The sequence below is a fragment of the Leptodactylus fuscus genome, chromosome 2 (assembly GCF_031893055.1).
Source record: "Leptodactylus fuscus isolate aLepFus1 chromosome 2, aLepFus1.hap2, whole genome shotgun sequence".
Lineage (NCBI taxonomy): Eukaryota > Metazoa > Chordata > Amphibia > Anura > Leptodactylidae > Leptodactylus > Leptodactylus fuscus.
In genome coordinates this window covers 33,449,862-33,594,040 of record NC_134266.1, presented here as the reverse complement: position 1 = coordinate 33,594,040, position 144,179 = coordinate 33,449,862, and the positions used below count along the sequence as shown (strand labels likewise).

Here is a 144,179-nt window from a genome sequence, read left to right as displayed (position 1 = left end):
GTCAATTCTTTTAAGTCATTCCATTGTGCATAATTTTCAGTTAGTTTCTTTTTTGTCTCAAGTGTTGTGTGCAACACCTATTACAGGTTGAGAATTGGATATTTCGGCAGCAATGGCGAGATCTGAAAACTTGGAGCTGAAGCTGGAAAGTAACAACTCATGGCTTGTCCTTTACTTTAAAAGAAAGAACATCCTACTGAAATTTACTGTAACTTTTATTATCCCCCCCCCCCCCCATGTACTTGCTTTGTCTACTCGCATGACCAATGTTCTTGAGTGAAATGTCTGAATACCTCTGAGATAAAACAGTCAGCTGTGAGTACAGATTGCGGCCCGGTGGACAATACTAATCCCTTTCCCAGACCTCTGTGAACTAGAGTTACCTCCTCAACTTGTTCGCCCAACTCCCCGGCTTTTCAGTAGGAGGGGCGGACGCTGGAAGTGTTGCGGTGGTGGTTTGGTGGTGTGATGCAAATGGACCCATAGGATTCTCCTCTTCTCCATTAGTCCCCGACCACCACATCATTTGTCATCCTGCCTTTCATGTTGTTGTCTTTTATTATTACTATTCCCTCCACCCCGGGGAAAGGGACCTATTGTGCAGCGTGGCACAGGCGCTGACCTATTTCTAGCCTGTGATCTACAGGGAATGGAAAAGAAAGAGTCTCTTTATTACAGCACATTAATCAAAGTTGTATTAAGAATCCCAGTGAGTTTTGATGGAGGATTACAGGGCAAGCTGTGAAGTCTGTGCGCACATTCCACACTACGCCGCGCGGGCGCTACCATTGGTTATGTCCGATCAGCTGTTTCACTGCCGGCCCATCTTGTTTCACGTGATATGGGATTCCTACAGATTTCTCATGTATATCAGGATATATATATATATATATATATATATATATATATATATATATTATTATATATATATATTTATATTTATTATATATTATTATTATTATTATTATTATTATTATTATTATTATTATTTATATATATATATATAATTATTATTATATTATTATATTTAATATTTATATTATTTATTTATATATATATTATTATATATGTATATACACAATATTGTACCATATAATGCACCCCAGTGGATTTCATTCGTACCCAATGTGTGGTTCGCCATCATACTTTATCTAGGGGTTTCACATGTATGCTGATGCCAGCGCCTGTTTTTGGTATTATTATTATTTTCCAGTTCCCTCGTCTTTTACATTTTGTTGTACTTATATATTTTCTTATGCATGCTTTGCCTATAGTACAGTCATGGCCAAAAGTTTTGAGAATGATACAAATATTAATTTTTACAAAGTCTACTGCTTCAGTTTTTCTAATGGCAATTTGCATATACTCCAGAATGTTATAAAGAGTGATCAGCTTAACAGCAATTACTTGCGAAGTCAATATTTACCTAGAAAATGAACTTTATCCCCCAAAACACATTTCAACATCATTGCAGCCCTGCCTTAAAAGGAACAGCTAACATCGTTTCAGTGATTGCTCCATTAACACAGGTGTGGGTGTTGATGAGGACAGCGCTGGAGATCAATCTGTCATGATTAAGTAAGAATGACACCACTGGACACTTTAAAAGGAGGCTGGTGCTTGGCATCATTGTTTCTCTTCTGTTAACCATGGTTATCTCTAAAGAAACACGTGCAGTCATCATTGCACTGCACAAAAATGGCCTAACCGGGAAGAGTATCGCAGCTAGAAAGATTGCACCTCAGTCAACAATCTAGTCTAGGCAATTTCTTGTGCAGCTGCATCAATGATGAACTGCACGTAGTTTCCTTTAGAGATAACCCATGGTTAACCAGAAGAGAAACCAATGATGCCAAGCACCCAGCCTCCTTTTAAAGTGTCCCAGTGGTGCTCATTCTTACTTAATCATGACAGATTGATCTACCAGCAGCTGCTGATCAATCTGCAACGCTCTGTGAGCAATCCTCATCAACACCACACACTGTGTCTAATGGAGCAATCACTGAAACGATGTTAGCTGTTCCTTATAACAGGCAGGGACTGCACATGATGTTGAACTGCTCTGTACTTGGGGGATAAAGTTCATTTTCTCTGATGAATCCCCTTTTCGATTGTTTGGGACATCTGGAAAACAGCTTATTCAGAGAAGACGAGGTGAGCGCTACCACCAGTCTTGTCTCATGCCAACTGTAAAGCATCCTGAAACCATTCATGTGTGGGGTTGCTTCTCAGCCAAGGGAATCGGCTCTCTCACAGTCTTGCCTAAAAACACAACCATGAATAAAGAATGGTACCAGAATGTCCTCCAAGATCAACTTCTACCAACCGTCCATGAGCAGTTTGGCCATCAACAATGCCTTTTCCAGCATGATGGAGCACCTTGCCATAAAGCAAAGGTGATAACTAAATGGCTCAGGGAACAAAATATAGAGATTTTGGGTCCATGGCCTGGAAACTCCCCAGATCTTAATCCCATTGAGAACTTGTGGTCAATCATCAAGAGACGGGTGGACAAACAAAAACCTACAAATTCTGACAAAAAGCAAGCATTGATTGTGCAAGAATGGACTGCTATCAGTCAGGATTTGGTCCAGAAGTTGATTGAGAGCATGCCAGGGAGAACTGCAGAGGTCCTGAAGAAGAAGGGTCAACACTGCAAATATTGCAACGCTGCATTAACTCATTCTGACTGTCAATATAAGCTTTTGTTACTCATAATATGATTGCAATTATATTTCTGTATGTGATTAAAACATCTGACAAACACACGTTTGTCCTTTTTCTTTTTAACTCATGTTGTCTATGTTTAACTAAATGTGAGTCAATGGTCTGGGATAAAATAAAAATTTTACAGTAAATTAAACCCCCTTCCCCGCCTAACTACTATCGTAATTTACTAAGGGCAAGTTCACATCTGCGCCCGGTCTCCACTTTAGCCAATCCGGCCGGTTTCCATCTTCTGCGCCGAGAAGCTGGACAGGAGACGGAAAACCGGCAAGTCAGTTTGCAAACCCATTCAACTTGAATGGGTTTGCAGAAGTGACCGCCTGTGTGTGTCTTCTGCTTGTCTGCGGCTAAACCAGTTTTTTTAACCGGACATACAGGATTTTGTGTCTGGTTAAAAAAAATGGTTTCGCCATGAACAGGCAGAAGACGCACACGGGTGGTCACTTTGCAAACCCATTCAAGTGAATGGGTTTGAAAACTGACTGCTGGGTTTCCGTCTCCTGTCCAGTTTCTCGGGGCAGAAGATGTAAACCCGCCAGATTGGCTAAAGCGGAGACCAGGCGCAAGTGTGAACCTGCCCTTCCTTGAAAAAAAATGTATAATTACTTAGATCGCCAGGTTGGTCATGTGATCGCCTCAGGCACACTTTCTGATATACCAGTGATGTACTGTTTACCAATACTACTCACCCTTCCACGCCATCATACTTACCTGTCTTCATTCTTCTGGGCACAACGCGTCACTTCCTTCTTTTCTGCGCCGCTGGCAGATGTGAGGAGAAGAAGCCTGTCTACCACGCATGCGCAACAGAGCTTCTGTCAGCTCTATTGCGCAGGTACCGCAGGAGTCCACAGAAGAAGGAGCTGGCAGGACAGAAGAAACACAGAATACAGGTAAGTATGATGGGGTAGGGCTGGGCTAAGTCAGTTAGGTAGGTAAGGCTAGTAGTCCACGGTTTAACTGGGGGGGGGGTCCAGTTGTAGGCTAAGACAGCAGGAAGCTACTCATGTAAGCAAATGCAGAAGATACCAGGAGCTCCCAGAGAAAGCCACAAATCACTCAAAACACTGCTAAAGGTATCTTGGTGCACTTATTAACCCATTAATAGTGCTAAAATACCTTCTTCTTTTTTTAAGTTTTTATGTCCAGAAGACCCCTTTAATAAAGATATATCTATTTTTACATATCCTGGTGTTGTGTACAGTGGAGGTGTATGTAAATGGAACTAAACAAGTTCAGATCATCTTATATTGTCGATCAGTGCTGATGGACATCTATTTGTGATTCAACCAAGGAGAAAAAGACCCAAGTGACAAGTGGCCGCTCCAAAGTAAGATGTCTTCTATTAGAATATTAGAATACGGTCGACCAAACCTATTTTCTATGTTTCTGGCCAACCATCTGATGTGTATAGTGGTGACTGATGATGTTTTAGTGGAAAGAAGAAATAAGCATGTTGAATTTTAGTATGGCTTACTGTACTCCCTTCTCCCCAACAGAAAACATGCACACTTGGCCAAACCGAACATTCATGTATATGAGGGTTGAGAACGAGAGGAGTAGCTAATAAGCATTTGGCCACTGGCTATTCAAGGTGAATGGGCAGCTATAGTCTGTATATATATTATTGCTGTATATACAAGTCTATATCTTACTCCTAATTATGACAGCTCAGAGACTGTAGGGCACAGACTCACTACAACATATCACACAATGTACTTAGTCATGCCTGACCCTTCAATGATATTCACACGAAGGGTCTCCTGTGCCCTGGTGAGAAAATCCGGATTGGTCATGCCCCCTCTATTGTGAAGACATGGGAAGGAATAATGGCCTTGGCCATGGTAGCAAATCAAAGACGGCAGGAAATACTATAGGTCATGGAGCTTCTTAGTGATGGAAGTAAAAGGAATATTGTTATCCGGTCATGTAGAAACTTCCTGCGTTACAGCATCAGTAACATTGTAACACGGTGTTGTCCTCTGAATACGCACTATGTTATAGACTCAGTAACCCCAATGGCCGACACTATGGTACATGGATATTTCTCATTATTGTCATAGTAGCCACATTTCTTTACTATAACACTGGTCTTTACATTATGGAATTCTTAATATAAAACACCGGGAAAGCTGCGAATAGTCAAGAACTTTTACTACTTGCGGATTCTCTAGTGCAAGACATGGATTTGCCACCAGTAATAGTGACAGGACATTACACCCCATTAATAAAAAGCAAAGATGGACGAAATGTAGACCCGTTATCCATATGAGTGTGGTAAGATTGTGCGGACACAGTTTTCACCATATATACAGAACGTGTTCCTATACAAATCAATAGAAAGTGCAAAAATATAACATTTTGCTACGTATCTTATTATAGATAAATTCTTCTTTCTGCAGAGGTTTGTTTGCCCCTATACCCAGTTACTGTACTGTCTGTAACTTCTGTACTCACTTCTAGATAACTGTGAGGTTTACAAATCCTTACTGAGGGATCATAGTTCACAGAACAGAGACAAAGAGCTGCAGACAGACTTTGAGAGAGCGCCATTGTGGTCAGAATATTCACATATCCAAGAACATAGATCAGTAATAAGTTGTGCAATATAACATCTTGCGGAAAGATGGGTCGCACATATGTAATGTTCAGTTCTAGAGAAATGCTACAGTCATGGACAAAAAAATAACCCACCCAGATAGAAATGTTACACCGCTGAACAACTCAGCGTACTGCAATGTCTCAGGCAGATACAGTGTTGGCCAAAAGTATTGGCACCCCTGAAATTCTGTCAGATAATACTCAGTTTCTTCCAGAAAATGATTGCAAGCACAAACTCTTTGGTATTAATATCTTCATTTATTTTGCTTGCAATGAAAACACACAAAAGAGAATGAAAAAAAGTCAAATCATTGATCATTTTACACAAAACTCCAAAAATGGTCTGGACAAAAGTATTGGCCCCCTCAGCAGGAAACTTGGTAGCCCAACCTTTAGATACAATAACTGTGCACAACCGCTTCCGGTAACCAGCAATGAGTTTCTTACAAGGCTCTGCTGGAATTTTAGACCATTCTTCTTTGGCAAACTGCTCCAGGTCCCCCCTGAGATGTGAAGGGGGCCTTCTCCAAACTGCCACCAAGAGATCTCTCCACAGGTGTTCTATGGGATTCAGGGCTGGACTCATTGCTGCCACTTTACAAGTCTCCAGGGCTTTCTCTCAAACCATTTTCCAGTGCTTTTTGAAGTGTGTTTTGGGTCATTGTCCTGCTGGAAGACCCATGACCTCTGAGGGAGACCCAGCTTTCTCACACTGGGCCCTACATTATGCTGCACAATGTGTTGGTAGTCTTCAGACTTCATAATGCCATGCACACGGTCAAGCAGTCCAGTGCCAGAGGCAGCAAAGCAACCCCAAAACATCAGGGAACCTCCGCCATGTCTGACTGTAGGGACCGTGTTCTTTTCTTTGAAGGCCTCTTTTTTTCCTGTAAACTCTATGTTGAGGCCTTTTCCTACTTTTGTCTCATCTGACCAGAGAACATTCTTCCAAAACGTTTTTGGCTTTCTCAGGTAAGTTTTGGCAAACTCCAGCCTGGCTTTTTTATGTCTCTGGGTTAGAAGTGGGGTCTTCCTGGGTCTCCTACCATAAGCCACACATATCTTTATTCACACATTATCAAAGTAGCTCATTAGCTATGAATGCAAATTGCCAGTAATGAGGCTTCAATGGCCATAGCTAATTAATGTATTACTGTACAGCATAGAAACTGATTGGTCCTTAGTAGGGTCAGTGTCAGCCGTTCCCCTTATACTTTCCGCCTGCCAGAGGTCTTTCGCGTTCATTCACCTTCAGTCCGGGTCCCACACAATCCTCTTTGAGGCGGCATACTTGCCATTCTAGGAGGCAGCTCAGTGCAGAATGAAGCTTTGTATTCCGAAAATGGGAATAAAAAAAGAAAGTGGCGTGAGATGGTGTAAGGAGACCCCCACTGAAGAGGGAATTTACACAATATGCTTTAAAGATCTGACTCTAATCCACCTCCCTCCCCAGTGTAACACCAGATCCGAACCTTTCTTGCTGCTTGTCTATTAACTCTCTCACTCCTGATGTAATGCAATACAACATCTGGCAATACAATGCTGTGAAATATCCTAACATTTCTAGAGATCTCATCTCAGAATGGTGATTCTAGAATCCATTTTCTGTATAAAGATATGTTCGCACATAGAGAATATGCAGATGATTTACTGCTGTTTATATAGAATACGAAGCAAGTAAAGTGAATAACCAGCATCATACAGTGGCGGATCCAGGGTTTGCGGGGCCCTGGGCAATTGACTTTGGGCCCTACTTACCAGGGGGTCTCGCACTTCTAACCTGTACTTCCCAACTGTTGAAGACTAGAAAGAGGGAATAAAACGTGCGGCGCGCTGCGCTTGCCGTGGAAAATTAGGCCCCACCCACTTTTATGTTGACTCCACCCATTCTCATTCATTTTTCATGTGATTCCACACAGTATAATCCTCCTACAGTCACCCGTAAATTATATGTCCCCCCTCCATCTCTCCCCCATTTTCATATAAACCCTTCATCTACCCCTAGTTTCATGTCCCCCCCTCCATCTCTGTCCCTAGTTTCATGCCTTTCTCCCCCTTTATCTGCCCACAGTTTCATGTCCCCCCTGTCTCTGCCCCAGTGTCATGCCGTTCTCCCCCCTTCATCTGCCCTAGTGTCATGCCGTTCTCCCCCCTTCATCTGCCCCAGTGTCATGCCATTCTCCCCCCTTCATCTGCCTTAGTGTCATGCCGTTCTCCCTCCCCTTCATCTGCCCCAGTGTCATGCCATTCTCCCCCCCTTCATCTGCCCCAGTATCATGCCGTTCTCCCCCCTTCATCTGCCCCAGTGTCATGCCATTCTCCCCCCTTCATCTGCCTTAGTGTCATGCCGTTCTCCCCCCTTCATTTGCCCCAGTGTCATGCCGTTCTCTCCCCCTTCATTTGCCCCAGGGTCATGCCGTTCTCCCCCCCTTCATCTGCCCCAGTGTCATGCCGTCCCCCCCCCTTCATTTGCCCCAGTGTCATGCCGTTCTCCCCCCTCCATCTGCTCCAGTGTCATGCTGTTCTCTCGCCCTTCATTTGCCCCAGTGTCATGCCGTTCTCCCCCCCCCCCTTCATTTGCCCCAGTGTCATGTTGTTCTCTCCCCCTTCATCTGCCCCAGTGTCATGCCATTCTCCCTCCCCATCCCTCCCTCATCTGCCCCCAGTTTCATGGACCCCCTACATTATTTTCCACCTAAATGTTTAACACACACAAAAAAAACACACTCACCTTCCCTCGCTCCCCCGCAGCTCTCTCCCTCATAAACATATTGTAGGCGCGATGTGACGTCATCACATCGCGGCTACAAATGCCGGAGCTCAGCATTAAAGCAGGAGCTGACAGCTCCTGCTTTAAACGCCTATGTATTCAGCTCATCGGCGTCCTACGGGCGCCGATGAGTTGAAATCGGGACATGCCGACCGGGACCATTTTGTTAGGTCTGGGCCGCGCCGCGGGGCCCCACTGTCTCGCCCGGCCCTGGATCCGCCCCTGGAATCATATAATAAAGTGTAAAATTGTCTATTACAGCATTCAAAGTGCAATATGAGGATCTAAATATTACAACATATATAAAGTGCAAAAAATTATGCATAATATCAATATCCACATAAAACATGTAAATATCATATAAGCTGTCCTAATAGGTAATTCTAGTGATTTACTATGACTTCAGACACAACACAGATATGCCTAGAGCACCATATTGGCAGTCAGTATAGTCGCCTTGTTCTATGACATAACCATATAGAACATAGAATGTTGGCTGCGCCTTTAGATATTGCAGAACTTAACAGTTACCAAGCACGGCCTACTGAATAACACACCATACAATGGAGAACCAGTATTCAGATATTCGCCTGCTCCGTACCCACATGGATTACTCCAAAGTACAAGACTACAAAATAAGTTCTATGACCAACTTCCAGCCATATTCCCGTGAACATGAGCTTAGACAAATCAGGGATTGTCCTAACAGGCCTAGGAGGAAGTGTTCCATGGTGTGTATGGCCGACTAACATTGGTTATTAAACTTAGATGAATGTTGCTGAGTGTGGAGCTCCTGTTATGTAGATGAGGTAGCCACACTAGTCACTGGTCCACGTGACTTTAGCGTAAGTTAGGCTTGTTATCCCAATGTGGCATGAAAAGCAATATGAGCAAAATGTTCCCTCAACCTGGTTTGGTCCATGGGGAACCTTACATAAAAAGCTATGTTCAACCTCACAGATTTCTACATTGGTCCAGTCTCAACACTGTATGGGTCCCAAGTGGGACAACACACAGAAAATGCCCACTGACCTTCTCAATCAGTTATTTGTTAAGTGGAAATTTCCTGTGTGGGAATTAGGAAGGTGAAGGTTAATTGATATTGGGTTATTGTATTTAAAGGGATTTTCTAGGACTGAAATTTTGATGATGTAAGGGATGGATAAACAGTATCTGATTGGTGGGAGACCCACGCCCCGAACCCCCACAGATCAGCTGTCTGAAGTGCAGTATTCATCCAAAGGCTGTGGTCTCATCAAACATCTGACCTGTGTCGGTCTCAAGTATCTGACCACCATCGATCAGATATTAATGACCTATCCTAAGGAAAGTTCATCAACTGTACAGTCCCAAAAAAACACTTTAAGGTGTATTATTGAGATGAATAGAGGTATTTGGACTATTGTTTGGATTTAATGTTTTTCTACCTTTAGACACCTAGACTTGAGACCATATTAGAACATCCTGATGAGGATGAAGAAGATCCGATGCTCCCAGACAATTCATGGACATCACAGTCAAGTCTGCAAAAGCCAATATACAAACCTCCATCAGCTAAGATGACAAAAAGAGATTTCACCAAGAAGCCACAGAACAGCGGTGAACGATGCAACTCTTATTTCCACAAGGGTGAACTCTTAGAGTTTGACCAGAATCAGAGAAGAGTGTAGCCTTAATAAATCAGGAATATGCATGCAGTCATTCGGGGTTGTGTAAATTAACTCCCACCTAACTAAGCCACTGGTGGTGCAGTCGCTGCAACTGGATTTCACTGTGTTTTGCCATCTATTATTTCTCTAGGAAAGCTGTCCCTGCTTTATTTCACCATGTGTTGGGGAATATGGGCCTTTCCATGGATATGTCAGACTAGGAAAAGGTGCCACTTTGACAAGTGGAGCAGCAATTATGGGCAAGGACAATACATGGCTTTCATGGGTCACCAGGTCAATGTTTTGAGTGGCAACGGCCAGAATCAGAACAAGGCCAGGTCCTAGTTCCACTCCAATTGTTAAAGCCCAGTTCCAACATCATGGAGGGCCCATCCAACTTCTCTAGATCCTTCTCTCTGGACAGTTTCCCACCACTAATTTCACAAGGGCAAGATGTTGCTTCCATTCCTCCTTCCCCCTCTCTTTACGATTAATGAGCTTGGATCACAGGAGCCATCCCCCGGAGTTGCTGCTTCACTGTATTCTGCAGCAAATATCCCACTGGATGCAGGGGCATAACTATCGAGGTAGCAGCAGTAGCGGCTGCCACTGGGCAGGGGGACATTAGGGGGTCCATTGCCAGCCGCTACCACTGCAGATTTTTTCTCTTTTTTTTAATAGGATGTTACTTGCTGGAGTAACTCCAGCAGGTAACGGGCCCTATTTACTTACCAATCTTGGCTCCTGCTCAGATCAGCTGACATCAGCGGGGAGTGCGCTGGAGCCAGGGAGAGGTAAGTAACATTTTTTTTTTGTATCCTCCTCTGGGTCTCTGGTTCTTATACTCTGGGTCAAACGTTCGCCACGTGGCCCCACTGTACCTGGTTAGGCCACTGACTGGAAGGCTCCTTACCAACTCCAACTGGAAAGTGTTACCAGCATCAATGGCACCTATATTGTTTCTGTGCTGCAGTTAGGACAAATAAAACATTGTCCCTGTATAGCATGTCCTCAATCTAGTGGTTCCCCGCTTTATTAACTTGTATTGTCATACTATGCACTCATTACCTGTATTAATTGCACCTGTTTGATCTCGTTACCAGTATAATAGACACCTATACACATACTCAATCAATCACACTCCAACCTCTCTACCATCGCCAAGACTTAAGAGCTGTCTGAGGATACCAGAGACAAAACTGTAGACTTGCACAAGGCCGGGATGGGCTACAGAACAATAGGTAAGCAGCTTGGAGAGAAGGCAACAACTATTGGAACAATTATTAGAAAATGGAAAAAACACAAGATGGCTGTCAATCTTCCTCTGTCTGGGGCTCCATGCAAGATCTCACATCATGTGATAAGGATGATTCTTAGAAAGGTCAAGAATCATCCAGAACTACATGGTCAATGACCTGAAGAGACCTGGGACCACAGTTTTCAAAGATTACCGTTAGTAACACACTACACCATCATAGATTAAAATCCTGCAGGGCACATAAGGTCCCCCTGCTCACGCCAGCACATGTCCAGGCCCATTTGCAGTCCAGCAATGATCTGAAGGGATCCATGGGGTGAATGATGTCACCTTGATGTTTCAGATGGGGTCACACAATTTATCAAACTGTGCACTAAGAACCTTATATCTATGACTGCAGTCAGTGATACATGAACATGTAGGTGAAGAATGCTATCATTTCTGCTGCAGAGGTGTAAACTCAATTGTCTGAATTGGGTCTAGCCCTTGAATGGCTCCTCTAAATATTCCAGGAAATTCCTGAAAATCACAAAACATTTATCAAGACTCCACTCGCTAGGTGGCAAATATTAGATTAGTTGAAGTCCAACTAGCACTGGTGGAATGTAGACATCAGTACTACCATACGTATAGAGCATTCATTGTCGTCAGTGAGTGTAATTTTAACAAACTCTAAATGCAAAAAGCACAATATAAAGGGCAGTGGTGTAACTAGGAATGGTGGGGCTCCGTGGTGAACTTTTGACATGGCCCCCCCAACACCGAAGATCTCGACCGAGTCCCTCCTACGCATTCCTGCGCTCTATTATCCCCCATAGTGGCCCCTGCACACAGTATTATCCCCCATAGTGGCCCCTACACACAGTATTATCCCCCATAGTGGCCCCTGCACTCAGTATTATGTCCCTTAGTGGCCCCTGCACACAGTATTATGTCCCTTAGTGGCCCCTGCACACAGTATTATACCCCATAGTGGCCCCTGCACACAGTATTATCCCTCATAGTGGCCCCTGCACTCAGTACTATGCCCCATAGTGGCCCCAGCACACAGTATTATGTCCCTTAGTGGCCCCTGCACACAGTATTATCCCCCATAGTGGCCCCTGCACACAGTATTATGTCCCATAGTGTCCCCTGCACACAATATTATCCCCCATAGTGGCCCCTGCACACAGTATTATCCCTCATAGTGGCCCCTGCACTCAGTACTATGCCCCATAGTGGCCCCAGCACACAGTATTATGTCCCTTAGTGGCCCCTGCACACAGTATTATCCCCCATAGTGGCCCCTGCACACAGTATTATGTCCCATAGTGTCCCCTGCACACAATATTATCCCCCATAGTGGCCCCTGCACACAGTATTATGTCCCTCAGTGGCGCCTACAGGAATACTGTCACGTCACCCGCTGACCACTATACCAGGACAATTGTGGATAAAAAGTCTGGTCATGTGCATTACAATTTAGTAACTCCATGCGCCTTACATTAATAGCAGTTAACCCCATCATGTCGCTCACATTAACCCTTGTGTACCTCACATAAGAGTTACTGATATGTAAGAGACATGGAGGTAATAATAAAGTATCTTCATTACTATTACCCCCATATGTCTCACATATCAGTAACTCTTATGGTGAGGCACACAGGGGTTAATTGCTATTAATATGAGGCACATGGAGTTACTAAAACAAAAGTAATCACCCCAAATGCCTGATATTAATAAGCATAGTAACCCCAGTATGTACCTGTGAACCTGTGTTTTCTTCTTTTAGTTTCACTTTCCTGGAGCTTCTTCTCTTGTGTGCAGGACGGCAGGAGCTCGGTAGGGGTCCATTTCCTGTATAGGGATAAGCCCCGCCTCCTGGACTCTCCTCAGCCCTCTCATTGGTGGGCAGAGGACAGCCAGAGAAAGGGGGGGGGAGGAAGAGGAAGCGTCCTGAGAGCGCTGAGAGGAGCCAGACCTGCAGCTCCTGTGTGTCGGCCGTTGCTGCAGCTTCGGACATACCAACAGGGGGCCCCAATCATTATACTCAGGGGTCCAAAAAGACCCCCGAGTATAATGATAGCTGCGGTAGCGGCTGTCACCGGGCCCCTAATGTCCCGGGCCCTGTGGCAGCTGCCTCTGCTGCTATGGCGGTAGTTACGCCTCTGATAAAGGGGTTGTCCAGAAAATACAGAACTGGGGCAGGAGGCTGGAGGAGGTGAAACATAAAAATAGAAAAGCATACACACCTGTCTCTGGTGCTGCGCTGTTCCCTGCCGCTGTCTGGTCCAATGGCGCCTTGCTCCCTTCAGAGTAGCTAGTCACGTACAGCGTGATTAAAGTCTTGCACATGCGCTGTACATGACTAGCTGCTCTGGAAGCAGTCAGGAGATGTAGGAGGAGGGATCATCTGTAAAGAAGGGGGCGGTGTGAAACGGAGGCAGCTGATGACGCAGTGGTGCTCGGGGAACAGTGATAAGGCTACTGGTGCTCCCTGAAGAGTAGTTAATAAAAAAAATGGCTGCGATGGTGAATGAATGAATGACAGGTATGCCGAGAATAGCCTTTCTAAAGGTTATGTAAAGATATGCTTACTAAAAAAATCTGATCTTGGAGATGGGTGTATGGAGGAGACAGAGGGGACAGCTGTAATGTGGAGTTCACACGGTTATGTTTCCCTAGTAAAGAATGGATCCCAAACTGTACAGTTCTGATTTCTTTTCTTCACTTTTCCTTCCCAACATCCATTCACTTCACAACAGAATTCATCTGCAAGGACTGTCTCTGTCTTAGGTCCCTGCCAACTCGACAGGGCCCTCACCCAAAAACTGTGTTCACATGGCATGTCATCCACCCTGAATAGCAAGTGGTTATCCTTACATAGCCCAGGCCCTGTCCTCTAAAGCCCTATTATTCCTGTTTGAGCCCATTTTTCTTTAACTCCCACCCTGTTCTCAACTACATAGACCCACAGGTTCTCCAGGTCTGTTCCAAATTACACTTTATGTTGTCAAATTCCACTTCCAGCAACACCAACATTGTGGCATGGTGCAACAGCACCACATGGTAATAGCATCCCTAGCTTCGAACTCCAAGTCCTGTACTGCTGCAGACACCCACTTGTAAGGGGAAGTCATAGTGGTACTACCCAACATAGTGGTCTGCCATCTTAACAATGACCCACAAGATGGATGAAGTGGAACAAAGCTCAATACATCATGTACATTTTAGAAATACATCATATATACCTTAGATGTACATCATGTCATACACAAACCCAACATACACCCAAATCAGATGCCACTTGAGCTACTCCAAAAACTCTGTTTGTTAAGAGGCTTTTTGGTTATCCATTATACAATAAGCTGCAGTATATTGCTGTAATGGCAAAACACTGACACAAAGTGTGCCAATGTGATTTTTTTTGGGGGGTTAACTATTACATACAAACTAATACACTACTAATGCAGTGTGTTCTACTCTAATATTCTCTGACCAAGTCACTATTTTAGTGCTTTGCTATTTTTATTAAAATAGTTTTAACAAAAAAGACATACTCACAGTGTCAGAATTGTTGCCAATCACTATTATCAAAAAGCAGAGTGCAATAAAATGACTGTAAGAAAACAGGGCATAGGATAGGCTAATGGAGGGGGAGAAGGAAATACTTGTGCAATTGCCAACAATAAGAATGTGGGAGGCAACAGCAACACTACATCTGGTTTTATGGCATCTCCAGTACCTGTAGGATTATTTTACTTCCTAAAAAAGAAGATGAAGTTTTAGATTACTTAGCTTGCTCGTCTAAGTCACAGAAGGATATTGCAACTAAGAGTGATGTTATCTTGAGTCAGGTTTCTTCCTCCTCTAATGTTGTAACATATAATTTTCTGCAGGGACTTTCTGGACTGTCAACCAAGTCCTAATCATCCTCACTGACAAAGATCCCTAGTAGTGATATAGTAGCTGCTGAAATGTGTAGGCCTCCTAATCAGAGTAGTCTTCCTAGTCTTTTTGATACTTGGATGAAAACAGCCCGGGGCAGACCTAGGGAAGAGCCCAGTGTGGGGTAGTAGTATCTCTCATTGTTTTACTTTTATGTACATTGCCAAATCGACAAATCCATGACAATGTGCAAAATCTGTAAGCAGCAAATTAGCAATGTTTCTGCAGGAACAACATCTCTACGTGTTCACATGAAAAAGCATCACCTGCTTATTTGGCAAAATAGAACTGGCAGTGGCACTGGCAGGGGAAGTCAACAAGGCTGTCCTACTCTTTCTTCCCATCACGTTCCTTGTAGGCTGGCCACATCTACACCTAGCACATAGTCATCATTATCATCAGCATCACCAGCTACTTCTCCTACGCCGTCTACTCCACCACACCAGTGTTAGTTATCCATAAGGGAATGTGTGTCCAGGAAACTGCTCTATATCTCCAGTCATCTGGGCATCTTAAGTCACTTCTGGTCAAGTTGCTGTAGAGGTGTAGTTGTTGACGTGCCACTCAGTGGATTCCACTGCACTTCGTCATTTTTTCTCTAGAAGAGACACTTCTGATTTATATTGTCATGTTCAGAGAATGTTCGCCTTTCCTTGGATATTACAGAGAAAAATTGAAAGAGTCACAGATCATATGGAAATAATTGTAAAGTGCATTACTCACATGTCAGACCCATCAGCAATGGTAGGATTCCAGAGAAGTGGTGCACGGATAGAGGCTCCCGGCTAAGCCCAATTGCGGCAGCAGGAAAAAATGGAGGAAATATATCCAGCACTCGGGATCCAGTGTGAAAAAATAAGACTTAACTTTTATTAAAGATTTGTCATTCTTCCATAAAAAGTATATTTACAAGGGGTAAGTCAATGCCAATTTCCTTGGATATGTCAGTGTGGGGAAAGGTTCACGCTACTGTCATGTAAAGAAGCAATTATAGACAAGGACAATATATGGCTTTCACATACCTCCCAACCGTCCCGATTTCCGCGGGACAGTCACGATTTGGGTGACATGTCCCGCGGTCCCGGTTGGAGGGAGGTATGTCCCGATTTCAACTCAGATCTGCGTCCAAAGGACGCAGATCTGAGTTGAACACATATGCGGCTGAAGCAAGGAGCTGACATAGGTCAGCTCCTCGCTTCGCCGCTGCCCGCCTCTCTCCCTGACACATGCGGCTGAAGCTGCTCGCGTGCTCGCTTCGCCGCTGCGTCTCTCTCTCGCTGACACATGCGGCTGAAGCGAGGAGCTGACCTGTGTCAGCTCCTCGCTTCGCTGCTGCCGCCGGCTCCTGGCTTGTAGACGCGATGTACAAGCCAGGAGCCGGCGGCAGCGGCGAAGCGAGGAGCTGACACAGGTCAGATCCTCGCTTCAGCCGCATGTGTCAGCGAGAGAGAGACGCAGCGGTGAAGCGAGCACGCGAGCAGCTTCAGCCGCATGTGTCAGGGAGAGAGGCGGGCAGCAGCGAAGCGAGGAGCTGACCTGTGTCAGCTCCTTCTTTCAGCCGCATGTGTCAGCGAGAGAGGCGGGCAGAGAGCGGCGAGGGAGCGGAGGAGAAGGTAAGTTTAATGTGGAGGTGGAACGTGAATCTGGGGGCAGATGAAGGAGAGGACGGCATGACACTGGGGGCAGAGATGGAGAGGACGGCATGACACTGGGGGCAGAGATGTGGGGACATGAATCTGGGGGCAGAGATGGAGAGGACATGAATCTGGGGGCAGAGATGGAGGGACATGAATCTGGGGGCAGAGATGGAGGGACATGAATCTGGGGGCAGAGATGGAGGGACATGAATCTGGGGGCAGAGATGGAGGGACATGAATCTGGGGGCAGAGATGTGGGGACATGAATCTGGGGGCAGAGATGTGGGGACATGAATCTGGGGGCAGAGATTGAGGGGACATGAATCTGGGGGCAGAGATGGAGGGGAGATGAATCTGGGGGCAGAGATGGAAGAGGGACGTGAAACTGGGGGCAGATGAAGGGTGTATATGAAACTGGGGGAGAGATAGAGGGGGGACATATAATTTACAGGTGACTGTAGGAGGATTATACTGTGTGCGGGCACATGAAAAATTAATGAGTGGGCGGAGTCAACACAAAAGTGGGCGGGACTAAATTTGCCGCGGCGCGCTAAGCGCGCCGCACATTTTGTCCCTCTTTCAGTTCTTCAAAAGTTGGGAGGTATGCTTTCATGGCCTACTGGCTCAATATTTTGAAGAGCAGCGGCCACAGTCCAGAAACGCAGAAAGGCCAGTACAATTCCATTTGTGCAAGACCAGGTGCAACACCAGGCAGGACCCATCTGTCTCCTCTGGATCTTCCTTCCTCGACCATTTACCACCCTCATCTTCACCAGGGCATGTTGACGCCTCCACTCCTTTTTATTGTTTCATGGGTGTAAGGTGAAGTGCTGCAATACAGTTATATAACTAATGAGCCTGGATCAGAGAAGTCACAGAGTTGAGGAGCAGCTCCACTGTATCCTTCAGCAAGTATCCCACCGGATGGCTCCTCACCAGCTACAACCAGACAGTTTTGCCAGGGACAATGGCACCAATATTTGTACTGCTCCCTATAGCCCCTTTTCAGCTGATTTACATCATAATAAAACACTGATTTTCATGCAAATGGAGCTGCAATGCAAAATCAGAAAGACATCTGTTGAAAGCGTAGAAGCCGCTCTGCAAGGTACTGCCATTAGTTTAATACAGATTTTCCTGCTGACAGACTCCCTGCAAGACAGTAATAATGCATGCATTAATAATAAGGAAACTAATTCAAGACTGCACGTATGGGGCTGTGTCCTGATACTCAGAAACCCCTTTAAAACCTTGGAGGAGAAGCCATCACTTACATGATCAAATTCTCTCAGCTATATCATTGAGCCTATCTAATGTGAGCTATATAAATCCCTACACACTGAGCTCCCCCTAGTGGTGGCTGTCATGTTACTCAGTGGTTCTTCGGAAAAAAACAAGTGTAATATCATTAACACCTAACTTTTTTTTTTTTTTTTTTTTAAATTGAGTTTATTTTCTATAAAGTTAGGAAAATGAGTGCTGTCTCCTGTAGAAGTAAAGGCTGACCCCTTGTCATGGTGACTGACCTAGGTGTAGAAATCAATAGAAAGATTACAGTACTATGTATCTATATATTTCTGCATTGTAATGAGATTACCACGTAACCATTTTTCTTACAAACTAAATAACCTGTCTGCGGACTCAGGGGTGCACTATACAGAGAAATGCAAATATTACCTGCCTGCTATTTGTTCAATATTAGCCTGCTATCTAGCCTTTGCCATAGATTAGGGCCACGTCAGCTCTGTATGTCAGATGATTGGTGATGGCAATGGTGCAATGGTGCAACTGTGGAGCATATTGTACTGCCTCTGTGGAGAATAATATGTTGTGTGGGGGCCACTGTGGAGCATATTATACTGTGTGTGGCCACTGTGGCACATGTTATACTGTGTGGGGGCCACTGTGGAGCATATTATACTGTATGGAACCACTGTAGAACATTATTCTGTGTGTGGGGCCACTGTGGAGCATATTATACTGTATGGAACCACTGTAGAACATTATTCTGTGTGTGGGGCCACTGTGGAGCATATTATACTGTATGGAACCACTGTAGGACATTATTCTGTGTGTGGGGCCACTGTGGAGCATATTATACTGTATGGGACCACTGTGGAGCATTATACCGTGTGATGGCCACTATGGAGCATATTAAACTTTATGGGACCACTATGGATCATTATATGGTGTGGGGGAGGTCACTGTAGAGCATATTAAACTGTGTGGGCCCCCTTCACTATTTAAATAAAACATCATCTGTTTTATAGTAGACGTGAAGTATTATTACAGACTGTAATTATATTACATGGTCACTAGAAACCAGATCCTGTGCAACGTAAAAAAGTAACGGGGTCACTGTACATGCAAAAGCACCACAGTCCCCTCAAACAGTTGATCAGCAGGGACCCTGGATAGTTGACCCCCACTGATCTCTTAGATTGTTCCCCGAGCATGTCGCTCTCAGTATTGTTTCCATGCCAGGCGATGTGCTGCTCACTCAACATATTCTTAATAACTGCAGTTCTGGGCACTATAGCTGTATCCCTTTCAAATATCTAAATTACTGCAGCACCCATAACTGTTGCTATCAAGTGTAAGCTGTAAGGAGGGGCCGCTGGTGAAAAACATAAAAAAAAGGTGGTAGTCACCTTTCCTGCTCCCTGCTGTTTTCGGCTCTCTTCAATGACGTTACAGATGTGGGTTATGCCAGGGTCATTATGCAAGGTAACACTGTTTTTTATGTTCATTCACCTCCCCTGGGCCTCTGATCATTACACTCTGGGGTCGAAAGGGACCCCAGAGTATAATAATAGCAGTCAGGAGCCCCGTGGCATCCGCTACAGCTGATATGGTGGTACTTATGCCACTGGACCAAAGCTATCCTGCCATACGTACCTAGAAGCCCTCACATGAAGTATTAGAGATTTGTAGAAAAGGCTATTTACAAGTATCATGTCACAATATTGATCTCAGCAGCTCACTGAGACGCCATATAATGAGTGTGTTGTTGGCGTTGATGATCCGCATGCTCCGGCATTTTGGCAAGTTTCAAGCTGGCCTGCCGTTGAACAAGCTGTGCCTGTGATTGTTGTGGCATCTCAGCAGCTCGCTGCGACGCCATATAATGAGCGTGTTGTTGGCATTGATGATTGGCATGCTCCGGCGTTTCGGAAAGTCTCAAGCTGGCCTGGCACTGAAGTTGTTCTTCACATCGTGCCTGTAATTGTTCCAGCATCTCAGCAGCTTGCTGCAACGGCATATAATACATGTGTTGTTGGATGCGATCGTCCCCGTCAGGTCCGCTTGAGGAGAACTCTGTGACGTCTGGCTCCTTCATAGCTCTCGTTGTTTGCGACAAATTACATTTTCTTTTTCCCGACATGTTTAAAATTGACAAACTGCCAATTTGGAGTAAAGGTGTTTGCCCATGTCAGTGTGTGTGCAGTGCCTGGACCAGATCAGATAATATGCAGATGTGTGTACACAGAGAGATAACAGCCCTGGCTTTCTCATAAGCTGAGATAAGAACAGCGTAATATAGTATGTAACCATAAATTCATAACCATTGCGAAGCCATGTCATTTACTGGGATAAAAAGTAACCTATATTTTAATCGAGGTTATAATCTATGTATGTGTCGAATTTCATTCAAATCCAATTCAGCCGTTTTTGCATGATTGAGGAACAATCATCCAAACACACAAACACCCATTGTATAAATGATTGACCCACTTGGGGTATGTTTGCATGGTTGAATTTCAGGTTGATTCTACATCAAAATCAGCTCAAAATTATGCCAGAAATCTGCTTCCAATTTGTTTCAATCGGAGGCAGATGCAGATTTTTTTCTTCTATCCTAGTTTTTAAGCTGAGGGAGAACTCGATTGGATGGTAAAGATCCATGTTTGGGCTCAGTACATAGATGACATTTTTGTCATCTGGGAGAGGTCTGAAACCCAAACTGGTAGCGAGACTCAATGAAAATGATGTGGGTCTCCATTTTACTTTTGAAACCTATCCTACCAGTTTAGCCTTTCTGGATTTGAATATCTGTTGTAAATGGTGAAATTCAGACTACAATATACAGTAAGCCAACTTCTACCAATTCATTACTTAGATGGGAGAGTCATCACCCTCTGTCCCTTAAATAGGTATACCAAAGGGTCAATACCTTCTTCCGTGCCCAGATGAAAAGCTATCGGTGCCGGCACTATAGCTCTTCACCGTCAGAAGGGCGTCAGTTAGGAACGCCCTTCCTCACAGTAGCGCCTATACCACTGTACTGTGAGAGCGGGAAGGAACGCCCCCTCCCTCTCCTGACAGTACTTGTCCATAGATGAGTACTGGGGGTGGCGTCCTCCCCGCTCTCACAGTACAGCGGTATAGACGCTACTATAAGGAAGGGCGTTCCTAACTGACTATCAGGAATGCCCTTCTGACGGTGAAGAGATACAGTACCGGCACCAATAGCTTTTCACCAGGGGCACAGATCGTGAAAGTTGACTTTCTAGCGGTATATAAAACCACATGTGCCCCAACTGATGAAAGTTCCTCTTTAAGCAAGTAGCGTCTTCTATGATTATTTATAACATTTTAACTATTTCTTTCCCATGTTTATGTATGTGGGACCACTGATGCTTCTTTATGCATTCTGGTGTTGTGTAGCATGCTTATATATCCGCATTCTATCTTGACTTTATTTGTATGATTATGCTGTTGCATCAAGTGCTATGGTCTCAGATATTTGTTTATTGTGATAATTAAGTTCTGTATATGAAACAAATTCAGCCAAAACCTCTACAAATGATTATATATTTTTTTTTTTTAGGAGAGGGCACAAGATGCTACCTTCTGAGGGTTAATGGCTGGAGGGAGAAGGCGCAAGATGCAACCTTCTAGTGGTCCATTGCTGGTCTGAGAAGGCACAAGATGCAACCTTCTGGTGGTCCATGGTCTGTGAGAGAAGGCACTAGATGCAAACTTCTAGTGTTCCATTGCTGGTAGAAGAAGGTGCAAGATGCAACCTTGTGGTGGTCCATGGTCTGTGGGAGAAGACGCAAGATGCAATGTTCTGGCGCACCATGGTGTGTGGGAGAAGGCGCAAGATGCAACCTTCTGGTGGTCCATGGTCTGTCGGAGAAGGTACAAGATGCAACCTTCTGGTGGTCCATGGCTGGTGGGAGAAGGCGCAAGACACAACCTTCTGGAAGTCCAAGGCCATTGGAAGTAGGCGCAAGACGCAACCTTCTAGTGGTCCATTGCTGGTCGGAGAAGGTGCAAGATGCAACCTTCTGGTGGTCCATGGTCTGTGAGAGAAGGCACTAGATGCAAACTTCTAGTGTTTCATTGCTGGTAGAAGAAGGTGCATGATGCAACCTTGTGGTGGTCCATGGTCTGTGGAAGAAGGCGCAAGATGCAATGTTCTGGCGCACCATGGTGTGTGGGAGAAGGCGCAAGATGCAACCTTCTGGTGGTCCATGGTCTGTCGGAGAAGGTACAAGATGCAACCTTCTGGTGGTCCATGGCTGGTGGGAGAAGGCGCAAGACACAACCTTCTGGAAGTCCAAGGCCATTGGAAGTAGGCGCAAGACGCAACCTTCTAGTGGTCCATTGCTGGTCGGAGAAGGTGCAAGATGCAACCTTCTGGTGGTCCATGGTCTGTGGGAGAAGGCACAAGATGCAACCTTCTGGTGGTTCATAGTCTGTGAGAAAAGGAGCAAGCTGCAACCTTCTGGTGGTCCATGGTCAGTGGGAGAAGGAGCAAAATGCAACCTTCTGGTGGTTCATGATCTGTAGGAGAAGGCGCAAGATGCAATCTTCTGGCGGTCTATGGCCAGTGCAAGTAGGCGCAAGACGCAACCTTCTAGTGGTCCATTGCTGGTCAGAGAAGGTGCAAGATGCAACCTACTGGTGGTCCATGGCCTGTGGGAGAAGGCGCAAGATGCAACCTTCTGGTGGTCCATGGTCTGTAGGAAAAGGCGCAAGATGCAATAATCTTCTGGCGGTCTATGGCTTGTGGGAGAAGGTGCAAGACGCAACCTTCTAGTGGTCCATGGTCTGTGAGAGAAGGCACAAGATCAAACTTCTAGTGATCCAGGGGCCACACGGTGGCTCAGTGGTTAGCACTGCAGCCTTGCAGCGCTGGAGTCCTGGTGTTCAAATCCCACCAAGGACAAAAAACCATCTGCAAGGAGTTTGTATGTTCTCCCCGTGTTTGCATGGATTTCCATCCCATATTCAAAAGACATACTGATAGGGAAAAATGTACATTGTGGGCTTACAATCTACATTTAAAAAAAAAAAAAAAAAACTTCTAGTGATCCATTGCTGGTAGAAGAAGGTGCAAGATGCAACCTTGTGGTGGTCCATGGTCTGTGGGAGAAGACGCAAGATGCAACGTTCTGGTGCACCATGGTGTGTGGGAAAAGGCTCAAGATGCAACCTTCTGGTGGTCCATGGTCTGTCGGAGAAGGTACAAGATGCAACCTTCTGGTGGTCCATGGCTGGTGGGAGAAGGCACAAGAAACAACCTTCTGGAAGTCCATGGCCATTGGAAGTAGGCGCAAGACGCAACCTTCTAGTGGTCCATTGCTGGTCGGAGAAGGTGCAAGATGCAACCTTCTGGTGGTCCATGGTCTGTGGGAGAAGGCACAAGATGCAACCTTCTGGTGGTTCATAGTCTGTAAGAAAAGGAGCAAGATGCAACCTTCTGGTGGTCCATGGTCAGTGGCAGAAGGAGCAAGATGCAACCTTCTGGTGGTTCATGGTCTGTAGGAGAAAGCGCAAGATGCGGTCTATGGCCAGTGGGAGTAAGCACAAGACGCAACCTTCTAGTGGTCCATTGCTGGTCAGAGAAGGTGCAAGATGCAACCTACTGGTGGTCCATGGCCTGTGGGAGAAGGCGCAAGATGCAACCTTCTGGTGGTCCATGGTCTGTAGGAGAAGGCACAAGATGCAATAATCTTCTGGTGGTCTATGGCCTGTGGGAGAAGGTGCAAGATGCAACCTTCTGGCGGTCCATGGCCAGTGGGAGTAGGAGCAAGACGCAACCTTCTAGTGGTCCATTGCTGGTCTGTGGGAGAAGGTGCGAGATACAAACTTGTGGTGTTCCATGGTCTGTGGAAGAAAGCGCAAGATGCAACATTGTGGTGGTCCATGGTCTGTAGGAGAAGGTGCAAGATGCAATCTTCTGGCGGTCTATGCCCGGTGAGAGAAGGTGCAAGACGCAACCTTCTAGTGGTCCATTTCTGCTAGGAGAAGGTGCAAAATGCAACCTTGTGGTGGTCCATGGTCTGTGGGAGAAGGCACAAGATGGAACGTTCTGGTGGACCATGGTCTGTGGGAGAAGCGCAAGATGCAACATTCTAGTGATCCATTGCTGGTTGATGAAGACGCCAGATGCAACCTTCTGGTGGTCCATGGTCTGTGGGAGAAGATAAGATAAGATAATCCTTTAATAGTCCCACCTTGGGGAAATTTCAGAAGGTGCAAGATGCAACCCTGTGGTGGTCCATGGTCTGTGGAAGAAGGCACAAGATGCAACCTTCTGGTGCTCCATGGTCTATAGGAGAAGGCGCAAAACACTACCGTTGGCGGTCCAGGGCCAGTGGGAGAAGCTCAAGTCACTGCCTTCTGTCCCTCCATATTCTGTAAATGAACAAGTAACCACATCCATCTGTCAGTCTACATCCAGTATTGTTTGGTTTTGCCACCACATTATAGATGATTTGTCCAGATGGTTACATGGCAAGCATGGCTGAATAGGTCCTACGTTTTCAACCTAATAATAACTTGCTATGTTGATCAAGAGGAAGGCGAAAATACCCCCTGAGGACTGTTTGTTTTGGTTTGTCTTCAGTTTGGGGGGGGGGGGGGATTCCTTCGTGACCCCAAATGTGGCGATCATAATGAATCCCTGGATATCTACTGCTCGATTCGAAATGGACAGAAAATGGTGGAAGCTTGGTAGGTCCATGGAGAATCAGTGATAAAACGTTTGTTCCTCGAGGTTGTAAAATCAGACGATTACTCCTGTAAGAAGAGAAATACACATGTCTAAGAATCAGCTGTAGGGTGGGAAATGGTAAAAATAATTATATAATTAGATACGGGTGTGTTCTTGTGTTCTCAAGGAAAAGCATAATTTTTTAACCTATTTCCACTGGTTTAATCCCATAACATGACTACAGCTGATGGGACCTGTCAGCTATCCTGTGAGGTGCAGTGAAGGGCCCTATAGGTGCTGACACTTCTTTTATAGCCAGAACATATGTGAATGAATGCATAGGACCTGAATAATGTGGCATATTCCAAATGTGTGTCCTCCCAATATATAATTCCTCCGGCCCTGGACCTATATATGTCAATGAACAACTTAAACAGATTCACCAGCTCATTGTCTTGCAGGAGTTAAGGGGTCTTCAGGTGCTTTGGTGCTACTTACAGGAAGGCATTGTGATCCAGCGCTGTCCAGGTAGTTTTTGCGGTCTTTATGGTGCTTCAGCCTCTAGTTCTTACCCCTGGATCATATTAGGGGTTTTCAGGGTCCTCTGTGTTTTCCCTCAGACAAATGGAGACACCTTCTTGGGACAATGAGAGGAGAAAGAACATTTATCATCAGAAACTCTTGTATGAATATAGACCTATTTTATATGTGGAATGGGATTTTTTATTTTATGACCAAATCCTCAATTGAAACATTTCTGGAGCTTGTGAGACATTTCACAGAGAATTTACTTACCTGGAATTCTCTATAATATGTCAGATTGTACAGTGTCAGGCCGATGAATCCCATCCATTCCACCACCATGACTGTCATAGAGAAGATCTGCAGAAGATAAAGGGAGAGAACAGAGGATGTTACTGCCCGAATTTACTCCCAGTCTCTCTATTATATAATGAGATAGGAACCTTTGGTGGACATGTCATCCTTCTATGTTACTTTTATACAGGATACAGATGGATTACACAAGATGGTGTAAAGTGAAGTAAACTCACCTCCATATAGTGATCAGGCCACAGTCTGAGATTAATGCCGACCATACACACAGCAACTGGAAGGAAGTCTTAAGAACAGTCACAGAATTATTATAGTGTTTCCTATACTATGTCCATTCTATACTGCTATGGAGTCACCCGGGAGCAGATAATCTCCAGACTATCCAACACACAACATGTTACTTTACCAGTGTACTAAAGAAGGACACAGATCAGCAGGTCTATATGGTCAGTAAGGTTACTGCCAGTCTAACATGGCACCTTCGCTGACTGCTGACACATCTCTTGTACAGACATATGGACTGACACAAGTTGTAAAAGGCACAAAGAGAAAATACCATTCCTGCAGCGCTATTATGGACGGTATGATCGGTCTTTGCCCACAAAGAAACAAATATATAAATGTCATCAATGGAGTTATTACATAGAATTCATGTCAGCAGAAGAAAAACAGTTAAGTATAATTATATAGGGACATTAAAGGTTATGATTTATACATAGTCAGCAGGGGGCGCCACTGTAATGTATATTCCATTGGGCACAAGGGAAAACTAATGAATAATGTATATACTGCTGCATACCATATACTGTGTTCTCTATGGAGAAGAGATGAAAGTGTCCAATTATAAGGTATTTAATTTTGGGGGGCAATGTCCGCTCTCTATATTACTTGCCCTGATATCCTGCGTTCTCTCACTACTACTGGATACTTTTGATGAAACCTGATAACTAACTGTATATAGTGGATGAAAGCGACACCAGCTCCTGAAATAGACAATAAACAACGGGTCCCCTTTCAAGTCTGTCTAATAAAGTGTGGCCATGAGCATAATACGTTGGCATTATATTTGTATTATAGCCACAAGTCCTGGCCCTGCTGCAGGTCTAATGTCCTCAACTATCAGGGATCTTTAATGCTGCTTGTTAAGAACACAAGACTTGCAGTTGAGCGAGGACTCGCAACCATAATACAGGCAATAAATGAGGCCTCAATCCTATATGAACACTCGGAAGACTCAGTCCAGGGTTGCACATCTTGGGCCCAGGGCATTGTGGTGCATCAGCTTGTTTTGCAATGGGAAGAAATGTTCTACGATGTAACAATGATAAGAGAGACATCTAGTGGCTGTTTTAGCACAACATATATTAAAGGGGCTCTATCAGCAAAATTATGCTAATAGAGCCCCACATATGCGTGAATAGCCTTTAAAAAGGCTATTCAGGCACCGTAAATGTTATATTAACCCTGGTCCCGTTTTTAAATAAAAGCATTAAAACATATATGCTAATCGTACCTGAACGTGCACCATGGGCAGGGATGCACGGTGCGACGTCAGCTTCGGGCACGCCTGCCTCTTCTGTCTTCTTGTAGTGACGCCTTCTGGTTCCGTATCTTCTTCCGTCTTCTTGTCTTCAAATCCCGCGCCTGCCTAGTAGCACTTCCCTCCGGAGCGCTACTGCGCAGGCTCACTCGCCATTTTACTTAATGGCAGTTCGCGAGTGAGCCTGCGCAGTAGTGCTCCGGAGGGAAGTGCTACTAGGCAGGCGTGGGATTTGAAGAGAAGAAGCCGGAAGAAGATACAGAACAAGAAGGCGTGACTACAAGAAGACAGAAGAGGCAGGCGTGCCCGAAGATGACGCCGCATCGTTTATCCCCGCCCACGGTGCACGTTCAGTTACGATTAGCATATATGTTTTAATGCTTTTATTTAAAAATGGGACCGGGGTTTAATATAACATTACCGGTGCCTGAATAGCCTTTTTAAAGGCTATTCACGCATATGTGGGGCTCTATTAGCATAATTTTGCTGATAGAGCCCCTTTAAAGTGTAACTAAAGTTTCGACAAATTTGGGTCGGAAACACCGTCGTTTGCCCGGAGTGGAAACGCCATGGGAAACATTGCAGTGTTTTACAGTAAGGGCAAAATGGATGAGAATCCCATACCCACTTTGTGATAAAAAGTGCAGTGCGGACAAAAACCGGACGACCCACCAGTCCACAGCAAAAAAGCGCTGTGAGAAAAACCGTGGCAGCAACGCATTGTGTTTTTTCCTGCAGCGCTTTTCACAGAACATCCACAGAGGTTTCCTGTGTGTATGGGATCCGCTAGCTTACAAGAGTCATAACTGTAACCAAGTGATGGCTGTAGGTCAGTCGGACCAGGAGTGTGTGGTTTAGATGATATGGATCAGCATTGATCAGAAGCTCTTCAAAAATGAGTAACCAAAACCGTACAAACAATAGCGTCAGTGTGAACAGAACCCATACTGATATAGACTTTTTGCTGCTATTTGTCTCATAATTTCTTGATTTCCACCTAAAAATGGTGAGAGAAAACTAAGAGGAAAAAAATGGAATTAGTATAAGAGGATTTACATTTACAGTCCTATGAAAAAGTTTGGGCACCCCTATGAATCTTAATCATTTTTAGTTCTAAATATTTTGGTGTTTGCAGCAGCCATTTCAGTTTGATATATCTAATAACTGATGGACACAGTAATATTTCAGGATTGAAATGAGGTTTATTGTACTAACAGAAAATGTGCAATATGCATGAAACCAAAATTTGACCGGTGCAAAAGTATGGGCACCCTTATCATTTTATTGATTTGAATACTCCTAACTACTTTTTACTGACTTACTGAAGCACAAAATTGATTGTGTAACCTCACTGAGCTTTGAACTTCATAGCCAGGGGTATCCAATCATGAGAAAAGGTATTTAAGGTGGCCAATTGCAAGTTGTTCTACTATTTGAATCTCCTCTGAAGAGTGGCATCATGGGCTACTCAAAACAACTCTCAAATGATCTGAAAACAAAGATTGTTCAACATAGTTGTTCAGGGGAAGGATACAAAAAGTTGTCTCAGAGATTTAACCTGTCAGTTTCCACTGTGAGAAACATAGTAAGGAGATGGAAGACCACAGGGACAGTTCTTGTTAAGCCCAGAAGTGGCAGGCCAAGAAAAATATCAGAAAGGCAGAGAAGAAGAATGGTGAGAACAGTCAAGGACAATCCACAGACCACCTCCAAAGAGCTGCAGCATCATCTTGCTGCAGATGGTGTCACTGTGCATCGGTAACAATACAGCGCACTTTGCACAAGGAGAAGCTGTATGGGAGAGTGATGAGAAAGAAGCCATTTCTGCACGTACGCCACAAATAGAGTTGCCTGAGGTATGCAAAAGGACATTTGGACAAGCCAGCTTCATTTTGGAAGAAGGTCCTGTGGACTGATGAAACAAAGATTGAGTTGTTTGGTCATACAAAAAGGCGTTATGCATGGCGTCCAAAAAAAACAGCATTCCAAGAAAAACACTTGCTACCCACTGTAAAATTTGGTGGAGGTTCCATCATGCTTTGGGGCTGTGTGGCCAATGCCGGCACCAGGAATCTTGTTAAAGTTGAGGGTCGCATGGATTCCACTCAGCATCCGCAGATTCTTGAGAATAATGTTCAAGAATCAGTGACGAAGTTGAAGTTACGCCGGGGATGGATATTTCAGCAAGACAATGATCCAAAACACCGCTCCAAATCGACTCAGGCATTCATGCAGAGAAACAATGACAATGTTCTGGAATGGCCATCCCAGTCCCCAGACCTGAATATCATTGAACATCTGTGGGATGATTTGAAGCGGGCTGTCCATGCTCGGCGACCATCAAACTTAACTGAACTTGAATTGTTTTGTAAAGAGGAATGGTCCAAAATCCTTTCATCCAGGATCCAGGAACTGATTAACAGCTACAGGAAGCGACTAGAGGCTGTTATCTTTGCAAAAGGAGAATCTACTAAACATTAATGTCACTTTTCTGTTGAGGTGCCCATACTTTTGCACCGGTCAAATTTTGGTTTCATGCATATTGCACATTTTCTGTTAGTACAATAAACCTCATTTCAATCCTGAAATATTACTGTGTCCATCAGTTATTAGATATATCAAACTGAAATGGCTGTTGCAAACACCAAAATATTTAGAACTAAAAATGATTAAGATTAATAGGGGTGCCCAAACTTTTTCATAGGACTGTAGATTTAGTATCATATCCCGCGACATTCTTCAGATTACTGAGCACTGGTAAGGGTGGGGGGTCCTGACTTTTTCCTTCTCTCATTATTATGCAAGTGAAATAGCTGAAACAGAAGAAGAGCCAATCTTGTACGTGCCTCGTATAACGCTTATGTCAGACCCTCAGGAAGAGTCACGATGAATCCTCCCTCCTGGGTCTACATAGAGAAGTTACTCCCTGATAAGAAGCCACACTTCACTTTGTACATTATCTCTGCACATCCAACGGGCTACAGGCTCAGCAAAAAGAAAACCATTACACGTGGAAATTTTGGATGCCACAACACTCAGGGCCATTAATATGTCTATCAGTATACCGTCTATCGGTCCATGTCTTGTTACTATATATATATATACAGTCCTATGAAAAAGTTTGGGCACCCCTATTAATCTTAATCATTTTTTGTTCTAAATATTTTGGTGTTTGCAGCAGCCATTTCAGCTTGATCTATCTAATAACTGATGGACACAGTAATATTTCAGGATTGAAATGAGGTTTATTGTACTAACACAAAATGTGCAATATGCATTAAACCAAAATTTGACCGGTGCAAAAGTATGGGCACCTCAACAGAAAAGTGACATTAATATTTAGTAGACCCTCCTTTTGCAAAGATAACAGCCTCTAGTCGCTTCCTGTAGCTTCTAATCAGTTCCTGGATGAAGGTATTTTTGGACCATTCCTCTTTACAAAACAATTCAAGTTCAGTTAAGTTTGATGGTCGCTGAGCATGGACAGCCCGCTCTCAAATGGTCTGAAAACAAAGACTGTTCAACATAGTTGTTCAGGGGAGGGATACAAAAAGTTGTCTCAGAGATTTAATCTATCAGTTTCCACTGTGAGGAACATAGTAAGGAAATGGAAGACCACAGGGACAGTTCTTGTTAAGCCCAGAAGTGGCAGGCCAAGAAAAATATCAGAAAGGCAGAGAAGAAGAATGGTGAGAACAGTCAAGGACAATCCACAGACCACCTCCAAAGAGCTGCAGCATCATCTTGCTGCAGATGGTGTCACTGTGCATTGGTCAACAATACAGCACACTTTGCACAAGGAGAAGCTGTATGGGAGAGTGATGAGAAAGAAGCCGTTTCTGTAAGCATGCCACAAAAAGAGTCGCCTGAGGTATGCAAAAGCACATCAGCTTCATTTTGGAAGAAGGTCCTGTGGACTGATGAAACAAAGATTGAGTTGTTTGGTCCTACAAAAAGGCGTTATGCATGGCGTCCAAAAAAAAACAGCATTCCAAGAAAAACACTTGCTACTCACTGTAAAATTTGGTGGAGGTTCCATCATGCTTTGGGGCTGTGTGGCCAATGCCGGCACCGGGAATCATGTTAAAGTTGAGGGTCGCATGGATTCCACTCAGTATCAGCAGATTCTTGAGAATAATGTTCAAGAATCAGTGACGAAGTTGAAGTTACGCCGGAGATGGATATTTCAGCAAGACAATGATCCAAAACACCGCCCAAATCGACTCAGGCATTCATGCAGAGGAACAATTACAATGTTCTGGAATGGCCATCCCAGTCCCCAGACCTGAATATCATTGAACATCTGTGGGATGATTTGAAGCGGGCTGTCCATGCTCGGCGACCATCTAACTTAACTGAACTTGAATTGTTTTATAAAGAGGAATGGTCCAAAATACCTTCATCCAGGATCCAGGAACTGGTTAAAAGCTACAGGAAGCGACTAGAGGCTGTTATCTTTGCAAAAGGAGGATGGACTAAATATTAATGTCACTTTTCTGTTGAGGTGCCCATACTTTTGCACCAGTCAAATTTTGGTTTAATGCATATTGCACATTTTCTGTTAGTACAATAAACCTCATTTCAATCCTGAAATATTACTGTGTCCATCAGTTATTAGATAGATCAAACTGAAATGGCTGCTGCAAACACCAAAATATTTAGAACTAAAAATGATTAAGATTAATAGGGGTGCCCAAACTTTTTCATAGGACTGTATATATGTGTGTGTGTGGGTCTAGAATAATGGATAGGTAGAGCGCTACAACAGTGGGTATGTATGAAATCCAATGGACCCCATCTTCTATGATGGGATCCGTTGGGTCTCCCTTCTTTAAAAGTGAAACTGCCAGATGAAAAATTTGGACTCCAGACTTTTTCGTCTGGAGATTTTAGACGGAATCTCCAAATGGAGAACCTAACACAGAAAAACTTTTTCAGCAAAAAGTTGCCTTTCTATATTAAAACTCATTCTTGAATTGGCATTGAGTATGTTTGTGCTGCTCTCTGTTATCTTTCTTAATAGTTAGTTTTCATACAGGCTTTTTTGTTACATTTCCTGGCCCATTTAGGGGCGACCTATTAACTATGTACAGTGTTGGCCAAAAGTATTGGCACCCCTGCAATTCTGTCAGATAATACTCATTTTCTTCCAGAAAATGATTGCAATCACAAACTCTTTGGTATTATTATCTTCATTTAATTTGTCTTCAATGGAAAACCACAAAAAGAATTGTCAAAAAGCCAAATTGGATATAATTCCACACCAAACATAAAAAAGGGGGTGGACAAAAGTATTGGCACTGTTTGAAAAATCATGTGATGCTTCTCTAATTTGTGTAATTAACAGCACCTGTTACTTACCTGAGGCACCTAACAGGTGGTGGCAATAACTAAATCACACTTGCAGCAAGTTAAAATGGATTAAAGTTGACTCAACCTCTGTCCTGTGTCCTTGTGTGTACCACATTGAGCATGGAGAAAAGAAAGAAGACCAAAGAACTGTCTGAGGACTTGAGAAGCAAAATTGTGAGAAAGCATGAGCAATCTCAAGGCTACAAGTCCATCTCCAAAGACCTGAATGTTCCTGTGTCTACTGTGCGCAGTGTCATCAAGAAGTGTAAAGCCCATGGCACTGTGGCTAACCTCCCTAGATGTGGACGGAAAAGAATAATTGACGAGAGATTTCAACGCAAGATTGGTGGATAAAGAACCTCGACTGACATCCAAACAAGTTCAAGCTGCCCTGCAGTCTGAGGGTACAACAGTGTCACCCCGTACTATCCGTCAGCGTCTGAATGAAAAGGGACTGTATGGTAGGAGACCCAGGAAGACCCCACTTCTTACCCAGAGACATAAAAAAGCCAGGCTGGAGTTTGCTAAAACTTACCTGAGAAAGCCAAAAACGTTCTGGAAGAATGTTCTCTGGCCAGATGAGACAGAAGTAGAGCTTTTTGGGAAAAGGCATCAACATAGAGTTTACAGGAAAAAAAAGAGGCCTTCAAAGAAAAGAACACGGTCCCTACAGTCAGACATGGCGGAGGTTCCCTGATGTTTTGGGGTTGCTTTGCTGCCTCTGGCACTGGACTGCTTGACCGTGTGCATGGCATTATGAAGTCTGAAGACTACCAACACATTGTGCAGCATAATGTAGGGCCCAGTGTGAGAAAGCTGGGTCTCCCTCAGAGGTCATGGGTCTTCCAGCAGGACAATGACCCAAAACACACTTCAGGTCAGCACTAGAAAATGGTTTGAGAGAAAGCCCTGGAGACTTGTAAAGTGGCCAGCAATGAGTCCAGACCTGAATCCCATAGAACTCCTGTGGAGAGATCTCTTGATGGCAGTTTGGAGAAGGTCCCTTCACATCTCAGGGACCTGGAGCAGTTTGCCAAAGAAGAATGGTCTAAAATTCCAGCAGAGCCTTGTAAGAAACTCATTGATGGTTACCGGAAGTGGTTGTAGGTTTAATTGACCTGCTGCTATTTCCAAAACTACTCCAGTTTTGGAAATCGTTGCGTGTCTGCACTGGGGCTTTTACTGCAAAGTGAGCATAGGGTTTGCTAGGATCCTATCCACTTTGCTCTGACTGTAAAACACTGCGATTTTTGCTGTGGCATTTCCACCATGTGGGACCCCGGCCTTAAGCAGGTTAGCTTTCCATTTTTCGGGTCTAAGTGACCACCGCTCTGTTCAGGCTTAGGGTACAAGGCCCCCATATTTTTGTGGTCGGTGGTGGTCCTAGGACCCCAGTTGATCAGCCACTTGATTGTAAGGTTGACAAATATCCTTTTCATTAGACACAATACTCCCAAAGCCTCATATGGTTGCCCTGACCTGCATGCAGTTGCGTCTTTCCAGACTGTATTTCAGAATGGATAGAAAGGTAAGCCTGGACAACCCCTTTAAGGACTTTATAAAGCTTGGTGACTGCCCCTGTGGTTGCAGTAAAAGGTCATAAAACAATCCCAGAACTCCAGCCATCCTTAGCCCTGTCCTGAGGACTACAAGTCCCAGCCCTTTACCAGAGGTGACTGCTGTAAGACTACATTTCCCGGCATCCTCCTCTCCAGCCATGGCCTACGTGCCTCAGCGTACAGCGCTTGGTTAGAGGTTAAGCAATGACTACAGTTCCCGGCATGCCTTGCCTGTGGCCCCGCCCCCTACAGTAGCTGTCACTGTACATATAGCGCTGTCGCCGGCTGCCCCTTGTACTATTGCTGGCAGTCATGTCGCTGCAGGCTGTGTTGCAGGTCGGCCGGGCAGTGCGGGGGAAGCTCCCGTTCTCCTCCATGTGCGGGAATGCCCGGGCCGTGCACAGCGCCGCTCTCCGCTCCTCCGGCCGCAGGTCTCTGCTGGTGGCTGCAGGAGCCGCCGTGACTGCCGGGCTGGTGGCCGGGTACACTCACCTGCAGCGGGCGGAGATGGCCTCAGTGGACCACGGGGAGGATCTGGACAAGAGGGTCGCGGGGTTCATGGCTCCGCCGGTCACCGACCTGGAGACGCTGCGGCGGAACAGGAGTGACATGAAGAGCCGCATGGAGCTGATGATCATGGAGACCCAGGCGGAGGTGTGCCGGGCCCTGGAGGAGGAGGACGGGGGAGCCAGCTTCATTGTGGACCGCTGGCAGAGGACGGAGGGTGAGTGCACAGGGGCCAGGCTACTGGTGCAGTACAGGGGGCAGACTGACTACACTGCAGGGGCCAGCCATACTAGACTATAGGTGCCAGCCATACTAGACTGCAGGTGCCAGCCATACTAGACTGCAGGTGCAAGCCATACTAGACTGCAGGGGCCAGCCATACTAGACTGCAGGGGCCAGCCATACTAGACTGCAGGGGCCAGCCATACTAGACTGCAGGGGCCAGCCATACTAGACTGCAGGTGCCAGCCATACTAGACTGCAGGTGCCAGCCATACTAGACTACAGGTGCCAGCCATACTAGACTGCAGGTGCCAGCCATACTAGACTGCAGGTGCCAGCCATACTAGACTGCAGGTGCCAGCCATACTAGACTGCAGGTGCCAGCCATACTAGACTGCAGGGGCCAGCCATACTAGACTACAGGGGCCAGCCATACTAGACTGCAGGGGCCAGCCATACTAGACTGCAGGTGCCAGCCATACTAGGCTATAGGTGCCAGCCATACTAGACTGCAGGTGCCAGCCATACTAGACTGCAGGTGCCAGCCATACTAGACTGCAGGTGCCAGCCATACTAGACTGCAGGTGCCAGCCATACTAGACTGCAGGTGCCAGCCATACTAGACTGCAGGTGCCAGCCATACTAGACTGCAGGTGCCAGCCATACTAGACTGCAGGTGCCAGCCATACTAGACTGCAGGTGCCAGCCATACTAGACTACAGGTGCCAGCCATACTAGACTACAGGTGCAAGCCATACTAGACTGCAGGTGCCAGCCATACTAGACTGCAGGGGCCAGCCATACTACAGGTGCAAGCCATACTAGACTGCAGGGGCCAGCCATACTAGACTGCAGGGGCCAGCCATACTAGACTGCAGGGGCCAGCCATACTAGACTGCAGGGGCCAGCCATACTAGACTGCAGGGGCCAGCCATACTAGACTGCATGGGCCAGCCATACTAGACTGCATGGGCCAGCCATACTAGACTGCAGGGGCCAGCCATACTAGACTGCAGGGGCCAGCCATACTAGACTGCAGGGGCCAGCCATACTAGACTGCAGGGGCCAGCCATACTAGACTGCAGGGGCCAGCCATACTAGACTGCAGGGGCCAGCCATACTAGACTGCAGGGGCCAGCCATACTAGACTGCAGGGGCCAGCCATACTAGACTGCAGGGGCCAGCCATACTAGACTGCAGGGGCCAGCCATACTAGACTGCAGGGGCCAGCCATACTAGACTGCAGGGGCCAGCCATACTAGACTGCAGGGGCCAGCCATACTCCATTACAGGTGCCAACCTCCCTACACTACAGGTGTCAGTTTGTCCTGGTGCACTATAGGTGCCAACCATTCTCCACTGCAGGTGGCAGCCTTCTTTCCCTACGGGCACCAGCCATACTCGTCTCAGGTGCCAGCCTGTCTTGGTGCACTATAGGTGCCAGCCTTTCTACACTACATGAGTCAGCCTGCTCAGGTGCAGTACAGGTGCCCTGTAGATCCATTACACTGCCTTGTGGCACTGGTTTGCCACACAAGGTAGTCCCTCTGAATACACATAGTAGATATGATTTGGGCACCATGCACATACATGACTGTTTGATATGACATGTTTTTCATATACTATCCATAATTACAGTTTGTATACGGACCCATCCATGACTAGAGCCCCATGCACATGGTCACGTATTTCCATGTCGGGGCTTAGGACCCATCTGCAAAATAAGGAGCAGATCCTATTCCTGTCCATTTTTGTTTCTCAGTGTCATCTGTTTTATTGATAGGATCCAAAACCCCATACAGACCCTACAGTCATGTGCATGGAGCCTTAAAGGGGATGTGTTATTAGACACTTATCCTCTATAATGTGCATAGGGAATAAGTGTCAGACCACTGGGGTCCGGCTGCTAAGAAATTCCCCTCCTCTTCCATGTGAATGAAGCCCCAATGTGTTTGTGTGCCTGGCACTGCATTCACTTCTATAGGGCGTATGGGACCACAGTCTCTGGCTGCCCTGTAGAAGTGAATAGTGCCGGTCAGGCAAATAAGTGCTGTGGTGCTTCATTTATATGGAGGCTGTAGGGGACTCTTGTACCCTCTTATCTTGAATTCTAGGGGTCCCTGCAGTCGGACCCCCAGTAATCTGATATTTGGTTGCTTTGTACGTTGCCCCTAAATACCGTATGAAGGTAGAGATTTGTGAAACAGCTATAGCTGCCCTCCTGTACGTGCTGCGCCGATGCCTGTGGTTCTCCATAGAACTAGACGTGTAGCTGGTAACTTGTTCTCATGAGTTTGTCCAGTGATATCGTGAGGGTATTGACAGTTATGCTAAACTTCCTATAGCTCTATACTTCACATTTGCTGCTATATATGAATATGTCCTCATATTTTCATTGTAGGCGGTGGAGGGGTCAGCTGCGTCCTCCAGGATGGCAAGGTCTTTGAGAAAGCTGGAGTCAATGTGTCAGTGGTCCACGGCTACTTGTCACAAGAGGCCATTCAACAGATGAGAAGCCGTGGAAAGGACCTGAAGACTAAAGATGGTAAATGACAGAAGATGTTTGCTTTATCTGCGGTATTACATCCTGACGCCTGCCTGGGGCTCAGACAACAATCTCCTTACTGCTGTACTGCTGCGCACACCGGTGTCTGCTGCTTCCGCTCTGTATTTCCAGTGCAGAGGACATCTTAAAGGGGGCTGCTCAGAAATTGCAAGCTTCCAATCATTTCTATAGCATTGGTGTAGAAGTCCGAAGTGCAGCCAGTACCCCAGGGTGGATTAACTGCCAATATAACATCTTTTATTTTGCATATAACATGCTGTTGTTTGGTGGGTGATCCTTGGCACATTTATACAGGCCTGTTATTGGGAATAACCATTTCTTTTGGGTAAAGGGGCCTTTGCATCAGGAAGTGTTGTCCGCAAGGAGATCACAGACCTTCCATCATTCATAGATGTTTATAGTGGTGCAATGGTGCAGTCTGTGGAAACTTGTTCTCCATAGACGTTTACAGCTAGTCATGTAAATCACACTGTGTATATTCCCTAAGTTATGATTCTAAGGGGTTGTTCTGTGGGTTGCGTATAAGTTCTGTATGTTAAGTGGGGCCACACGGTGGCTCAGTGGTTAGCACTGGAGTCCTGGTGTTCAAATCCCGCCACAGCAAAAAACCATCTTCAAGGAGTTTGTATGTTCTCCCCGTATTTGCATGGATTTCCATCCCATATTCCAAAGACATACTGATAGGGAAAAAAAATGTACATTGTGAGCTCTGTGTGGGGCCCACAATCTACATTTAAAAAAAAAAAAGTTCTGTATGTTAAGGACATCTGATGAATGTCCACAAAAATATAACTTTACGTTAACGGGTTTTGCCATCCTGAGTATCAGATTTTTGTGAGTCTGACAGCTGGGCCCCCAGTGATCAAGAGATTGGGGGCCTGAAAGTCCTTGTGCACCCTCCCTGTGAATGAAGCACCATTGCACCTGCAGACCGGTGCTCTATTCACTTTTATGGAGCTGACAGAGATTGCAGTCCTGGAAGCCCCATAGGAGTGAATGGTGCACCAGTCAATCGAGTGCACTGGATTTTCCTTCATAGGGTGGGTACAGTGTACTTTGGGTCCCTGTTCTCTTGATTTCTGAGGGGTCTCAGTGGTCTGACCACTAACAATCAGTCGCTTATCTTCTCTCCTAAGTGTCTGCAATGGCAAAACACTTTTAACACAAGTGTAAAACAAGGCCTACGTATCTAGCACAGGTTCAAGGTAGCAAGGAGATAAGTGGATCCTTTTATGATCTTCTGTAAATAGTTTTTGGTACATAGGTTTGTGTCTGGAGAACTCTATGTATATACATGTGTATGTACTGCCATAGTAAAGCTATTACACATTGATATAATGCACCATAGCACACGAGGACATGGAAACATTGAAGATCTTGCAATAACCATAAATTTTCATGGCAGGAAACTAATGCTGCTGATGTACAGGGGTGTAAGAGAGGGGTAGAGACTAGAGATGAGCGAGTACTGTTCGGATCAGCCAATCCGAACAGCACGCTCACATAGAAATGAATGGACGTAGCCGGCACGTAGCGGCCGGCCGCCGTCAAAGTGGAAGTACCAGGTGCATCCATTCATTTCTATGGAGCATGCTGTTCGGATCGGCTGATCCGAACAGTGTTAGCTCATCTCTAGTAGAGACTCTAGGGCCACCAAACATCCACCACCGATTCTTTCACTTAGAAATTAACTGTTTAGGACTTGGTACCATGTTCACATTGCACAGCCTGAAAAAGTGTTATATAAAGATTATTTTACATCATCTATCATTATAAATGTACAATACTGATTGTAGATATTTAGAATGTCTTTGACAAAAAAAATAAATAAATGTATCCTCCTATATGATCTCATGGTTGCCTATTGGATTTGTGGCCAGACTCTGCCACCAGTGTATATACCGTATTGCTGAAGTATGTAGAGATCGTCTTGTAGTGTCTGCTCACTTGATAGGACTCGTATCTCTGATGGAGCTAAATATTTTTTTTTTTTTTAAGGAAAATTGCCCTTCTGTGCCATGGGAGTGAGTTCTGTCATCCACCCTAAGAATCCACACGTTCCCACCATTCACTTCAATTACAGATACTTTGAAATCGAGGAGGCTGATGGTGAGTATGAAGGAAAGTGTTGTGTTGCAGATGAGCTGTATTAGACTGGATTCACACATGACATTGGTGATGCAGCTTTTAATTACTTTAATTGGCTGCCATGATCTTGTGGATTTTTTATCTTCTCAACGTTGACGTTTAAGAGTTGTTGGTTTTTTTTTTGGGGGGGGGGGTTGTATTTTTTTTTTTTTTTTTTTTTTTCTGAATCTGGCATGAACCTCAAAACGGTCAAACTAGACACCAATTTAAAATGTCCAGTTGTGTGTTCTCTGTGCCGAACCTCGAGCTTCAGAGCTGATCTTGCCACTGGGTCATGTGATCAGAGCCAGCACCCCAATCGATCTGCCTCTTCCCTCCTCTCCCATGTTCATAGGTATTGTGTGTACTATCGAGCTTGACGTTACTATTGCAATGACCTAGTCTGCCAACCCACATAACACACAGGAGGGTGCTAGTTCCACATGACCCAGAGTCCGAAGCAGTCCAGAAACCCAAGGTTCGGCCCTAGTAGAAGTGAGTTTGTCCCTGGATAACCCCTTTATACATAATTACCTGTAGGGGGCTCTAGATAACCAATATTATTCCACCTGGGGGAGAGCTAATATACATAAAAGTGGAGTGAAGGAAGTCAGCACGTGCAGTCGTAGATTTGTCACATGGCAGCAGATCAGACTATTTGTAATAAAGACATTCGGGGAAACTTCATATTTAGTATCAGATTTCTGCCAATAATGGTGCTTTTGCACCGACTTTCCAAAAAGCCGTACCATCAGTGTATATAATACTAGCGTAGACTTCACTCCATAGACCATGTCTGCTGATCTTTCCCCAGGTAACAAGCAGTGGTGGTTTGGCGGTGGGACAGACTTGACGCCGACGTATCTGAACCAGGAGGATGTGGTACATTTCCATCAGACTCTGAAGGAGGCATGTGATGCACATAACCCCGGCTTCTACCCCAAATTCAAGAAGTGGTATGTGATCGTTGCTGTAATAGATATAGCCAGGCATTGCCTGTTTACCCACACAGAGACTGATGGTATACGGGCACTTTATTTCCTAGGAGATCTGCTTGCTGGTGCCTTTATATGGTGCTAAAGTGTAAGTAGTATACTGTACGGTAGTGCTGCAATGTGAACGCTCCTGCTTACTAGACTTGTCTTATATGGAGATGTCTTCCCTTTATATGATAATGATCACCTTGTAAGCACAGGCCATCTCTATAGGGAGATACTGACTGTAACGGACACCCTGGGCCCCTCTGATAATAAGGGTGGGGCGCTTCATGGCGAGCTCGCACAGAATGCTGACATCTGGTATCACGTCACGCCCTGTAGAGACGCAACTCTAGAACACCTCCCCATGTACTGAGTTTCTTGTTGTATAGGGACATGTATTGTATTAAAAATGCATCAATTCAGAAGGTTTTCCCTATTTATCTGTAAGTCTATAGTAATACCTGGTCTGTGGAATTGGAGTCTGAGTTCGTGCCAGTTTAGTTGGAGTCAGAACTGGAAAAAAGTTAGACTCTGATGTTGTTTTAGATAAAAATGCAAAATATAAAGGCTTTATTCCAAAGTATTATGTTCATTCCTATCAACGTAAGGGATAAGATTCTGATCAGTAGGGGCCCAACCACTGAGACTTACACCGATAAGGGTCCCGTTCCTGCTGCCTGACTGATACCGATCCATTCACTATCCATGAAATACATACATGACCCTCATAAAGTGGGATTCCCTGAGAAGTAATGTTCTTGTGTAGCAAGGCCACTTTATGGTGGTGGTCTACCATTTATCTCCACGTTGACCCCAAACTCTATTATTATTTCAGGTGTGATGACTACTTCTACATCACGCATCGCGGTGAACGTAGAGGAGTCGGTGGCATTTTCTTTGATGATCTGGAATCTTCTTCAAAAGATGACCTCTTCCAGTTTGTGAGGAGCTGCGCCAAGGCTGTGGTGCCATGTTATGTCCCCATTGTGAACAAACACAAGAATGACTCCTTCACCCCAGAGGAAAAAGTGTGGCAGCAGCTGAGAAGAGGACGGTGAGATTCTGACTAATGATGTATTGATTAGGGGTACAGTGAAACCTCTTTGAGGCGACCACTTAAAATTGGAGAAGTGATCTTCTCAAAGAATATGGCTAGTATGGAAAACTGGGTAAAGAGGTGGCCTTCTCGCAGAGGTGGCCTTCTCGCAGAGGTGGCCTTCTCGCAGAGGTGGCCTTCTCGCAGAGGTGGCCTTCTCGCAGAGGTGGCCTTCTCACGTGGTTTCACTGTGTTATAAAACCTCATAATGTATACATGAATACAGATATGTCCCATGAGGGAGGCATTGACTCCTGCCATCATTGAGTCCAGGTCTCGGGACATGTCCAGCAAATGTCACTGATATATGGACTGGATGTTCTGGACTGTATAGTACAGACACACTAGAGCCGTGATGGTGAACCTATGGTACAGGTGCCAGAGGTGGCACTCAGAGCCCTCTCTTTGGGCACCCATCCGTGGAGCAGATTGTACTGTGTGGGGGCCACTGTGGAGCAGATTGTACTGTGTGGGGGCCACTGTGGAGCAGATTGTACTGTGGAGCAGAAAGCTCTATAAAGCCCCATTCGTGTGACCATATTTTGCAGGTCTGTAATTGTGTGCAATTGTGGAGCTGCACAATTATTAAGGTTAAATTGCCGTGTTGGCACTTAGTGATACATTAGTGGGTTTTGGGTTGCAGTTTGGGCACTCGGTCTCTAAAAGTTTCACCATCACTGCACTAGGGTATGGTAATAGTACAGTTTGCATAGCAACCACACAGCACATGGAAAGGTCCTATTAACTAGAACAGATGTGATAGAGAGAACTGTGGTGACCTATAATACATTACATTAGACAAATTACTAACTACTAGAGATGAGCGAGTGCTATTCGAAACAGCAGCTTCGAATAGCACGCTCCCATAGGAATGAATGGGAGTGGGGGCGCACAGGGGGTTAAGCGGCAGAACGCTGGCAGCGTGCCGGCTGCGTCCATTCATTCCATTTCGAATAGTACTCGCTCATCTCTACTAACTACTTATGGGTGGCGCTCATGTACAATCCTGGTTATTCTCAGCACTCTGATTCTGCAGTAGGATATTCTGTATTATGAGCTTCATCTAAGGCCCGGTTTAGACTTGTTTATAAAAACACAGCCATATTGTATCTGTGCATTTCGTATGTCTGCAAATCAGGTCTCCAGTAGTCTTCAAATATCTGTATTATATGGACTAGCGCGGTCGCATGGTCTGGTCTCATCTGTGACTTATTTCTCATGTATGGTAAGGTTGGATTAACACCATTTTGTTTTCTGAATTCCAGATACGTGGAGTTCAATCTGGTTTATGACAGAGGAACCAAATTTGGACTTGCAACCCCAGGCTCTAGGATTGAGAGCATTCTTATGTCCCTGCCACTGACTGCCAGGTATGTATGACTGTGTGCTTAATAAGACATATAACCATTAAAACATATAAGTCTGCATGGAAGCTGTATGTACACAATGGATATATTAACCAATAGAGATGAGCGAGTACTGTTCGGATCAGCCGATCCTAACAGCACGCTCCGTAGAAATGAATGGATGCACCTGGTACTTCCGCTTTGACAGCGGCCGGCCGCTTAACCCCCCGCGTGCCGGCTATGTCCATTCATTTCTATGCGAGCGTGCTGTTCGAATCGGCTGATCCCAACAGTACTCGCTCATCTCTATTAACCAAGATTATATGTAAGTGTTGGAAAGCTCCTTAGGATTTTCTGTCTGAGACTATGAAAAATCTTGTTCCTTCCATAGGTACTTTGGCTTACAGTAAGATGGGTGAATCTTTACACAAGCAGTCTGTAAATGGAGCAGATTTATGACAGTGGCTGGTGCTGTATGATAAATCTGCTTCACGTATAGACCGTCCATTCTAAGTTTATTTTACCTATTCGCTTAATTTAAGTGAAAGTTTTACACCAGAATTGTCTTAATTGATCTCCACCGCGCTGTTCCTTAGAAATACCGTTTTTTCCAGTATGCAAATTAGTTCTCCCTCAGCGATGAGGGCGGGCCCCAGTGCTCAAACAGCGATGAGGGCGTCCCCACCGCTGCCAGAGAAGTGTCTCCAAGCGCCGCCTCCTTCTTTGTCTGCCGCGTCATCTTCAATGTCTTCCGGCACAGGCTCGTAACTTCGAGCAGAGCAGACTGCGCAGGCACACAGGTCACGGGAAAATGGCCGCTTGCACAGTATTGTTAGCGGCCATTTTCCCGTGGCCTGTGCGCCTGCGCAGTTTGCTCTGCTAGGTTATGAGCCTGCGCCGGAAGAAGACCTTGAACATGACGCGGCGGACGAAGGAGGAGGCGGCGCTTGGAGACACTTCTTCTCTGGCAGCGGTGGGGACGCCCTCATCACTGCAAGAGAACTCATTTGCATACCGGTAAAAACCGGTATTTCTGAGGAACAGCGCGGCGGAGACCATGTCTAAAGGTAAGAGATGAATAGGCTTTCTAAATGCTATTCCGACGTCTTATCCACAAAAAAAAGGTTTTAATGGTAGAATCCCTTTAAGCTCAACCACCACTTCATTCAGATACATGAGATATGACCCTTATGTTCTCGTGCTTTGGTGGGGGTCACAGACTTGAGACCAATAGAGTGCTACAGATTGACGTCCATTCCATTCAGAGGGGGGTTAGAAAACCTATTCTGTAGACAAATAAGTTAAAATCTTAGGACAACCCCTTTTAATGTCTGATTTTACATTTTGGTTTGAAATCTTTAAATTGGGCAGAAAAAAACCTTCCGCTTTTGGTTACTTTTGTAGAATAAATGCATTTATCCTTGAAACTTGTCTCGTGTCTCTCTCTTCAGATGGGAGTATATGCATGTGCCTCCTCCAGAGTCTCGGGAGGCTGAAATCCTCAAAGTTCTGCAGAAACCTAAAGACTGGGTACATTGATGATCGCAGGGATCTTCTACCCGCACCCTGATTGGAAGACGGATCTGGAATCCATGTTTCTTCCTGTTCCACTTGTGCCTTTTTTACAAACAGGGTTCCTATCTTTAAAAGAGGGTTCCTTATTCGCTGCTGGAATTGTATTCATCCATATCCTCTACTCCTGATTTCTGTTCCTTCCACTTGGGCTTGATCTGTGATGACCACTTTGATATGTTGTCAGATCTGGATATAGCCATGATCATTGTAGTACTTTGTATATTAAATTGATAGTCTCCAACCTTTAGCTCTCCAGCCGTCTTGAAACTACAATTCCCAACATGCCCCGATGGCTGAAGGAAGTTCACTAGATCCAGAAGATACTATTAGATTATTTCATGTAATTCTCTATATTGTGAATCCTTATTAGGGTCTGTGGCTCAGGACACTAGGAAGCCGCTGTATGATAAAATTATGTATATCTTTATATCCCCCTACAAATTGATATGTCTGAGTTATACGGATGGAGCAGGGTGTATTTTAAATGGTAGTACAACCACTGAGCTGATAACACTTTGCAAAGTTGCGTCTTTAAGGATGAATTCACACCCAGCACATTTGTTGCTGAAATTTCTGTGACTGTCAATCGGGATTGTTGAAATGAATTTAATTGCAACAAAGATGACCTCATTCAGATGGCTGGATTTTCAGCTTGCCCTATGACTTCCCATGCTGGAGAGGAACCTGCCGAGCACTTGGCACCATATTTTGAACAAGGCCTCCCTTTAACACTAGAAGTCCCAGAGAGGGCTCGAAATGTCTGGGACTTCTAGTGTTCACCACTAGTTTTTTAGAAGCTGTGAACCAATTGCTGCAATAAACCCTGCTCCATATGCATGCATTTGCATTAGTGCTGTGTATTAGAAATGTGATGCCAAGTGGGCTGCCTTTCGCCATCCTCATATATTTTTAGTGATCCTTACGTTTATTGCCCCCTCTATACAGCATGCACTGTAATTCTAATCGGACTCTTTTATACTAGGTTCACACTAGCATTCAGGTTTCCGTTTTGGGTCCACATAATGACCCGAAAGACAGAAATCCTATTCGCTTTAAAAGTGGTTACACTTGAAAACCTGCAGACCCCATAGACTATAATGGGGTCTGCCTGGTTTCTGACAATTTTATTCTGAAACCAGCGGAGAGAAAAGTCCTCCTTGCAGTGTTTTCTCTCCACCGATTTCAAGTGGATTCTGAAGCGGAGTCCAACGCCAGATTCCTTTGATTCCTAGCCCGCGCCTCTATCTGCGTCCTGCTGTGATAGATCTCCGTTCGCCTGGCACCAGGATGGTAGATGGATGTTGGAGGTCTTACCAGACTTGATATTTTACCTGTGATTTTGTGCCGATATGTTTCTAACTATGAAGATACCGAGCTGATTTTATACTTTTGTATTTATTTTGATCAGGGAAATGCATCAGGTAATATTATAATAAAGAAATAAAATATTTTTATGACCTGAAAAATATGACTTTAATTTTGCTACTTTCAAAATGTTTATTAGATATTTATGACATGTAGTATTCTATAGGTCGAGCAGGATGTATCAAAGCTTGAGTACCTGGATGTGTAAACGCCTGTTCACTTGGCAGAATCTGGTGCGGATTTTGAGAATTAGCTGCTCTCTGTGAACATGAGTGACCCTATTTTTGGCCATTATAAAGATTTATATTCTGCAGTTTTTAGAGGTTTCTCTCTCTTCATGCTAGATCTATAGCTTGCATTTCTCTCTGAGCCTGCCATAACCTCACACAGTATGTAGAGGAGAATCTGCTCCATCAGTTGTTTTTTCATGAGGAATTAACTGCATAATACCTGCAGGTTTGCCACAGATTTTACCCCATGCACACGGCATTGGCAACCTATCAGATCCTACAAATTTATTGTGCGGCATCAGAGTGGGAGTGATCTTGCACCTGGATGATGTGATTGCTATTGGTCTGCCAGAGTCGGTGTATTCCAAGTCCAGTGGCTAGTCCTAGGCCTTGGCTGTGTTTGCAGCATTACAGCATTGTACTATTATATTACACTAGCTTTTACCCGCGACTTCGTCTGCGGTGATTTGAGAATTGGGCGGACACAGACGTGTGAAACTGTAAAAGTGCTTTAAAAAGTTTGGCGGGCTAGCAAATGCAATGTGATGTGTTGTATTGTGTATGTCGTGATACAGACAATGTGATGTGTTATATAGTGGAAAGCTATATGTAAATGTGAGTGAGTAGAGTGAGGGCTACTCCTGAGGTGACAGTAAGGAGTGTGCAGGCAGGTTGAGGCAGGAAATGCCAGGCAGTGTGTGTGAGTCTATAGCTGGGGCTAGGAGTCCTGCTTTTGTGAGTCTCCTGCTAGGAAGCCATGTTGTTTAGTGGCACCAAAAGTAGCCTGTGACTCAATCCTAAGGGAAAACTATGTTTGTGGAAAATTGCACGCAAATCCGTCCAGGCGTTTTAGCATGATTGAGGAACAAACATCCAAACTCACAAACATCCAAACACACAAACTTTCACACTTATAATATTAGTAGGATTTTGCAGCACAGAGCTGGAAAGGGGTTAAATAAATGGCTAGTACACTATTGCAATACTGTGCTAGTATATACAATATTAATATATAATATTAATTCCAACATGGCAGCTTTGACAGGGGATCCAGGGAATTTTCTTTAAAGTAAATGGTTTTTATTTTTCTTCTGCTCTGTTACCAGTATATAGTGATATCCTTTACAGCAGTGATGGCGAACCTTTTTGAGACCGAGTGCCTAAACTGCAACCCAAAACCAAATAAATTATCACGGAGTGCCAACACGGCAATTTAACCTTAAAACTCTGTGGGTCCACAATTGCGGACCCACAAATTACAGTCATGTGACTGGGGCTTTACAGATCTTGTACTGAAAGGTAAAGGTCTCTGCATTCTGTACTTTTAAACAATTAATTTTCACTATTTACATCGCACAGGATCTGTTTTATAGTTTACCGTGCAATGTTATTACATCCTGTACTAATTTCACGTCTGCTATAAAACAAATACTTTGTGATATACATAGTGAGGGGACCCCACACAGTACAATCTGCCCCTCAGTGGCCCCCCACACAGTACAATCTGCCCCTCAGTGGCCCCCACACAGCAGTAGCCCCCTCCCACACAGCATGAACTGGTCCACAGTAGCCCCCTCCCACACAACATGAACTGGTCCACAGTAGCCCCCTCCCACACAACATGAACTGGTCCACAGTAGCCCCCTCCCACACAACATGAAATGGTCCACAGTAGCCCCCTCCCACACAACATGAAATGGTCCACAGTAGCCCCCTCCCACAGAGCATGAAAGATCCACAGTAGCCCCCTCCTACACAACATGAAATGGTCCACAGTAGCCCCCTCCCGCAGAGCATGAAAGATCCACAGTAGCCCCCTCCTACACAACATGAAATGGTCCACAGTAGCCCCCTCCCACACAACATGAAATGGTCCACAGTAGCCCCCTCCCACACAGCATGAAATGGTCCAGAGTAGCCCCCTCCCACACAACATGAACTGGTCCACAGTAGCCCCCTCCCACAGAGCATGAAAGATCCACAGTAGCAGCATAAAATGGTCCACAGTAGCCCCCTACCCGCACAGCATGAAAGTCTACAGTAGCCCCCCTCCCACACAACATGAAAGGTCCACAGTAGCCCCCTCCCATACAGCATAAAATGGTCCACAGTAGCCCCTTACCCACACAGCATGAAAGTCTACAGTAGCCCCCTCCTACACAACATGAAATGTCTACCGTTGCCCCCCTCCCCTGACAGTGCAAACAAACACAATATAGTTACCTGAAGAGCTGCCAGGTGTTCTCTCTTCTGTTCACTGCGCGCGCTGATGACTTACGTCATCACGCCCGCGCTTGTTCAGAGGTCACACTCTGTAGTCAGTGTAGGCCGCGTAGTACGCGTGGCCTACACTGAGCTACACTGACAGCTTTCAGCTGGATGCGCATTTGCACAACCAGCTGAAGGCAGCGATCGCTCACTAACGGGGAATCCTGCATCGGATTCGCCGTTAGTGAGCGATCAGGGCGACAGCACGCGTGCCAGCAGAGGGGGCTCTGCGTGCCCTCTCTGGCACGCGTGCCATAGGTTCGCCATCACTGCTTTACAGCATGGTAAATATATCACTATATAACGCAAAAACCTGATTTTAAGTAACCATCCTGCACGTCAGTAATAGGTGTATTGAGCAAAATGGGCAATGGATTTGTTTCCTGCTCTTGGGCACCATTTGGTTTTAGTATAGATCCCCATTACCTTCCATATACTTTCTGCAGGTAGTATATGGCGGTTGATTGTATTATTATTTAAGGCTAACATGCAGAGAAGGAACCTGATAGGGGTCACATCATTCCTGTCCCTCTGTCATAGTAACATCTTGATTTTGGAATAGGGATTTTCATCCACGATCATCTGTTGCTGCTGCAGGAGATTAAGTCTAATCTTGGTCTTCAGACTTCACAAGCCTCGGCCATGTAAAACTCCTCCGTGTTTACTGCTGTTAGTTATTAATTTATATAGCTCCTATAACGAGGGGAAATGTACATGTATATCCTGTTAGATATAGTATTCAGTGAAATATCACAGGTCAGTTATATTGTAAGGTTTATGTGCTGTAATAAAAATCCAGAGAATTTGTAGGGGAACTTTCATCACCCCCACCATCTTCAGTTTTTCGTGTCTAATAGAGATGAGCGAGTACTGTTGGGATCAGCCGATCCGAACAGCACGCTCGCATAGAAATGAATGGACGTAGCCGGCACGCGGGGGGTTAAGCGGCCGGCCGCCGTCAAAGCGGAAGTACCAGGTGCTTCCATTCATTTCTATGGAGCGTGCTGTTCGGATCGGCTGATCCAAACAGTACTTGCTCATCTCTAGTGTCTAATACAGAGTATGTCGGGTATTTAAATATGGGGAGTGATCAGGAGCTGAGTAGCCACAATAGATGCCGGGTCTCTTATATAATATACAGAAGAGACCCAGCGGCAATGCCCACAATTATTGCCTACACTGATCACGGACATTAACCTACCTAAAGCCTCATTCAAACATGATGGAGGTTCCAGCAGTGCCATTTTGGGGTGGATCACCAACCCCGCAGAATTAGAAGGCTCCCAGGGTGGTCTTGTAAAGACTTCTATTGCTGGCTGCACCAGGCAGCCTGTAATATAAGTATAGGAATATCACTATACATTGCAATGCATGTATTGTATTAGTGATCAGATCCCTAAGTACTCCTAATTCAAATCCCCCCTCCTTTCCCTAGAAAACATAAAAAAAAGTAAATCAATGAGGTACTAAACATACACATTAGGTATTGCTGTGCCTGAAAATACATGCTCTACAAAATTAGGAAAATATTTTTCCATATGGTGATTGTCGTAGTGGGAAAAAAATTTAAAAGATCCGAACCACAGTTTCTTCGCTATTTGGCCTTTCATAAAAATTTGGAAAAAAAACAAACAATCAAAACAATAAGCATTCTCCAATATGGTATAAATAAAAAGTACATCTGGTCTTGCAAAAAAAGACGCCTTATGCAGTAACGTGTGCCAGAATATATATAATATATATATATATATTATTTTTTATTTATTTATTTTTTTGCAAAGTTTTGGATTTTGGATTTTTTTAGGGGTTAATTTACAAAAAAAAAAAAAACTACATACATGTAGTATTGTCTTAATTATAATGGCTGCATCATGCTGAGAAAATGAAACCTGTAACAAAGTTGCGCAAATGCTGGTTTTCACCAATTTCACCCCATTAAGAATTTTTTTTCCAACTTCCCAGTACATTGTATGGAATATTAAATGATACCATTATCGCTGGGTTCACACCAGCGTCTGGACTCCGTTATCAGGTTTCTATCTTCTGCATGCAGAAGACGAAATCCTGTCATGCTGAGTCCGGCCGTGAGCGCCGGTGAGCGTTTTGAGCTCTCCGCGGCGAAACCGTTTTTTTGTTTTGTTTTTTTTTAAACCGGACACCGAGTACTGCATGTCCGACTCTGTGTCCGGTTTAAAAAAAACAAAAACGGTTTCGCCGCAGAAAGCACAAAACGCTCACCAGGCTCACGGCCGGACACTTTTCAAACCCATTCATATGAATGGGATTGAAACATGACTGTAGGTTTCTGTCTCCTGTCCTGTTTTGTGCAGGAAACGGAAACCTGCAGAACAGAGTCCTGGGCGCAGATGTGAATGAGCCCTTAGAAGTACAATCTGTCCTGCAAAAAATAAGATCTCATACGGCTCTTAGAACAGAGAAATAAAAAGGCGGGGATTAAAAAATGAAAATTGACAGGAAGGGGTGAAATGGGTTGTCTGGCTCCTCCCCTTTACCCTCACAACTTAGCTCATATTTTAGTGTACTTTTTTTTTTTTTTGAAGTGAAGAGGTTTCTGAACAATACATTGAAATTGCTAGCATGGAAACTGGGTCGAAAGACTGCTGGAAGGTGAGGAAGATGTCATTTTTCTTGAAAGAGCACTTTTTTTTTTACCACCTCCATGATCTCCAGAATGGCGGACTATAAATATGTAAACAACACAACCGTGTACATGATAGGGAGGCAGTATGACCCTGTAATTATTTGTCCTTCTCCCTTACAAGTGATAAGGAAGTGAGTCCCAATCCCGGAATGAAAAGATTGTGATGGTGTGAACCAACAACTGCAGGGACTCCTTTGTTTAACACTAGAAGTCCCAGAGAGGGGTCATTTAACGAAATGTCTGGGACTTCTAGTGTTAATGTACTGTATACCTCTGGATAACATATACTCATTGCATTTTTATATATTTTTTTTGGACCTTGTGGTTTTCTTTTTATATAAAAATAAAAATTGTAAAAAACAAACGTGCAGATAAATTCTGCATTCACGGCCAATTCTAGAACTATGGATGGTCATAAGTGCCAAATTTGGGAGGATGAGTTACTAACATTATTACGTGGCATTAGCCACTTTTACAGGCTTAGTAGTTGCTGATCGCATAAAAGTTGCAAGATTTACCGGGACACGATCGGGGTAGGTAGTCAGCTGCCTAGGGCACCAATAAGAAGGTACAACTTTTTGGATTAGCCTTGATGTATTCTGTCCCTGCTGCTGACTCAAACTAGCAATGAAAGATCTCAAAGCTCCATTATCCATAAAATCCAATAAAAAATCTCTTGTGACCTAGTTACCTACAATATAATCAGCGCCATGCACGTTCCATTTCCAAGGGTAACAGATGTATTAATACAACATGTTGCAAAGCTACAGCCGTACACCTCTCCATTTGTCATGTATTTACAGTGAAATAACCCTTTAAAAATTAGTCTCAAGATGCATAGCTGAGATTAAATCCCACGACCTCTACAAAATAAGACCAGATTTCGTATTGTATTGAAGTTTTTTTTTTTGTTTTTTTTTAATGGCGTGTGTAGGATTAAGGAGATTAAATGTCGACATCCCTCTTTTTCATGCTGGAGTATGTTGGGGAATGTAGTGTGTGGGTGGTAAGCCCTGCGCTGAGCTTATGTAGTTCCACAGAGGGAGAAGAACTGGGACGATGATGTTTCGGTGACCTGACAATCAGATTTCTTGATTTGGTTACTTCGTTGCAATTAGGAATTCCTAGTACAGAGGATGTATTCTTGTGGATGTGCTAGAGGAAAAAGCCTGGAGAGTTGTCATTTGCTTTAGGCTGGATAAAAGGGATTTTCAGCCTTGGGTATGTGCTTGTTACATTCTCCCGGGAATGCTTGTGTCAGGGGAAAGTAACTTACAAAGATAAAGAAATGAAGATTTTCTGAGGCCCTGGAGGACTAGAACACTCCTGTGCTCTGGAAGAAATGGTCCTCATTATTAAATTACTTCTTCTTTCAAGTTTGTGGCCAGGGGCAGTTCTCAACGGGTTCCATCCGCAAAGACAGAAAGACCATCATCATCATCAGCACCATAATCACGAGAAAGATGAGATTCACCCAGTGCCCATGAGAGACAGCAGGAAAAATACAAGGTAAGAAGACCAATCTATCCTGTGTTACTTGTTACATGAACATTATGTATTGTTAGATCAATCTAGAAACTGAAATTTATATATTGTTAGATCAATCTAGAAATTGAAATTTATTTATTGTCAGATCAATCTAGAAATTGAAATTTATGTATCGTTAGGTCAATTTAGAAATTAAAATTTATGTATTGTTAGAGCAATCTAGAAATTGAAATTTATATATTGTTAGATCAATTTAGAAATTAAAATTTATGTATTGTTAGAGCAATCTAGAAATTGAAATTTATATATTGTTAGATCAATTTAGAAATTAAAATGTATGTATTGTTAGATCAATCTAGAAATTGAAATTTATGTATTGTCAGATCAATCTAGAAATTGAAATTTATGTATTGTTAGATCAATTTAGAAATTAAAATTTATGTATTGTTAGATCAATCTAGAAATTGAAATTTTCTCAAATGTATTTGTGCACCTTGTTTCTAAGAATATAATAGAAGTAAAAAGTACTAAACAAGTTGCTTTATTTTAAGATTTATAAATTCCAAGTTATAACAGCTCTAGGGATGCAAGTTATAACAGCTATAAGGTTACAAGTGACATATACATGTCATACTTGATATACAGATTTTAATGTAGATTTTCTCATGCTCAACAAACTTTGTAGCTATCTGATTTACACTAATGATACATACGGTAAACTGTTTAATAATAGGGCATAGAGAGGGTAAGAACGTACAGTATGTGTATGTATGTATCCAAGTATACTGTGTATTAGAGTCAGCAAAGTATTACAGAGCATCGGAGTATTTTGATCTATCACGAAACACAATCCTCCTTTAACCAGGACCAGTCCCTTCTCCTAAAATGTATATTTTGGCATAAAAAAATTATATGGTCTATAATATTTTGGGGCATTTTTTAAATAACTTTATGAATACATTGACAGTTGGGGTATACACTGTATAAATTGGGACATATCTTCCAACTTTCAGAAACAGGGACAGTTTTTGAGGCAGCTTTAGATTTGTTAAGCCACGCCTCCTCCCTGCAGTCTCTTTGTACCCCATACAGTAACCCCAATAGTGGCTTTCTTTGTATTACATACAGTGATGAAGCCTACACAATAGGTGCCCTAATTAGTGCCCCCACACACCCCATTAGTGCCTTCAGACAGTATGATACTCCTATATTGCCCCCACACAGTATAATTCCCCCAGTGCACACCCACACAGAAAAATGCCTCATTAGTGCCCTTACCTAGTAATGCCCCCATAGTGCCCCCACACAGTATAATGCCCCTATAGTGCCCCCATACAGTATTATGCTCCCCTTAGTGTCCTTCCACACAGTATAATACCCTGTTAGTGCCCTTACATGGTATATTGCCCCTAGATAGCCCCACATAGTATAATGCCCCCTTACTTCTCACACAGTATAATGCCCTTTTAGTTGCTGGCCTCTACATGGCAGAATGCAGTACATAGTATAATGCCCCCTTATGCCATTTTAGAAAAAAAAAACCTCAGGCCATTCCCATGGAGTAGCAGGAGAAATATAGTCTCCCTACTTTTCTAATGTGTTTAACTTTATCTTTGCCCTGAGGATGCTGATAGAGTTGAATCTGGGACAGTCCACAAGACAGCACCCAAAATCCAGGACTGTCTTTTTCAATCCAAGACAGGTGGAAGGTATAAAGTGTATGTGTGTTTGAGGGTCCCTACATAGTCTAATGCTGTCCAATTCACTTCCCTTGATGAGAGGAATGGTTACACCCAGTTGTTCATATAGTCATACATTTCTAGGAGGAACAGACTTCTAGAAAACGCCCAGTTGGTAAAGCACTGTCATTGAGACAAACCTTAAAGATACCTGCATTTTCCCATCTTTGGAACACCCAAGAGGAAATTTATTAACTTTGCTCATAGAAAAGTTTGCAAATTTTGGCTCATGCCAGTTTTGCCCAAAAATATGAGACTTTTTGGATTTTTTTTTACATAGGGGCTCACAATGTACATTTTCCCCTATCAGTATGTCTTTGGAGTATGGGATGGAAATCCATGCAAACAAGGGGAGACTTTTTGGAATTTAGCAATACTCTGATGTCTAGTAGGCAGGACTTAGCTGGAGGACCACTCACAGTCCAGCGGATTTACTATAAAGTATGGTAGAAATTAGCATAAATTATAGAGGAACTCTATCCCAGCTCATATCTGCCATTCATTTCAACCTATGGTGCACAGATAAAATTCAAGTTCAGTTGAATACTGATGTATAAAACACTGGTCTTAGTAAATCTCCCCTCCTTCCACCCATACATCATACGCTCATGCCCTACCTTTGGGTCAATTGGCTTCCATCCATTGTGAAATCTGCTCGATCGCCGAGCGGGATCCAGTCTTTCCCGATCCCGATCGCTCAACCCTAAATGCAATAAGTCATAGGTGGGTTGAGCTGATCTTGAGATTTTAGGATCGTTTTTAAAATCCGATTTTCGATCATTTTCCAGCCGATCCCGATCGTGAAATTTGCTCAATCGCTGATCGGGATCCGATCTTTCCCGATACAGATCGCTCAACCCTATTCATTACTATTGAGTCTGGTCTATGATTAGCTTCAACTGTAACATAGCAAATCTTCTATAGACTGCAATGTAGTTATATAGAAGTCTATGGGACTTGCAATTAAACAATTGCAGGTTAAAAAGGTTAAAGCTCCCCTGGGGGACTATGAAAATAGTAAAAAAAAAAAAAAAGAAAACTCAGTAGCTCATCCTTGTCCTATAAACGTTCTTGATCTCATTAATCCAATTTAAAGTGTATCTCTGGTACTATATGGACATTATTTTACTCATTCTCCACTGCCTTCAGTTATACGTCTAGATTAGTGTTGTTAGTTACAGATTTAACCAGACTAATCGCTCAATGGACGTGAAAACTGCATGTCTTTGCCAGAAATGTGCTTAGGCCATTTGTCACTTCCCTCCCTCCACTCCTATTGGCAGATCATACAAAGTGCATTACTTAGCAGGCAATAGCAAAAAGCAGAGGCAGCAACATATCAGACAGTAGGAAGTAGTAGAAAATCTGAAATCCATCTGCCACTGGAAGGTGGATGTCCCTACATTGCTCCTGCTGTATCAGAATACAGCTACTCCCTGGGAATAGGGTGAGGTATAGTTTAGATTTTTAATGAAATGGCATAACGGGGGAATTATACTATGTGGATGCCAGTCAGGGCCAGCTCCAGGTTTTTATGGGCCCTTGGGCGAAAGAGCCTCAGTGGGCCCCCTTGTGGAGGAGGTGGGAGTCGGGACACTGCTCGCCTCTACGGGTGGACAAAGCAAGTGACGTCACGCAGGAGCGCAGCGTCACCTACGCCATACCTCCCAACTTTTGAAGAGTAGAAAGAGGGACGCGCTCTGCGTGCCGCTGCAAATTTGGCTCCGCCCAATTTTATGTTGACTCTACCCATTCTCATTCATTTTTCATGTGCTCCCACACAGTATAATCCTCCTACAGTCACCCGTAAATTATATGCCCCCGCCTCCATCTCTCCCCCAGTTTCATATACACCCTTCCTCTGCTCCCAGTTTCATGTCCCCCCTCCATCTCTGTCCCCAGTTTCATGCCCTCATCTGCCCCAGTGTTATGCCATTCTCCCCCCCTTCATCTTCCCCAGTGTCATGCCGTTCTCCCCCTTCTCTTCATTTGCCCGCAGTTTTATGGGCCCCCTACATTATGTTCCACCTTAACGTTTAACACAAAACAAACACACTCACCTTCCAACGCTACCCCGCCGCTCTCTCCGCTCTCAATCCACTCACATAGTTATAGGCCCAATGTGAGGTCATCACATCGCGCCTAAAAATGCAGAAGCCGGACCGCAGCGTTAAAGCAGGAGCTGAGCTGTGACAGCTCCTGCTTTAATCGCATATGTGTTCAGCTCATCGGCGTCCAACACACAAAAAGATTTATCCCATATATAACTTTTTTTTGTCTTAGGATCAAGTTCTGGTCACGTGTATCAGAGTCTTCTTGTGCGATTTTTCAGCTAGTGGCTTCACATCATGAACTAAAACTGATTCATCCTATTTCCAAGTTCAGCCAAAAAATTGTGCTTGGGGAAAGGTTGTGATATAATAATAAAAGAAGAATTACTTGCCCTGCTTATTCACGCAAAGCCACATTGCCACTGCACCAGTTCTCCCCACCAGTCTTGGTTTTCTTGGCTACAGTGGTTAAGGAGGTCCTTTCACCACCTCCAACAAGTCTAGTTCTTTACATCAGTTAATAGCTGTTGTTCTATTGATTCCAGCACAGTTGGAATTTTTTCCCTAGCCCCCACCATTCCTGAGCATTCACTACAGTTAGTTTTGGTGCCTGATATACTATTTAGACTCTGTACTGTCAGGAGGGCGGTGTCAGGCAGGAGCAGACAAGGAGTGATATTCTGAGCTCTGACAATGGCTGCGTCTGATTGGAGCTCTGAATCACGCTCCCTGCCTGACCCCGCCCTTCTGACATTACAGAGCTTAAATAGCACATCAGGGATCAAAACTAACTGAGCTTGTTGCTCGGGAACTAGAGAGAAAATTTGCACTATGCTGGAATCAGTGGAGCAGGACCTATTGACAGGTTCTATGTGATTGAATTGGTGAATGTGGTGAAAGGTCCTCTTTAAACAGTAGGTTTCGCCTCCTCCACCACAAGCAACCCATTGTATCTTTCACTTGACCACTGATTCCAGCACAGTTGTAAGTTTCTTTTCTTTTCCCACTGTTCCTGAGCAATTAGTGCCGCACCCAATATGATAATTAGCCTTCTACTGTCAGGTGGGTGGCCTTTGGCTGGCACAAATAGCCTGGAACCGCCTATCTGACAGTAGAAAATCTTATTAGCATGCTGGTTTCTAAAATTCAGGATGGATTCACATCTGCTTTGGCGACTCTGCCTTTGATTCTGCTCAAAATCAGGGGATAAAAAAATTCTATAAGTAGGACTCTTCTCTCGGCTGGTTTTATACTGAAACCAGGTGGAAACTCTGCAGTTCCCATGTGGAACTGAACGATGGAGACCCAAATACTAGTGCAGACCTAGCGTAACTGAAATGATTTCTCAGGAATGGTGGGGGCTAGAAAAAAATTCCAACAGTGCTGGAATCCGTGGAGTGGTACCTATGTAAGGTTGCAAAGGATCAGTAGAGGTGGTGATAGGTCCTCATTCAATACTGGTATACTACCTGGATTGGCTCAGATACATTAATATGTATCTGAGCCTATGATACTTCATTAACTTTTGGAAAGGTTTACTTGTTACTTATCTAAAATTGTCCCCTGCTGCAAAACAAGCAGTCGGCAGACGCATACAGAAGACACATCCCAGACAGATGGTGCTGGGAAGACTAGGGGACTTTCAGAAAAGAATCCACAGTGAATATGTTATTAACCTACAATTTCCCCTGGTCTCAGCGAGCAGATGCCCCCGCCTCTACAAAGCTATTTGTCCGTGTTCTCTTCCAAAGAAGATTTTCAAGCATTAACCAAAAGTACATGAGAGAGATTACTCTCCGGGGCCATTTACTCAATAAACGAGAGGCTGTTTCCCAATAAAAATGTATCCATCTTGTCAACGAAATTAGATATTTTACTAATGACTAAGTATCACTAATAGGCGAATTCACAATATTAGACATGCACATTGAATGTTGTTTTTATTGTGTAAAACAAAAAAAATTGCCTTATTACATTGGTTTTAGGCCTCATGCACACAGAGGGGCCTGCACGGAGGCACATGCAGTCTGTGTTTGTAATTTTTATTATGGGAAAATAAATTTTGCCTTGTTGGATCCCTTATTACAGAAATATTCATTGCTTCTGGATGTGAATACATGGTTCTGGTGAAGTGCAGAGGCTCCACATGATGGCACATGGAGTGCGGACATATAACACTCTTAGTATATAACTTACCATAATGTAGCATATCTATTTCCTCCTTGATAATGTAAGTGCCACAGGCTGAGCAGGTGAAGATGGTGGTGGTAGTAGTAGTTGCAGTGTACCCAGTGTCTGGTGTCCCTCAAGTCTACTGATTTCTTTAGCCCGGCCTATACAGAGATATTATCAACACTGTCCCATATAGAACTATAGTTTCCTATCAGTAAGTCTTTGAAAGAGGAAACCAGAGTACCCAAGGAGAACAAACATACTCCATACACATACCTCCCAAGTGTCCCGCATTTAGCGGGACTTTCACGATTGTAAGCTCCTATCCCGCGGTCCCACACAGCTCCCCCCATGTCCCGCTCTGCACTGAGATAGTTTACTTATTAACATGCTTTCCCCCATCATCCCCTGGCTCTTATAACAGATATGAGGTTGTAACTGGGATAAGAGCCGCGGGTTATCAGGAGAAAGCTTATACTAGTGTAACCTGATCTTGTGTGACATCAGACGTCACGTGACTAGGTAGGCGTGTCTTAGTATCCCGTGCAATGCTTGGAAGAGAAGGACAGATGTGTCGTCTAAGGTACTGAGAGGGGAGGGAGGATGTGAGATGCAGGGTGGAGAGTGTGAATGTGTGTGTGTGTGTATGTTAATACAACTCTGGATATGATTAGTATAAGATAAATTAATGCTGCTCTACATGTGACTAGTGTGAGATATGTAAATGCTGCTCTGGATGTGACTAATGAATGACATGTGAATCCAGCTCTGTATGAGACTAGGGTAAGACATGTCAAGGGAATTCCACTATGGATATGACTAGTGCAGGGCCTGTGAATACAACTCTGGATGTGACTAGTGTAAGACATGTATATGCTGCTTTGGATATGACTAGTGTATGACATGTGAATCCAGCTCTGGATGTGACGAGTATAAGACATGTATATGCTGCTTTGGATATGACTAGTGTATGACATGTGAATCCAGCTCTGGATGTGACGAGTATAAGACATGTATATGCTGCTTTGGATGTGACTAGCAGAGTATTGTGTGTGTGTGTGTGTGTGTGTGAACAGTAACCTGGGGCAGAGATGGAAGGGGAATGTTATACTGAGGAAAGAGATGAGGGGGACAGGAAACTGGGGGCAGATGGAGGGGGGGGGCAGATAAATGTGGATATGAAATTGGGGGAGAGATGGAGGGGTAGAGAAAACCGGGGGATTAATGGAGGAGGGACATGAAACTGGGGGTAGATGAAGGGAGGCACTTAAACTGGGGACAACTAGAGGGGGCATTAAACCGTGGAGGTAGCTGGAGGGGACCTGTCTACCTCTAGTTGTCCCCAGTTTAATGTCACCGTCCAGCTACCCCTACGGTTTAATGTCTGCTTCTAGCTGCCCAAGTTTAATGTCCTCCTCTAGTTGCCCCCAGTTTAATGTCCCACTTCAACTGCCATTAATTTATTGCCCCCTCCAACTACCCCTACTGTTAATGTCCCCCTCCAGCTGCCCCAGTTTCATGTCCCCTCTAGTTTCCCCTAGGTTAAACTGGGGCACCAGGAGAGGGACATGTTATAGAGCAGGAAGAGCCGAGCAGATGATATATAGTGTTATGGGAACAGATTCATCTTGTAGTTTATTAATACAATCCAGGTAGAGAAGAAAGCAGCAAACACATAAGCTATATGTGCAGCAGTCATGTGATTCTCCACTAGAGCATATGTAACCAACAGCAAACACAATGAAGTCCACCAGCATGGAGCTGGAAATATGGAGCTTGTTTTGTATAAAAGACCACACGGGGGTCAATTAGATAAAAGATCTTTGCTCTTTTTTTTGCATAGAACCAGTCGTCTAGATATGAGAGTGAACCTATCAGTGACAGAACCTCCATCTATTACTGTACATACAGAGATAGCTGTCAAATACTGATAGGACCACCCCCATGACTAGATGGCTATACATAGAGAGATAACTGTCAGTCACTGATAAGACCGCCCCCATGACTAGATGGCTGTACATACTAAGATACAGTCCTGTGAAAAAGTTTGGGCACCCCTACTAATCTTAATCATTTTTAGGTGTAAATATTTTGGTGTTTGCAGCAGCCATTTCAGTCTGATATATCTAATAACTGAAGGACACAGTAATATTTCACGATTGAAATGAGGTTTATTGTACTAACAGAAAATGTGCAATATGCATTAAACCAAAATTTGACCGATGCAAAAGTATGGGCACCTCAACAGAAAAGTGACATTAATATTTAGTAGATCCTCCTTTAGCCTCTAGTCCCACGGTAGGGAACCTTCGGCTCTCCAGCTGCTGTGAAACTACAACTCCCAGAATGCTCCATTCACTTCCATGGGAGTTCCAAGAACAGCAGAGCAAGTATGCATGCTGGGAGTTGTAGTTTTGCAACAGCTGGAGAGCCGTACGTTCCCTACCCCTGCTCTAGTCGCTTCCTGTAGCTTTTAACCAGTTCCTGGATCCTGGATGAAGGGATTTTGGACCATTCCTCTTTACAAAACAATTCAAGTTCAGTTAAGTTTGATGGTCTATGGACGAGTACTGCGAGCAGAGGGAGGGGGCGTTCCTCCCGGCTCTATGTACAGTGCGATTGGCTGTGCTGTGAAGAAGGACGTCTGACTGACTGTCAGAAACGCACTTCTGACCATAGAAGAGCTACGGTACCGGGACCGTAAGCTCTTCACACTGGGCCCACATCGGGAAAACCGACAGTGCGCTGAACTCAGCGCACTGTCAGCTTTCCGGCAGTATATAGAACTGCCTATGGGCAAAATGGTGAAAGGTCCTCTTTAAACATTGAGGTGGAATGAAGGGGCTCATGACACTGTGGGCAGACGAAGGGAGGGGGGAGAACGGCATGACACTGGGGCAGAAATGGAGGGACATGAATCTGGGGGAAGAGATGGGGGGACATGAATCTGGGGGAAGAGATGGGGGGACAAATCTGGGGGAAGAGATGGAGGGGACATGAATCTGGGGGCAGAGATGGGGGGACATGAATCTGGGGGCAGAGATGGGGGGACATGAATCTGGGGGCAGAGATGGAGAGGACATGAATCTGGGGGCAGAGATGGAGGGGACATGAATCTGGGGGCAGAGATGGAGGGGACATGAATCTGGGGGCAGAGATGGGGGGACATGAATCTGGGGGCAGAGATGGAGGGGACATGAATCTGGGGGCAGAGATGGAGGGGACATGAATCTGGGGGCAGAGATGGAGAGGACATGAGTCTGGGGGCAGAGATGGAGGGGACATGAATCTGGGGGCAGAGATGGAGAGGACATGAATCTGGGGGCAGAGATGGGGGACATGACTCTGGGGGCAGAGATGGGGGGGACATGAATCTGGGGGCAGAGATGTGAGGACATGAATCTGGGGGAAGAGATGGAGGGGACATGAATCTGGGGGCAGAGATGGGGGGACATGAATCTGGGGGCAGAGATGGGGGGACATGAATCTGGGGGCAGAGATGGGGGGACATGAATCTGGGGGCAGAGATGGGGGGACATGAATCTGGGGGCAGAGATGGAGGGACATGAATCTGGGGGCAGATGAAGGGTGTATATGTAACTGGGGGAAAGATGGAGGGGGGACATATAGTTTACGGCTGACTGTAGGAGGATTATACAGTGTGGGGGCACATGAAAAATGAATGGGCGGAGTCAACATAAAAGTGGGTGGAGCTAAATTTGCCGCGGTGCGGCCTGCTGACTGGCTGGGATCTTGCTCTGCAGCCCACATGCTGAGTTGAGTTTGAGACCCCTGCATTACACTGTGCCCATTTATTTGTCATAGACTTGTCAGCATAAAGCAGGTCAGGACCAGTCCTCCAAAGTAAGACATACTCTTTGTAACCACTCTGGCTAAGAGACAGGGACCCTGTACAGAGTATTATATATATGTTTTCTAATTCTGCAGTAAAATGAGGAGAATCGACAGCACTAAAGTCCGGCAGGTCAAATCTGAACAGCTTTTACGTATAGACGACCATGATTTTGCCATGAGACCTGGATTTGGAGGTAAGACAAGGTTTAAATATTGTGTATATAGAATCATCAAATGCAAAGGGACAAGCTATGACCATCAGACACTGATATCCCATTGTAAGGGTATGTCCACACAGGTCATAGAATTCATAGATCTATGATATGTTTGTATTATGCAACAGCAAATCCCATAAAGGCAATGGGTCTAATGATCCAAAATAGCAGCATCAAAGGGATTTATGATGTTGTAAATTCTGGTTATTGGCCCACAGTTGGTACGGTGCATATGGCTGTAGCATGGTCTGCACCATATGGGTGAAACATAGCCAGGAGAAGATTTGGCCATAATGTAATTCCCCAATTATGTGGGGTCTCAGAGATCAAGGGAACCCTGGAGCGGTGGACTGCCTTATGGCTTGTTTGCCTGTTTTTAAAAGAAGTCTACCACTTTCCCCAAGTATACTCAACTTCCTGCACCGTGTTACAGAGTCATTACAGTGATAAACATCATATTTCAGTAGATATGGAGAAAAATAACTTTGACGTCTTATGCAAATGAGGCAGTTGGTGCAATGGGGGTCGGCCTTTGGCTCCCTGGAGCACTGCTCTTTCCACTCAGAAGCCCACCATGTGCAGTGGGAGTTAATCCACCAATGCTATCACATCACCCATCCTACTTAAAGGGGTTGTCCCACGTCGCATACTCCCTAGTCTTCGCTGCAGTAAATTCTTCTGTCTTCCGCCTTTGTTGCGTCATTGGTGGGCGGGGTCACATATGCAAAGCCAGCGGCGAGAAGTCGTCGCTTCTATGCCGCTGGCCCTGCGTGTGCGCTGCCGATGCACTAGGTATCGGACGTACAGCCTTCACAATGTAATACAGACCCGGCATCCGCTGTAATAGAGAGGCGGATGCCGTGGAGTGTAGACGCCGGCACAGGTGAAGCCAGCAGCGGCAGGACCAATGCTGCTATTCCGCTCCTCCGCCCCTCCCCCCTCCCCTCCGGAATAGCAGCATCGCTCCTGCCGCTGCTGGCGTCACCTGTGCCGGCGTCTACACTCCCCAGCATCCGCCTCTCTATTACAGCGGATGCCGGGTCTGTATTGGCGGCCCCTTCCCTCCCCCCAAAGTGTAAACTACCCCCCCTCCAGGCTCGCTCCGGTGCACTTAGCCCCTCCCCCCCCCCCCTGAGAGCAGCAGATACATCACTTGACTTATGACCAGATAAGTCAAGGGATGTGTCCAAAAAAATGAATAAAGTAAGATAGTGGACAAACAAAGCAGTTTTGCTGAAGCAATGTATTTAGGAAAAGTCTTACATTCACATTAACCAGCAGTATAGATAGGATCCTTGTGATGGGACAACCCCTTTAATCAGCAAGAGCAGTGCTCGCAGTACTGAAGGCCCGCCCCCAGTGCACCAACTGCCTCATTTGCATAAGACTTCAAAGTTATTTTTCTCCAAATCTACTAAACTGACAACCATAACCAAGGTCTGTTGTTTATCACTGTGATGTGCTCTATGATGAGGTGGTAACAGTTCAATGTGCTTGGGCAAAAATCTGCAGTATTTTATATTAGCAATAAACAAGTCTCATTCACATCATGCGAAAAAATCAGCAATGTTAATTTATACTGTGGATTCTCACCGCAGATTTACCCTTTGTAATCTATAGGGTGAAATCTGTGACAAATCTGCAGCAATTATTCCTGAAATCTGCAACAAAAACATCAAATATTTTGAACAATGGATTGTTCATGGTGAAAAATTCTTTAAACATAAGACTAGGCTTGAGCTGATCTTGAGATTTCAAGATCGATTTTAAAATCCGATCTCCGATCATTTTCCAGCCGATCTCGATCCTGATCGCGATCGTGAAATTTGCTCGATCGCCGATCGGAATCCGATCCTTTCCGAACCCGATCCTCAACCCTAGTCAATGCTTCTCTACTAGGGTTGAGGATCGGGATTCGGAAAAGGACCTCCGGATCTCGATCCGGCTGATCGAGCAAATTCACGATTCGCGATCAGGATCGACGATCGGCTGAAATTTACTCGATCGCCGATTGAAATCCGAACTTTTCCGATCCCGATCGCTCAACCCTACATAAGACCCTTCTGAGTGTACCTGCAGTTTGTAATTATTATACCCCAATGTCACCAAAATTCATCCTGGAGTAATATATACTGTTTTTTTTTCTTTTGAAGGTTCAGCAATTCCTGTCGGTATTGATGTACAGATAGAAAGTATAGATAGTATCTCAGAGGTTGATATGGTGAGTTTCAAATAACAGATATCTTCTACTTTTCTTTGGTACATTAACCCCTTCCCGCCCATGACATTTTTTGATTTTCGCTTTTCGTTTTTGTCTCCCCTCCTTCTAAACCCCATAACTTTTTTATTTCTCCGCTCCCAGAGCCATATGATGTCTTAATCTTTGCGGGACAAATTTTTCTTCATGATGCCGCCATTATTTATTCTGTATAATGTACTGGGAAGCTGGAAAAAAAATCAGAATGGGGTGGATTTGAAGAAAAAATACATTTCTGTGACTTTCTTACGGGCTTCGGTTTTACGGCGTTCACTGTGCAGCCAAAATGCCATGGCCCCTGTATTCTGTGTTTCGGTGTGATTCCGGGGATACCAAATTTATATGGTTTTATTTACATTTTAACCCCTTAAAAAAAATCCAAAACTGTGTTAAAAGTTTTCTTTTTTTTCTAAAAGTCGCCATATTCTGACAGTCGTAACTCCTTTTTTACGTCCGTGTATGGGGATGCATAGGGCGTCTTTTTTTGCGGGGCCAGGTGTACTTTTTAGTTCTACCATTTTCGGGAAATGTTATTGCTTTGATCACTTTTTATTCAAATTTTTATCAGAATCAAAACTGTGAAAAAACGGCGGTTTGGCACTTTTGTCTATTTTTCCCGCTACGGCGTTTACTGTACAGGAAAAATATTATTAAAGATTTGTAGAGCGGGCGATTTCGGACACGGGGATACCTAACATGTATGTGTTTCACAGTATTTAACTACTTTTATATATGTTCTAGGGAAAGGGGGGTGATTTGAATTTTTAATACTTTTTTAAAAAAATTATATTTATTTAAATTATTTTTTTTTGCATTTATTAGACCCCCTAGGGGTCTTGAACCCCTGGGGGTCTGATCACTAATGCAATGCATTACAATGCTAATGCATTGCAATGCATTGCAAAATACTGGCACTTCTATTTCAGGCTGCATAGACCAGCCTGCAATTGAAGTAATGTAATGACAAGCCGGGGAGCCTTCACAAGGCTCTCGGCCGTCATAGTAATGTGACGCTGGCCTCAGAGCTTACTCCGGGTGCCGGCGATCACAAAGAAAATAGCGGCGCCCATGCGCCGCCGGGAAAATGGCGCCTTCGGTGCCACTAACCACGGCGCCGGAGGAGTTAATGCCTCCAATCAGTCTGGGGACCGATCGGAGACATTAGCGCCAGTTGTCTACTGCATAAACCAGTAGACACCCAGCAGCTATGGCGGCCGCCCAGCTCCCGGGCGGTCGCCATAGTTACACACCCAGCATGTACTATTACGGCGGATGTTGGGAAAGGGTTAAATAATAAACAAATTTCTTAAAGAGGACCTTTCACCATTTTCACCAATTCATTTTCTGTTAATAGGCCCCGCATCACTGATTCCAGCACAGTTGGAATTTTCTCTCTAGCCCCCACCATTCACAAGCAACAAGTACAGTTAGTTTTGATGCCTGATGCGCTCTTTAAGCTCTCGAACGTCATGTGGGTGGTGTCAGGCAGGAAGTGTGATTCAGAGCTCCAATCAGAGGCAGCCAGTGTCAGATCTTTGAACCACACGCGTTGAGTGCTCCTGCCTGACAACGCCCTCCTGACAGTACAGAGACTAAATAGGATATCAGGCACCACAGCATTCACTGCTCAGGAATGGTGGGAGCTACAGATAAAATTCCATCTGTGCTGAAATCAGTGGAGTGGCACCTAATAAAGGGGCTCTATCAGCAAAACCTAAAAAAAAATGATCTACTTACGCAACGTGTACACTGGGCGGGCATTCAGGGTGCGATGTCTTCTTCATATACGCCTCCTCTTCCTCCGATGTCCTCGGGTCCCGTCCTCCTCTGGCGCTCACTAACTGACATCGATAAAAAAAAAATGGCCTGGGCGCCTGCGCAGTAGCTGTAGTAGAAGCCGCATGCTACTGTGCAAGCGCCCAGTCCATTTTTTTTTATCAATGTCAGTTCGCGAGCGTCGGAGGAGGACGGGACCCGAGGACATCGGAGGAAGAGGAGGCGTGGATGAAGAAGACGGCACTCCCTGAATGCCCGCCCAGCGTGCACAATGCATAAGTAGATCACTTTTTTATAGAGTATTATTTTAAAACTGGGGGTAGTTTAATATAACATTTACGGTGCCTGAATAGCCTTTTTAAAGGATATTCACGCATATGTGGGGCTCTATCAGCATGATTTTGCTGATAGAGCCCCTTTAAATTATGTAAAGAGCAGGACTTGTTTGAGTTGCTGAAAGGTCCTCTTTAAGGATGTTGCCTAAAAATAACATAAATGATAAGTCACGTATTGTCTTAAACATCTTTAAACATTAATTTCTTATTTCATTTTTGCAATACGCATTTTGTTCTCACAAAGTAATAAATCATTTATACAAATTGGTTTTTGCATTCAAACCATATCTATTAAAGAATAATATTACCTTTAATGGAGATATTTTTTAAAATTCATGTCCTACCCTTAGGGTAAGGCTTCACCTGGCGGGCTGCAGCAAAAAAGCGCTGCATTGCAGTTTTTCCCGTAGCGCTTTTTTTTTTTTTTGCTGTGGCCCACTACGTCGGGCCTTAGCCTTAAAGAGAGTTTGTGGTCCTTAATGCATTTTTGATACCGGTGAGCTTTCCACAGGATAGATCATCATTATCTGATCTGTGGGGGTCCATCCCCTGAAATTTTAATGTGACAATGATAGAAGCAGATAAGGTGGTACAGTTGCTTTTGGCCGACACACAGTAGAGTGAAGCCTCTCCTACATAGGAGCTTTGCAAGAAAGTCTTTGGATGCTGTTTGGTTAGCAAAGCAACTGTATCACGTTTTCCTGCTTTCATATGTAAACTTCTCTTAGGAGAGAGAACCTTGGGGCAACTCTGGTGAACTTTAAACTCTGAACTGTCCATTTTATTACAACAAATAAATAAAATACCAATAAATATAAATCCTCAAATTATCATCTCATTTGGTCTTTAAATTCTGTTGACACTTACGTCATGGTTTCTGTTCATAGCGAAAACAATGACACCGTGTTGGATCTGATGGAGAACCCTTTCAATCAGGGGTGAACCTAGTCTTTGTGCCGCCTGAGGCGGACGTCAGAAAGCCCCCCCCCCGAGGAGGGGTGGAGCCAAGCAGAGGGGGCGGGGCGTAGGGGCGGAGCTGAGCGGAGGGGGCGGAGCAGGCAGAGAGCAGGCAGGGAGAGGACCTGCTCTCTGCTAAGCGTGAAGGGCAGCCGCTGGAGCAGCGCTGCGTCCACAGGGCCGCCCCAATCCACCACTCGGTGACGCTAAGCCAATCCAGGACAGCTTGTCCTGGACTGGCTTAGGACAGCAAAAATGCCGCCCCCCAGAGCCCCAGCATAGCGCCGCCTGAAGCTTCAGGTCGCCTCATGGGAGCTGCTTTCAATTATAATAAAGTCCATAGGGTCAAGGCCTCCTTGCTTTCACACCAGAAATAGTAATGTATGATGCATTATTTATGTGATGAAAATGCAAACCATATTGGAACCTGGACGAAATGTCATAGAGCAAATGTTTCTATAGTCTAAAAAATATGATAAAAGTGGATAACAAGTAAGATGGCTGTCAGACAACTTTCCCTAATCCCTGGCCAGGTTATCTTCTTGTGTATGAGAAGGTAACCCACAATATGGAAATCATGGCTGGGTTTCTGACCAGTCCCAAACCATGGAAAGTTCCTGCACTCATGTTCCTATCCATTGTCAACCGAAAAATATAATACCACTAAGATTGTTTCAGAGAATCTTTAAATCGCTGCAACATTTTGAACTGTTTATATTTGCAAAAATGTTTCACTTTTAATTGTCTACAAATTTCCATATGGTTATGTTCATGAGAAAATCTCTCTATGCTCTGCCTTAGGGTGCATTCAGACTACGTAACGCCGGGCGTGTATGAGAGCCGTACACGCCGGCATTACGGCAGACTGCCGAACACTTCCCATTCACTTCAATGGGAGCGCTCGTAAACGCCGCTGTTACGAGCGCTCCCATTGAAGTGAATGGGAAGTGTTCGGCAGTCTGCCGTAATGCCGGCGTGTACGGCTCTCATACACGCCCGGCGTTACGTAGTCTGAATGCACCCTTAGGCTGTATTCACACTGAGTAACGCTGGCGTTTTTTGTGCTTATTTTTGCTACGCAGCGTTAACGCCGCGCTATGTGCAAAAATAAGCACAAAAAACGCCAGCGTTACTCAGTGTGAATACAGCCTTAAAGTATATGTAAAATTGCATAATATATCACATATAACACGTTTCTCGTGTTCAATTGAATATTGTTTTCTTGTTTTGCTTTTTTCTGTCGGCCTGTCAAGGATTTTACAATGACCTTATACCTCAGACATTACTGGAAAGACGAGAGACTCTCATTCCAGAGCACTAACAACAGGAGCATGACATTCGATGGAAGACTAATAAAAAAAATTTGGGTGCCAGACGTATTCTTTGTTCATTCCAAGCGGTCATTTATACATGATACCACAATGGAAAACATCATGCTCCGCGTGTATCCGGATGGAAATGTCTTATTCAGCCTAAGGTGAGGAGGACGTATAGTAAATTTTTCTGAATTTCAGGAACTATCAACCTAACAATAGCATTCGATATCTAGACACAACTTTTACATTGACCACTTAATGACTGGGCCATTTTTCTAGGCTTGTGACCCGACCTATTTTCAGGTTGTTTGGTTTGAGTAGTTTTGAAGGCTATAACTTTCTCGTGCAGGTGAAAACTCTGCAAGAACATAAAGTACATCCCTAAACTATCTAAACATCGACCACATGGACATGTATAGTCAATGGGTAGTCAGGAAGTGTTTAAAGGGGTTGTCCAACACCCCAGGTGTATTGGATATTGCTGACGTATCCACAGGCACGGCACTGTACTGTACACTAAAGCCATAGCATCAGGGAACTACCCTGCCCAGTGATGCCCACCCTACACAGTACGAATGTCCACTCATGATCCCACTTTAGAAAAGGCAGTTGTCTATTTCACCAGTAAATAGCTGGCTGTCATGTTACTCTCAGTCTTCTCTGGGATCCCTGCCCTCCACTGGTTTACAAGGGTGAAAATCCTGGGTAACCCCTAAAGTGCTGGGACTTCTATAGTAGTTGAAGGAGTCCCTGCACTAGGAGATACACCACAACTTTTATAATACTCCCTTAGAAACTCCCCTCCTCGGTTTAATGTCTGTTTTTGGCTCCTTACACACAGCAATCTCTCATTATGTTCATCCACACACAGGGGCATAACTATAGGGGGCATAGCTATAGGGGGTTGAAGAGGTAGCGGTTCCTCCTGGGCCCTGGAGGTTCTTTAGCGTACAATAAGACACCAGTATAAATACCAGATGGTAAGTGGGGCCCTGTTATTGATTTTGCATCAGGGCCCAGGAGGTTCTACTTATGCCCTTGCCCACACAGTTTGAATGCCCCCTAGAGGTCCCACTTTAAAATGGCCAGTTATTTAACCAGTAAAGCATGGGGTCAATTTTTGGTGCATCTGTGGGGATTTAGCATAATCCAAGGTAATGATGGGAGTCGTACAATTAGGCAAGATTAATAAATATGGACCTAAGTGCAGGAATATAGAGGAATACACATTGTTACAGTTATTACGTGGTTGGAATAAAACGAGCTGATATGTGTTTCCGCTTATCAAGAGGGAATTGTAGAAAAATGAAAACTGGACATCTGGTGTATTTTCCTGTAAGGATACAGTGTTTAATGTAATAAGCTGTCTTTGTCGGGGCTACACCAGAGTCAGATTATACTGGATTTTTATAGCAAAGCTCAAGGACCTCCTGGGTAATCTGAGGATAATATATAACGGATGTACTGTATAGACTACCATATATATCACGACCAGATGCCCCGGGCTGGTTTATATCACATTTAAGGTCAAATAAGAAATAAAACCATAAACCATAATGTAGATTATTTCATTATTTTTTTTTATGTACATGATTATTGGGCTTCCATCTTGCTTGAACTTCACATCTGCTGTATTGACAGCTTTACAGTATAGCCATGGCCATAGGCAGCAATAGTCTGGCGCCAACTAATTGAGGTCTATGAGAGCGTTCTCTAGACATGATCTGTTGTAGGTCATTTTCTGGTGATACATTCCCTTTATCCACTTCTTGACGTTGAATGTACATGTACAATGTTGGGTTTGGAGAGAGTTATACATCAGACAACCAGCGGTAGCTTTTGTTCAGGGCCCCCTACCTCATCCCTACAGTGAATTCTTGATAGTGATGGATACGGGTCTAAGGAGTTTAATCCACCTTAGTGTGGTTAGTGTAATCTGTGGGTCTCCTTGGTTTATGGGCCAGATGGAAGCTGCAATCTCAATACTGGTGCCAGTACTAATGGGCCCTCTAAGGCTCCTGCGGCCCGATGCAACTGAACCCTCTGTGCCCGCTCAAGTTACACCCCTGAAAGTGAATGCAACATGCTGGGAACTGTAGTTTCACAATAACTGTAGTACCAAAGGTTTTTGACTCCTGCCCTAAGACAAAAGAGAAATAGAATAAAGTTAAAAATATATATATATATTTAAAAAATGTCAAAAATAAAATAAAAAAAAATAAAAGTTTAAGTCACCCTCCCACATTTTACACATAAAAGTATCTTAATAAAGAAATAAACATATTAGATATTGTTGTCAGAAAATGTCTTCAAAACTCTGCTTTTTGATGCTTCTCCTCACCCAAAAAATTAATAAGAAGTCATAAGCACCACCAAATGGTATCAATATATGTTTGTCCTGCAAAAAATGAGCCTTCACACAGCACCAAAGCTATAGGTGCCAGTATGTGGGGATGAAAAAAAAAGGTTTTATTTTTTTATAAGCAGTAAAAAATAAAAAAACTACTGTGTATACTCGAGTATAAGCCGACCTGAATATAAGCCGAGGCCCCTAATTTTACCACAAAAAACTGGGAAAACTTATTGACTCGAGTATAAGCCGAGGGGGGAAAAATGCAGCAGCTACTGGAAAATTTAAAAAATTAAAATGGTCAGAGTTTTTGGGGTGCAGTAGATGCTGGGCAAAGGGAGGGGGTGTTTTGGTTGTCTGTCTTCCCCTTCCCTGAGCTTGAGGACTGGGTCTTTTCTTCCCGCACTTGGAATTCAGCCTGGCTGTATATAGGGGATCTGCAGTGCTCCTATTAACCCCTTCCCGATGGAACAGGAGCACTGCAGATCCCCTATATTCAGTAGACCGGGCACTGTCAGACACAGGGATACCTCATGTGTTTGTGTTTCACAGTAATTTTCTACTTCTATATGTATTCTAGGGAAAGGAGGGATTTACAACTTTTATTTACTTTATTTTTTTATTATAGTTTTTTTTTAAAAGCTTCTTTCTTTTTTTCACTATTTTATGGGAGATTCTATATATTACTACTGTATTACTATTGCGGCTGGTTACAGACCACTCCCCCCCCCCTCAAAAAAAAACAAAACCTTTTTCTTTTTTTTTTGCTTGATTCAAGTATAAGCTGGGGGGTGGGGGTGGGGTTCAGCACAAAAACTGTGCTGAAAAATTCGGCTTATACTCAAGTATATACTATACACTCTGCCGATTTTAGGCGGACACTGAGCCGATCTTCAACGTAGACTCCAGTGCAGATGTGAACGTAGCCATAAGGCCTCATGCACATGACAGTGACATTTTTGATGGATCTAACGTCCATGAAAAACTAACGTTAACGTTTTTGACGGCCGTTTTGCTTCAGTTCTGTTTCGTTTTCCATTTTTGATGACTCATTCACTCACTGATCCATTTTTAACAGATGTGAAGTGGATGACAATCCATTTTACATCATTTAAAAAACGGATCCATTAATTTCTATTGAGTCCATGTGTCCGTGAAAACAGACAAAGATAGAGAAGGTCAGTTTTATTGATGACTGTTAAAAACGGGCCATCAAAAAACCGGACATGTGAATAGACACATTGAATTCAAAGTGTTCCCAAAATGAACATGTTACGGACACTGCAAACATGTCTGTCATTTGTCTGTTTTCACTGTCTAATGAGGGAACCTGTGACTTTTCTTGCTGCTCATGGCTATAGAGTGGCATGAACCTGCGGCCAGGTTTCCATTAAATAACCAGTCCTGTATTCATGTACTTACCCCTCTTTCACATCTGCGTTGGTATTCCGTCTGTGGGAGTTTGCATGGGGACCCCCAAACGCAATTGCAAGCGGTGTGCTGTAAAAGCACATGGACCCCATAGATTACAATAGGGTCCATGTGCTTGCTGCGCGCTGCCTGCATGAATCATGTGGACAGGAAAGTAGATTGTAAACTACTTTCATGTCCGCATGTTCCCTGTGGAGATCTGGCGGCAAGCACACGGACCCCATTAAAGTCTATGGGAATCTGTGTGCTTTTACTGCACACCGCTTGCAATTGCGTTTGGTATTCCATTCAGGGGGTTCCCATGCAGACTCCCCCAGATGGAATACCAACGCAGATGGGTACCAACCCTTAGTGATACATAAACATGCTGTTCCTTTAATGTTTCAGGATAACTGTATCTGCAATGTGCTTCATGGACTTCAGCAGATTTCCTCTGGACACCCAGAACTGCTCTTTGGAACTGGAAAGTTGTAAGTAGGTTTCCATATTACTTGAATCACAACTTTCAGCCTATATCTCTATGCACAATATGTTCACCATATCAACAACAGGTCCCGTACTATATGAGTCCAAATTATTTTCCATATATAGTATACACTGTTTCGGGGGTTACAGGCTACTGTGAATGAAACCTTCGTAAATTTAATTCAATAAGGTTTACCTATGGGGTCTGAGCCCTACATTTGCAGCAAATTTGCATGTAAAAATGTTGGTGGCCCCTGCCATCACTGGAGGGAGCTTGAAGATACTGACAGATTTAGGTGACTTTCACATCTGTGCACCTACCACACCTACCATATGCCATTCACACCAGATATTTCTGCCCTCCCTATAGCTATGACTGTAACAGATATACACTGCTCAAAAAAATAAAGGTAACACTCAGCGCCCAGGCGTTGTAGGGAGGTCAAAGGCAAAATACAGCGGCACTCTTACGTAGAAAAGGCCTCCCATTGTTTTCAATGGGAGGCAGAGATCGCAGCAGGACATACTCCCTTTCCCATTCATCTGGGCCTAATCAGCAGAAAGTGGCCATACCACAGGCGGAATATGAAGAGAAATTCTTCCTCATTTTCCACCATGTGAGCATACCCTTAGGGCGGGTTTACATCTGCGCCCTGGGTCTCCGCTTTCAGATTCCGTCTTCTGCCCAAGAAACTTAACAGAAGACACAAACTGGCAGTCATTTTTCAAACCCATTCATTTGAATGGGTTTGCAAAGTGCCCGCCCGTGAGCGTTTTATGGTCTCCGCTGCAAAACCAATTTTTTTTTTTAACCGGACACAAAGTCTGACATGCAGGACTTTATGTCTTATTATGGGATTATGGGATCTCCTGTTGGCAGAAGACGGAAATCTAAAAACGGAGACCGGGGCGCAGGTGGACTCTCCTTAATCATTGTAAACTGCTTCCTTATTGTCCCCCAAACATAATATATTACTAGAGATGAGCAAGTACTGTTCGGATCAGCCGATCCGAACAGCACGCTCGCATAGAAATGAATGGACGTAGCCGGCACGCGGGGCCGGCCGACGTCAAAGCGGAAGTACCAGGTGCATCCATTCATTTCTATGGAGCATGCTGTTCGGATCGGCTGATCTGAACAGTACTCGCTCATCTCTACATATTACCCTTTAACTGTGGCTAATGCGGTCAGTTTGGCCCCCCCTGAGCTATGGAGCTGAAATGCAATTGCTTAGATTGCTTGCTGGTCCTACCACTAAGGGCTAGTTCACACGTGAACTGCCCGCGCGGGTTTTGACACAGAGAGAGACGCGGCGAGCCGCGACTCTCTCTTGTCAAAACCCACCCGCCGCGACCATCGCTGTCGCGGCTTAACCCTCTGCTGTCGGCTCAAATGAATGAGCCGACATAGGAGGGAGCTGCCGGGGGCGGAAGCCGCGTGACTGAGACAGCGCGGCTTCCGCCTGAAGAAAGGACATGTCCTTTCTTTTCTCCGCTAGCAGCAGCTTGCCGCTAGCGGAGAACAGAAGCCCGGCGGTCTCCATAGACCACCATTATAAGGGGAGGTTTTGGACGCGAAATCCGCTGTCAAAAACCTCCCCTTATACTCACGTGTGAACTAGCCCTACTCTCCCCTGGATGCAGTTGTTGGATGTGAAGAAGGGCAAAATTAACTACCAATAATAAAGAAAAGTTAAAAAAATAAACAAACAAGAAATAAAACCAGTCTATAGACCAAAGCTCAGTACAGCGTTTTTTTCTCTCGTCATACTTGGAGGACAGGGCGCAGTAAGTAATGACCTCATTGAGTTTTGCTATGACTGGAGCTTATTTCCCCTAGTCATCTGGGATTAATGTGGCCCATTTAATAATAACTTTGCTTCTATTTATACACGCTGAGCCCATTAAATCATGGCACTAATGTAATCTTTCCAGAACGCAGAAGGTTAAATCTAAGCAGATACTGAATCTCATTTGAAGAGCTGGAAAACATCTTCATTTCTACTGAAACCAAAGCAGCTCAGCAAACTCCTATATGGAAAACGTGCAGTATCCGGTAGACACATGGCTGACGTGTCACAAGATCATTGTATCACAATTGACACTGCATTGGGCTGGGCTCATACACACTGCACAAAAAACATGAAAGATGGTGATAAGAGTTAGGACTTACGAAAGTGTACTGTGAAACATGTCGAGGTCTACACCTAAGATGATGGATGCGGATACTCATGTGTTTACCATGTGTTTGTCATATAGAACACCCATTTTATTCTTTGACCAATTATATTACGCATTTCTATATGATGTATTTGTAACACTTAAGGTGGCATAAGGCTATTATTTTCCTCAATAAACCTGAGAGAATTATCATTATAATTAATTTGGACATCTGCTGACAATCTGAGACTGGAACCGCTTGGGTTCCGATGACCCTACCATAGCTTGTCTTGGATTTACAGGGAGTTAATTGGTAACTGGCATATTGGTCCACATTTACAAGGGCGTTTGCGTATGAAAAGGGGCAAATAATGCGCATGTGTTGCATCTATGTCACATCTCTGCCTCTGCACCCGGCTCGCCACTTTTTTTAGACAGTGGGTGTGGCAGGGCGTGAATCTGGGTGTGCCATCCATGGGCTCTCCATTCTGCCAGATTTACTATAACTCATGCCAGGAAACTTTTCGCTACGTGGGGCTTTAGCCTTAAAGAGGACCTTTCATCAGATCGGGCACATGCAGTTTTATATACTGCTGGAAAGCTGACAGTGCGCTGAATTCAGCGCACTGTCGGCTTTCCCGATCCGTGTCCGGTGTAAAGCGCTATCGGTCCCAGTACCGTAGCGCTTTAGTGTCAGAAGGGCGTTTCTGACTGTTAGCCAGGAACGTCCTTCTGCCTTGCGGCGCCTATCGCGCTGTGCTGTGTGAGCGGGGAGGAACGCCCCCTCCCTCTGCTTACACAGCTCGTCCATAGACGAGTATTATCAGGAGGGGAGGGGGCGTTCCTCCCCGCTCCACTGTACAGCGCGATAGGCGCCGCGAGGCAGAAGGACGTTCCTGGCTAACAGTCAGAAACGCCCTTCTGACACTAAAGCGCTACGGTACCGGGACCGATAGCGCTTTACACCGGGCACAGATCGGGAAAGCCGACAGTGCGTTGAATTCAGCGCACTGTCAGCTTTCCAGCAGTATATAAAACTGCATGGGCCCGATTTGATGAAAGGTCCTCTTTAAAGGGTAATGTCACAAAAAGTAGACATCCTTTATCTGTAGGAGAGAGGATAAATACCTGATCAGTGGGGGTCTGAATGCAGAGACCCCCTCCTATCCCAACAGGAATAGGTTCTTTCCCCCTGCTCGGCATTCAGCCTGATGGTAATTGTGAATGGTGGAGGATGGCGGATGGTGCTCTCATTCCCTTCTATGGGAGCCCTGGAGATAGCGGAGTTCTGTACTTTGATTGACTCTTGTATCCCTTTGAAGCGAATGGTAGTGTCATCCAGCAACAGTCACACTGCAGTCAGCCTGAATACACAACGGGGTCATTCCCAGTAGTGAGATCCCCACCTATCAGGCATTTATGCTCTATCCGCTATCTAACCCTTTAATATAAGTACTGTATATACTCGAGTGTAAGCCGAATTTTTCAGCACAGTTTTTGTGCTGAAAAAGCCCCCCTCGGCTTATACTCGAGTCAAGCAAAAAAAAATTTTTTTTTTTTTTTTTTTTTTTTGGGGGGGGGGGGGGGGAGATCTATGACCATCCGCAATAGTAATGTATAGAGTCTCCCATAAAATAGTGGAAAAAAAGAAGCTTTAAAAAAATAAAGTAAATAAAAGCTCCTTTCCCTAGAATACATGTAAAAGTAGAAAATGACTGTGACACACATACACATTAGGTATCCCTGTGTCTGACAGTGCCCGGTCTACTGAATATAGGGGATCTGCAGTGCTCTTGTTCAGTCGGGAAGGGGTTAATAGGAGCACTGCAGATACCCTATATTCAGCCAGACTGAATTCCAAGTGGGGGAAGAAAAAACAGTCCTCAAGCTCAGGGAAGGGGCAGACAGACAACCAAAACACCCCCTCCCCTTTCACCTTCCCCAGCAACTACTGCACCCAAAAACTCCGACCATTTTAATTTTTGAAATTTTCCAGTAGCTGCTGCATCCCCCCCCCCCCCTCCTCGGCTTATACTCGAGTCAATAAGTTTTCCCAGTTTTTTGTGGTAAAATTAGGGGCCTCGGCTTACATTCGGGTCGGCTTATACTCGAGTATATACGGGTAGTCTATATGACAGGCATCATTTGGTTTTATGTAACTGTTGCTGCATTATGAATCTTGAATTTTAGATAGATAGATAGACAGCCAGACAGACAGACAGATATTTACAATTTGTCCCATGATCAACTACAAACCTCATATTTTCCTATGGGCATGAGAGTACATCGTTCACCAGTTCCAGGAAGCGGCATCCGTATTAGTCAGTCTTAATAGACCATAATGTAAATGACAGTGATGTAACCTATCTATCTAGTGATGTAACCTATCTACCTGCAACTTCATGTGATCTTTCGTAGATGCTTACAATGAAGATGACCTCATGCTGTACTGGAAGCGAGGAAATGAGTCCCTGAAAACCGATGAACATATTTCACTGTCCCAGTTTTTCATTGAAGAGTTCAGTGCGTCCAGTGGATTGGCCTTGTACAGTAGTACAGGTACATAGTGTTAGTAGATGCAGCAGTGGCCATCTTGGGAATGGAGTTCTGTAGTTTAAGGCTAAGGCCTAAGCTGCTTTTTGTGTTGCAGATTCTGATTCAAAGCCAGATGTGGATTGAGCACAAAGGAGAAGTATAAGAGCTTCCTTTATATTTCCCATTTCTTTTGTAGCCACACCTGGGTTGGCCCCCAAAAAAGCACAGTAAAATTTGCAACAAAAACCAGCTTTTCAACAACATGGGGCTTTAGCCTCAAAGGGTTTTTCAGGCTAAAAATATCGATGACCTAAGCTAAGGATAGGTCATTAGTATCAGATTGGTGAGGGAGGACACCTGGTACCCTCTATGATCAGCTGTTCTCAGCAACTGATACACAGGGAATGGAGCAGGAAGCAGACAGTGCTGTTCTCTGTGTAGTGGCTGGACCAGGTACTGCAGATCAGCTCCCGCTAGAAAATGAATATCGGGAAATAATAATAATAATTAATAATACTTTTTATTTATATAGCGCCAACATATTCCGCAGTGCTGTACAATTTGTAGGGTTCAAATACAGACAGAAAGATACATTACAAAGAAAGTCATTTCATACAATGGGACTGAGGGCCCTGCTCGCAAGAGCTTACAATCTATGAGGTAGAGGGGGTGACACAAGAGGTAGCAGGGGTGGTATTGCTTATGCAGAGGTCAGACACTTTTGTAATAGAGATGACTGTCATTACATAAACATAAGACTTTATGAGCCGTCAACAGTCGTGTCCTTTAACATGTGGATGGAGCTTGGACCTATAAAGTTAGCATGAGATGGCCTCATATCATGTGGGGAAATGTGGGAGCGGGGACAGAGGAGGGTTAAGGGTTTACGTTAGAAATTGTGATAGGCTTGTCTGAAAAGATGCGTCTTTAGTTTGCGTTTGAAACTGTAGAAATTGGGAGTTAATCTGATTGTCCGGGGTAGAGCATTCCAGAGAAGTGGTGCAGCTCGAGAGAAGTCTTGTATACGAGCGTGGGAGGTTCTGATAATAGAGGATGTAAGTGTTAGGTCATTGAGTGAACGGAGAGCACGGGTTGGGCGGTAGACAGAGATGAGGGAAGAAATGTAGGGAGGTGCGGCTTTATGGAGAGCCTTATGGATGAGAGTAATAACTTTATATTTTATTCTATAATGAATAGGCAGCCAATGTAGTGACCGGCACAGACCAGAGGCATCACTGTAGCGTCTAGCCTGATAGATGAGCCTGGCCGCTGCATTCAGAATAGATTGTAGAGGGGAGAGTTTAGTAAGGGGAAGACCGATTAGTAAGGAGTTACAGTAGACAAGGCGAGAATGAATCAGAGAGACAATAAGTGTCTTTAGTGTATCTCTGGTAAGGAAAGGGCGTATTCTGGAGATGTTTTTGAGGTGGAGGTGACATGAGCGTGCAAGTGATTCAATATGAGGGGTGAAGGAAAGGTCTGCATCAAACATGACTCCGAGGCAGCGGGCCTGCTGCCTAGGAGTTATAGTAAGGCCTGAGACTGCAATGGATATATCAGGGACAGATCTGTTAGATGGTGGAAACAGTGGTAGATCAGTCTTGGAGAGATTTAGTTTCAGATAGAGCGAGGACATGATATTAGAGACAGCAGAGAGACAGTCACTGGTCTTCTGTATGAGTGCAGGGGTGATGTCACGGGAAGATGTGTATAATTGGGTGTCATCAGCATAAAGATGGTACCTGAAGCCAAATCTGGCAATGGTTTGTCCAATGGGGGCTGTGTAGAGAGAAAAGAGCAGGGGGCCGAGGACCGAGCCCTGAGGAACCCCAACAGCAAGGGAAAGAGGGGAGGAAACAGAGCCCGCAAATGATACACTGAAAGTGCGGTCTGAGAGATAAGAGGAGAACCAGGAGAGCGCAGTGTCGTTGAGGGCAACTGAGCGGAGCATAGTGAGGAGGAGATGAAACAGTATAGTACCATGTTAACCAGAAAAAAAATCATGCAATATTTGATACTTTTGGGTCAAAAAGACAAAAGTGCTGTAGGTAGGGTTCCTTTATTGCCTAACCAGAAAAACCCAGACAATAGAGAGACGAGTGAGGTGTGAACCTAGCCCTAACCCTTGACAATACGATGATCATGATGGGGCCCCAGCCATCACCTGTAATAAAGAAAAGCTTATGGTATTGTTCAATTACTCTACAGCGCCCCCGCTGAAGCATTACACAGTTCTCCTTCACACCAATGTATTGTCTGTATAATATGGGGCAGAATAGGGCAGACTCTTTATTAACTGCTCTGTATTCTATCAAAGAGATGCCAATACCATGTATTAACTGGTACTGGACAACCCCTTTAATATGATGCTCATTTTAAGAAGACCATCTTCAGAAGTGGGCCATGAGCTCCAAAGGAAGATCTGTAAATGGCCTGACCTACCATGTCCTTTTTGGTCTTCTTTAGTAAGACCTAGTAAGTTTAGGAAGTGATATTTTCAGGCTATGCAGATTGCTCCTGAAAATATGGGGAAAAAAAGGGTCATTCTTCTGTTTGGAGGAGTCACTTCTATATGTAGAGCATCCAGAATCCTCTATTAAGCTAAGCAGAGAATTGTTTGTTCTGTAATACAGTAATGCATGACTATAACTATTGTCTATTTAATAGGATGGTACAATAGACTATTCATCAACTTCATCCTCAGACGGCACATATTCTTCTTTTTGCTTCAGTCCTACTTCCCAGCGATGCTCATGGTGATGCTGTCATGGGTCTCTTTCTGGATTGACAGGAGAGCTGTACCCGCCAGAGTATCACTAGGTAAGCATGTCTTCCAAGATGAGCCTTTACACACTGACAACCACTAAAGTCCTATATTAATATATAGGCGTAACATGAAGCTCCTGGACCCCAATGCAAAATAGGTAGCTGGGCCCCACTTGTCATGTTCTATTTATAATACTGATATCTTTTTATGCTATAGAGAGGCTTTGGGCCCCCAAGGCTTTGGTACCTCTGCACCCCATATATACTACGCCTCTGTCTACAAACATGTGCTCTATGTACAGTCCTTTTCATAGGACTGTAGAACATACAAATCCCACAGTACTGCAAGTAAGCATACTGACTTCTGTACTGCAAGGTTGACATCTACTGGACATGATGTGGTACTGCTAAATGTATAAAGGAAACTAAATTGTACCCATATCTAATATGGCCATGTAAAAGCGATCCAAGATGATATTAAACCATGTAACTAAATAAGACAAAACACATACTGTTACAAATGGATCTGGATAAGTTAACCCCTTCCCGCCGATGGCATTTTTTGATTTTCGTTTTTCGTTTTTGACTCCCCTCCTTCTAAACCCCATAACTTTTTTATTTCTCTGCTCCCAGAGCCATATGAGGTCTTAATTTTTGCGGGACAAATTTTTCTTCATGATGCTACCATTAATTATTCTATATAATGTACTGGGAAGCAGGAAAAAAATTCAGAAAGGGATGGATTTGAAGAAAAAATGCATTTCTGCGACTTTCTTACGGGCTTTGGTTTTACCGCGTTCACTGTGCAGCCAAAATGACATGTCCGCTATATTCTGTGTTTCGGTACGGTTCCAGGGATACCAAATTTATATGGTTTTATTTACATTTTGACCCCTAAAAAAAATTCCAAAACTGTGTTAAAAATTTTTTTTTCTAAAAGTCGCCATATTCCGACGGCCGTAACTTTTTTATACGTAAGTGTACGGGGATGCATAGGGCGTCTTTTTTTGCGGGGTCGGGTGTACTTTTTAGTTCTACCATTTTCGGGAAATGTTATTGCTTTGATCACTTTTTATTCAAATTTTTAGCAGAATCAAAACAGTGAAAAAATGGCAGTTTTCACTTTCGACTATTTTTCCCACTACGGCGTTTACCAAACAGGAAAAATATTTTTATAGATTTGTAGAGCGGGCGATTTCGGACACTGCTTAAAGCAGTAGACACCCGGCGGCTATGGCGGCCGCCCGGCTCCCTATTATTACGGCGCATGTCGGGAAGGGGTTAAAGATTTGAGCAGAGAAGTGGCAGCAAGGTTTAATACTGGTAAATGTAAGGATATGCACCGAAGAAGGGGAAATACAGTCATGGCCAAAAGTTTTGAGAATGATACAAATATTAATGTTTACAAAGTCTACTGCTTCAGTTTTTCTAATGGCAATTTGCATATACTCCAGAATGTTATAAAGAGTGATCAGCTTAACAGCAATTACTTGCAAAGTCAATATTTGCCTAGAAAATGAACTTTATCCCCCAAAACACATTTCAACATCATTGCAGCCCTGCCTTAAAAGGACCAGCTAACATCGTTTCAGTGATTGCTCCATTAACACAGATGTGGGTGTTGATGAGGACAGGGCTGGAGATCAATCTGTCATGATTAAGTAAGAATGACACCACTGGACACTTTAACCCCTTAGCGACCCTCGACGTAACTGTATGTCATGGGTCGCATGGGGATGTATGGAGCGAGCTCACACGCTGAGCTCGCTCCATACACGGCAGATGCCGGCTGTATAATACAGCCAGGACCTGCCACTAACAGCAGCGGTCGGTGCCCGAGCCGATCGCTGCTGTTAACCCTTTACACACTGCGGTCAAACGTGACATGTTTCCCCGATCGCCGCCCTCCTGAACGTCACAAGAGGGCGGTGATCGGTTGCTATGACAGCCGGAAGCCTATTGAAGGCTTCCAGGCTTGTCTCTGCACTAGATCTATTAGACGATGCCAGAGGCAGCCTCTAATAGAAGTGCTGCGATTTTCCTATTCACTGCAATACTGTAGTATTGCAGTGAATAGTATGAGCGATCAGACTCCCTAGGTTTCAAGGTACCTAAGGGGTCTGATCATAAATGTAACAGAAGAAAAAAAAAAGTTTTTAAAAGTATTAAAAAAATAAAAAAAATATAAAAGTTCAAATCACCCCCCTTTCCCTAGATCAGCTATAAAAGTAATTAAAGAACATTAAACATAAACATATTAGGTATCCCTGCGCTCCAAAATGCCTGAACTATTAGAATATTAAAACATTTATCCCGTACTGCGAACGGCGTAGCGGCAAAAAAAATAAAAACAGCCAAAAAGCGTTTTTTTCAACACTTTGCCTCCTATAAAAAATTGAATAAAAAGTGATCAAACCATCGGAACTTTCCCCAAATGGTATCAATAGAAACGTCATCTTGTCCCGCATAAAAAGACACCACAACCAGCTCCATACATGGAAATATGAAAAAGTTACAGGTGTTAGAACATGATGACACAAATTTTTTTTTCTATTTTGCAAAGTTTATAATTTTTTTAAAAGTATCAAAAAATTTCAAATACTATATAAATTTGGTATCACCGCGTTTGTACTGACACGTAGAACACAGGTAACATGTCATTTGTACCAAACAGTGAATGCTGTAAAAATTAAACCCATAAGAAAATGGCGCAAATGCATTTTTTCTCCAATTGCGCCTCATTCAGAATTTTTTTCCAGCTTCCCAGTACATTGCACAGCATATTGAATGGTGCCATTACAAAGTACAATTTGTCCCGCAAACAATAAGCCATCATGTGACTCTGTGAACTGAAAAATGAAAAAGTTATGGCTCTTGAAATGTGAGGAGGGAAAAACGAAAATGCGAAACCAAAAAATGGCCTGGTCCTTAAGGGGTTAAAAGGAGGCTGGTGCTTGGCATCATTGTTTCTCTTCTGTTAACCATGGTTATCTCTAAAGAAACATGTGCAGTCATCATTGCACTGCACAAAAATGGCCTAACAGGGAAGAGTATCGCAGCTAGAAAGATTGCACCTCAGTCAACAATCTATCGCATCAATTCTGACAAAATGCAAGCATTGATTGTGCAAGAATGGACTGCTATCAGTCAGGATTTGGTCCAGAAGTTGATTGAGAGCATGCCAGGGAGAACTGCAGAGGTCCTGAAGAAGAAGGGTCAGCACTGCAAATAGTGACTTGCTGCATTAACTCATTCTAACTGTCAATATAAGCTTTTGTTACTCATAATATGATTGCAATTATATTTCTGTATGTGATAAATACATCTGACAAACATATATAAAAACCAGAGGGCAGCAGATCATGTGAAAATAGAAGATTTGTGTCATTCTCAAAACTTTTGGCCATGACTGTACATTCCAAGATTACTAAATAAGAAAACATTGGGTTAAACTGACATTGAAAATGACTTAGGCCCAGTTCACATCTGCGTTCGGGTTTCCTTATGGGGAGTACGCCTGGGAAACCTATACGCATAGAAAAGCAGTTACCGGATAAAACATGTGGACCCCATAGACTTTAATGGGGTCCATGTGGTTTCCGCTCGGTTTCCAAACGAAACATGCGGAGAGAAGAGTCCTCCATGCTGCACTTTTCTCTCTGCATGTTTCGTGCGGAAACCAAATGGAAAATGAACGGACTCCCAAGCGGTCTCCCTGAACAGAATCCCGACCGCAGCCATGAACCGGGCCTTAGGAGTTGAAGAAGATGTAAAGTTGTAGTAGCCAGTGCCAGAAAGCAGCTGCCAAGGCAAATAAGATCATGGGGTGCATGAAAAGCAGCTTGAAAAGGACCTTTTACCACCTCCGCCAACTCTTTGCATTCTTCAATCCGTTCCGCTCCACTGATTTCAGAGCAGTCGGAGTGTTTTCTCTAGCCCTCACCATTCCCAAGTAATTGGCGCTGTCATTTTCAGCACCCAATATGCCAATTTGACCCTCTAACATCAGGTGTGCGGTCTTGGGCAGGAGCCTGGTAAATTTTGGAGCACTCTGAGGGCCCGTGGACATGGAGTTAATGCGAGCGTATTTTAGCATAATACACGTGTATACAATACACATGTAAGGGGGCATTCACACTAGCGTCGGTGTCCGATGCTAATGTCCGTGCAAAATCTTGCACGAACATTAGCATCGGACACTAGCTGTGTCCGTTACAGTTTGCATTATTTTAAATGGGACATCATGTGCGTTCTTTACTGTCCGTGTCTGTCCTTAAGTGTCTGTTTGCAAAAATGTCCGATTTTTCAAGTGGACAGCTGACATGTTCTATATGTTCTATATGTATTATGCTAAAATACGCTCGCGTTAACTCCGTGTGCACGAGCCCTGACTCTTAAATGTTTGCAATGTCATTGCATGTTTCTTGCATCAGTTATCTCACAATAGTATTCTTTCCTATTACCAGGTATCACCACTGTACTGACCATGTCCACAATCATCACCGGAGTCAGTGCCTCAATGCCTCAGGTGTCTTACATTAAAGCTGTAGACGTCTACTTGTGGATCAGCTTTCTTTTTGTGTTTCTCTCTGTCATTGAATACGCCGCTGTCAACTACCTGACTACAGTGGAAGAAAGAAAACAGCTAAAAAGGAGAGGAAAGGTAAAAGAATAAAAAGAGCATCTCCACCTCTGGAGGACCCGACTTATAGGGACATTCTATTACAATGCAATGCTTTATCTTCCCTGCTATGCTGCTGCAAGGGAATTCAGGCCAGCGCCGCACGTTGGGAAAATGCAGCGGCGTTTCTGCTGCAGGCAAATCGCGGCCTTTCCAGCCCTTGGGGGCCCGGCCTTAAGGGGTTTTCTTGGACTTATATATTGATAACATGTCCTTATGATAGATCATCAATATGGAATGGGTGGGGGTCTGACACTGGAAAACCCTGCTGATCAGCTGTTTGAAGAGGCCATGGTGCTCATGAGTGCTGTGACCTCTTACCTGTGCCAGTGATGTCATATTCGTTGGTCACATGGTAGTGAATGGTGCTGAGCTCCAATATTAAGACCAGTCCCTATAATATGTGAAGTCCAGTGCTTGGTATTCAATGAAGAGGCCACATTACTCACCTAAACGCTGAAGCCTCTACATTTAGATGTACATTACATAGCAAAATTACATGTTGAACCCCTTAACATACCTCCCAAACGTCCCGATTTCCGCGGGACATTCACGATTTGGGTGACATGTCCCGCAGTCCCGGTTGGAGGGAGGTATGTCCCGATTTCAACTCAGATCTGCGTTCAGAGGACGCAGATCTGAGTTGAACACATACGCGGCTGAAGCAAGGAGCTGACACAGGTCAGATCCTTCCTTCGCTGCTGCCGCCGGCTACTGGCTTGTAGACACGATGTGATGACGTCACATCGCGTCTACAACTGTGTCAGCGAGAGAGAGAGAGGCGTGCAGAGAGCGGCGAGGGAGCGGAGGAGAAGGTAAGTGTAATGTGGAGGTGGAACGTGAATCTGGGGGCAGATGAAGGAGAGGACGGCATGACACTGGGGGAAGAGATGTGGGGACATGAATCTGGGGGCAGAGATGGGGGACATGAATCTGGGGGCAGAGATGGAGGGGACATGAATCTGGGGGCAGAGATGGAGGGACATGAATCTGGGGGCAGAGATGGAGGGACATGAATCTGGGGGCAGAGATGGAGGGACATGAATCTGGGGGCAGAGATGGGGGGGACATGAATCTGGGGGCAGAGAGGGGGGACATGAATCTGGGGGCAGAGAGGGGGGACATGAATCTGGGGGCAGAGATGGGGGACATGAATCTGAGGGCAGAGATGGGGGGACATGAATCTGGGGGCAGAGATGAAGGGACATGAATCTGGGGGCAGAGATGAAGGGACATGAATCTGGGGGCAGAGATGGGGGGACATGAATCTGGGGGCAGAGATGGGGGGACATGAATCTGGGGGCAGAGATGGAAGGACATGAATCTGGGGGCAGAGATGGAAGGACATGAATCTGGGGGCAGAGATGGGGGGACATGAATATGGGGGCAGAGATGGGGGGACATGAATATGGGGGCAGAGATGGGGGGACATGAATCTGGGGGCAGAGATGGAGGGGACATGAATCTGGGGGCAGAGATGGGGGGACATGAAACTGGGGGCAGAGATGTGGGGAAATGAATCTGGGGGTAGAGATGGAAGGGGGACATGAAACTGGGGGCAGATGAAGGGTGTATATGAAACTGGGGGAGAGATAGAGGGGGGACATATAATTTACGGGTGACTGTAGGAGGATTATACTGTGTGCGGGCACATGAAAAATTAACGAGTGTTTGGAGTCAACACAAAAGTGGGCGGGGCTAAATTTGCAGCGCACATTTTGTCCCTCTTTCGGTTCTTCAAAAGTTGGGAGGTATGCCTTAATACCATTTCAGTTAGAACAGATGCCAATGCAGACAATCACAGTACAGCGCTACAGAATATGTTGGCGCCATGCAGGTAAAGGTGTAATAAATATCTCCCAACTCACCTATATGTATTTTTTCTAGTCTTCCACAACCCTGAACCTGGAGGCAGTTCAGGCCATGGCGTTTGATGGCTGTTACCACGATAGTGATGCTGACCTGAACTATTCTGTGCACTCAGAGGAAAGCTCATCTCGCGGGCGGGCTGCCAGCGTGGCCACTCTAGACGCAGCTCGCGTGAAGCGCAAGAAATCAATTAAAGGGAATGTTGGCAGAATAATCCTCGAGAACAATCATGCCATAGACACTTATTCCAGGATCATCTTTCCCATTGTCTATATTTTGTTTAATTTCTTCTATTGGGGCATGTACTTATGAGAAGGAATAAAGCTGGTGCTGTACGAGAGATCTTACATCGCGAATGTACTTTACATGGAAAACACAAGAATCCTGCACTCAGAATCGGTGTCTTGTCAGAGAATATATTGATAAATGATATTGATGATGCTGGTGTTGCTTACAGTGTATTTCCAGTCATTTGTGCAAAGTTTCTTGTAGAGATGTGCCTGCACTATTAAAACACCATATTTTTATTTAACAATGTTTTGCCATTGTCTTCTACTTGTGATCTCCATTGAAATGAATGGATTTTGCATCCCCATGTCCCGGCCTGTAGTCTTTTATTTAGGTTGGGGGATATAACGAACTGTGCCGCACAAGTTGAAGATGAGAACACCCCATGTGACATGATTGTGGCAAAAAAATCCAACTTTTTGGTAACAAATCTGATGCGACTTTGCCAGTAAACAGGTGTAGCAAACTTAGTTTGATATTTAACTCATAACATACCATGATGCTTCAAACAATGTCCTAAAATTCTCAATGGGATCTGATTTAAGTAGGATCATTTTAACACATTGGTCGGCCCAGGGCAAAGGTTTCATAAGTTGTTTTCCTATCACCACTACAAAGACTAAAACTTAGGCTGGGTTCACACTTGTGCTGGGCTCTCCATCGTTCGGGACACAAACAATGGAGAGCCTGTCCGATAAAACAGCAGTTACCCAAGAAGAAGATGCGTGAAGACCCCGTTACTGAAGAAGATGGAGGATTCTCTCGCAGCACTGGGGACACCGCCAGGGCTGCAAGAGAACTCATTTGCCTACTGGCGAAATACAGGATTTTAACCGAATGGCGGGGTGAAGAAGACATCTAAAGGTAGGAGAAGAATAGCCTTTCTTAAGGCTATTCCGTTGTGTCATCGAGAAAAAAAAGGTTTTTAATGGTAGAATCCCTTTAACTGAAAAATCAACAGCAGGAAAAAAGTCTTCTGACCCTTATCGAAATGAATGGGGGAGCTGGAGAGTTATTTTTTTCATGTTTTATATAGTCTTTTTGCCTAATTTTCTGTCATCCATATCATTTGTTCAGTTGTCTAACCTTGGTCATAGTGCAAGAGAGTCTAGTTTTATCTACACATGCACATACACACATGCTACATACTACATGTACACACACTACATTTATACACATGCTACACATTAGATGTATACACATGCTACATAGTACATTTACACACATGTATAACTGTGTTCAGGAATTTCTGTAACAATGACAACACACGTGTGTGGTAAAGTTTGATAAAAGTATTTACACACAAGCTATTCCTTGACAAGACCACTAGGTGTCTCCCTACATAGCTGTAATGCGTATTGTAAAGCGGTCCTGTCGTTGCCCCTTTAAGTACAGCGGCTGGAGTGTCGCTAGGCATGCTGGGATACCGGCTGCACCCACATGGCTCTCTGGTGTAGTGTGGAAGTGAAGTGCTGAGGTAGGACATGCAGTGTATATATATATACTCCGCTTACTATACAACCGGCAGTCATGTATGTATACAAGCTTACTGTACTGCTGCTAATATATATATATATATATATATACACACACACACACTGTGCTTAATGTACAGTGGGCAGTCACTTGTATACTGTATATACAGTCAGCTTATACCGCACAGCTGGAACTCATCTGTATACATACAGGTTACGGTACAATCTCCCTTATATACATCAGCTTACTGTACAGTCACAAGTCACCTGTGGATATACACTATATACACTATATACACTTTGCTTTCTACATAGTCAGCAGACACTTGGATATAATACAGTCAGATTAGTGTATACCCAGAATTCACTTGTACTGTATATGTATACTGTACATTCAACTTACTATACAGTCACCAGTCACCTGTATATATACACTCTGCTTACTGTACGGTCGTTGCTCACCTGTATATATACACTCTGCTTACTATACAGTCACCAGTCACCTGTATATATACACTCTGCTTACTGTACGGTCGTTGCTCACCTGTATGTGTATATATATATATGCTCTGCTCGCTGAATGGCCGCTAGTCACCTGTATATATACATTCTGCTCACTGTATGGTCGCCGGTCACCTGTATCTATACACTCTGCTTCTTGTATGGTCGTTGCTCACCTGTATGTATATATATATATATATGCTCTGCTAGCTGATTGGCCACTGGTCACCTGTATATACACACTCTGCTTACTGTACGGTCGCTGGTCACCTGTATACATACGCTCTGCTCACTGTATGGCTGCTGGTCACATGTATATATATGCTCTGGTCACTGTACAGTCACCGGTCACCTGTATATATACACTCTGCTTCCTGTACGGTACGGTCGTTGCTCACCTGTATGTGTATATATATATATGCTCTGCTCGCTGAATGGCCGCTGGTCACCTGTATACATACGCTCTGCTCACTGTACGGTCACCTGTATCTATACACTCTGCTTACTGTACGGTCGTTGCTCACCTGTATGTGTGTATATATATATATATATGCTCTGCTCACTGAATGGCCGCTGGTCACCTGTATACATAAGCTCTGCTCACTGTACGGTCGCTGGTCACCTGTATCTATACACTCTGCTTACTGTACGGTCGTTGCTCACCTGTATGTATATATATGCTCTGCTAGCTGATTGGCCACTGGTCACCTGTATACATACACCCTTAGCTTGCTGTATTGCCGGCAGTCTCCTATGCATATATACACCCTTAGCTATAAAGGCAGCAGTCACCTGTAAACATACTTTCAGTTTACTGTACAATCCTCTATTACTTTATTATGAAGGTCCATACTGAGTTTTATTTTTCCTTCAGAATATGCCTCGGAGGGCAAGACGAGTAGAAACTGAAGGTGATGGCCCAACCCCCAGCAAGTTACCCCATCCCAGCAAACCTGCCCTGGACTTTACCTCTCCGCAGAGTCTGTTTGAAAGCTTTATTGCCCCAATAACAAGTGAGGAATTCTTCAGGTCGTATTGGGAGAAGAAGCCATTGCTGATCCAGCGGAGTGACCCCGACATACAGAGTTACTACCAGTCTCTGTTCCCCCTCACAGACTTAAAGCTCGCATGTGGCAAAGGCATATCCTATGGGCGAGATGTGAACATGTGCAAATGCAAAAATGGAAAAAAGATTTTGTTACCAAGACGTGGAAAGGCCAGTTACTTGGAGATATTAAAAGACTTCAGGAGTTCCAGAGCAACAATCCAGTTTCATCAACCACAGCGGTTTAATGTAAGCTATAACCTAGAACCATATAGAGTGTATCCATGGTAAGGGTATGTTCACACTTGTCGCATATTGACACTTGATTGTGTCTGTCAGTAACACAAAGGATTTTGGCATTGATTTTGATGTGTATTGCTTCTCAAAATGGGTGCCAAATTCCTTCATGAATCTGCCTCGCTTTGTATTCAATGTGAGACGGGCCGATGCAGGACGCTAAAAAAATAAGCATTCTGTTCGATCTGGCTGCAGATTTTGCAGCTGATTCTGCTACAGAACCTGTGTCATGAGACATCCTACAGCTTACCCCCATCTACCTGAGGCTAATCGGTGAGTAAAATCCATGGTGGAAAGCCAAAGGGTCGAGAAATGGAGAGGATTTTTTATTTTTTTTTGTTTAAACATAGATTTAGGCCCCATATAGGGCTCACAATATAAATTTTTTCCTATCAGTATGTCTTTGGAGTACGCAAACACAGGGAGAACATACCAACTCCTTGCAGATGTTGTCCTTGGCAGGATTTGAACCCAGCGTTGCAAGGCTGCAGTGCCAACCACTGAGCCACCATGTTGCCCCGAGAAATGGAGAAGAATTTGAGGTGAAAGTCCTCCTCAAATTCTTCTTTGCTTTCTGCCGTATGAATGTAGCTTTAGAAGGCTAAGGCAATTTGATGCTGATTTGGGGGCAGATTCCGCTTCCCATTGTTTTCGATGAGAATTCGAGATTGAAGCAGGACGCTGAAAAAAATCAGCAGAAGCGGCTCGAGACTCTCTGCTGCTTAGGGTGCATTCACACTACTGATACTCTGACTGATTCTGAACGTTAAAACACATTCAGAATCAGCGCGTATAAAGCAGTTCCCATTCATTTCTATGGGAGCCGACATACGAGCGCTCCCCATTGAAATGAATGGGAAGCACTCGTGTGCACGGCTCGGACTGAGCCGAGCGCCGGGCCCCTTCACACAGCGAGCCGTACACGCGAGGGCTTCCCATTCACTTCAATGGGAGTGCTCGTAGAGTAAAAAGCAGCCCATTCATTTCAATGGGGAGCGCTCGTATGCCGGCTCCCATAGCAATGAATGGGAACTGCTTTATATGCGCTGATTCTGACCGTGTTTTAACGTTTAGAATCAGTCAGTGTATCAGTAGTGTGAATGCACCCTTAAGCCTGTTTATCTTGAGGAACCAGCGGCCGGAAAATGAAGAGGTATTCATCAAGTGAATGGCCCCTAACTTGTCAACATATAAACCTTGCCTGCTGTGGTAAACTGCTGGACTGAGCAGATCCAAGGGAAAATCTCACAATCATAAGATGTCTGAGGTAAATGCTGATAGCTGGGGCAGGACATTTCCCCTGTAGCAGTCTGTGAATGACTGACCTTTATAGTTCCAAGGTCATGTCTGGTGGCATTACTCTAATAGAGGGGGGTCCTAAGCAGTAGACTCCAATTCTGTGATGCTCTTGCAGGACATATAGACAGGCTTATCTTCAACGTCTTTAGGCTGAGGCTCCACGTCACAAATATGCAGCTCTTTTGTTGCAAATTTTATTTTTATTTTTGAGTCAAAGCCAAAAATGGCTATAAAGGAATGGGAAGTTCTTATATTCAATCCACTCCTGGCCTTGGCTTAAAAAACCACAGCAAAATCTGCAACAAAAAAAAACTGCGTTTCGGCAACATGGTTTCAACTTGGAGCCTCACTGTTCCAAAAACCTCATCTTCCAGACTGCCTGGCATCTATGTCTTTATTTCCCTGGTCTTCTCTGGCACCAGCTTATCGCCAGAATCTGACCAGATTTGGGGTCAGTTTGCAGAATTCTATATTGTATCTTTTGAAATGAATGGTCTCCTCTCATGTCATTGCTGATGGTGATCTTCTCTCTGCAGGACAAGTTATGGCAGATCATGGAGAAACTGGAGTGTTTCTTTGGTACCCTGGTTGGGTGCAATGTGTACATCACACCGTCTAGCTCTCAGGGCCTTCCTCCGCACCACGATGATGTAGAGGTAAGCACGTCATGTATTTGTTTGGTTCGTAGCTAGTCTCTCCATACTAGTCACAAGTGTGGCCACCAAAATGAAATGTATAGGGACGTGATACAGATGACAAATAACTGACTGTTGTAGACGACATGGGTTTTAGTGACCACCGCTTAACATCAGACTGAAGATCTAGTGTTCATGAATAACTGTTTCCTTAGTTTGTATTCACCAAAAATATAATCGTTGTTGCCCCTTCATCTTCGTCTTCACTATTGAACACACATTGATGGTCTATCTGTAGTGTTATGAGCGAAGGTCTCGCCTCCCAGGGTCTGTAGTAGCACTGCTGACCTTTGCTTCAGTAACGGGCACTGACACTGGGTTCACACCAGCATTCACGTCTCCGTTATGAGGTTTCCGTCTTCTGCATGCAGAAAACGGAAACCTGTCAGACCCAGTCCGGCCGTGAGCGCCGGTGAGCATTTTGTGCGCTCCGCGGAGAAACCATTTTTTTTTTAAACCGGACACAAAGTCCTGAATGTCCGACTCTGTGTCCGGCTAAAAAAAAACGGTTTTGCCGCGGAGAGCACAAACCGCTCACGGCCGCACACTTTTTTCAAACCAATTCAAATGAATGGGTTTGAAAAATGCCTGCAGGTTTCCGTCTCCTGCCCAGTTTCGTGCAGGAAACGGAAACCTGCAGAATGGGGACCGGGACGCAGATGTGAACTAGTCCTGAGACGTCCATATTAGCGTGCCATTTGGTGCTATTTAACCCTTTCAAGTGGTCAGTGCTGAACTGCAATATGAGACACAGACATTCATTGTGCTGGGTGCTGCAGTGAGGGGACTACGGTGCTATAAGGAACGCCATTGCCCCTTCCCTCTGCTGATCAGTCAGGATCCCGTTGTTGAAAAGACTGTTTGACCCTTTAAGGGGGTATTCCAGTTAGAACAAATCTAAAGGATACGGGGTAACTTATTGAGTGGTGGGGATCACACCCCTGGGTACCCCACAGATCTCAAGAACCAGAGTGATTTAAACCCCAGTTCTGATCGGACTTGTTCCATTCATTTCTATAGGGATTGCCTGAAATAGCAAGTTACCGCTTTGGATAAGGGGGTATTGGAATGCCCCATTCATTACCCCATACAGTGGATATTTTCTGTGTGCAGGCTTTTCTTCAGATAGAGGCAGGACATGCTGTGGACTTGGTTTCCCTTAGAATTTATTTTTCCTCCTGTGGCATGTAAATGGGATTTTGTGATGCCTGATTTATATTCATTACTCCGTGCAGGATTTTAGGGGCAGAAACTGTGTGGCTGTTCGGCTGAATGTGTACTTGGCCTGTAGTCACCCCTGGTCTTCAGCATCAATATCCATAATTAAGTACATTCTTCTAGATTATGTTGTAATTTGTCGTATTGTGTGTCTTCTGTGTGATAACTGTAGTGGACAGTAGATGGCAGTATAATACAGCAGTATATACTGGCAGTGCCGTCTCTCCTGTAGTGTATATACTATACGAACCCTGAATTGTCCCTTCTCTTGTTAAGAAATGTGTTTAGTATTTATCTATGGGAAGATTGGGTGCTGACCAGTATGTCCGTACATCCTATACAGCTTTACCAGACCCCAGAATGGCAGATCCCTAGTAATAAATACTGTGGCCTCTTCGCTGTATCCCCTTATTAGAACCAGCTACCTTTCCAGATGATTGACATGCTCATTTACATCCTAATATACTAGGAAGCTGTGGGTGCACACTTCTATACATCCTCCATATGGATGTGTGGGTGGACACAGGAAAGTCAGATTTAACACTCATCTGTCACCAGTATATAAAGAGCACCGATTGCACCCACTGAATGGCATATAAGGCACCACTTAAAAGTATGATCCAGATGGTAATGACAGCGATCCCCTACCCCCACCCCAGCCTTACTGCTGCAAAATCATTCCCCATAGTATGGTCATCTCAGAGATGTTTTTATTTCTGGGGTCTGTCTGGTAATATGATCTTCCTGCAGGTCTTGTGCTCCTTTGTTGCTGCCGGTCCAGGTAGCAGGCTGTACTTTTAATGACAATGACAGGGCCGTGTTACCGTTTTGCAGGTTTTTATCCTTCAAGTAGAGGGAGAGAAGCATTGGCGCCTCTACGAGCCCATCGTCCAGCTAGCTAGAGAATATGATGTGTCCCCGGCCGACAAGGTCACTACTCCGACTCATGACATCCTATTAAAGGTAACATTTCTCTCTGGTCTTCCCAAGTTGCAGAGAAGTGCGAGAGCAAAATGTTCAGATTCCTTGAAGTGTCTTTGTTTTTGTCCTAGGAAGGTGACATGCTGTATTTTCCCAGAGGAACGATTCATCAAGCTGACACCCCTGAAAACTCCCCACATTCTACACACGTGACGATCAGCACCTACCAGAACAAGTAAGGACCCTTAGAGTACTTTCACGCGTAGGAATCTGGTGCGGATTTGAGGGTGAATTCTACCCCCGAATCCGTGGCAGATTTCACACCGTATCTGACTCCCATTGTTTTCAGTGGGAGGCAGAAATCGTAGCAGGATGCTAAAAAAAAAAATCAGCTTCATCTTGCCAGGGCTCGAGACTCCTTGTTGATTTGGGACATTCATCTGGGCCTAATCAGCAGCGAAACGCCAATGTCCTGCATCCTTATTCTGTCGCGCCAAAACCGCGGCCATATACGTCAGCAGAAAATGAAGAGGAATGTCTCTTCATATTCCACCATATGATCCTAGCCTTCTGGCATTCCTTCTGGCATATACCTATACAGCTCTCCATTCATTGTCCTAACTGCTGCAGAACTTCTTTTTTTCTTTAATGTAGATTGTGAGCCCCATATAGCGGCTGCCAGATGCCGGATTATTTGATAGGGAAAAATATTATATATTATTTTTATTTTTTTATTTTTTTAATCAGAAAATATCCTTTTGGCTCCCCTGTGTCTCTGGTTTATTGGATGGTGGGTTCAAAGAGTTTTCAGAATCTTTAAAGCGTAACTAAACTTTTGGACAACTTTTGATTTTTTTTTTTTTTTTAGAGGAAATAAGAGGGGGGAGGGTCACTTCACAGAGTTATATCTCAGACTTTATGAAATGCACAAAGTTGCTTTTGGTGTCGCATGAAAAAGGAGATTTTCTGCTTTCATATGACACTAAGTGCAGTCTAAATTATTTCCAGAGATATCACTGGTCGAAAATACAGTCGGGGGAGCCACACGGTAGCTCAGTGGTTAGCACTGCAGCCTTGCAGTGCTGGGTCCTGGTGTTCAAATCCCACCAAGGGCAAAAAAACCATCTGCAAGGAGTTGTTCTCCCCGTATTTGCATGGATTTTCATCCCATATTTATATCTACGGCTCCATAATATATATGATATAAAAAATCCCGATCCCGACTGTGTTTTCAACCAGTGATATCTCTGGAAATAATTTAGCTAGCATTGTAATAGAATAAGAGAATCTTAAGACAATCTCCTTTTTCATGTGACACAAAAATCAAGTTTGGATGTTGTATAATGTCTGAGATATAAGTGTTTGCAGTGACCCCCTCCCCTCATTTACACAGCCCCGTACTCCATACACAGTAACATTCAGTGAGAGGCAGGAACAACTCCCAATACAGAAACAAGGGGAAGAGTGAAACCATACAGGATTTCACAGAAAGGAGTCAAAATCTGTAAATAAAGTATATTACATAATGTATGAATGACTCAGGTACTAACAGAAAATCACAAGTTGTCCTAAAGTTTAGTTACACTTTAATTTATGCAATTTGTTCTTTTACCTTATTAGTTTTAGTTTATTTTTCCCGTCTGCAGCTCCTGGGTAGACTATCTGCAGGATGTGATGCCCGCTCTGCTGCAAGATGCTGCCAAAGAAAATGTGGATTTGCGCAAGGGCATCCCCCTGCAACATTTACAGGTACATTTGTGTCTACCTGTTGTCTCACTTGCTAATATGTGTAGATTTTACAGATTTTAATAATATACTGATTCACTCTGGGAATAGCTAACGCAAGTGCAGGTGCCTAAAGGAATTGCTGCACGTACTATACTCTGACACATGCGTGTTCACCTTGATATGATCCGCTTCTCTTTTTGTGTTCATTTTATCAGTCAATCTTCCTAACCAAATGTTCCCTTTGTGTGACTTCCAGCGCCTAGACCCAAGCCGGGCAACTGGTACGCTCAGTGGTCTCCTGTCTGACATAGCCAAGAGGATAGAGGGCAAGTGCCAACTGCGGTCATGTGAAATGCTGCGGGACTTCATGGGAAACAGACTGCCGCCTTACCTGGATATGGAGTCCTCCAGTCAGGAGAAGAATGGAACTAATGGGAAATCAGGTCCGCTGAGTACAATGTCATCTGTTGTCTTCTGTTATTTCATAGTAAAATATACAGATTATTAAGTTTAGCACCCACATCAATAGATCACAGGTATATACTGACGCTTGGGGTGTGTTCACACATTCTGTACTGAATCTGTTTTCTATGGGAGGCAGAGATAGAAGCAGGACGCTGAAAAAAATAAGTGTCATCGTGCCACGAATTCCACACCAATCCACAGAACTGGAGACACTCCGCTGCCGGAGACACTCTTCTGCTGGAGACACTCCTCTGCCGGAGACACTCCGCTGCTGGAGACACTCCTCTGCCGGAGACACTCTGCAGAACTGGAGACACTCCTCTGCTGGAGACACTCCTCTGCTGGAGACACTCCTCTGCTGGAGACACTCCTCTGCTGGAGACACTCCTCTGCTGGAGACACTCCTCTGCTGGAGACACTCCTCTGCTGGAGACACTCCTCTGCTGGAGACACTCCTCTGCTGGAGACACTCTGCAGAACTGGAGACACTCCTCTGCTGGAGACACTCCTCTGCTGGAGACACTCCTCTGCTGGAGACACTCCTCTGCTGGAGACACTCTGCTGCCGGAGACACTCCGCTGCTGGAGACACTCTGCAGAACTGGAGACACTCCTCTGCTGGAGACACTCGTAGAGACACGCCTCTGCTGGAGACACTCCGCTGGTAAGCCCCATTCATCTGGAGCCGATCAGCAACGGAAAGCTGAAGCCACCTCATTGACCTTCTACGTCAGTCTTTTGAGACAAATTGTACAAAAGGAAGTTGGGTTCAAATTCTGGTGCATTTTTGTTTTCTTAAAACTTTGCAATGTGACTTTCCTCCGTTATTCCTCATGGAAATGTATGTATGAGTGTTTGACCAATGTATTTGCGAATCCATTAATAGCTGGGTGTTTCTAGCCTCCTTATCACTGAGTTGAACCCCTATGCTCAGACACTCCATGTAGTGCTGAAATTGTCAAACTATGCAGATATGCAAACTGAGAAATGATAAGCCTGTAAGTCGGTTCATATTTCCTGGAGGAATAACAGAGGAATATCACAATGCATAGTCCTAAGAAAAAATTCTCCAAATTGTTGTTCTTTTTTTTTTTTGTTGTTGTTTTTTTGTGTTGTGACGATTTTGCACCTAGATTTACACAATTTTTTTCAAGTAGCAGTCAAAATAATACACAGCATAATGTTTCTATAGGTGTACCGTGTAGTGACATCTTTTCCTGTGTATTGTTCCTAGTCTTCTGACTTTAGTCTTATTTTATTGTATTGTATCTCTGCAGTTGGGCCACCAAACCTTAGCAGCACAATCAAACTTCTCTACAAGGATTATGCCGCCATCACTACAGATCACTCTCCAGACACCCTGGTAAGCGCTGTAGTCACATGATGTCTCTTAAGTCACGTGCGGATTTTTGAAGAAATGCCAGCTGTTTCCATTCAGTGTAATGTTTCGGACTGTGTAATGTTGGATATGTTCCTGACTACACGTTTGTTGCCTTAAACGAAACGTGTCAGGTCATTGTGAGACTCTAAACCACTCACAGGTCCTCATGGGTCAGTGGTTTAGTGTCTTTAATAGCCTTATTGTGACTATATACTTACCTGAAGACCAGGCGTTCTTCCCCGGCTTCACTTAACAAGTGCACAGGTGCTGGAGCTCCAGAGATGAGACTTATCAAACTTATTTCTAGGTAAGTATAAAGGATTGTTTTCTCCACAGTGGACAGAGGATCACAATAGGGATATTTGGGACACTAACCCACTGATCCATAAGGACCTGTGGCTGGGTTGGTGTCCTAAATAGACCCTGGCAGGTTCCCTTTAAAGAAGTTCTATAGTTAAAATTAAAGCGGTACGGCCAGTTTCAGGAAATAAAGGCGGGGACAACACGGTGGCTCAGTTGTTAGCACTGTAGCCTTGCAGCACTGAAGTCCTGGGTTCGAATCCCGCCAGGAATAACATCTACAAGGAGTTTGTATGTTCTCCCCGTGTTTGCGTGGTTTTCCTCCCATTCTACAAAGACATACTGATAGGGGAAAAATTTACATTTTGATACCTATATGGGGCTCACAATCTACATTATAAAAAATAAAGGCCATTCCTCGTATAATGAAAATGTAAGCAATTTTGCAATATATTATAAATCAATTCCTGATGGTAAGATTGGCGTTAACCTTTTATTATTGACTAGATAGAAATCTGCCCTGGTCATATGATGGGCACACAGGCTTGGTTTAAGGCCCCTGGCACACAATCGTGTGCTAGGTCAGTGTGGTATCTGGGTTTTTTCCCGAATAACGCACTGACCCATTCATTTCTGACGGTCCCATGTGCGGGCCGCAAAACTCAGAACAGATCCTATTCCTGTCCGGATTTGTGGGTGTAGACTGAACCCTGATAACTGTAATATCATCACTTAATGTCATGCTTCCATAGGCTTGAAAAGACGAGTCTGGTTTGCAAAACTGACCAGAATAGGATATGCAGTGAGTTTGTCAGAAAGGGCATGTGAATATCTCCAGTGACTTGTATGCATTAAAAACCAAAAACGGATAGTACTTGAATGACAACCTTGTTCGTCTGAATAAGCCTTAAAGGGATTCTACCACTAAAAACCTTTTTTTTCTCAACACGACGGAATAGCCTTAAGAAAGGCTATTCTTCTCCTACCTTTAGATGTCTTCTCCACCCAGCTGTTCTGTTAAAATCCCGGTTTTCATCAGTATGCAAATGAGTTCTCTCGCAGCACTGGGGGCGGTCCTCAGCACTCAAACAACACTGGGGGCATCCCCAATGCTGCGAGAGAACTCTCCAGCGCCGCCTCCATCTTCTTCAGGAACGGGTCTTCACGTGTCTTCTTCTGGGGGTTGGCTTCAAACTTCTAGGCCCCGTACCTAGGGCAAAGCCGACTGCACATGCCTGCCAGCCCCAAGAAAATGGCCACTTGCACAGTATTGTAAGCGGCCATTTTCTTGTGGCTGGCAGGCATGCGCAGTCAGCTTTGCCTTAGGCCCGTGGCCTAGAAGTTTGAAGCCAACCTCCTGAAGAAGACGCATGAAGACCCGTTCTTGAAGAAGATGGAGGAGGCGCTGGAGAGTTCTCTCACAGCATTGGGGACGCTCCCAGTGCTGCGAGAGAACTCATTTGCATACAGACGGAAACCAGGATTTTAACCGAACGGCGGCGCGGAGAGGACATCTAAAGGTAGGAGAAGAATAGCCTTTCTTAAGGCTATTCCGTCGTGTGAACAAGAAAAAAAAAAAGTTTCTAATGATAGAATCCCTATAAAGTGGAATGACACGCTGCAGATGTGCAGGACAATACACGTGGATGGGTTAGTAATTGTCGGGTATCTCTGTGCTAAGAAGAGGCGGTGCAGATGGGATGGGATGTTTTTACAGTAATTCTATATCATTTTACCACAATGACTCCATTTGAGCTGGATCATTCTAATAATACAGCATGTATGGGAAAATTCTGCACTGTCCGCACCATGCAATGGTTATATAGATCCAATGCTTCAGTCCACAGTATATATGTGTGCTTGTAAAATTGTATTGTGTGTGTGTGTGTGTGTGTGTGTGTGTGTATATATATATATATATATATATATATATATATATATATATATATATATATATATATATATATATATATAATTTTATTTATTTATTTTTTACTACAGAAGCCGTCAGAAGAGTTAATGATTTATGTGTACCACGCCTTGAAGAATGAAAGAAAAACCCACATGGTGTCAGACGAGGAAGAAAGCCCTCCTGTAAGTGCTCTGACCACTGCTAATAGAGTCCATAGCGGAGTGGACATCACACCCCTACAGGTTGCTTTCATTGACCTCCACTTCCTTTTAAGCACATGGAGATGTTCCTACAGATGTCTGAATCACAGGAAAATAAGATTCTGTGCCGGCATCTAATCCCTGTCCATGTGTGTATTCACTGGAGGTGTAGTCTGCAGAATATTACCCCTATAACCGTATACTGTATATATGAGCAGCTCAGGCCTCCAGAGAAATAACATGTACAATAGGTTTATTCAAGTTAGATGTGAATGTTAGGGAGGAGCTGGAGAGTTAGGATTGGATGCTATATAGGGGCTTACTGTATATACTGTGATATTGGTTTGGCACCTTATGACAATAATGCGGTAGTTTACATTTTTAATTCCATGGTATTTTGGCTGTGTTCCTCCTCTCCTCATGTTTAGTTAAAGAGGTATTCCAGTAATAACAAGTGATCCCCTATACACTGGATGGGTGATAAGTCCCATATCAATCACAGGGACAGGGGCTCGAGTTCTCCCTTTTCAATACAGATGCCGCACATGTTCGCCATTGCTCCTTTCGTTTTTTTATGGGACTGTCAGATACAGATACTTTTAAGTATCCCCATAGAAATGAACTGAGTGACGGCAGACCTGTGCTGACACTACTGCTGTAGCTTGGGGGGGCTCTGGACCACCATTCTTGTGATCACAGAGGGGCAGACCCCCATTGGATAAAGGATATCTTGTTTTTTTGTTTACTACTGATCTTTTATTTAAAAATTGGGATTATAACCAATTGTGGTGGGATCTGTAAAAAATATTCTTTGGCTGGTCATATATAATATATAACAATAATATTATATATAAAAATTATATGTATAATGTAAATATCTTTATGTCCGTGTGTAAAACTAGATCTATATTTCTATATTAGACACGGCCACCAAATACCTCCTTGCCGATCCTATCAGACTTGGGCTGTACATACACTTGAGATGTTCATGTCCTAACCTGGCAATATGAGCGTCACTGCTGGAATGAAGCTCTTGCGGGACCGCTGTGTTCGTACTTGTACGAAGTTGTTCTTGACATGAAACTGCAACTTTAAAAGCCATCAGCAGAAATAAAACATGCTTCCTCCTGTTCATATTGTTTTATGGTAGTCAGCTAATATATGTTTGCAAAATTCCCTAAGTGCAAGTAAAAGTAAGAAAATATCTCTCCCGTGGGGGAAATATTGGTGTTTTATGGGTTAGGCTTCCTCCTCTGTCTTTAAAGAAAAACTGGTTTTGCGTGATCTGTGTAGCTGGAGGTAGAGGTGTCATTGGAGGATCCCCCAGCTGGTGGCGCTGTTGTTTCACCGGTGATAATGGCGTCGTTTTCATTTCTCTTTTTTTCAGTCCTCAATCCACATGAGATCATCTGTGAATGCCTCTTGCATGTTAGCTGACATTTTTGTTAGTGCTCTTGGTTTCTGTAACAAGTCTGTCCAAGGCTATAATCTAGCTTTTTATGAAGGTTTGTGCTTTTAGTGTTAAGAATCATGCGCATTCACATCGGGCACCTTAAAATACTGTTGCTGCCATTGGTGTAGAAATGAGAATGTAATATTCAATGTATATAATGTAATGAGTGTCGTCAGGTTATCCTCTTCTATAGGCTACAGCTAAAGATAATTTCCTGCAGGTACCATTTATTACATTGATAATGTAGATACATAGGTATGGTCATATACATTAAATGTACAGTATGTCGTCCGACCCCCACAAGTTTCAGCAGGACAGACCTCTTTGACTCTCCTCTGTGGTCAATTGTCAGGGCAGAGAAGCGTCAGCCATGTTGGATTTTAACATGCGACTACATAAACAGAAATGCTCCATTACACTGTTTGCCAAGCCTCTTCAGGATCACAAAACCGGAGGAGACCACGCTGTCCTCCATGTTGTTGTCATGTTGGCATACTGTGGCACCAGGTCATGTCATTATTATACAGCACACCTAAAAGCGTATCCAAAAATCACCTTCTGTAATCCTGACTCCTTATATTGCAGGTGAGCGGTTTACGTTTCCCACTTTCCTACATGGACGCGCTGAAAGCGCTGTGGGAGGATAAGCCGGTGCGTGTGAAGGATCTGCCTCTCGAGAACGACCGTGACAAGGAAAACCTAGCCATATCTCTGTGGGCCGAGGGGTTATTGGAGAAGGTTGATGCCTAAGCCCTGAACCTCTTCATCGCCACATTGTACCTGAGCTCTCATCTACCTTCTAGGTGTACAACGTGACGACAGTGGCTACAGCCCCACCGCGATGGCCGATGTCATTTGTATAAACAAAAATAAGTTAAAAATGTACTTTTTTAGCTTATTTGCAGATGGATAAGATGACTATTAGACATGAGCGAGTACTGTTGGGATCAGCCGATCCGAACAGCACGCTCGCATAGAAATGAATGGACGTAGTCGGCACGCGGGGGGTTAAGCGGCCGGCCGACGTCAAAGTGGAAGTACCAGGTGCATCCATTCATTTCTATGGAGCGTGCTGTTCGGATCGGCTGATCCAAACAGTACTCGCTTATCTCTAATGACTATATAAAGAAGGAATCACTTACCGCAATATTGTGCCTTTACACCAAGATGGCCAAGATGGAACCCGATGACCTGAGCGACACAAGGGATGGCATTATCCCCTCTATAAGAAAGTTAGGGAGGGAAATCTAAAATCCCAGGTGCCATATGTGGGATCTCTTTATCACTGCCTTTGTAGAATTCAATTTTTATCCTTCGCTTGGAAGCGAAGCCAAGTTTATTGAGTGAATTTGGTTGTCATTGACTTTGGACTACCGGTACTTGTTATTGATTACCTTTATATGGATTTTATACAATCGTATTGTAATTAATCTTATTAAGCCTCTGTTGGGGTGACCCCCCCCCCTCCCTAAAGTAACCTGTGGGTCTTTGCGACATACAGGTTGGAGTTTGTAGTGTGACCGACATGTACATGAGGCCTTCTAGTGAGTTCACCCACCACCATTATACAATGACGTTACCCTATGAGGAAACATTTGTTGTAAAGGGATTGGGCCTGTCTAGCAACGACACTATTGTATACAGTCACAAGTAGTTTCTACAGGTCATATACACAATATAAATATTGCTCAATAGAATTGTTCAGATTGCGCAAAAATTCCCACTGAGTAAGACTCATAGACGTAACTATAGACCTAACACATAAACACTTAGCAAGGTTTCATGTGACTAATAGACTTAGACGTCCTGTTTCGCGGTAGGTCATTGCTCCTCCAGACCATAATGGGGGTTATTGCTTATGCACTGGGGTGTCAATTCCCGAAATAAAGAAGCAACCCCTATTAATGTATTGAAGACCTTTACAATCCTCTGTTTGTTTATTGGTGACCAATTCTCCTTAAATTGTGGATATGCCTTTGTTGACCCTAAATTAGCTTGTTATAGAGTTGTATGTACCTATTATAGAAATCCCCTATGTCATATTTGGGAGTGATCTAACAATAGAGAAGCGAAACAGAGACTGTAGTGTAACAGTCTTTGTCTGCAGTGCCATAGACGATACAGACTGCTGTGAGGCCTTATTCGCACATTGCCAGGGGCGTATCCTGCAGGAAGCGTAATGGGGTGAGCCAGTTTCATTCCAATGACCGGGTAATGGGGTGTTCGCATCTGAGACATTTATGACTCCTGTTTTGGCACCCTAGTGGAGAGGGGGCTGCTCATGTATTATAGGTGGGGGAGCCATTTATACAGTAGTATATACTGTCGTAATGTCATAATGTTTCAGATGGGGGTTTAATGCGGGTCTTGGATATGATCTGGCTGTATGGCCTTTTGACCAGAAAAGGTTGTGCACCCTCGGCCTATATATAGCTCTGACAATCATTTCCTACAAGCTATATAGGGATGCTGTGTGAACAGTAGTGGAGTGCCAGTGTGCCTTATATCTATACATATATCTGCATATGTAAGGGCTACTATTTACTATACAGTCTTATGTCTTGCCAGTAATTTATATCATGACCATCATGTAAGTTGTCTATTGGGTGCTATACTGCTGTGTGCCATATACTGCAATTTTAGATCATCCTGATATTCCAATCCTATAGATAAATGAATTTCTGTCTGAAATCTGTTGTCTGTTTCTTATGCACTGCCAAACCAGTCTGCACCAAATTTGGCACATTGATAACCAAAGATTTTATTCCAGGTTTCAGCGTTATGCGAAACATATTGACAGAAGCAAATATAGCATCACATGACCCGTACTAGCCAATAGAAGCTCACGGGTCCATTAATAGGTTCACTTAGCGCTCACACTGTTGCTTTCTATTATCAGCCATTATCACAGAATTGTATAACTACATCTCAATATAGTCAAAAAAGCAAATGTAGCCCTACTAGAGTGGGTAAAATAAGAAACTGCCTAGTATGCCGTGGATCCAGTAGGTGGCGCTGCCTTCTGTTGCTGATAGGATGAGGCATCACCTGCTGTTTCCATGTCAAATCAGATGGTTTAAGGTGGGATGCACAAGAGGCAGAGTCTGCACTTGGACCATGGAGCACCCGAAAATGCTGAGGCTCTGGGGGCATTAGCTGTGACGGGTGGGCAGAGCATGGCAGACCGCGCAGCCAGCGTTCCCAGAACCAAGGCAGTGCCACCTACTGGATCCACCCTACACCTTATTTTATCCAACACATTCTAGACTCAAACCATCAAGAACCTTCCTCCATGTCACATCACATTACCCGTATTAACCAATAAAAGCTTGCTGGTCCTTGTTTCTTAGCTTCACTGACATACACCATTATCAGAGGATTGCAGCATCTCAACATATACACAAACAAATATAGCCTTACTGGGTTCGATCTTCCTTCATTTTTCATAGACTCACTGACCTACACCATTATCAAAGGATTGCAATACGAATGGTAGCAGCCAAATACTCTGTAAGGGCCTTTGCTTGGGCACCTCCACCTATGTCAATTCTCACTCCTCTTAGTATTAGGCATTGATGTCCACATTCAGCCAGGTAGGTACGGGCTAGGGCTACATTTAGAAAAGATATAGTTAATTCTTCTAATCCCTGATTCAAGGCTGTACCACCTACTGGTACTGGTACAAATTTTTGGGGAAAATAAGGGTGCGTCTTATAGTCCGAATATAGCGGAAGCCCGGTTGCAGAGCGGCCGCCAATACAGACCCGGCATCCGCTGTAATAGAAGGCCGGATGCCGGGGAGGGTTAGATGCGACATCGGGGCCTGCGACGTAGCTACGCTCCTGCCCTGCATGAAGCCAGCAGCGGCAGGAGTGATGTTCCTATTCCTCTCCTCCGCACTCCCCCCCCCCCCCCCCCCGGAATGGCAGCATCGCTCCTGCCGCTGCTGGCTTCATGCAGGAGCGTAGCGATGTCGCAGGCCCCGGCACCTGTGCCGGCGTCTAACCCCCAGGCATCCGCCTTTCTACTACAGCGGATGCCGGGTCTCTATTGGCGGCCTCTTTCCCCGCAATGTAAAGTACCCCCAGGGGCCAGTCCCCACCGGCCGCATACCTGTGAAGTTGCAGGCCGGCTCCTGCACGGCGATATCGCAGGAGCTGACCTGTTCCGGTGACAGCCTACTGAAGGCTCCCAGGCCTGTCCACTGCTGTATATTAGCATTGCGGCTAGTCTATGACCAGCCGTAATAGTAATGTATAGAATGTCCCATAGACGGCAATACAGTTGTATTGCCATCTATGGGACTTGCAATCAAATGATTGCAGGTTCAAGCCCCCTGAGGGGGAGGGGGAAAGGACTAATAAAATAGTTAAAAAAAAAAAAAAGCTTTAAAAATATATAATAAAATAAATAAAAGTTCTAAATCACCTCCTTTCCCTAGAATACATATAAAAGTAGAAAATCATATGTCAAACACATACACATTAGGAATCCCTGTGTCCGAAAATGCCCGGTCTACTAATAGTTTTCCTGTACGGTGAATGTCAAAATCAAAAGTGCCAAACCACCAGGTTTTTTTTTCACCATTTTGCCTCTGATTTAAATAAAAGGTGATCTAAGCAATAGACATTCCCCAAAATGGTATAACTAAAAAGTACATTTGGCCCCTCAAAAAATCGCTCTATGCGTCCCCGTACAGCTGCAGGGTCACCTGTCAATGTGGCCTTGCAGCTGTTGTAAAACTACAACTCCCATATATTAAATATTTTACCTACGTGCGTCTTATAGTCCAGTGCGTCTTATAGTCCAAAAAATACGGTACTTAAGAAATATAGCACTCTCTGTTATCTTCTATTATTCAGGATGATATATTCTTGGCATACACCATTATCAGTGGATTGCCACGAACATGACCTTTTATTACACCGGTGGAAAATTGGTCATCTGGCACATTCCCCAACATTTGACAATTTTTATTTTTTACTTTTTTATCTACAGGTTGTGCACTTTACTATACAAGTGTACATGGGAAGGTACAGGGGAGCAGTTGTCGATACCAACTAACCAATTAGATTAGTGCTTTTGTTTTCCAAAGGGGCCTTGACAGAAGACAACTGACATAGGATTAGTTGCAACTTTGTTAAATCATTTCCCATTCTTTCTTATACCTTTTGTGCATATATTGATAGTTGATAGTAAATTGCACCCCCACACTGTCCACGCACCCCAAATACACGTTGCCACCACTGCTGACTTGCGATCCACACTCACATATACAGCCTTATCTCCAACAACCAGACACAAACACACGTCAAAATGGTAATGGGTTCATAGAGTACACAAAAAGTACCATTAAAGAGGTCACGTGTGGTGAGGTCTTCTGCTGGAACAAGACCCCGGGAGTAGCAGGACCAGACAATGGTTCTTCTGTTCCAGTGCTTCCCGTTCCCTATTCTTCTGCCCCAGCAATGATATATCAACACATGGCCACTGCAGTCACATACATAATTTTTTTTGTCATACGTCTGACCTGTAAACATCTGTGTTACAATGTACATATGAATAATTCCAGATATATATGTGAACGTCGCTGACACGCTGTGAACGGAGCCTTAAAAGAGAAAAAAAACATGCTCAACTATCCCCAGTGCTCCAGTGTCTCCCACCATGGTCTGGTCCTGCTGCTCCTGGGGTCTTGTTTTGGCGGAAGTCCTCGCCGTGTGTGACTGCAGAGGCCAATCAATGACCTTAGCAATCTAAGGAAAGAAATAAGGACATCAATTGCAAAAATAACCTGGGACGTCTTGTGTCCTTTTCTTGCCCTCAGCAGTCACATGCGGTGAGGACTTCTGCCAAAACAAGACCCCAGGAGCAGCAGGACCAGACCATGGTGGGAGACACTGGAGCAACGAGGACAGGTGATTATGTTTTTTTTTTTTTTTTTCCCCTCTTCCCTGACCTACAAGCCAAAAACGATTTACCCTGGACAACCCCTTTAATGCTGTGGTTCTGTAGTGAAGAGATGGTTGCCCTGCAATGTTACAAGAACGTGCAGCTTCCATAGCCGGTGCTGGAGAGATGCTACAGACTCTTCGGTTTCTCGCTTTTTCCTTACGTGTATGATTAATGACCGGGACTTGTACAGACTTTGTTCTGTAATTTGGATTTTGTACAAATTGTGTAATCCTTACATGTAATACACAAACATTAGCTATATTAAATAAGCGGAGGAACAGACGAAGGGGACAAAAACAAATGATCCGTCTTACATTTGCAAATAATTTGCTCAGAAAAATAATGATAGTAATAGAAAAGTAATAGAAAAACGGGGGAAAAAAATCACATTATGGATGAAGAAAAACAAGGTTAGTATAACAGAAACTGGCAATAGAGGTCAGACGTGGAATTATCCTCAACCGTGCGGATTTTATGTGAATAAATGTGCTGATAAATTTGTGAAAATAAAGCAAGGCAATACTAAGCCTAAGCATTTGGTATATGATTTACTAAGCCGGGGTACAATACACCCATATGATGCGTCCTAGTTTCTTGACTCAGTATTGCTTTACAGCTTTGAGCTGTAAAATTTAATGATACATGTGCTTTGTTGTTGCTTGGCAACATATGCTAAAGCTGACAAGTGACCCCACATGCTCTCCATATTGTAGACGTGCAGGCTTCAACAGTGTCGTCTCTTGTCAGCTGCAGTATCTGTGGCTAAGCAACACCAAAAGCACTTCAATCGCTATATTTTGCAGCTCAAAGCCGTAAAGAGCCGTAAAGAAATCGCAGGGCCGGCGTCAGCACACGGCATAGTCGGGCAAGTGCCGGGGCCCACAGAGCCTCTGGGGGCCCCCAGCACTTGCCCGTCCTGATTTCAGCTCATCGGCGTCCGACGGAATACATAAGCGATTAAAGCAGGAGCTGTCACAGCTCAGCTCCTGCTTTAACGCTGCGGCCCCGCTTTGGCGTGTGTAGGCGCGATGTGATGACGTCACATCGGGTCTACAACTATGTGAGTGGAGTGAGAGAGCAGCGGGGGAGCGATGGCAGGTGAGTGTAAGTGTTTGATTTGTGTTAAACATTAAGGTGGAACATAATGTAGGGGGTCCATGAAACTGGGGGGCAAATGAAGGGGAGGAGAACGGCATAACACTGGGGAAGATGAAGGGACGGGGAGAACGGCATGAAACTGGGGACAGAGATGGAGGGGGGGACATGAAACTGGGGGCAGAGGAAGGGTGTATATGAAACTGGGGGAGAGATGGAGGGGGGCATATAATTTACGGGTGACTGTAGGAGGATTATACTGTGCGGGAGCACATGAAAAGTGAATGAGAACGAGCGGAGTCAACCTAAAAGTGGGCGGAGCTAAATTTGCCACGGTGCCCAGAGCCTCAAAAGTTGGGAGGTATGGTGTAGGTGATGCTGCGCTCCTGCGTGACGTCACTCGCTTCGTTCGTCCGCCCGCCTACAGCGGCGCGCAGTGTCCCGACTCCCGCCTCCTCCACAAGGTGGCCCAATGAGGCTCTGTTGCCCAAGGGCCCATAAAAACCTTCGAGCCGGCCCTGCTCAATCGGATGGGTGTATAATACTTATCTCTTGTCCATATCAGCCATTATTTCTCACTTGCTATTTTTGCTATCATTGCTGCTTTTTTTTGTTACAACTGATCTGTTTTTTCTGTAACACTCGGGACTGATGAACAACCAGTTAGGCCCACTATATATGGCAACCAAAGCTTGAAATAAGATAACGATATACTGGGTAATATCCAATACAGTCTGTACAGGCGAGCATGACATCTGCGGTTCTCACTCTCCTAAGGGCCTGGTTGGTCTTTCTGGAAGCTCCTCGAGTCTTCTGCCATCTTCCCCACTGTCTTCGTGCCAACCATGGCGTGTCTGCTGGATGTGATATCTCTTTTGCTGACGCTTCCTCCAGTGACTTCACACATCTCTTCCTCCATCGGGGATGATTCGGCCAGCACCTCATAGCAGGCTGACAGGGGCTGTAATATGGCGTTATTTATAAGCCCTTGGGTTGTAGCCAAATATCTCTGAACTAATGTCCCCATCTAAGCTCTTACACAAGCACTAGGACAATTTCACAAGGATTTAGAAGACTAATAAACCATTTTTATTTACTGAATATTTTATGTATTTCTATGAAAAGTCCTAGGCCGGGACTTCTCAGACCTTGAAACCAGTTTACCTGACAAAAATACCGGTAATATAGATATTCAGGGAGATTACATTACTGTCGTCTTCTGTAATCTAATATTGTTAGGCGATATCCTTCCACTTATACATAGTCAGGGTTATGAGTCAGTGCGTTACCTATCGTGTTCTACCTTGGCTGGTGTTTATGTACGTAGCGTTTAAAGGGATATTATCACTCCATAGCACCCTGTCTACCAATAAGTATTTGGACCCCTGTGGTAGAATAGAAAAACAACATTTCTTCCTATCCAATAGTTGGTAGAGCCCAGCAGATGATTCCTTATGGATGGTATTGATGGACACAATACTCCTGGATGCCTGGTGACACTCCTGGTGTATGTGAGCCATTGGTTGGGTGCGATTTCTCTGGCCAGCGCCTGTCGGTCTCTCCCAGTTTTGGGGGTCTTATGACTCGGGACACATTCTAACAATCACCGTTCACCTTCCACTTCGTAATCACATAGACCACTATCAATTTTGGGTAATTCAGTTCGCTTGCTAAGTCCCTTAAGGTTCAACCTTTTCTGTGGTACCCCATAATTACCCCTTTCTTGAAATCGGACAACTCTGCACTTCGTGGCATCCTGCATGCGACTAATGCCAATGGTGTTTCCTACCAAATATTTAATGACGGAAAGTGTGACACCGCAGATATCTTCATTTGCATGGGGGTCCAAATACTTATTGGTAGACAGAGTATATACCATAAGTGTATAATTGATGGTGTCCCCCTCTCAGGACAATGGAGTTCCTCTGATGACACTTTGTTTGGCAAGTCACCAGCCTGCTCGAATCATTGCAGTATGAATTGGGAATCTGCCAACATTCAAGACATCTTGGAGAATCTCTTTAAAAGATGTCACAGGAAAGACTCAAGCTAAACCAAGAAGTTGGTCTCTGTCTATTGAATGCGTGAACATTAACTGATGATTTATTGATGTCAACCCAGATTAAAAAAATATGTCCGGTCTCTACTAAAAAAAACGTACCAAACCTATCCACTAGTTGTGTATGGTATTACAATTTAGTCCAATTCCCTTCAACAGAGCAAAGCTGTTTTACCAGAAAACTCATGGACCTGGTGAGGTGCAGATTAAAGGGGTAGTCCCACGTCGCATACTCACCAGTCTTCACTCCTGTAAAATCTTCTTTCTTCCTGGTTTCTTGCATCATTTGGTGGGCGGGGGTTTCACATGCAACCTGTCGTTCAGCTCCGCACCCAAATTTGCATGTAGCTCCGCCCACCCATATTGGACTATGAAGTATAGGCAGCAGCAACTCCCTTCTGTGTTACATTCAGAGACTGCCTGTCTCTGCCATAATGAACACAATTGTATTAGCTAACCTGATAACTGGGAGAACAGAAGAAATGAAAGCAGCTCCTCTCCTCTATCTGAGTGCAGGACCTAGGTCATGTGGTGCAGACACAGGAATAGCTAGAAACACAGGCTCGCTCCCTGCACTTAGCCCCTCCTCCCTCCCCCCTGAGAGCAGGCAGATGCATCACTTGACTTTTGAGCAGATAAGTCAAGGGATGTGTCAACAATGAAGTGAATAAAGTAAGATAGTGGACAAACAAAGCAGTTTTGCTGAAGCAGTGTATTTAGGAAAAGTCTTACATTCACATTAACAAGCAGTATAGATAGGATCCTTGTGATGGGACAACCCCTTTAAGTGTCTGATCCACCTCCTCCCATTTTGACCTCTGCCTCCAATAGAAAACCAGGGAAGGCAGAATCAGGGCAAAATCATTCACAGATTTTGAAGCGGAATCCACCTCCAAGTCAGCACCAGATTCCACTGTGTAAATGGGCTCCAAATGGATTCTCCAATTGGTCATGCAATTTGCAGACTGACTTGCTGATTCATACACCAGCCAGAAGTCATTTTTCCTGTGGAAGTCTATGAGAGCCTGGATGTTGTGCTCTTATAGATTTGCATATAAATAAGACTTCTGGCCATTGTGGGATTTGGTAGGTCAGTCTGCCAATCACATGACCAGTCAAGAGAACCCATTCGGTGGCCGTATTAGACTCTATTCACATGGTCAAGATGGTTCTTGGTCATATGTTCAAGGCTCACCTAAATCAAATGGTGTTGTAGCCCTTGTGAATTGCCGCCATGCTGTCACTGTTTTTGTTAATATGCAAATGAGCTCTTTGGAGCTACAAGGTTGTTTGCATTACTCCAAAGAGGTAAGCAGCAACCTGCTTTTTGTTTCAAAGAAGGTTTCATGGAAGTATCCCTAACCTATGATTGCATGAATGGGAGAAAATTGGGGGGGAGGGAAAATTTCAGGATTCAACTTGCAAAGAAAACTATTGTATATCAGACTCACGTTCCTGAAGAAGGCTGTGCACGGAAAAGTTTCCACGGCTTGAAAACATGTATTAGGAGAAATTGAAGCGTAAAAGATCCAGCATCACCTTCTTCGATAAAAATGAACTTTTAATGAAAATTCTTAAAAATTCAAGCTTCACTATAACAAGCATCATGCTTTGATAAGTTCACGCAATGAAACACATTGTATCCAGCTGACGCGTTTCGGAAAACACTTCCTTAGTCGTAGTCCCTAACCTATCTATCTGCAGGGCTCATATGATATGCTGTATTCTGGTGATAGACTCTCTCTAAACAAAAATTTAGGAACTCCCTGTACAGAATGGGCGGTGCTCAAATCTGAGTCTCCTTTAGTCAGAAAAGAGAGCAGTTCTCATTTGCCCTATAGAAACTGCACCCCTTAACTCTTCCCCAAATGACCCTGCTCCCTTGTACTATAGCCCTGCACTCATAACAATCTACTAAACACATAAGTGGAACCAATTTTGCAGTCTAGAAATAGTTAATAAATCTTTAGGTGGTAATAGACCAATAAATTAAGCAAAATGGTAGAATCAGTTTGACCTAGTCAAGTGTCTTTCAAGGACACAGTCGCCACACTTTAGCCAATTTTCCAGGCTGGGAGTGTTGTGTATTCACACAGGGTCCTGCCAGCGAGCGGCTTCCTTCCTTTTTTATGTCATGGAATCCAGTGCAGCTTTCTGCTCGGCTCTTACGTGTTCAGTTCTATTCCCTCGGCATTTCCTTACTCAGTTCATCACATTTTCCAGGAACTGTTCAGAGAGCTTGAAGATGGTAACTAAACAAATGACATCAGGTCTTTACTGGCGGACGGCCTACATGCCTGACATATATGCCATGTACATCGAGCCTTGTCATGTGGAGCGTGCAGCCACATTGATTTCATATATGCAAAAGTCTTTGCATTGGAAGTCTGGTATTATTAGTTCTATGATACTTTGTAGTACTTGTATTAGTGATGCATCGCTGCTACTTCACTGCAATATTCAGGGACAGGAGAGTAGGGGTCTAAGCCATGTGCCTCCAAAAACTGGCCCGTGACAACTTTGGTGTTGATTTTTTTCAACCTGGCAAACAGTAGATTCCTGAAATCTTCAAATATTGTATGAAAATACACATTATGGCTGAATCTGATACACAGTAGGCAGGAGGAACAGCCGCCAAGGCCAGACTTGCCACATCTTAGCATGTTGTGGCAGCAGATCCCAGCCCATAGAGGTCTATGATACCATTAGCCTGTGTTTTTAGAACTTTTGTTGTATTGGGATGTGAAGTCAAAATATGTGTGCAAAAATGTGCCCTATTACATTCATGAGAAACTGACCTAATTTGTTCTAATATCAAAACTTCTAGTGGTAAATAGTAGTGTAGTGTCCAGTGCAGGGTCCATCTAAAATCGTGGACTGAAAAAAAACTCAATTTTAATTTTACTGTCTGGGGATGTTGGGGGCAAAACAATGGATACCCGATGGACTGCATTATAGTCAGAACAATAGAATGAATTTGTCTTTTCAATCTGTTCTTCTGTTCCTATGATGGAGCATAAGAATGGACAGAATAACAGATGGGGAGTAATGTTAACAATTCATTGGGAACCAGGAGCTCTATCTCTACATAGACAAGATCAGTTTTACATGTGATATGCAAGTATATATACACGCAGCTGTTCACGTTGTCTTTTAGTATGAATCTTGCATATGAATTATGGAAATGTAGATGGGGCGTATTGATGTTTGCTAACCCATGTAGTATCAGTGATGTGTCCTCTGGGTATCAGACCTGTACGGTTACATATGCAGTATTTCCAAAGTACGCAGCAGTACCTGCCCTGAAGGACAGAAAGCTCCCATAGTTCTTTGCTTCTTTGTGGGAAATGTATATACTTGATGGTCCCAGGTAATGGCTCAGCTAAATCTACAGTATTTACAAGCTTTTCAGGAAAGTGTGGTCTCTAAGTTTTGCCCTTGTCGGTATTAGCGTTGTTCTTTCACCCTTTCTCCAGGGTCACCTATAGGCCCCGTCTTCCTGTAGGTCCTGATCCCGACATACCAGATTCTAGTAAATTTGCCAATATACAAACTAGGAATTGCATTGGATTATTAGAATCACGCCACTGTATATGTTGTAGAAAATTGTGACCTGTAGGTCATTGGAGTACAAATCTGAGCGTAGACGTATTTATTACCCGGTCAGACAAAGGCAGGCTGTGTTCAAGAAGGAATGATTTACTAAGACAAGTTCTGCAGAAACAGTCCTCACAGAACCTTTGCCTGGAGCCATTTCACAGATATCTCAGATTATTGAGCAATAGTTTACTTGTACACAGCGATTCCTGAGAAGCAGAGACTTGGGCGACATATAGCTAAAATAGCACTTGTACCCATTCAATGTCCTTTGTCCTGAATACAGTAGGACCATTACACTATAAAACAAGATTGTTATCAAAGTATGGCTAAGGCTCTGTTAGGAGTCTCCATCGCAGAAAAGTCAGCCATAGTAGTACAGAATTCTGCACTATTGGGTCAAGTACAATAATGGAATCCTTAATAGAAACCCCACAAACCCCATTATATTCAGTGGAGTCCATGTCCCTCATAAGACGAAAATGGTATGTCCATTAAGGTCTCTAAAATGTGGACTAACAACAGAAATGTGTAGCACTGATGTCAATGCAACCTAAAATAGATAATACACTAACATAGCTGTACAGTAGTCTTCCTCAACCAATGGTACGGGGCCGATGTGGTATTGAGTTCCTCTGCATGTGGCTTCCAATATGTTGACAGAGCTCATACCATTACTAGAGCTTGGTATTAGCATCAGAAGCCAGATAGCTGCCAGCAAAACTAGCATAAGAACCATGTATGGGTTGTCATAACTGAAAGGAGTCTGTCACCAGAACACATGACCACTATACAGCCTTCTACGTTTGGTGTCGAAGGACAGCTGGAACAACTTATCAGTGCACGGTCCTTGGGATCAGACCTTCACCATCCAGATACTGCCTGCCCTGAGGATACAAAAAAACCCGTAATATCCAGCTCACCCTTGTATAGTAGACGTCCTGCCGTGGTGCACGGAGCCAGGTGGACTTGTCCTGAGGATAGGTCCAATATAAAAATTGCCTGGAAGCCCCAACAAACCCCTTTAATTCACAACATGCTCCTAGTTTCAGACTTTTCTCACGCCGAAATCATGGATAATTTCAGATTCAGCAGGACAGTTATTGAGGTGGAGGAGTTACACAGGCTCTACAGCAGCAACTATCTAGCAGGTCGCCTAATGTTGTATTTAGACAGCAAATTATAAAAAAATAATATACTGCAAAGGTTTCCATGGCATTTAAATCTGATTTTCTGTTTTAGTATTAGCTGTGGCTAAATATAACTTGGGTGCCTGGGGCCCAATGTACAGCTACGCGCAAACATTAACCTGTTTGCAAGTGACTATAACCTAGTTTATTAAATGGATGCAAAGACTGGTTGAGATGTATGCTATCTGTATGTGTGCTGTGCAGCCCCCGTGTTGGGCTGGGGGCCACTGAGGGATTCACCTGCTCACCTGTGGGCCAGTCCAAGCTTGCTTGTTGTATTGGAAAGTGTACAATAACAATGCTTCATAACTTAATATATTCATAGACATGTACAAACCCAAGATGCACACCATGTATATGTACTTATGCAATAGGCCATCTGCATGCCAAAATGTGTCATATGTTTTTGTGTATTACTATGGAAGTCAATTGGCGATATCGGCCTTATCTGACGCACTAAGCACCAGTGGAGTAGACACGGGTCATACGGGTCTATACTGAACCAAACACTGTAGATCACTGAATTTTTATTCCAAATATAAAGAAATCACCATCAGTATTGACATGGTATAACAAATGAAGGCACTCATACGGCTCATCTCCCCCATAACCGTCCAATTCTAAACCTGATTTACACCCCCCTCTTCGTATAGAGCTGCATAATAATATATACATATACGTTCTATAGATTCATCTGATCTGGATTTACACATATACACAACATTACTTACAGCGTCATATAAATATCTCATTCAATATATTTCCTGAACGGTATAAATATACAATTTCCTACATCATCATGCAGGGCCTATACACGAGCTTCTATATGTATATACATTATATGGATGAGAATACCAGCAGATTTACATCAGACATACAGACCCTATAGCTGAGGCATAGGCACCTGTCCTAGAATAATAATCTTGTATATACATGCATCAACTTTTACAAAAATAGCTTTTTCAACGATAAAATTCTATTGGACCAGGTGGGCGAAATTTAACACTATAAAGGAAAACCTTTGGCGTTCACGGGCCTGAGAGAACTGAAATTGCGCTTGAAAATGGAAGAAGGGAGACTGAGTTGACCATGTAAAATAGAAAAAGAGTCTGTCGCGTAACATGAGAAAATGTCTGACCTTTTATCATACCTGACAAAAAAAAAAAAAAATCTGTTTTATTTACTACTTTGTGACCGGGCCACGGGTCCGGGATTTTTGGTAAATGCGGTTTTGAAGACTAGAACTTTTTTTTTTTTATTCAGTTGGGTTATATACAGTAAATATCTTTTATATCTTTTTTTCGGTGATATATTGTGCTTTATTATTTGTGTAAATTTTTTTATTTTTGTTTGTATTTTTTTTTTTTTAAATCTGGACAGAGGAGGAAAACTTGTCTACTTTTGTCTGTTTTTTAGTCTTAATTGTTTAATTTTTTTTTAACACATTGTGCCCTCGATAAGGCCTTAAGAGACCATGGGGGCTTTGAACACTACATATGGTTATGCACTGATCGGGAAGGCAGATATGTACGTCCTTGCAGAGTTAACTTCTCACTATATACACAGGGACGTAACTACCAGGGTAGCAGCTGCCACAGGGCCAGGGACATTAGGGACCCGGTGACAGCTGCTACCGCTGGAGTTACTCCAGCCAGTAATGGGCCCTATTTACTTACCAATCCTGGCAGCGGTTGGGATCGGTAAGTGACGCCGCGGGCCCCACAAACACTATTATTATACTCAGGGGTCTTTTCAGACCCCCGAGTATAATGATCGGAGGCCTGGGAAAAGTAGAGGAACATAAAAAACAGTGTTACTTACTTCTCTGGGTTCCAGACAGGCTTCGGGCCTACTTGTGTGACATCTCGAACGTCATTGAAAATGGCTGACACCACTGACGAGTGCAGCGGATCCAGGGATAGGTAAGTAGCAGTGTTTTTTATGTTGGTATCCCCTCTCGGTCTCCAATTATTATACTCTGGGGTATTAAAAGACCCCAGAGTATAATAATTGTTCATGGATGTCCACAGTGGGGCATAATACTGTGTGTAGGAGCCACTACGCGGTATAATGGTATGTGCAGGTGCCACTATGTGGCGAGGGGGGCCCCCATGTCAAAAGTTCGCCACGGGGCCCCACCATTCCTAGTTATGCCACTGCATATATATAGTCAGGTGGTTGTCAAGAGATTCATCACAATTGTGGTATCCACCCTTCAAGTCGTTGGAGTTGGAGCCAATTTCTGACGGTCCTGGGGGTAGGACTTAGATGGCCCAATTTTACCTACAAAAACATTTGTAACTATTAATCAACTTTGAAGATAACTTCACGTCAATGGGGCTGAGATGCAACAATACACACAAATCATGGATGGGTGCAAAACTGGCAAAAGGCAGCCATGTTTGTCTAATCCTGTACAGTCCCTTTTAATGCATTGTCTAAGTATGCATTGTGATTGTCAAGCGCATATTCTGTGTAACACTATGTACTATGAAGCTTGCCAGTTACATGTTACCCAGTATGGAGAGCATACCAGTCTCATTCTCCATAGACTCCAGTTATGAATGTGCATAGATGTAGCTTATACACAGGCACGGGGATGGTTCTGTCCTGTATTGTCCGATCACATATAGGAGATAGTTCTGTCCAGAGTAAAAGAGGTAACGGAAACATTTCCCAGAATGTGCTGGATCCAATGGCACAAAACCAAAGTCTGTTCTGAATTCTTTCCTGATCCCGCCGAGCTCAGTGCGGCCTCTACAGAGCAGGATCCATGCTTCCTTGGTCACCTGCCAGGCATATTTGCAGAGTAGCAATCCAGTGACCTATGACTTCAGTAGCTTCTATATTCCAGGGCATGACTGGAAAGATGTGTCTGAGATTTCACAGCCGCCATTTTGAGTTTTCATCTCACAGTATCTCAATGTCCCACTTCTGTGTCAGAACATTCTCCTGGACCTTGTTGACCACTATGTAGTTTTGATCGTAGTAATTTCCACCTATGTAAACAAAAAGACACAAGAGTGATTATAGATGGTATTGGTAACAATCTAACCCTTCGTTCACATCTGCGTTTGCATTCCATTTGGGGAGTCCGCAAATACCAAATGCATTTGCAAGCGGTGTGCAGTGAAAGCATTCGGATCCCCATAAACTATAATAGGGTCCGTGAGCTTGATGCGAGATCTCCGCAGGGAACATACAGACAGGAAAGTAGCTCACTATCTACTTTCCTGTCCACATAATTTGTGCGGGCAGCATGCGGCAAACACACGGACCCCATTATAGTCTATGAGGTCCGTGCGCTTTCACTGCACAGCGCTTGTCTTTCAGAGGGTCTTTCATGTTCTTTGGCACAGGCGGTATGATATACCATTAGAATAGGTCATTCACTTATGATCAGTGGAAGTCTAACACCTGGCTCCTGCACTGATCAGCTGTGTACAGAGCCATCTACTAGGGTACAGAGTTGCAAGCTTATGACACCGTACACTGTAAAGACCGGTTGTGCTATTGTACTTTATCTCCAATTATAAATGAATGAAAACTGAATTATGATAGTGGGGCTTGGCCACTATACAGTGTACTGAGCCATCTGCAGCTGATCAGTCCGGGGGCCTTGTGTTCGATCCAACCATATTCAAATTAATGACCTACCTTGATTCATTTTTATTTTTGTACAACCTTTTTAAAAAGAACAAAGACGGAAGATATGTCTTGACCCCAGTAATGCACCCTAAAATAATGGTTAAATCTCGTACCTTTAAGATCAAGAACAAGGTCATCACTTATATATGAAGTAATTGTCCCATCTTTATTGATCCTCCACTTCTGTCGTGTCTTTCCATGTTCTGCCCACAATGATACCTTGGACCCGGGGATATTTTTGCCTCCGATGACATCCAAGCATGAATCATTTGCCTGAAATTTCCCAAAAAAGAGATATCAAGAATATTATAATCCCAGACATGTAAAGATTCTCTTCTCTCTGATCTAACAATAGCACCTGCTCCTGTTTTCTAATACGAAGGTTTTCTAATAATGAAGGTATTTACCCTGTATTCAATGTCCAACCTGTTAACAAACCTCGCTACCTCCACTAGGTGGCACTACAGAGATGGCTTTCTTCTGGGAGAGACTAAATCTGCATATCCTTTTACCCAGGGAGCACTGGGCCTGCCCTATACTATGGTGCTCTCTGCAGGAAGTAAACTGTACCCTATCCCCAATGGGAATATGTGAATATAATGGCAATCTTATAATGCCTGTCAAACTGATAATTGTACAATATATACTACAGCGGATTATGTTAATGTTACCTTGGATTTTAGGAATCCTCTGCAAAAATACCAGATCTGAGTGGTCTGTCCATTCCTTGGAGCAACACTGACAAAGGTCGCTCTTGAATCTTTCCCAGTGACTGTCAGGTACTTGTCCTTGTCCCTGTTTTTGACCATGAAATACACTGGAGGCTGCAAGAAGAAGCAAGGTGTGTATCACAATCTATCACAGGTGAATCAATACACAGACATAACTTCCATCTTTATACGGGACCCCCTCAGACTTAGGGGCCCTGGTTTAGGTTCCCTAGGTGTCTTTCTTATCGGAAGGGTTCTCTGAAAGAGGTGTCACAATTCTAATAAACCAAATTTCATTCTAATAAACCATAGAGCATGAGTCTGACAACTCACGAGAGTAACTAGACTAGACTAGGACTGTGGAGTCAGAGTCATGGAGTCGGAACAGTTTTAGGACAAGTTGGGAGTCTGAAAAGAGTCACAGATCCTATCTTCAAAAGAAAATGGTTCATTATTTTTTATTATATTACCGTATATACTCGAGTATATACGGTATACAGTTATTGTATAATTGATTAGATGTATAGTTACATATTCACTTTCATAGGAATTCAGTCATTGGTTTTTTTTGTGAATTAGAGGAACTCTTACTACATCTGTTTGACTTTTATGAAAGAGTTTGAGTCGGACCAGTAGTCGGAGTTGGACTGTTGTAAAGTAGAAGAGTTGGAGTCGGTGTTTGGCCTACTTATGCTACAGCCCTGGTCTCCGCTTGGCCCACCAGAGTAGCAGGTGATCCTCCGGAGGGCCCAGGCTCCAACACAATAATGGTACAGCAGAAGAAACCTAATCTTGAAGGGTAAAGTCTCTTTTCTAAGGTTTGTTGGAGGGTGCACTTACAAAATCAATATATCTAGTGGACCCAAAAAATCTCAGTCTGTCTACAGGTATCAGAATGTAGAATGTTAAAGAATCATATTCTCATGGCCTGGGTCAGGGGATAATCGTACACATCAGGGAGAGTGTGTGCCTACATAGCTCGTACGGAGACTTACAAGTCATTCCTGCTCCACTAGGGATTCTGGGTAAAAAATATGCAAATCTATTCTCCAGGATGTAATTAGGAGAACCGTGCACTCTGTATGCTGCCCTCTAGAGGGCAGCATCCTTAACATCATGCATGACTCAGTTAAAAAGTCTAATATCATGATGCGGATTTAATTGCCAAATTAGTATTTCTATTTCAAAAGGAACAGCTTCCCAGCTATGGACAGCGCTGTTTCGGCCTATTGGGCCTCCTCAGCATAGCGTAGGGATACTGATTTGGCAGAGTGAGAGACTATAGACCAGGGTCAGGGGATAATCGTACACATCAGGGAGAGTGTGTGGCCTGTCAGACATCGATCTGGCCTGGTACGTGCATGGACATTCATCTTTTTCTTTTGGCTATGTGTATGTGTATTGCCAAGTATGTATTTTACATCATTTACGAGTCACTGACATGTAGTGTTAGTACGGGGCCAATGCACAGGAGGGGAGAATGTTATTTCCTGCTACGTCCAATGTTTTTCAAGCCCTACCTATGTTCCTAGTACATCAGCTAATGTAACATGATGGACAGCTGCTAATAACTATGGCCTTCAGTTCACTCTACTTTTCATCCTGTTTGCCTTTTGTCTTTATGACTTGCTTATTGATGGACTGTCACCAAGGAATGATCAATGAGCGCAGTTTACAGCTTGTGTTACCTGTTTCACAGGGCGCAGGGACCCAATAGCTTTCCAGCCGCTGAACTGTGACCAGTTTACAATTTTCTGTGGATCCAGTAGCATTTGTCTTCCAAGGAAATTGGCGCCTTCAAATGCAATCCATCTGAAAACGTAGTGAACATGAGAAATGGGTTTAGATTAATAAAAGTATATTGTGACATATACAAATCTTACGTCTGGTTTATTGAAGTGGGACAAATCGGAAAAGGCTAGTGGTGAAATCTTCATGAAAGCAGACACATTGGGGCACATCTACTAATCCTGTCTAATATTTAGTCAGTGTAAGTTACATTTAAGGTAGTTGCAGATTCACCAAATTTATTTTTCAGACTCCAACCTGGATGATAAATTTGCTGCAACTTTAGGCTGAGGCTCCACATTGTGGAAATGCAACTTAAAGGGATTCTATTAATAAAATGTAATTTTTTTCTGGGTACCATGTTGGAATAGCCTTAAGAAAGGCTATTCTTCTCCTACCTTAAGATGTCTTCTCCGGGCCGCCTTTCGGTATAAAGCACAGTTTTCGTCGGTATGCAAATGAGTTCTCTTGCAGCACTGGGGGCGGTCCTCAGCGCTCAAACAGCACCGGGGGCATCCCCAATGCTGTGAGAGACCTCTCCAGTGCCACCTCCATCTCCTTCTGGAATGGCCTCTCTTTGCGTCTTGGCCGTTTACACAGTATTGTAGTATAGTAGTAAGCAGACATTTTCTTGTGGTCGGTGGACATGCACAGTCGGCTTTGCCCTACGCCCAAGGTCTAGAAGTTTGAAGCCACCGCCGGAAGAAGATGCGAAGAGAGGCCGTTCCAGAAGAAGATGGAGGCGGCATTGGAGAGTTCTCTTGCAGTATTGGGGACGCCCCTAGTGCTGTTTAAGCACTGGGGACCGCCCCTAGTGCTGTGAGAGAACTCATTTGCATAACAAAGAAAACCGTGATTTATACCGAACGGCCGCCCGGATAGACATCTAAAGGTAGGAGAAGAATAGCCTTTCTTAAGGCTATTCTGACGTGGTACCCAGAAAAAATTGCATATTATTGATAAGATCCCTTTAAGATAACCTTATCTTATGGTCTGAAGAAGTTAGATGTCCCACAAATTATGTGTGAGGTTCCCGTACTTAAAGGGTCACTTCAGCTCACAGGTTGCAGCAGCAATTCTATGTAAATTCTACCATGTCAATGTAATATCAATTCCTCCAAATCTATTAGGATCTGCTATGGACAAGGCTCCCTATCTATTATGTACGGAGAGGATTGCATTCCCAGCATGTGGCAGAACATTAGGAAAGGTGCCTTTGAGAAAAGCAGGAAGGAATATTATTTTATTATGCGTTCTTATATTGTACAGCATATGTTTGTCATTGGCCTCTCCCTGATGTATCCTCCTAGTGTATATAATCTCCAGAGAAGCGGCAGAAATAGATATGTAACCGTCAGCGCTTTCTCCTCCCTACTTGACAGGTACATATGTTCCTAGTCAGGCCGTAACAATTCTTCTGTGAATCTGGAAGGTTTTATATCAAGGTTGCATATTAAATCTTTATAGAAGGATCATCCATTATACCGACATGGCAGATCTATCCCAATGTGTTTTCTGTGGCTCTACAAAGGACTGTAGGAAGAAGGAAAAGCTTCTCCATAACGTGCGACATAATACATGAGAAATTAAGTCTAATATAATATGGGCAAGGTCACACATCGGGGGATCTATTCCCATTGCAATACTGTAGCAACATGTCTGAACTTCTATTGCCCATAATGTTCAGGAAAGCAATTATCGGGTATGGTGGAAAATGTTGACAGAAGTTCATGACTGTTGGCTTTAAGGTGTAATCTCTATGAAGCCTTCAAAAATAATCAGCTTTTCCCCTGACGGTGCATGCCTGGATGTCATCCAGAGATCACACTGCTTTATTAAGAGATCTAGCCATAAGGTTGGCACGTGCATTCCCCATAAGACAAATAACCCCCGGTATAGAGATATAAGTCCTCCAGTCGTCCTCTTCTGTCAACTTGGTTAAAATTCTATCCTTCTATTGTTTACCTGTATCTGTTTTTTAAGAAACTGGGTGACACCAAATATAGTCACCCTCAATGCTCTTAAAGGGATCCTATCATTAGAATCCTTTATATCTAACTAACATGTAGGAATAGCCTTAAGAAAGGCTATTCTTCTCCTACCTTTAGATGTCTTCTCCGCGCCGGCGGTCGGTAGAAATTCCTTTTCCGTCTTTATCAAGAGAACTCTCCAGCGCCGCCTCCATCTTCTTCAGGAACCGGCCTCTACGCATCGTCTTCCGGCCTGGCTTTCAATCTTCTACGCATGCACAATTGGCTCTGCCAGTGGGGAGAGCCGACTGCACCTGCACGTGGCCACTTACTACAAGAGTTCGCGGAAGTGGCCACAAAAAAATGGCCGCGCGCAGGTGCAGTCGGCTCTCCCCACTGGCAGAGCCAATTGTGCATGCGTAGAAAATTGAAAGCCAGGCCGGAAGATGACGCGTAGAGGCCGGTTTTTGAAGAAGATAGAGGAGGCTCTGGAGAGGTCTCTCGCAGCATTGGAGGCGCCCCCAGTGCTGTTTGAGCGCTGGGGCCCGCCCCCAGTGCTGTTAGAGAACTCATTTGCATAAAGACGGAAAACTGAATATCTACCGAACGGAGGCGCAGAGAAGACATCTAAAGGTAGGAGAAGAATAGCCTTACTTAAGGCTATTCCTACGTGTGATCGAGAAAAAAAAGGATTCTAATGATAGGATCCCTTTAAAGGGGCCCATACCTACAGTATATCAAATAGGGTTCTGAATGGAGGGACCATGTCTTTTATGGGGACACACTGGTTAGTTGACTTATGCTCGGGGGCTCTTAGTTATATATATTAAATGTACAATACTGTTGTACAAGATTTAGGGGGCATTCACACTACGTAACGCCAGCGTGTATCACAGCCGTACACGCCGGCGTTACAGCAGGGCTACCGAACACTTCCCATTCATTTCTATGGGAGCCGGCATGCGAGCGCTCCCCATAGAAATGAATGGGCTGCTTCTTTCACTGCGAACAGTCCCATTGAAGTGAATGAGAAGTGCCGGCGTATACGGCAAGCTCTGCTCATGCCGAGCCGTACACGCAAGCACTTCCCATTCACTTCAATGGGACTGCTCGCAGTGAAAGAAGCAGCCCATTCATTTCTATGGGGTGCGCTCGTATGCCGGCTCCCATATAAATGAATGGAGCGGCTTTATACGCCGCTTATTCTGAACGTGTTTTACGTTCAGAATAAGCTTCAGTATACGTAGTGTGAATGCTCCCTTAGATAGGAATGGAAAATGCTGCCTTGTAAAAATGTTTTCAGAAACAGAAGTGAATGAAGAAAAGAGAAATGTTCATCCCATCAATATTTGGTGAGACCTTTGCCCTTTGCCTTCCATCAGCTCTTCTCGGTACTTGCAGACAGTTTTCGCACAGAGATCTATATGAATACACTACATGTGGAGCTCAATGTATAGGTCGATTGTCCAAAACTAATTATTTTTGGGCATGTTATGGGGTCTGTGACCACTGCATGGACATAGATGACACTTCGGTCTTGTCTGAGTCTGTTGAGTCTTTCCCACGGTCTGTCTTCTCCCTACATTCCTTTTTCATTCTCTTCTCCCTTCCAGCAGGACTAAAGTGATCACAACAATGACGACTATAGCCAAGACAAGGCTGGTTTTTGTAGAAAATGAGGCCCTGGGCAACTAGAAAATAGTGCTCCCTGCTTGCTCTTTTTAAAAATTTGTGTAACTTAAAAAGTCGAACAAAAAATACCGTCATAAGATGCTTAAACAATACCCCCATACTGTGTCAAAACAAGGGTGGATTCACACTACTGTTATTCAATGCCCGTTGCTGCTATTAAATGACAGAGGCAGATGATGCCCCCTCCATGTTCACATTAATGTAAAAAAGATGATGGGATGCAGCATTACAAAAGACAATTAACATGATGGAAGACAGCGTCTCTCATATTTTTTACATTAGAATCAATGGGAACTGACACAGATGGAGGAGAATCCATCTGTGTACATTACCCTGATGTTGTTAATGTCCATTGCTGTCATCCTATGATGGATGACGGCAACGGACATTAATAATGGTAGTGTGAAAATAGCCTTAAACCGATACATAGAGCTCTCATAGACAGGACACCGACTCTGACTCCTTCATAAATAGCTGACAGCCATGGTCGCACAGAAGCAGAAAAGACTACCCATCATATCGCTGAAGTTGCCAGCATCCATTCATAGAGGTTTGTAGAACGTGTCTACAGTAATATGCACGAGTGCAGTCACGTTCCTTACAATGACATATCAGACTTGCCATTCCCGATACCAGTGCTGAATACATTAAGCAGAGCCATAATCATAACTAAACAGGAGAATGTTTGAGATTTTAAGTAAATTATGGGTAATGTGTTTAATTTCCAGACACTGTGACAGACATCCAATCTCATGTGCCCGCCTTGCGTTTAGTTTGTTCTCCATTAGCCATAAATTCTTGTAATGCATTTAATCTGCTGTCACTACAGATAACTGCGCCCTGACACTCCGTTACATGACGCCATGATTTCACTTTATTTTTCACTGTAAAAGTAAATTAAGGCCACAAAATCTGATGCCTTCAATTTTACTGTCAGAGGATCATTTACCAACAAGCTCCAAATGTTATCAGCAGCCGAAACCTCAATATTATACAGTGCTCACTATAATAATCCAGTACTATAACAGCAGTGTATGTGCAGGAGTGCTTAAAGGGGCTCTCCGGGTGTGCACTTTAATGAACTGAGTATATAGTTCATGATATTGTGTGCAGACCTCAGGAAAGAATGGGGTAAAATCATTAAGAATCTAGGTAATTCTTTGGTTTAAAAAGTCACAAATCAGTTTCAGTGGCACTCGTAGGCAATGGTTGGGGCCACTGGTCGCAACAAATTCATAATTTACACCACTTTTGTGGCATAAATTATGGCAGAAATCTACTTCAGTAAGGAGCATTGGAGAAATAGAGTCCTGGAGGATGTGTCTAAATGTTGACAAGGTGTGACCATCAATCATTATTAAAGGGATTCATTAAAATCACATTATTTGTTGATCACACGTAGGAATAGCCTTAAGAGAGACTATTCTTCTCCTACCTTTAGATGTATTCTCCGGGCCACCGTTCAGTAGAAATCCCTGTTGTCGTTTGTATGCAAATTAGTTATCTCGCAGCACTGGGGGCGATCCCCTGGCGCTCAAACAGCTCTGGGGGTGTCCATAATGCTGCGAGAGAACACTTCAGCGCTGCCTCCATCTTCTTTAGGAACAGCCTCTCTGAGCATCCTCTTCCGGAGTTGGGTTCAAACTTCTAGGCCTCAGGCCCCAGGCAGACAAGAAAAATGGCCGCTTACACAGTAAGTAAGCGACCATTTTCTTTATGGGCTGTGGGCAAGCACAGTCGGCTCTGCCTGAGGCCTAGAAGTTTGAAACCAGCTCTGGAAGAAGACGCGTAGAGAGAAGATGGAGGCATCGCTGTTTCTCTTTCTGCATTGGGGACGCCCCCAGTGCTGTTTGAGTGCTGGGGCCCGCCACCAGTGCTGCTAGAGAACTCATTTGCATACAGACGAAAACCGGGATTTCTACTGAATGGCAGTGCGGAGAAGACATCTAAAAGAAGCCTTTCTTAAGGCTATTCCTACGTGTGATCGAGAAAAAATGTGATTTTAATGGTAGAATCCCTTTAAGTATATCCATGGGTCATCAGGGCTGGCGTACAATACTCTAGTCTTAATGAATCCGCCTCAATGTCTTCGGAAGACAGTCCCTTTCCATGTACACTTTTTGTGGCATATAGATGTCGCAGGGAAATTATGAAACTAGGGATTTGATCAAATCCTGGAAGATGTTAAAACAACAACTCTGTTGGGTCACTTCCCTAAAGAAAGTCAGTGATTTCATCAAATCCCTGACCTGTTTTAGTGAAATGATGAAATAACACAAGTCAGAACTCGCACAGCTCTATCTTTCTCTTGTTATCACTCCCCCCTTAAGGCTGCATTCACACGGGGTTCTTTGGACAGGATTTTTACCCAGGAAGCCGCCTCAGAATCCGCACCAAAAACGCCTCCCACGGCTAGCCGCGACTGTCACGGCATTCCAAAAGTTGCGGTATTCTACTCTGGATTAGGCCCAAATGAATGGGCCTAGTTGGAAGGGAGTGTCGCGCCGTGGAATCTGCGTCAAGAAAGGGCAGGTCACTTCTTTTTCCTGTGAGTGGGAAGAAACCGCTCGTGGAAAAAGGAAGTGAACAGATCCCATTGCAGTCAATGGGAGGTGTTTTTTTGAGCCGGATTCTGAGGCGGATTCCGCATCAAAATCCTGTCCAAAACACCCTGTGTGAAACCAGGTTTACCTCACTGCTCCGTGTCGCTCTTCTGAAGAACTAACTAAGCACATCCTTGCATAGCCTTTAGAAAGGCTATTCCACACCTACCTTTTGTATGTAAATCGCTTCAGTAGCTTTTGAATGAGCCTGTTTTTATTCATATGCTAATTAATCTCTTGGTGCACCCTCTTTGCTATTGTTTCCTATGTATCAGTACAGCTGCTGCTGCTGCTGATGATGACTCAGCCTCCTGTTTGCGCATACACAGATAGGAGAGAATAGCAGAGACAAGTGCTGCCGGGAACTTCCTGTGCTGGCTGGAGGCTAATTAGCGTATGAATAAAAACGGTTTCATTCAAAAACTACTGAGGCAATTGACATACTTAAGGTAGGTGTGGGATAGCATTTCTAAAAGATGTCATTAGTTAAAAATGACTTTTCCCAATGATAGAGCCCCTTTAATGAAATATCAGGATGTGTTTTGAACAAGCGGCATGATAAAACCTTTGTGGACTCACATAAGTGATATCAATGACATTTGCTGATTATAAATAAAAAAGTGGTCGAATACGTCATTGATGGGTTAGTACCGGTAAGATATCTGTGTGCAAGGCCTGACTATAGAGAGGGAAGAAGGCGCAATTGCCCAGAGGCCTCCATTACTTAGTCTTCCAGTCCCCTCAAGAACTTAGCTATAGATATGTCTATATTATATGTAAGGAGATGTTATCGGCAAAGTCAATCTGTAATCTCACAGTAACCCCTTCTCCAGATGACAGGCTGCTATGTCAGTCTTCCCCTAGGCTAGTTTTATAAAAATCACAGACTCCATACCAATATGCACATTATCTATGACACTGAGAAATGGATGCAAGAATAACAAGCATGTGCTTTGCTCAGACATCTAAAAAGCGTAACATTACAAAGGCTCCCAGTAATCTAACCGGGGAACCAGTGCGGCCACATTCTGTGGTTGGCGGGAAGTGGTGGCGGTAACACAAGAGCAACCACCGGAACAAGGGCCGTGGAGTAATCCTTTTTTTTTATTAGCAGGCTGGTTTATAACAAATCTGTCCCGGGGGTATAGCCATGTATGCCAAATAAATGCCAGGGGGTAACATGCATCAAGATCTGAGTCAGGACAGGTCAAGTGTTCAGATATTGAGTTTGTGTGTTTGTTGCACTTGTTGGTTTGTTGTTACATTATCTTGATTTTTAGTATGGGACTAGTATTACTTTGCTTGTGCCATCGCCATATTATGCCGCTATATTATAGAAGTATTCGGCCCACGTGACATAGATTACAGGTAAAGAATAGATCTTTAATACAGCATTCAACGGAGCATATCATGAGCAAGAAACTGACATATAGGAAAATACACATATATACCTGTACATAATAGGCCCCATAGAAAAGTATAGGTGATGCATCTGTTCATAGCACCCAGCAGCGGTGTAACTAGGAATTGCAGGGCCCTGTGGTGAACTTTTGCCATGTGCGCGCCCCTGACTGACGCCAAAGACCCTGACCGACCCCCCCCCCCCCAAATTCCTGCGTGCACTATTATGCCCCATAGTGGCCCCTGCACACAGTATTATCCCCCATAGTGGCCCCTGCACACAGTATTATGCCCCATAGTGGCCCCTGCACACAGTATTATCCCCCATAGTGGCCCCTGCACACAGTATTATCCCCCATAGTGGCCCCTGCACACAGTATTATGCCCCATAGTGGCCCCTGCACACAGTATTATCCCCCATAGTGACCCCTGCACACAGTATTATCCCCCATAGTGGCCCCTGTACACAGTATTGTACCCCATAATGGCCCCTACACACAGTATTATCCCCCATAGTGGTTCCTGCACACAGTATTATGGACTATAGTGGCCTCTGCACACAGTATTATCCCCCATAGTGGCCCCTACATACAGTATTATTATCTTTTCAGACCCCAGAGTATAATAATCAGAGACCAAGATGGGATACAAACATAAAAAAAACACTGTTACTTACCTATCCCCGGCTCTGATTCAGTCCTCGGTGGTGTCGGCCATATTCAATGACATCCGGGATGTCAAATGACCCGGGACGCAGATTCCGGTCAGGTGACGTCAGGGACGTCACACGAGTAGGCCCGGAGCCTGTCTGTAGCCCAGTATTTTTTATGTTCTCTTACCTCTCCTGGGCCTCCGATCATTATATTCAGGGGTCTGAAAAGACCCCAAGTATAATAATAGCGTTTGTGGGGCCAGCAGTGTCACTTACCGATCCCAGCCCTTGCCAGGATTGGTAAGTAACTAGGGCCGGTAAGTGAGTAACTCCAGCCGGTAACGGCCTATTAAAAGAAAAAAAAAAAAACACGCAGCGGTAGCGGCTTCCGCCGGGTCCCTAAAGTCTCAGGCCCTGTGGCAGCCCCTACCCCGGTAGTTACACCCCTGGCACCCAGCATATCAACCCAACCCTGTAGGTAGATAGGTTAGGGTCACCTGAATCACACAGTGTCTCCCCCTTGTGAATTGCTGTCTCCATTGCCAACATATTGCTGTTTTTGGCAATAGGCAAATATGACTTTTGGAGCAACAAAAGTGTTGCCATTGCATAAAGACAAAAATAGCGATATCTCAACAACAGGGGCCGCGATTCATAAGGGGGGCACACTGTTTGCTTCAGGTGACCCTAACCTATCTGGGGCTGGAATGATGTGCCGGGATCTGATGACAGACTCCCCTTTAAGGCTCGGTACAAGATAAGGTGATTGTATATACAACAGAATAGTGAAGAATGTTGTTTTTAGAGTTAAAGATGTCATTGTATGACATAAAGACTCTTACTGACTTGTGAATAAGAGGGGCAAAAGTTGTCAAACAACAATTCAGCAAAGTTCACAAATAGACACAAAAATAATCCCAGTAAGTGACACATAGAAGAATGTGCAAATATACCGGGGCGTACCCAAATACCAACACTGGAGACGCTCAGAATTTCCTTTCACAAATTGTTTAATTTGTAGGTGGAAAGTAACGTGACAGTGTCAGTGGAAACTGCGCACGACGGATACAGTCTCTACAAATACAACACATAGTTCTGCAACGGCTGCACCTTGTCAGGGGAATGCAGGTAGGATTCTCCCGCAGGGTAAGGCCTAAATTACCCTCAGGGAAACCTACACAATGTCATTTGGCCATTTACAGTAGTAATATTGCATGTCAGCCCAGGGGCGTTACAATAATGGCGCAGAAGTAACAGTTGCATATGGTCCTGGCGGGCTTAGACTGGTCACAGGGTAGCAGATGAATCTTCTGAGGGGCCCCTGACCTAAGGTGGTCCTTCAGCCCCATACCCAACCAAAAATTGTTGGGCTGCCCTACGAATCCTTCATTAATGGTAGTAAATGGAGTTGCACTGTGACCCCTAGAGTGCTGCCAGTTAGTATATATTCCCTCCCAGGCCTGGTACTGCCAGGACCCCCAACACCAACCATCTTGCTGCTGGTTGAGCCCTGCTGCCACATGGACACATATGAATTTGCTAGACACCTCAATACGACACTAAGCCATGGTGTATATATATATATCACAAAACCCCAATTCACTGTAAATATACAAGTATTGCACATTCAGCAATTCCTTCATACACTTTTGTTATTACGAATACGAGTGGAACTGATCTGAAAATCCAAAATCCTGCCGAGTCTTCTCTGCAGCCCATAGAATGACAAAGATTGTTTTCCAACAGCCTGTGTCTAATGCGATATAGATGGATATAGAGATGGACCGCAGGGACGCACCAATGCATTGCTCCATTATCAGACTACCCCCACCCATAAAGGAAGTGATTCCAATAATAGACAATAGAAGAGAATTGCTGTATACTCAATTCCCTAATACACTGAAAGGGGAGCCTGCACATTAACCCTTTATTTAATATCATACATGTTGAGACTACATAAGACAATGCAGGAGACAGAAGAGGAGACATGTCTCCGGCATACTCAGCCACTTGTCATATTGCTGCAATGAATAGGCTGAATCTATTGTTGTGAGGCCAGGTCTGGTTCTGGCCTTAGGCAGGATCTTACTGGATTTACAAGTTAAAACGCCAGCCACAGTATATAAATGTGTGCAGCTTCCTATGATGTAAGCATGAGTTCACTTGAGGTTTACAAAAGATGAGCTTATGCTTTAGGGTTTAGATTCTGCCATATGTGACTGCATGCAGCATATACCATGACACTAGCCAAGGGACCCCAACATAAGGGCGCTGGTGGCATTCACTGTACTACAATGTGCTTTACAGGATAAGTATCTACATGCTGGGGTTTGGTTAGATGAATTCGGAAGTACACTATCACTAACATGCAGAGCTCTGGAGTCGATAGGCCAAACCGATTCTTATTTTTTCACAGCCCAAATCCTGCTTTGACTGCTGACTGCCAAAGTCAATAAAAAGCAGTAAAACTCACTGCAACACGGTGGCTCAGTGGCTAGCACTGCAGCCTTTCAGTACTGGAGTCCTGGGTTCAAATCCCACCAGGAACAACATCTGCAAGGAGTTCGTACGTTCTCCCTGTGTTTGCTTGGATTTCCTCCCATTCATATAGGGCAGCAGTGGCCAAACTTTTTCAGATAAGGATTCACTTTTTCTGGCGTTTGAGAGACATAATCCAGCCAGGGAAAGGTGCAAGTGTCCCCAACTTCCAGACACCAAAGTAGCCCCATATTTGTGACAGTAGGCACAGTCACGCTAGGTTCACACCTGCATTCGGGTTTCCGTTCGGGGGTATACTAGGAGATCCCTCGAATGGAAAGCTAATCCACGTAACAAAGTGGTTACCTTAGGAAACCTGCAAACCCCATAGACTATAATGGGGTCCGCCCAGTTTCTCCCGGAATAAGGCAAAAAATGCAAAGAGAAAAGTGTATTGCAAGCAAGTCTAACTAAATCAGAATATAAATCTATGCCAGTTTCTAACTAAATAGTTCCTAACTAGAGATGAGTGAACACTATTCGAAACTGCCGTTACAAATAGCACGCACCCATAGGAATGAATGGAAGCAGCCGGAACGCAGGCTTTGCTGGCGGCCGGCCGCTTAACCCCCTGCGTGCCGGCTGCGTCCATTCATTCCTAAGGGTGTGTGCTATTCGAAACGGCAGCTTCGAATAGTGTTCGCTCATCTCTATTTCTAACTAATTTTGATTGTTACTCACGACAGAATTTGCACAATATCGTAGGCAAGGTGTGGTTCGAGGAGTAAGATGAATGTTGGGCGCAAGAAAGGGCCTTGCACCAAACGTGCCCCTCAAAATTTTTCTGGTGAAGTGGAAATGAGGATTTTCCCTTTTCAATCCTCCCGTTTTAAGCTAAACCCACATAGGAATAGCCTTAAGAAAGACTATTCTTCTCCTACCTTTAGATGTCTTCTCCGCACTGCCGTTCCTTAGATATCCCGGTTTTCGTCCATATGCTAATTAGTTTTCTCGCAGCACTGGGGGTGTCCCCAGTGCTGCAAGAAAACTATCCAGCGCTGCTTTCTTCTTGTTTACCACCTCTGCCTTTCCTTCCTTTCTCCCTTCACAGCACCAACTGCGCATGTCCATCGCCATTTTCCTGTGGCTGAACAGGAAAGAACAGGTGGAGGCAGCGAACAGAAGAAGGCGGCGCTAGATAGGTTTTTCGCCGCACAAGGGACGCCTCCAGTACTGCGATAAAACTAATTAGCATATGGATGAAAACCGGGATATCTAAGGAAAGGCAGCGTGGAGAAGATGTCTAAAGGTAGGGGAAGAATAGCCTTTCTTAAGGCTATTCCGACATGGGTTTAGCTTAATACGGGATTCTAATGATAGAAGCCCTTTAAAAATATCCATGAAACTGGCGTACAGGGCATAAATCTGTTGAATAATACATGAATACGATAAAATACATTACAGAATATTGCAGAATGATTTCTGGTACTTACAGTCCTCTTCTGACCCATACAGACTGAGCATAAAAGTGAAGGTCCTTGCTAAGGACTGAGGTCACAGCTTCCTCAAAGTGCAACTCTCTCCCTTCACAAGAGTCCAGGGCAAACAGACTGATAGAAGGTTCAGCAAAGACCTGGAATTAGTAATAAAAGATACAATGTTAAGGCACTGTCATATAATGATATAGATGATCATATACAATGAGACCTTCTTGAGACACCCAGTCTTCTTGTAGACGAGTGGTCCTCTCAAGAAAGATCACTAGGGTGCATAGTATATCGCGGAATCGAAAATATGGCGTTGATAAAGTCACGATCTTCTCAAAAGGAGGACTTTATTTCTTACGGTATCACTATAAAAACTGCAGGGTACCTCAAGACAATCTGGATTCTGGGAGCGTGAGTGGCGGAGACGGAAATCTGGCTGACAGCCTGACAACTGAGGACGACTGAAGGACTTGTATTTATAGGGAAACACAGCTTAAGAGCATTGTTAAACATTGTAGGTCTCTGGTTTACAGCTAAGAGCCAATATATGTCGTCCTAGCAGAGTTGTGCGGGTAATTGTTGGCATAGGACAAGCTGAAGACAGCTTTATAGGGCTCCTTGTATTTACTACAGACTGTGTAGAGGTGATCATTTCAAGCATGATGAAATATATTTACGGGCTCCAAGTGTTGATGTCAGGATCATGACCCCTGCTTTCTGCAAGTCCTGCCACTATGCAGGAACTTTTTGTTCTTTCCTTATGATAGCTATAAGCACCCTGTGGTTTCAATGTGACCGATTGCTCAGGGAAGGTGAGAAAAAATCCAACTCCATCCGATTCAATAGGGAGGCACCTATCAAAGGATGCAAAGACTTGGAGTTGGTAAATGTCTCTCTTTATAGGGGACCTGTGTAAGGACAGGATATTACAGCTGTAGGTCTGCTCTCTTGGATACCAGGAGTGCTTCAAGAATACACCAGAAATATAGTTTATTGAGTCTGGTGAGTTCACGAGGAGAGTTCTCCCCAACTCTGTGACTGTCCCAGAAAACCCCTTTAGGTTAGGGCCCCTCATGGCGTAAATAAAAAAACGCCGCGTTTCCCATCCGCACATTGCAGAAAAAAAAACAGACGCTCTGCGTTTTCCAAAACCATTGCTTTGACCCGCTATGTGGGGCCTTAGACTTAAAGGGATTCTACCATTAAACTACCTTTTTTTCTAATCAACACATCGGAATAGCCTTAAGAAAGGCTATTCGTCTCCTACCTTTAGACGTGGTCTCCGCCGTGTCGATCAGTAGAAATACTCCGCCCCTTCTGGCTTCTCTTGCTCTTGTAGTTCTATACAGGAGCATAGAGAGGCCACCCCAAAATGGCCGCCGGCCGGGTCCTGTATTGAACTGCAAGAGCGGCTACCCAAAAATGGCCTCCGGTGGCCATTTTTGGGTAGCCGCTCTTGCAGTTCAATACAGGAGCCGGCCAGTGGCCATTTTGGGGTAGCCGCTCTTGCAGTTCAATACAGGAGCCGGCCGGCGGACATTTTGGGGTGGCCTCTCTATGCTCCTGTATAGAACTACAAGAGCAAGAGAAGCCAGAAGAGGCGGAGTTGATGCAGAAGAAGGAGGCGGCGCAGGAAAGAGCTCTCAGGCAGCAATGGGGATGCGCTCATCGGCCTTTCAGTGCTGGGGCCCGCCCTCATTGCTGCAGAGAGCTCATTTGCATACCGGTTAAAACCGGTATTTCTACGGAACGGCGCGGCGGAGACCACGTCTAAAGGTAGGAGATGAATAGCCTTTCTTAAGGCTATTCCGACGTGGTAATTAGAAAGAAAAGTAGTTTGATGGTAGAATCCCTTTAAGCAGTTTTCTAAAATCTGGATTTGTAAATGGTGTACCCATAAACAGGCAAGGTGCTGAATGAAGGTATATGGACCACCTTATCCAGAAAATTGGCTTAAATGGTTAATAAATCCCCCCCCATTATCTGTACTACTTATCAGTATCTGATCTAAATAATTCACTGCAAGTCTTGAAATGATGAAGAACTGAAGCCTTACGTATATTCCATTATACAAATGTAATGCAGTTACAGATATTAAGGCTCTGTTCGCATCAACATTGTCATTTCCGATTTCTGTCCTGTCAGAGGAGCCGAAAACCAGAAATGACAGAAAGCAAGACCCGTCCCATGACAGAAACCACCAGACCGACCCAACTGATTTACAGTGCGGCCGTCAGATTTCATCATGTGGACAAAATCAGCGCTGCATATGGTGGACTGTGCGACCAAGGGGCCAAATGGGGCTTCCAAGACAGATGTAAGCGCAGGATTCTGGCTGAAGAAGTAAAAGAAATATTACTTGTTTCCTTAATACCTATCTGCAGACTGTATATGTAATACTGAATAATTCAGAAGACCGGCGGACTACGGACATCAAAAAAATTACATTTTCTATCAACCTTTGCAAACGGAGAAACAGATGCTACAAATATCTTACATAATCTATTGGCTTGATGTATTTGATCACAGCTGTAGGGCATCCACACGAAGCCAAGTCTGGAAAATGCCCCTCTTCTAACACACACAGACTGTGGCAGGAGCCGTCCTCGTAGAACAGCAGCCAGCTGGAAGAGACCGAGAGTTTGACAAGTATATTATTATGGGTCAATACGGAGGAAGAAAGTACAATCTGGAATGTAGCGTGACAAAATAAGTAGCGTCAGGGGGACTAAAGCTGTCACCTTACCAACCTTAAAGGGGTTGTCCCATCTCAAGGATCCTATCTATACTGCTAGCTTATGTGGATTTAAGACTTTTCCTAAATACAATGCTTCAGCAAAACTGCTTTGTTTGGCCGCTATCTGAGATTATTCACTTCATTGTTTACACTGCGTTTCCATAACCACAGACCTGGGGATGATCTTATCTCTCCATCCAGGAAAAAGTGCCATAGCTCCCTGCTCTGAGGGGAGGGGGGGGGGGTCCTGAGTGCTTGGGGCAGCTTGTATTTCTGAGCTGTTTATCTCCCAGTTATCTGGTCGGCTAATTGAATTTTGCTGATAAGGGCTGAGACAGGGAGTCCGTTACCTCTGCATGTAAACACAGACCAAAAACTGAGTTTATTGCAAGCTGACTATTGGTCCTGTAGAATGTAAATTTGGGATTCTCATCATCTATCAAATCCAGCTTTGCTACATCAGCTTCATGTTGTGCATCTTTCAGTGTTACTGTGGTGATTTATTTACAACCATCCCTCCTTACTGACTGCAAACATGTACTGCTATGAAGAGAGATAGCAGAGCTGGTTTTGTCTGGGAGACAGCAAGTGAAACTCCGCCAACCAATGTATCGAGAAAACCAGGAAGTGAACAGAGCACACAGCCTGCAAGTAGGTGAGCGGGCGAATTGTGAATACCCCTTTAAGAACTTGGGGTCCCCAGTCCCATACCTCCCCATTTTCACTGGGCAGCTGACTTTCCAAACATAGGAACTCTCCGACAATTAAGGGTGCATTCACACGGTGTAACGTGCCGCGTGATGTGGCACGTGTACGCCGCGTGACCCTTTGCATGCCGTACACGCTCCCATTCATTTCAATGGGAGCGGGGATCGTATGCGCCGCGCTAGTTTGCAGCCGTGAATAAATGCACGGCCGCAACTAGCGCGGCGCATACGATCCCCGCTCCCATTGAAATGAATGGGAGCATGTACGGCATGCAAAGGGTCACGCGGCGTACACGTGCCACATCACGCGGCATGTTACACCGTGTGAATGCACCCTAAAGGTATATTCCCAATAAACATTGCTCCGGAACATCTCTATGATATGGGATGGCAATAAAGGGGAGGGCTATAAAATAAATGTGCACTGTTCCTTACTTGCATCTTCCTCTCCATCCTAGCACCGGGTCGCTACGAATCCTCCTACTCCATTGATATACAGAACAGCTACAGCAATATACAGCTGAGAGCAGGGTTTGGCTGCAGCCATTCTGTATACAAACAGAAACGACAACTCGTTTAGGATTGACAGGGACCAACGTCTGAACCACAAAGGATTCCAGAAATGAGAGGATAGATAATCCTTGCGGCATTTTATCTGCACATCAGTAGCACCCCCGGCTATGCACTGTACAAGGAACCGCAGCATTCAAAAGCAGTATATTGTCCCATACTAGCCAGAAGTGTCGCTGTGCATAGAAATCTGTAAAGGGGTCACAGCTCCTAAACAGCATGGTACCCCTTAGCAGGTCCCCGCTAGCCTACCTGGTGCACACATTCAGGACATAGTAGGAGTTTAGTAGGAAAGAGGACCCTACACACAAGAGCTTACAATCTATAGATACACTATTGTTATAGTGTTTAACAGTAACTGCTTCTTACCATCCTCTTAAGACCTTGAAAGACATGGGTATAAAGGATGTGAAGTTGTATACACCCTGTGTGACATCCATGGCTTCTCCTTGGAACTCAGGACCTGTATAGACTTTAATCTGCAATAACAAAAGTGTGTAACTGGTGAGAATTAGGAAAATGTCATGTGAACATAAAAGGCTGGACCCTCCCTCTTCTATTAGAGTGGAGGGCAGCTGCAGGCAGCATCTCTCGCTATAGAGGACTCAACATTGATTTCAGGGGAAACTATGTAATGCTTTATTTTGCCTGTGGGGGCACTGCAGTGCAAGTAAATGCTACCCGCTGTGCTCCTGTAAAGATTGTAGCTGATAGCGGGGGGGTTTCACAAGCCATGTGATCAGCTTATCATTTGGGGATCCTTCTAGTAAAAGGAAATTTCCAAACCATATTACTTCTTTAACTTCTGATTTGGAGACGTTCTATTGATTTTGTTAGGAAAATGCATTATGTGCACTTATATAATGACATTACTGAAATCTCTGCCATTACAAGTGGGAGGAATTGTGATAATGGGATGGGTCAATAATAAATCAAATATTGCGACCCGGAGCAACCCCACTGATCAACTGTGTGGAGCGCAGTCTATAGAGCCGGTAGAGGATGACTATATACGCAGTGCATAATATATTCATCCATTTTACGTTTCATACATGGAATCTATCGTGGACACAGAACAAACAATTCCTTTTGCTCATTTCTTCAAATGATATTTTTTAGTATTGAGGAGAACTTACCAAGTGCTTCACATCGTTCCGTCCAAGTGGTTCCTGAAAAACGGAATGAACCTTATGTCAGCAGGTTTCTATATGGTTTGTTTACATGACTGCTCTATATATAGTAGCTACTCACAATGTACTTGTACAAATCTGCATTAGTAGACGTCTACCATGAATATTAATTACATTCTGACCTACAGGACGGCCATACCATTGCCTGGTCTCCTTCCTCCCAAGTAAATACATGCTTGAGCACCAGCACAGACGTAGTCCGTACAGCCTGTGGCAACCGGAGGTAATTTTTTTCCCCAATCCTTCTTGGTTTTCCCAACATAAGCTGTGCCTAAGGGACATTTTGGTTTTCCTTCTACCTCTAAGTTATTGTTTAGACCCCAAGTTCTCCACCTATGGTATCTATATCATGGAAGTAAACACCATGGGGGGGAATTTATTAACCTATGTACACCAGTTGTCTAACGTAGATGTGTATTCATCTTTGGCACACTACTCCTTCGTGAAGCCAAAGATGCGCCAACAAAATTATTATAACTCATGTCACAAAATTGGTGTGGATTTCCATTCTGGGGACTTCTTTAAGATTGGTGTAGGAAACGCCAGTCTTAAAATATTCCCCCAAGTGCTCATAGTCTTGGGAGGACACTTCAATGTCATTTATTAGAATACCCCAAAAATATACAGCCTACCACTTCTCCTACGCTATTGTTATGGCTGACTATGGCTATAGTACGTAGCACTAATAATTTTCCCGGACTACTCACCAGAAGAACCGGTCTAATGGACATTATTGTGTTGTTACTGCCGCCCCAGTCCATATACGTTTTGTATCTGCCTTTTTCCAGTATGTATTGTTGTCCACAGAAATGCTTCTGCTGATACGCCACCCACCTATGAGGTAAGTAAGTATAATATGTAACGTATAATAATAGCATTCTACACAGTCCAGTCATATTAATGTGACCACCACCTACTTTTGACGTCAATGTTAAATAACCAATTGCAGAAGGCGCGTGTCATCAGCCATCTGGGTGCACTCATCATTGTGGAAGACACTATGGATCAACACAAGTATGCATCTATCCTTGTGGGCCATGTTCACCCCTACATGCAAATTGTTTTTCCTCAGGATGATGGCATCTACCAGCAGGACAATGCCACGTGTCATAAAGCTTGCAGTGTACGTGTGTGGTTCGAGCACCAGGATGAGTTTACCATACTTGGGATGGGTCAATAATAAATCAAATATTGCGACCCGGAGCAACCCCAGCAAATTGGCCGGCCAGCAAATTCCCCGGATTTGAACCCAATCGAGAATCTGTGGGACCACCTCGATCGGGTTGTTCGCGCCATGGATGCTCAACCTCGTAACCTAGCAGAGCTGGATACGGCACTGGAGTCGGCATGGCTCAACATCCCAGTGATCATCATCACAACATCCCCTCTCTTCCTGCACGTCTCGCAGCGGTCCGCTCTGCCAAAGGTGGTTATTCTGGATTTTGACAGGTGGTCCTATTAATGTGACTGGACTATGTATATACGAAGTATTTCCTCACACATTTACTGACAGGTAGTTGAGTCTAGTGTGCATCTGGTACAGGCACAGAGATGAGCCGGTCACTGTGCAGCATTGCCAAATATGTTGGAGCTTTACAAGGCCTTTTGCATACATATCCTACAGTTTTTATGGAACTCCAGCGACTCCATGTGTTGCTGTATGTTGCCTCTGTTTAGCACTAAATTGACTGTAGTAGAGCGATTTATGACATTGGGGCATACAGAAGTACAAAATGGGCCTGGAATTACTATGACTTGTGCATGAGGTTCCGTTTGACTTTTCTGTCAGCATCCTTGTATTTACTATCTATATTAGTCATTGATCTATATTGAGATTCCCTTAAGAGATCTCATGGATTAGTCTTATATGGAATCAGGAAAGCTGAGTGACTTGTCCAATACGAACTATAATGGGAATTATATGTTCAACCTATAAGGACTGGCGCGTACTACACCAATCCATGTAACTGGCTATGCCAGGGTGAAATGCGCCAGAATTATTGAGTGGCTCTGGCTTCTTAATAATGGTGGCACATATGGTGACGTCATATGAGGCAGAATTGAAAAATATGCCAGCCAGGGATTGGCACAGATTTTATCTATAGATTGGGCCAGTTTTTAGGTGCAAGTTATACTAAAACTGTCAGGCTGAAGCTTCTCCATGCCAGCCTGCCTGCTTACAAAAGTGGCAATGAGAAAAATGGTGCGCACAAGAAGCTGTGAATTTTGTCATGCCTTATAGACCAAACCCTATATTTGATTTCACCAGTAGAGATGAGCGAACACTGTTCGGATCAGCCGTTCCAAACAGCACGCTCCCATAGAAATGAATGGAAGCACCTGGCACGGCGACCGGCCGCCGGCAAAGTGTACGTGCCAGGTGCTTCCATTCATTTCTATGGGAGCGTGCTGTTCGGAACGGCTGATCCGAACAGTGTTCGCTCATCTCTAGTCACCAACCTTTCCTAAATAAATAATCTTTGAGGTTTTAACTATGTAACAGAATGGGGCAAGTCAAGAACTAAGGTCCCATGGCCAACATGAGCCTGGGCAGATACTATACTCAGTAAGCGCTGGACTATCTCTGGTGGTCCCCATTCTTATAAATGGAGAGGTGTGTGCCATCCAACCAGCCACACTTTCCAAAACTGGGATGCAAAACACCCCCGTTCTTGAGATCCGTGGGAGCCTCAGCAGTGGGGCACTCACAATCAGCAGGTTAACCCCAATCCTGTGCATGGGGATAACTTGCAATGACTGGTCAACCCCTTTAATATATTCCCCCCATTGCTTCTAGTAAAGAAGAAAGGACAGCAGCATGCAGACTCCATGTGCTACCATATTGACATGTCCTTGGCTTTAGAGTGCACATGAAGCACTATGGTAATTGTTTCACATTTTATAGGCTAAAATAGCATTTACTAGTCCCACAGCCATGAGCCCAAAGCTAGTCCAAGCGTGACTTTTTTCCAAGACAACAGGATACAGATAACAGGGGTTTTACTGGTTTACTAAGAGCTAGCGCCTCACAGTTTCCTCTCCCAGCGGGTGCATCTCCTTTTCCAATTAAGTCCCGTTAATTTTACTAGCGCTGATTAGCCAGGCATCATTAATAGGCAATACTCTATAAAACCCAACGACACCTCCATCAACTGGGAATAGTAATCTACAAGACTAGAGGCTTTCTAAGGACCAGAAATGTGAGACAACTGATACACAAGAGATGGGATATTGTTATAACTGATATTCAGTATTTTTATAAGGTTTAGATACCTGCAAAGTCACATCATCACTACAATGCTATGGCGGTAATACAGAACCATTCGGCTAATGCATTTCCATTACTTTCCATATAATTGTGAAGATATTATTCAGCAACATGGCCCAAGTGACTTCTGGATCCTGTCCATATTAACCACAAGTACTCTGTATATCCACTGGCAAGAGAAAATCTACTCACATTCCCTTCTTCACATCTATACACCGTGTTCTTGTGTTGAACCCGGCCATCTCCAGATCAGGAATTGCTTGATTGGAAAGATTTATTTGTTTCCCATCTTCTTCATCTGTTTCGTACAAGGTGACGGACGGTTCTAAAAAGTCCTAGAGAACAGAACAATTTGTTGGTATTTCAGTATGTATATGGTAAAATACCGTATATACAGTCCTATGAAAAAGTTTGGGCACCCCTATTAATCTTAATCATTTTTAGTTCTAAATATTTTGGTATTTGCAACAGCCATTTCAGTTTGATATATCTAATAACTGATGGACACAGTAATATTTCAGGATTGAAATGAGGTTTATTGTACTAACAGAAAATGTGCAATATGCATTAAACCAAAATTTGACCGGTGCAAAAGTATGGGCACCTCAACAGAAAAGTGACATTAATATTTAGTAGATCCTCCTTTTGCAAAGATAACAGCCTCTAGTCGCTTCCTGTAGCTTTTAATCAGTTCCTGGATCCTGGATAAAGGTATTTTGGACAAACAATTCAAGTTCAGTTAAGTTAGATGGTCGCCGAGCATGGACAGCCCGCTTCAAATCATCCCACAGATGTTCAATGATATTCAGGTCTGGGGACTGGGATGGCCATTCCAGAACATTGTAATTGTTCCTCTGCATGAATGCCTGAGGATTTGGAGCGGTGTTTTGGATCATTGTCTTGCTGAAATATCCATCCCCGGCGTAACTTCAACTTCGTCACTGATTCTTGAACATTATTCTCAAGAATCTGCTGATACTGAGTGGAATCCATGCGACCCTCAACTTTAACAAGATTCCCGATGCCGGCATTGGCCAC

General features: G+C 44.1%; 5 protein-coding genes across 5 annotated transcripts in view; 3 read left to right on the top strand and 2 right to left on the bottom strand.

Annotated features, from left to right (window-relative positions):
• PROCA1 (protein interacting with cyclin A1) overlaps nucleotides 1-1,969 on the bottom strand; it is a 14,561-nt gene extending 12,592 nt beyond the window's left edge. The window contains exon 1 of the mRNA XM_075266382.1: nucleotides 1,902-1,969. Within this exon, the coding sequence (XP_075122483.1) occupies nucleotides 1,902-1,969 (68 nt within the window). The remainder of the gene's footprint in view (nucleotides 1-1,901) is intronic.
• Nucleotides 1,970-34,094: 32,125 nt separating this feature from the next.
• CPOX (coproporphyrinogen oxidase) lies at nucleotides 34,095-45,640 on the top strand. Its single transcript, XM_075263568.1, has 7 exons — nucleotides 34,095-34,529; nucleotides 36,936-37,079; nucleotides 39,099-39,209; nucleotides 40,042-40,183; nucleotides 41,043-41,261; nucleotides 42,569-42,673; nucleotides 44,101-45,640. Exons 1-7 carry the CDS (start codon nucleotides 34,118-34,120, stop codon nucleotides 44,186-44,188), a joined length of 1,221 nt encoding a protein of 406 aa, XP_075119669.1. The 5' UTR covers nucleotides 34,095-34,117; the 3' UTR covers nucleotides 44,189-45,640.
• Nucleotides 45,641-51,732: 6,092 nt separating this feature from the next.
• On the top strand, nucleotides 51,733-87,681 carry GABRR3 (gamma-aminobutyric acid type A receptor subunit rho3). The gene is made up of 9 exons (XM_075263567.1): nucleotides 51,733-52,258; nucleotides 62,148-62,248; nucleotides 64,423-64,490; nucleotides 68,848-69,071; nucleotides 73,079-73,161; nucleotides 77,735-77,875; nucleotides 80,519-80,671; nucleotides 85,084-85,280; nucleotides 87,186-87,681. The coding sequence occupies exons 1-9, from the start codon at nucleotides 52,092-52,094 to the stop codon at nucleotides 87,477-87,479; spliced, it is 1,428 nt and encodes a 475-aa protein (XP_075119668.1). The 5' UTR covers nucleotides 51,733-52,091; the 3' UTR covers nucleotides 87,480-87,681.
• Nucleotides 87,682-88,897: 1,216 nt separating this feature from the next.
• RIOX2 (ribosomal oxygenase 2) lies at nucleotides 88,898-103,217 on the top strand. Its single transcript, XM_075262599.1, has 10 exons — nucleotides 88,898-88,932; nucleotides 90,306-90,725; nucleotides 92,609-92,728; nucleotides 94,820-94,948; nucleotides 95,038-95,141; nucleotides 96,553-96,655; nucleotides 96,891-97,077; nucleotides 98,376-98,461; nucleotides 100,781-100,873; nucleotides 102,930-103,217. The coding sequence occupies exons 2-10, from the start codon at nucleotides 90,309-90,311 to the stop codon at nucleotides 103,092-103,094; spliced, it is 1,404 nt and encodes a 467-aa protein (XP_075118700.1). The 5' UTR covers nucleotides 88,898-88,932; nucleotides 90,306-90,308; the 3' UTR covers nucleotides 103,095-103,217.
• A 13,537-nt stretch (nucleotides 103,218-116,754) lies between these two features.
• The window catches only part of CRYBG3 (crystallin beta-gamma domain containing 3), a 150,315-nt gene continuing 122,890 nt past the window's right edge, over nucleotides 116,755-144,179 (bottom strand). Inside the window, exons 13-22 of the mRNA XM_075263569.1 lie at nucleotides 143,334-143,476; nucleotides 140,581-140,707; nucleotides 139,820-139,852; nucleotides 139,053-139,162; nucleotides 137,167-137,293; nucleotides 134,676-134,815; nucleotides 122,287-122,410; nucleotides 120,560-120,712; nucleotides 120,002-120,161; nucleotides 116,755-119,239 (exon numbers count right to left, since the gene is read on the bottom strand). Coding sequence (XP_075119670.1) covers nucleotides 119,151-119,239; nucleotides 120,002-120,161; nucleotides 120,560-120,712; nucleotides 122,287-122,410; nucleotides 134,676-134,815; nucleotides 137,167-137,293; nucleotides 139,053-139,162; nucleotides 139,820-139,852; nucleotides 140,581-140,707; nucleotides 143,334-143,476 — 1,206 coding nt within the window. The 3' untranslated portion in view covers nucleotides 116,755-119,150. The remainder of the gene's footprint in view (nucleotides 119,240-120,001; nucleotides 120,162-120,559; nucleotides 120,713-122,286; nucleotides 122,411-134,675; nucleotides 134,816-137,166; nucleotides 137,294-139,052; nucleotides 139,163-139,819; nucleotides 139,853-140,580; nucleotides 140,708-143,333; nucleotides 143,477-144,179) is intronic.

Bases quoted from the DNA above. Each gene is read 5' to 3' on its own strand.
- CPOX (XM_075263568.1), top strand. From the start codon at position 34,118: ATGTCGCTGCAGGCTGTGTTGCAGGTCGGCCGGGCAGTGCGGGGGAAG. The intron at 34,530-36,935 runs GTGAGTGCACAG...TTTTCATTGTAG, and splicing joins CCGCTGGCAGAGGACGGAGG to GCGGTGGAGGGGTCAGCTGC. The intron at 37,080-39,098 runs GTAAATGACAGA...TTTTTTTTTAAG, and splicing joins GGACCTGAAGACTAAAGATG to GAAAATTGCCCTTCTGTGCC.
- GABRR3 (XM_075263567.1), top strand. From the start codon at position 52,092: ATGGTCCTCATTATTAAATTACTTCTTCTTTCAAGTTTGTGGCCAGGG. The intron at 52,259-62,147 runs GTAAGAAGACCA...CTAATTCTGCAG, and splicing joins GACAGCAGGAAAAATACAAG to TAAAATGAGGAGAATCGACA. The intron at 85,281-87,185 runs GTAAAAGAATAA...TATTTTTTCTAG, and splicing joins AGCTAAAAAGGAGAGGAAAG to TCTTCCACAACCCTGAACCT.
- RIOX2 (XM_075262599.1), top strand. From the start codon at position 90,309: ATGCCTCGGAGGGCAAGACGAGTAGAAACTGAAGGTGATGGCCCAACC. The intron at 97,078-98,375 runs GTCCGCTGAGTA...GTATCTCTGCAG, and splicing joins TGGAACTAATGGGAAATCAG to TTGGGCCACCAAACCTTAGC. The intron at 100,874-102,929 runs GTAAGTGCTCTG...CTTATATTGCAG, and splicing joins ACGAGGAAGAAAGCCCTCCT to GTGAGCGGTTTACGTTTCCC.